General features: G+C 40.9%; 2 protein-coding genes across 4 annotated transcripts; one reads left to right on the top strand and one right to left on the bottom strand.

Moving 5' to 3' along the window:
* The first annotated feature begins 26,113 nt into the window (after window positions 1-26,113).
* GAS2 (growth arrest specific 2) lies at window positions 26,114-120,164 on the top strand. 3 transcript variants are annotated; one of them, XM_063437929.1, is made up of 10 exons: window positions 26,114-26,200; window positions 49,351-49,496; window positions 68,781-68,902; window positions 78,064-78,225; window positions 91,851-91,975; window positions 94,984-95,131; window positions 98,993-99,056; window positions 100,141-100,285; window positions 102,290-102,397; window positions 119,435-120,164. In XM_063437929.1, exons 4-10 carry the CDS (start codon window positions 78,084-78,086, stop codon window positions 119,651-119,653), a joined length of 951 nt encoding a protein of 316 aa, XP_063293999.1. In that variant the 5' UTR covers window positions 26,114-26,200; window positions 49,351-49,496; window positions 68,781-68,902; window positions 78,064-78,083; the 3' UTR covers window positions 119,654-120,164. The 3 variants fall into 3 exon arrangements, with proteins under 3 accessions (XP_063293999.1, XP_063294001.1, XP_063294000.1); XM_063437931.1 differs by lacking the exon at window positions 68,781-68,902; XM_063437930.1 differs by lacking the exons at window positions 26,114-26,200; window positions 49,351-49,496 and having other exon boundaries at window positions 68,571-68,902.
* A 6,828-nt stretch (window positions 120,165-126,992) lies between these two features.
* On the bottom strand, window positions 126,993-137,455 carry SVIP (small VCP interacting protein). Its single transcript, XM_063437359.1, has 4 exons — window positions 137,216-137,455; window positions 132,836-132,886; window positions 129,654-129,770; window positions 126,993-127,511 (listed from the first exon to the last, which is right to left on the bottom strand). Exons 1-4 carry the CDS (start codon window positions 137,276-137,278, stop codon window positions 127,497-127,499), a joined length of 246 nt encoding a protein of 81 aa, XP_063293429.1. The 5' UTR covers window positions 137,279-137,455; the 3' UTR covers window positions 126,993-127,496.
* Window positions 137,456-144,179: the final 6,724 nt, after the last annotated feature.

Raw genomic sequence — 144,179 nt, forward strand, 5'->3', positions numbered from 1 at the left:
TATTAAAGAATATATATATGGTTATAGCATCCTATCTGCAGCTGGGATCAATATAATCATTAATGTATTTGTGTGATTAATATCACGTTAGCATATCATGACCATTTATCCAGCTGTATTGATTGGCTCTAAAATGAGATAAAATATCTATTTAGGCAAATTAATTAAAATATCAGCTTATGTAACATGTAGATTTCTCATTGGATGGATCAAGGAGTGGTTACTGACTATTTAAATATTAGTTTTATTTAATATTACATAGGAGTAAATCTTAACTACTTAGGAGGTCTAACCAGCATAGAAAGGGTTACTTCTGCCAGAAAGTTTTACTGCAGCTCTAAGGAATGCTCTGTCTCCTTAAAACTTTGTTTCCTTAGCTGTAAAGAAAGGGTCGTAAATCAGTCTTGACAGCTAATGGAGTCTATGCTATACTAACCAGGAAGTAAATTGCCTATTGTATTGCATATTGTTTTATACTGCATATTAATTATTATTGCCATATTGTATTGCATATTCATGTTATACTCGAATTCCATTGATTATTATCATGCATGTTACTCATCATTATTATCTAAATTGTTAAGAAATAAATATCTATTTTTATAACAATTTGTGATTTTTAATTACCGGTATATGGTTATACATTTCACTTATAACGATAAACGTTCTTAGGGATCTGAGAATTGAAATCGTGGGCAATTCTCTCTGTTTACAATTATTATCCCATAAATATCCCCACAAATTGGAGGCACTGTCGCTGAGATCGTTTAAGTTGAAATTATATTCCATACAATAATAATATTTGTGTAATTCATGCAATTAATCTTAATATAGAAAAGAGTTTTGTATTGAGATTAAATCATTGTATAAAATATGGCCAGTGATACATCTGTAACAGATAATACTGAAATAATTGAAGACTTAAGAAAAAATGCTCTAATCAATATTCATAAACATATGAAAAATGATTTAAGCTATGACGTTTGGTTAAAGAGCGTAGAATGGGATGCTAAACGGACGCTTATGACTGATGAACACATACTGAAACAACTTAAAGTAATTGCTGAACAAATGAACATAGAGAAAAAGATGGGGTACATAATACACTCTTGGCCTTTCTTTATGACAGCACTTCTTAAGGCGTTAGATGAAAACAAGGTATTGAATACCAAACTGGACACGTACAGTGAACAATTTGGCATTCAAGATGGGAAACTCCAAGATTTACTTGCTGAGCATAAAACTCGTCAGGCTGATCATGAAAAAGAAATGACAGCCTTGATGGATAAATATGCACAGGAAATAAATCAGCTCAAAATGCAATTGAATAAATATGAAGAGGAGAGTCTGAAATCAGGCAGTGAGGTTGATAGCCATCATTCTGTGCCAAAAAGTTGCACAAAAATGAAAGAAAAGACTATCTATAAATCCCCTCCTTGTCATGATTTTCCCACACCAGACCAGGTTTTCATAAAACAGTCTGTAAGGAATGAGGTGAGTAATTCAGGAATATCACCTGTGAAACAGAATTCTCCATCTCCTGGCATTGCCAAACAACCTTGGCAATCTTGGGCAGAACAGTTTGAAAAAGCTGTCTTGGCCAAACTTGAGAGGGAGAGTCCAGTTCAAGGTGATAGGAATGAAAACAGACATGGTTCTGTACACTGGCAGGATTCTGATGCTGATCAGAATTGTGACAGTGAACAAGAAGCTCAGAGTGATGGGAGTGAAAGTGATTGCACTGTCCACTCTGAAGGCCATGTGACTGATATGCCATCTGCACTGTTGTACTGGTCTAATTCCTCTTCAGCAGACAGATCGCATAGACGTTTAAAAAGAAACAGAAGTCGTAAATCAACGACGCCTGTTTATGAATCGCCAAAGGTTGTTAAGTTCCTTAGAGAGACTGTCCCACAATTTTCTAGAGGTTCAGGAAACATATCTGAACATCTGGAAAATTATGATAGAGCAATGAATTCATTGGGCATGTATGATGACATTCAAAAGAAATGGTTCATTACATGGACCTTTGATTCAATGTGCCGTGTTCATCTTGAAAGTCTTCAAACTATGCAATTAATGTCCTGGTCCAAAATGAAATATGAAATAATCATGGAATATGGTAAGTATAAAACCGTTGCTTCTGCAAAGAAGGCGCTTTATAACTTAAAGTGCCGTCCAGATCAAAGTCCCAGAGAATTTTTAGTAATTCTTAAGAATGCATACTCCGTGGCCCAAAGAAAACCCAGGTATGAAAGCACAGATTTCAAAGATCTGTATTTTCATGCCATGCCTGTAAGTATACAAATGAATCTAGCAAGAGATTATGATTGTAAGCTACCATTAGAATGGCTAGTCAGTCAGTGCATGAAATTGTATACTATACACCATGCACATGACGAAAATCAGCCAAAGGTTAAGAAACCTGGTGATAAAATGGTGTCAGAGACTAAAATTCAGTTAGGTTTAGAAACCCAACAGAAAAAGAGGACCTATTCTGAGGTTTTGAAAACACCAAAGCCCCAGAAACAGGAAAATACCAGAAACAATTCTGCAAACTCCTCTGACAATAACTCTGAAAAATCCAATGCCAATGGGAATAAACGCCCCTGGGTTAATAAAAACCAAGGCAATTCCCAGTGGAGAAGGAATCCTCAGGGAAATAGGAGATATGGAAACAGAAACAACCAATCTGCTTCCAATAACTCCCAACAGTCTCAGCCATCCCAGCCAAATTCTAATGGGCAAAGACAAAACGGCAATGGGGGAAATAATTTGCGTCGTCAGGTTGGTCAATTGACAGACCAGATGGGCAAATTAATGGCGCAAATAACAAAGATTAACAAAGCCTTTGCTATCAATCCTTTTTTAGGGACAGCTCAAATTGCAGAGACACCTGTGCAATTGCAGCAACAACAAGTGCCGCAGCAAATATAGCTACAGTGACTAAACAGGATAGGTTGTCAGTAGATGTAATACCTAACCCTGTTTCCTTTCCAGGTACTAACAGTCAAATAAACAATAGTTGTGTTAGGAAACCTATTGCCAATCCCGTCACTTCACTTCCGGGTGAAGGAGGCGCAACGTGTTCCTCTGTTTTTTCATTTCAGCCAAAGGCTAAAGTAGCCCCAGCAACCACTAGTTTCCAGGATCCAGCCCTGAAAGGGTTAACTGATGAGATGCCGACCACTAGTTCCCGCTTGACAGTTCAAGATATTCCTACAAAGGATGGGCCTGTGGGTAAGACTGAGCATTCCTCAGTACAGGTAGAAACTACTGCTGTGACCGGTAATGTATGGAAAACAAGTAATATGTTGACACATTCTAAATTCTTATGTGAATTAGAAGAACATGAAGGAAGGTACTACATGTCTGTAAAAATACAGGATTCGCTACCCCAGCCTTTCAAAGGGTTAATAGATACTGGTTCACAAGCCACGATCTTATCCAATACCTACTTCCAGCAGGTAATGGACTTAGCAACGGATAAGCCGAAGCTAAGAGATTTCCCCAATGCTCTGTTGAGTGTAGGAGGAAATGCACTTCATGTTATTGGCAATACCTGGTTAAAGTTTAAAATAGGTAACAAAACCTTTAGACACCCGGTGATAGTGGTAGATCTCCCCTATAACCGACTGATTCTAGGTATAGATATACCTACTCAGAAGACTTAACACAATTATTGACTGTGTGAATGGAATTGTATGGTCACAAGCTAAGGTTCCTATAACCTATGAGAAATCACATGTACAATCTGATCGTAACTGCCATGTGATAGAAGAAAGACCTGACTCGATAGAGGTACATTTTAGGAATAGTCAGTCACCTGACGTGACTATCCTGCAGGTGAATGACGCAATCGCACCTGTAGATGAGCATTCCGTAAGAATTGCTCCAGAGAGAATCCAGAATGTCTCTCTGGAAGGTGATGTTTTAACCATTTCTCTCCACAGGGACTATGTTGAATCTGTAGATCTGGCAGGTCATGCTCAATTCCTTGCCAGAATTGAAAGGGTTAATAACAACTTGTTCTTTCCTATTCAAATAAATGACTTAGGAAGAAATAGGAATGCAAAGCTGGTCTTACAGAGTGAGAACAGCTATATTAGCAGAAGTCTGTTAAAGCAGATCGCTAATCCTAAAATGATCAGGTACGCTTCCCCACATGACAGGTGGATCCAGAACCTGGATGGCGAATCAGAGAGTCACAATGTGATAGCAAAATGTTTACTATCTATTTCCATCGGAAATAAGACAGTTAAACATTTATTGCTAGTGATAGACGAACCTCGCTATCAGGTTTACATTGGCAATGATGTCATACATCGCTTTGCCATACACCTTGACCTGATTAATTCCAACTTGTGGACAAGGTTAAAAGGCAATCCTTGTGGATACCTACACGAGGAAAACGCCCTGAAATCAGGACAAATACTACCATATGCGGTAAGTATCCAAGTACCTGATGACATAACCATTCCACAAGGGACAAGTAATTTTCTTTTACCCCTACAGGTCAAGGAGGGTCAGAGATTAGAAAACTCTGACGCCCTAATCTGTTTATCCAACAGGATACAACAATTAGGGATGGTGGTAACACATACACCAATGGTAAGTATTGCTAAGAATCCCACCTGTATAATGGTCAACAATGTTACACCCAATAGTGTTACTTTACCAAAAGGAACATTATTAGGTCTAGCATTGGATGCTGAGTACTATACATTTGGTTTCCAAAACCAAATTATAGGCCTCATCCCTGAAGAATACTTAACTGAGGACGAAATTGTCGATCAAATATTCCATTCCTCCCCAGAAGGATTATTCACTATCCTATCTGTGTATCCCTTCAACGTCGAAGACGGCTTGTGTAAAATCGAAGAAGCATCAATCACCTTCGATCATCCGCTCAATGAGCAGGAATCACAAGAGTATCACGACCAAAGAGAAAAGGTAAATCAACACCGAACTGACCTATCTTCTAGGCTTGAAGAAGCTTATGAGATAGGCCAGCCTGAAATCTTTCCAGGATTTCAGGAAAGGCTAGAAGAGCAAATATCTTTAGCTGACGGTTGCTCCAACGATGCTGAGCGGCAGCAGCTAAAGGAAATCCTTTTGGAATTCCAAGATATTTTTGCCAAAGATTCCTACGACTGTGGGTTAACTAACCTCCACGTAGCCAGAATACAAACTGATCCAAATTTACCACCTGTATTTATCAAACAATATAGACTCCCATTAGCGTCATATGATGGTCTACAAGACATCATTCAGAATCTAAAGGAAAGGGGTATTATACGTCCAGTGCACAGTTCGTATAATAATCCGATCTTGGGAATTCTGAAACCTAATGGACAATGGCGTTTATGCGCTGACTTACGACAGCTAAATAAACGCGTCTATATGTCTGGTTGGCCAGTGCCATACATAGACCAATGTTTGGTACAAATGCAGGGATCCAAAATATTCACTGCCATTGACTGTGCGCAGGGATATTGGACTGTACCAGTCCATAATGAAGACCAATACAAATTGGCCTTCACATTTGGAAAGCAGCAGTATACCTGGACCCGTATGCCTTTCGGTTACATAAACTCTGGTCATGAATTCGCTGTGTTCATGCATAAAGCTATGCCTGATGCGCTCGAGAGAGGAACGTTATCATATGTCGACGATGTCTTGCTGAAAAGCACTTCCTTTGATAAGCATATCATAGAGATTAGACATGTTCTCACTCAGTTAAGAGAGGCAGGGATTAAACTGTCTTTACAAAAGGCGCAATGGTGTCGCACCCATGTCAATTTCCTCGGACATGAGGTAACCTCCGAAGGATTAAATCCCCAGAGGAAGAAGGTTGAAGCCGTACTGAAGGCTAAAACACCTTCAAATATCAGGGAATTAAGATCGTTCCTTGGTATGACTAATTACTCCCGTAAGTTTATAGATAACTATGCAGAAATAACGAAACCACTCTTACACCTGCTTAAAAAGGAAACTACCTGGGACTGGGGGGAGCCTCAGGACCTAGCGGTAAGTGAACTGAGGAGGAAGCTCACTCAGGCACCCTGTTTAGCATACCCAGAGGGGGGTAAACCCTTCTATCTGGAGACAGGATATACCGATTTAAGCATAAGTGCTGTTCTGTACCAGAAGCAGGACAGTTTAAACAAAGTTATTGCATATGCTAGCAAGACTTTGTCACCTGTTGAAGTTAAATTCAACACGTGTGAGAAGGCGTTATTGTCGACTGTCTGGGCACTACAAAATTTTCGTAGCTATATCCAAGGTGAGAAAATAATTGTAGAAACAGCTCACCAACCTCTACAGTATCTGCAGAGTGAAAGAATTAGAGATGGTAATCTCTCTAACAGTCGAATTACTGCATGGACTCTATCCTTACAGGGATGGCCGTTAGAAGTCCGTTATAAACATAATAAGAGAAGCCCAGTTGCCCAAGGTTTAGCAGAATTACATGATTGTACTGCTCCATCTCTGGATGATAATGACACCAGAGATGACTTCCTAGAAGAGCAATTGCTATCCCCTTATAAAGTTTATGACGAGGAATACTGTCGACCACTACATTGATGGTTGTTCATATCACCACGTCGCTGGTGCTGAACGAAAGTTAGTTGCAGGTATCGGAATCGCCTGGATAGGTGATTATCCCAAGGTATCTATAGGATACAATATTGGTCCCAAAAGCAGTCAGATAGCCGAACTCTGTGCAGTATATAAGACCATTCAAATGGCAATAGAATATAGTATCACAGAATTTGTTATCATAACTGATTCCAACTATGTTCGCAACAGTTTCGTTGAATATCTGCCTAGCTGGAAACGTAACCAAATGCTGAAAAGCAATAACAAACCTGTTAAACATGGGACATTGTTTTGTAAAATCGATGAGTTGGTTAAGGAACATGGTTTAACCATATATTGGAAGAAAACCAAAGGCCATTCTAAGATAGAAGGTATTGACAAGGATGGTAATGACTTAGCCGATTCACTGGCAAAACAAGCAGCCATTGATGGTGAAACCCTAAACATTGATGATCTTATGGGTTCAATTCACATTGAAGCCATAACTAGACGACAGGCTAGAGATAATGCCGACTTAAATGTCGTGCAATGGAGTGAAGAAGCTCCTAGTGAGGACCTGATTACCAGTCAGAAGAATGATCCTGTCATAAGTATATTCTATAGACATATAGAAGACCCTACTGCCAATCCCATCACAGATGAGGATTGCAAAAATAATGAAGATTTACGAATCTTGATGAGATATAAAGTCCAATTTAGTATCATGGATGGGTTGCTGGTCAGAACTTCTAAACATGGTATTCAACAATGGGTAGTCCCAACTGTATACTGAGGGTTAATGCTCCAACACGCACATGATGCACCTACATCTGGGCATCGTGGTGATAAGATCACATATGAGATATTGCGTGATTATGCATATTGGCCACACATGTTAAGAGATGTTAAGACATACTGTCAGGGATGCTTGATTTGTCCGCAATATCAACCCCATGGTCCAACCCATCGTGCACCACTTCAGAAGAGGGGGGTGTCATTACCCTGGTCTGATATCCAAATTGACTTTATAGGTCCTGTAACAAGATCTTCAAGAGGTAACAAATACATGTTAACTGTTACATGTATGTACACAAAGTGGATAGAATGTTTGCCTTGTAAAGAGAACACGAGTACCGTGTGCGCCACTTTGTTGATTAACCATGTCTTTTCCAGGTTCGGTCTGCCTCAAAGAATTGAGTCAGACAGAGGTAGTCATTTTACCAGCGAAGTAATGGCTAAGATGTGGAATATTCTAGGTGTTAAACGAAAGCTACATATTGCATACCGCGCTGCGTCTGAAAAAGTACGTTAAGGAGTCTGGTAAAGACTGGGACATTAAATTGCCCCTAGTTTTAATGGCGATTAGAGCTACACCTAGCACTGCTACCAAATTGTCACCTTTTGAATTGATGACAGGAAGAAAGATGGTTTTACCACAGCATTTACTATATCGTACTTCGGATCATAATTTGATCAATGCTGCCACTACGCATCAGTATATCAGTATATCGAAGATTTGCGCAAGCATTTACAACATGCGTTTGCTTTTGCCCAAAAGAATCTAGAGAAAGCAGCAACAGGGGTTAAGACCTATTACGATTTAAAAACCACGAAAAAGGAATATGAGATAACAGATCAAGTCTATCTGTATAATTTTGCACGAAATCAAGTCAAGGAAAAGAAATTCTTACCTTCTTGGAAAGGGCCATATGTCATCATTGACAAAATTTCCCCAGTAGCGTACAAGATAAAAATTCCTAAGGATGGTGATTTTATTGAAAAGTGGGTTCACATTAACCAGTTGCGTGCTTGTCATCCTAAATCTCAATTAAGGATTATAGGTGTGGATTCGGATGCAGAAGGGTGAACGACTAACCTGGATGAATGTTTGATTCACGTGGTATAGTATGATGTGAAATGTTGTGATGTGTCATGATCTCATGTATGTTCATGTCATTAACCATTTCCTTGCCATCCAATAACTACATTTTCTAAGCAGGTTACTAACTTGTTTAACTGCTACAGACATATTGCTGAGGAGTCAGTAATAAATGTAGTGAGGGATGAAGTTATAAAAATAGAATTAGAGAGAATACATATGTTGATGAATCGTAATAATGTGTTGTCCTAGGCCAAGTGATGTCATACTGTTATAAGATTGTATACTTAACAAACCTTGAATCATTAGTAGATAAGTCTGAAACGAGTTCCTGATCCGTGACTGTCGAAAGATGTCCAAGAAGGATGTGGCGTGTTTCTGGATCGTACTGCTCCTGTGCCAAGAGCTACGGACCGACCCGATCGCAGAGATGGGACCATCCTCCGGCATCCTGATTCAAGAGACACCAGGGTTCATCTTAACAGAGAAGAGGATCCTTACCCGTGTGTTCGTCAGCTTGGACCCCAAGATTTCCATCGAGAAGGCGTACAACATTTCATCGATGCAGCTTCCTGAGTTACAGACTTGGTACCAGATGCACCTCCAAAGAGCACAGGACCATGTGCGAAACATCTTGGAGCAAGCCCGGAAACCATTTGTATCCAGTTCTATTTCGATGAGTAACCGACCCAAAAGGTTCCTCACCGCTATAATTGTTGCATTAGTTTGTGCCACTGTTGGTGCAGTTGTCGCAACTGGAATGTCTGCAGCCAACTCTATTACTGTCCAAAAGCTGGATATGGAAATCTATGCGCTAAAGCAACACATTAACGATATTCATCAGGTGATAAAAGAGCAAAGAACACTTCTCCAAGACGTGTTAACTATTGTGGAAGACACAGTTGTTACAACAAATTTGCATTCGGAGTTAATTGCCAAATCCACTGAGTTGCACCAAAGTCATGACTTATTTAAGCGTGAACTTCTATTTCTGCATGACCCAATATTGTTCCACACACTTGCTTTTCTCGACGAAGTGCAAACTGGAATGATCGAATTGGCAGGGGGACGCATACCTCTGTATTTTGTATCCAAGGATATTGTTCATGCGATGCTTGCCAATGTGGATGGAGAAACAATTGAGCCCATGCAATTAAATCTGGCCTTTGAGATGGGGAGCGCTACACCTCTCTTAATTGATCCGGAACGTATGGAGATTTGCTTTTTATTGGCCATACCATATGTAACTCCCAAAAACATTTTTCAAATGAAAACAATTTACAACGTTGGTACATGGAAGGACAATATCCATGTAAAAGTCCAAACCCCAGATGTTTTGGCTTTTCAACCGTGGATACCAGATTGGTATTCAATACCCATTTTGAATGACTGTGAGAAATTCAAAGACAATAATTTCCAATGTGATGGAAAACCTTTTGCGTACGATTCTACCAATGCTTTGTGCGGAATCGAGTACCTTAAACATGGCTCGGAAACATGTCAAGTGACTATGTCAAAAACCGACAGTAATGCGTTAGTACATGCTATCTTAGTAAAAGATAAGTGGTTGGTAAGCACGTGTCTTAAAAACATGAGTGTTTTTCGCAGGGACCAGGTGACTAATAAAGTAATTGCATTACCAGCACCTGTATCATTAATCAAGGTACCCCACGACTCTCGTATAACCATCGGTGACGTTACGCTATACCCAGTGTACACTGACGTCCTCGAAAGTGCTATTGAGATGGTGGATCCCTTCCAGAATCTAGATATCCCTCTAGATCCTAATCTAAAGTTCTTGCTGGACCATAAGCCCAACCGCACTATCCAAATGTCGATCAAGAAAGATAACATTTCTGTGGACACATTTAAATACTCTGAGTTAGATACTGACCTTATTGATCGTGTTGACTGGTTCATCCATGTTAAGATTGTTATTGGGTGTGTTATGATAATAATGATATTATGGTTGATTGTACTAAGCATAAAGTTCAAAACACTTACAGGTACAAAAATATACAAAGATGTTCATCCCACGCATGAGCCTATGTTAGAAATGATGTGATTGCACAATATGTCTTGTGACTTCCATAGTGCCTACTCATAAGCTAATTACTTGGCTATGATATCCACTAAAGGGGGGTTTTGTCAGGGTATTTATATCGGCAGACATTTTGTGCTATGATAGAAATACAAAGTGTATGTTCTGAAGTCATTGCTAAACAGACCAGACTCCATTTTGTATCTTCAAGTTAACAAAGAGACACAAAATTTCTATCCTTTCTCTTTGACTGACTGCTTTGCCCAAGCTGAGTGGAATGTGTATATAACCAAACCAAATAGATAAGACATTGAGAACGGGGGATGGACAGAATATAATAAATTCTATTCCCAGACTTAGGTGACAGAGGATTAAATAAAAATTTTACTTTCAATATTGTACAACGTCCCATTATAGTTTAAGGTGAAACTTAGTTCACAAACTATCAATTTTAGGAATTATAGCAGAATTTGCAGACGCATAGTCTGGACAAAACTGAGAAAAACTGTGTGATCTGACAGATAAAATAAGTTATTGGATACATAAAGATAACGTAAATGACGTCAAAAATAGCCACCAGGAAAAGTTAACTCTTTCCTGGATAGGTATGTCTAGTGGAACAATACTGCCCTCTTGAGTTCGAATATTAAAATGATTACCTAGAAGGCAACCACACCCCACATTTGTGATTGGCTATCACCTAAGGAATTTTTCCCTTTAAAAAGTTAAGACAAGGGAAGAGAGGATGGAGAAAGATTCAAAGATTGAAGAGAGAGACATTACAACACTCTCGGGAGATTCAGAGAGATCCAGGCAGAACCGGGCGACCAGAGTAACCAAGAAACTCTCACACTCCATGCAGAGAAAGAGATCTATGACATTTAGCTACCTGAGGATATCTGATGAGAAAATATCTACATAACTGGTAAATATACAGGCATTTAATTAATTAATTTAAATTAATTAAAATTAATAGCATGATATATGACTGGATAAATCATGTTTGATTTCATATTTAGAAATCTTAATTATTAAAGAATATATATATGGTTATAGCATCCTATCTGCAGCTGGGATCAATATAATCATTAATGTATTTGTGTGATTAATATCACGTTAGCATATCATGACCATTTATCCAGCTGTATTGATTGGCTCTAAAATGAGATAAAATATCTATTTAGGCAAATTAATTAAAATATCAGCTTATGTAACATGTAGATTTCTCATTGGATGGATCAAGGAGTGGTTACTGACTATTTAAATATTATTTTTATTTAATATTACATAGGAGTAAATCTTAACTACTTAGGAGGTCTAACCAGCATAGAAAGGGTTACTTCTGCCAGAAAGTTTTACTGCAGCTCTAAGGAATGCTCTGTCTCCTTAAAACTTTGTTTCCTTAGCTGTAAAGAAAGGGTCGTAAATCAGTCTTGACAGCTAATGGAGTCTATGCTATACTAACCAGGAAGTAAATTGCCTATTGTATTGCATATTGTTTTATACTGCATATTAATTATTATTGCCATATTGTATTGCATATTCATGTTATACTCGAATTCCATTGATTATTATCATGCATGTTACTCATCATTATTATCTAAATTGTTAAGAAATAAATATCTATTTTTATAACAATTTGTGATTTTTAATTACCGGTATATGGTTATACATTTCACTTATAACGATAAACGTTCTTAGGGATCTGAGAATTGAAATCGTGGGCAATTCTCTCTGTTTACAATTATTATCCCATAAATATCCCCACACCGTGGTAACCGCGGCAACGCTCTGTGCTCGCGCAAGAAGGACCCAGAGGAGCTGCAGGCTGAGCTCCCGGGTCCTCTCTTCCTCCCTCCCCTGCCGGCTGCCCGCATGGTGCCTGCGGACAGGGGAGGGGGGGGGCAATTGCCCCGTTGCCCCCCTGGATCCACCAGTGATATATACAGTAGACTGGTGCACCTGCCCAGGATCAGAGCCGGTGCAAGGATTTTTGCCGCCGTAGACAAAAGAAAAATGTGCCGCCCCCCCATGTGACATCACAATGCCCCACCCATATGAACTAACGCCAGTGCTGCACACAGTGTGTGTTTACATTAAAAAGCCTGCAGGGACCAGCTATAGACACCAGAACCACTTCATTAAGCTTTAATGTGAGGTAAATTATAGATTAGTGTCACTAATAATATACTAGACTGCCTACTTACAACCAGATGAGGATGATGATGGGCTGCAGTTTGGCTCCACTGGTCTGGTGTATAACAGGATCTCTGGAGGCTGTTTGCAACTGTGGTCACAAAATTCAATGTTCTGGGAGAATTGGAAGCAGCTCCATTTTTGGGGGCCCCTTACACAGCTCAAGGTCTGGGCCCCAGGTCCTGACGGTGAGTATGCCTATAAGGCCCACTCATAAGTCCACTTATATGTTCCACCCGCCCATGAGGTCCCTCACAAAGAAAGTGGAGTGTGTAGGGGATGTGTTATGTGTTATTGTAGAGGATCAAATATGTGTGCTTATGATATGTAGTGTATAGGGATACCAGTTTGTGTCGGTGATGCAGTGTGTTTGTGTGTAGTGGAAGCAGTGTGCATTTGTGTATAAGGGATGTATTGTGTGTTTCTGGTTGTGTGTAAGGGATGCATTGTGTGAATCTGTGTTTGTATGCATAATGGATGCAAGGTGTGTGTCTGTATGTGTGTGCATTGAGTGTAAGAGATGCATTGTGTTTCTGTGTGTATGTAAGAAAAGCAGTGTGTGTTTGCATGTGTGTGTAAGGGTTTGCATTGTGTGTTTCTGTGTATGTGTGCAAAGGATGCATTGTCTTTGTGTGTAAGGGTTGCATTGTGTGTGTGTGTGTGTGTGTAATGGATGCATTGTGTGTTTCTCTGTGTGTAAGAGAAGCATGTTGTGTTTCTGTGTGTGTAGGGTTGCATTGTGTGTGTGTGTGCGCGTAGTGTGAAAGAGCTCCCTGTCTTGCCCCCTGTCCTAAAGAGCTGTCTCTTCTGTCCCTTAGAGCTCTCCCCTGCCCCTTAGTGGTCTCTCCTCGCCCCCACCCTCCCCTAGCGGTCTCTTCTCACACTCACCCACCCACCCTGTGCTCTCCTCCCCCCCCCCCGTGTTCTTCTTACCCCCTCCTCCCTGTATTCTTCTTACTTCCCCGCTTGATCTTCTTACTCCCCCCTTTTTCTTCTTACTCCCCCACCTGTTCTTCTTATCCCCCTTCTTCTTCTTATCTCCCCTCCTTCTTACTCCCCCCTTCCCCTCTTCTTACTCCCCCCTCTTCTTACGCCCCTCTTCTTACTCCCCCCTCCCCCTCTTCTTACCCCCTTCTTACTCCCCCCTCTTCTTACTCCTCCCTCTTCTTACTCCCCCCTCCCCCTCTTCTTACTACCCCTCCCCCTCTTCTTACTCCCCTCTTCTTACTCCACCCTCCCCTTCTTCTTACCCCCCTCTTCTTACTCCCCCCTCCCCCTCGTCTTACTCCCCCCTCCCCCTCGTCTTACTCCCCCCTCCCCCTCTTCTTACCCCCCTTCTTACTCCCCCCTCTTCTTACTCCCCCCTCCCTTCTTACCCCCTTCTTACTCCCCCCTCTTCTTACTCCCCCCTCCCCCTCTTCTTACTTCCCCTCCCTCTCTTCTTACTCCCACCTCTTCTTACTCCTCCCTCTTCTTACTCCCCCCTCCCCCTTCTTACTCCCCCCTTCTTCTTACTCCCCCCTCCCTTCTTACCCCCTTCTTACTCCCCCCCTCTTCTTACTCCCCCCTCCCCTCTTCTTACTCCCCCTCCCTCTCTTCTTACTCCCACCTCTTCTTACCCGCCCTCTTCTTACTCCCCCCTCCCCCTCTTCTTACCCCCATCTTCTTACCCCCCTCCCCCTTCTTCTTACCCCCCTCCTCCCTCTTCTTACTTCCCCCTCCCCCTCTTCTTACCCCCTCTTCTTACTTCCTCCTCCCCCTCTTCTTACCCCCCTCTTTTAAATCCCCCCTCCCCTTCTTCTTACACCCCTCATCTTACTCCCCCCTCCCTATTTTTACTCCCCCCTCCCCTTCTTCTTACTCCCCCCTCTTCTTACCCCCTTCCCCCTCTTCTTACCCCCCTCTTCTTATTCCCCCCTCTTCTTACCCCCTTCTTACTCCCACCCTCTTCTTACTCCCCCTTCTTACTCCCCCCTCTTCTTACTCCTCCCTCTCTTCTTACCCCCTTCTTACTCCCCCTTCCACCTCTTCTTACTCCCCCCTCTTCTTACTCCCCCCTCCCTCTCTTCTTACTCCCACCTCCTCTTACTCCCCCCTCCCTCTCTTCTTACTCCCCCCCTCTTCTTACCCCCTCCCCCTCTTCTTACCCCCTCTTCTTACTCCCCCCTCCCCCTCTTCTTAACCCCCTCCCCCTCTTCTTACTCCCCCTTCCTCTTTTTACTCCCCCTCCCTCTTTTTACTCCCCTCTCCCCCTCTTCTTACCCCCTTCTTACTCCCCCCTGCCCCTCTTATTACCCCTTCTTACTCCCCCCTCCCTCTCTTCTTACTCCCCCCTCCCCCTCTTCTTACCCCCCTCTTCTTACTCCCCCTCCCCCTCTTCTTACTCCCCCTTCCTCTTTTTACTCCCCTCCTCCTCTTCTTACCCCCTTCTTGCTCCCCCCTCTCTTCTTACTCCCCCCTCTCTTCTTACTCCCCCCTTCTTCTTACCCCCTTCTTACTACCCCCTCTTCTTAGCCCCTTCTTACTCCCCCCTCCCCCTCTTCTTACCCCCTTCTTACTCCCCCCTCCCTCTCTTCTTACTCCCCCCCTCCCTCTCTTCTTACCCCCTCCCCTGTAGCGTGGCCGAAGTGTGCACTGAGTGTGCACTTCCTGTCAGTCCGACCGGGTACGCGGAACAGGAGTTTCTGTTTCCTATACCCGGCAGGACTGACAGGAAGTGCACACTGAGCGTGCACCTTCCTATCACTCCGGCCGGGCACCGCGAACCAGAGAGCAGCTCGGCCACGCTACAGGGGAGGGGAGGTGAGAAGCAACTGCAGCCGCCTGAGGCTCTTAACAGAGCGCTCAGGCAGCTGCAGCATTTAAAGGGCCGGCCCTGAACGCGGCCGCCCCCCTCAGAGTGTGCCACCGGACCGGCCACCCGGTGGCACCTACTTGCTTAGCCCCCGTGGGCCAATCTGGCCCTGCCACCGGGCCCCCTAATGGCAGGCCCCCCTCCCGGCCGGGTCCTTGGACCATGTCCGAAGTGCCCGACCGGTCAGTCCGCCCCCCGATAACAACTCACTTAAAAGAAAGAATTAAGGCAATATGCCCCAAAAAGGATACTTTGAGAGTTAAAACAGAATAAAGGCAATATGCCATGAACAGGATACTTTGAGAGTAAATTAAGTCTTTTATATACAAGTAGGTTTGACGTTATTTTCAAGTAGATTAGTAGTTAGTGGATAGTCACACTGCAGCTAGGTTCAGGATGATACAGGGTTGAAATGGTTAAAGCTGGTAAGTACTTTCAGTATAATAAAGTACAGGTTGCTTACAGGATTATGCAGACTTGCAGCAGTTGAGACAGGTAAGTAGATTCCAGTATAATGAAATACAGGTTGCTTACAGGATCATGCAGTGTTGCAGCAGTTGAAGATAAGAGTTTCAGGAGGATTCCGGCGATGGGACACACGGAGTCTCAATAGAGGATCAGGAGGTTTTCAGGAGCCAGGATACAGGATGTTTTCAGGAGTCGGGATACAGGATATTTTCAGGAGTCACGATCAGAAGTTCCATGTCAGAACACTGACTTCACAGGATACAGGATATCAGAACACTGACTTCACAGGATACAGGATTTCAGAACACTGACTTCACAGGATACAGGATATCAGAACACTGACTTCAATGTAAAGGCCATGAGAAGAGTTGGGTGTGGCCTTTTATAGCAGACTTGGAAAATCATATGAGGCAGGTGAGAGAAACTGAGGATTGACTAATGGTTAGGGAGGCCACTAGAGGCGAGAAACAGGTATTGCAGCAATAAAATAAAACAATACCTTGGTTGTCAGGATAGGATCCTGACACCAACTCACATCCTCAGCATTGTGCAGTTTGCTTAGTCCATAATTTAGATTCCTTTTTTCTTGGAATTCAGAAAATCGGCCTCATTGCAATTGAGTCCCAAACAAATATATAAGTTTAATAATCAGGTTGAGTATATACAGTAAGGGAAAAAAGTATTTGATCCCCTGTTGATTTTGAACGTTTGTCCACTGACAAAGAAATTATCAGTCTATAATTTTAATGATAGGTGTATTTTAACAGTGAGAGACAGAATAGCAACAACAAAAACATCCAGAAAGACGCATGTCAAAAAAGTTATAAATAGATTTGCATGTCAATGAGTGAAATAAGTATTTGATCCCCTATCAATCAGCAAGATTTCTGGCTCCCAAGTGTCTTTTATACAGGTAAGGAGCTGATATTAGGAGCACTCTCTTAAAGGAAGTGCTCCTAATCTCAGCTCCTTACCTGTATAAAAGACACCTGTCCACAGAACCAATGAATCAATTAGATTCCAAACTTTCCACCATGGCCAAGACCAAAGAGCTGTCCAAGGATGTCAGGGACAATATTGTAGAACTACACAAGGCTGGAATGGACTACAAGACCATCACCAAGCAGCTTGGTGAGAAGGTGACAACAGTTGGTGTGATTATTCGCAAATGGAATTAACACAAAATAACTGTCAGTCTCCCTCGGTCTGGTGCTCCATGCAAGATCTCACCTTGTGGAATTTCAATGACCATGAGAACGGTGAGGAATGAGCCCAGAACTACACGGGAGGATCTTGTTAATGATCTCAAGGCAGCTGGGACCATAGTCACCAAGAAAACAATTGGTAACACACTACGCCGTGAGGACTGAAATCCTGCAGCGCCCGCAAGGTCCCCTGCTCAAGAAAGCACATGTACAGGCCCGTCTGAAGTTTGCCAATGAACATCTGAATGACCCAGAGGAGAGCTGGGTGAAAGTGTTGTGGTCAGATGAGACCAAAATCGAGCTCTTTGGCATCAACTTAAATCGCTGTGTTTGGAGGAGGAGGAATGTTGCCTATGACCCCAAGAACACCATCCCAGCGTCAAACATGGAGGTGAAAACATTATGCGTTGGGGGTGTTTTTCTGTTAAGGGGACAGGACAACTACACCGCATCAAAGGGGTGATGGATGGGATCATGTACCATCAAATCATGGGTGAGAACCTCCTTCCCTCAGTCTGGGCATTGGAAATGGGTCATGGTTGGATATTCCAGCATGACAATGACCCAAAACACACAGCCAAGGCTACAAAGGAGTGGCTCAAGAAGAAGCACATTAAGGTCCTGGAGTTGCCAAGTCAGTCTCCAGACCTTAATCCCATAGAAAATCTGTGGAGGGAGCTGAAGGTTCGAGTTGCCAAACGTCAGCCTCAAAACCTAATGACTTGGATGGGATCTGCAAAGAGGAGTAGGACAAAATCCCTCCTGAGATGTGTGCAAACCTGGTGGCCAACTACATGAAACGTCTGACCTCTTTGATTGCCACCAAGTACTAAGTCGAAGGGGTCAAATACTTATTGCAAATCAATTTAAAACTTTTTTTGACATGCATTTTTTTTGTTATTCTGTCTCTCACTGTTAAAATACACCTACCATTAAAATTATAGACTGATCATTTCTTTGTCAGTGGACAAACGTTCAAAATCATCAGGGGGTCAAACACTTTTTTCCCTCACTGTATAAGCACAAACGTGTCTTTACCAGGTACTTAAACAAAACAAAGGACAAGACATTTTCAGGTGGAGCAGATAGAGATTGATATGCCTACACCAAGTAAAGGTAAATGAATATGGACAAGCCAGCGCAAAGTAGCGTATTATACAGAAAGTGTACATTATATAGAATTATAATTAATGATTAATTTATATATATTGTATAAAAAGCCTTTATTAACTATTCTATGAATTATTGAGGATTCAATGTGGTTTTTAAACTTTAGAGCAAAAGGCTAGAGAGTTATTGACGTTTTCATTCCATCTTGGCCTACAATTTTAAATTCAGTTTGAATTTCTGGCAATCATCAGTTTAGTGAATAGCCCTGTGAGTATTCAGAAATGGTTACATTGTATTAAAAAGACTTTATAAACTAGAAAAATTAGCATTATACCGAAAGGGTTACATTGCAGAGAAAAGCTTCATTATATAGAAAAGTTTACATTATATAAACGGTCTACGATGCACAGAAAGTATTACATATAAAGGAAGACTTTGGTTATATATTAGTTATACAATAGTTACAACAGAAGTCATTTTATGGTTACATTATATAGGAAGATTTGCATTGTGTAGTACACGGGTAGGCAACTTTCGGCACTCCAGATGTGGTGGACTACATCTCTCATAATAATAATTCTACAGCCATAATACCGGTAAAGCATCATGGGACATGTAGTTCACAACATCTGGAGTGTCAAAGGTTGCCTATGCCTGGTGTAGAAAGAGTTACATTACACAGAAAGCAATGGTAGAAATGCCTAAATGATATAGACAGTCTGGCATTGTACAGAAAGGGTTACATTGTACAGAATGTGTTGGTTCTGGAGCAATGAAATAGCTGTAGACCCAGGGGGATTATTTTGGCCACAGTTGGCTATTGAGAATTATAATGAATGTTTTTGTTAGCCTGGTTAATGGCGTAATTTCTCATGCAGCCATACAGTATATCTGAAGCCTGGTGAAGTATTTTATGGTTTTCCTTTAAACTGCTCTTGTTAGTCACCTGTAATTTACGTTACGTTTCTAAACATGATTTCAAGCTGTTAACACAAGTGATACGTTGTTCGACATTATTAACCTTTAGGACAATTATCGCAATATTTTCCCATCGTAGAAAGGCCTTCCAAAGATCATGCTACAGATAAATTGTTTACAACAATGCAAATAAAATAGTAAACACTCTAAATTCAAATCGTTATGATTTATTTCTACTGAGTACTTGTTTGAAAAAGAAATAAAAAACATGGAAGTTTTGCTGTAAAAGAAGGAAACAGTATATTCTCAATTTGTTTTGTCCCCACTTTACTACTCTTACTGTTTATTTTGAGGACCAGGGCTTGTTGGATTTGTATGAAGAATAATGAGTTTTGTCCCGGGAAGAGAATTCATTAATTGTCACGGGAGTAGCAATCTATGGCTCTCTTCCCAGGGGCCCTCCATCTTTCTCCAACAGAAAGGGCAAGCAAGTCTACGCTGACATTAACCATCTGACAAACGACCTCTCTGCCACGCGCCTGATTCAGTGATTGATCATGTCCAATTAATTCCTAAGAGAAATCAATGGTCTCTACCTTCCTCATTTACATTAATTACAAATACAAACCTACAAATGAATTCAATTTTAGTGTGTATTCAGGGAAAAGAGGATTTGGGCCTTAATTAAACATAGAGAACCGTTTCTCAAAGTCCTGAAATTTTTTTATAATTCTTTTTAATGTACAATAAAACGATAATATTTTATTTATCATACTGGTTATGATCTGTGGAATAAGTTTGAAAAAGTAAAGAACATTTCTATATATTGTGCTAAATGTAGCAGAAATTGCATTTTATAAATGAAATATTTAAGATGTCAGACTCAATGGTTTCATTGTGACACTGTACTAGTTCCGATGACAGAGGTCTACAGTTTGTCCAACTTTGTGATTGAATTATTTGGACAATTTAATGACCCACATTGTAGAATCAGATGAAATGCACAGCAGGGGACTTTTAAGCAACAAAGCTCAAAAGCTTGTTACCCATTAAAACCCAGCATTGGCAATGTGCGTTCGCCTTACAAAATATGAGGCCGCATAGAAGGGTACTTGAGAGACAAATTGCCTACTGAGAGTCTGTGCATTTAGAAGCCAAAAATATTGGTGTCTCCAAGATCCAAATTAAACAACCAAAAACAGACGACAATTGTTCCTCTCTCAACTACCACTTGCATATGGCTCTTGATTTATACCAAGTTGTATTCCTGCTGAAACAAAATCTGGGTCGGAGAATGTGTTTGCGTTGGTCCTTGGAACCCCACCCAGTGCTTTTCATTTAAGTGGAACCTGCAGAGAATTAAGAAAGTAATTAAAGTTCTAAGTCAAAATGCCCAAGCTGCCCAAGGGAGAGTTGGAGAAGTTGTGCGATTCTCTCTCCAAAAGTCTTCACGATTCTGGGTTTAGAGAGTGAGTAACTCTGTTAGCATTAAGGCACTTCCAGAGTTACAGAGCTCAGAGTGTGTCTGATTATTGTGGCAATGAAAGGGTCATTTTAGAATGGATTGGGCAGATTTGCACATTGCCTTTTACAGATCTGGCTAGGGCCACAAAGGAATCATAAGACAGTTCCCAAAGAATTCCTATGTCCATGGACCTGTCAAATCAATTCAAATAGCGAGATAGAGATTCTGTCAGTTTTATTTAATCGTATGTCATTTTGTTTGTTTTCTTTTAGTTTGGCATTGTTGTTTGTTTGTTTTTGCTAAAGGATGTGTATTTTTATCCAGGTGACGCAAAATTTTGAAAGACGCACTAATTTGTGGAATAAAACTAAACTGAAATACAGTTTTTTTACTAATGTAACATTTGTGCAAATTTCAAAATGTACCCATCAAACATTTACCAGATTACAGAAAGTGATAGGATCAAACATACAAATCATAGAACTTTTCAATTACAATTTCATTATATTGCTGTTACATTAAAACAAATAGAATAACAGAATGTAGTGTGGAATATGAAAAACTAAAGCAATTGATAGCATAATGAGTGTTTAATACATGAACAGTACATTGCTATGCCAACCAATATTTATTAACAAGACACTGTATCGATTCCCCTTAGAGATAGAGATATCAAAATAAATATTGTCCTTTTCTATTTTATTACTAGTTGGCTCAATACATTGATTATTGATAATATATATATATATATATATATATATTCCGTTTATCGGTAATTTGAAAAGCCTCTGAGTTTAAATTAATATCACTGGCTGCAATCACGTGGGAAAGTAACTCCGCACATAGCATCTTGAATTACTTAAACCATGTAACAAAGCCATAGAAGACATTATCAGCATGCAAAGCACGTGAAACTTTGACACAGGTGGTCATGCACTGTCACAACTCTGATTAACAACACTTTCTGGGAGATTGCTAATTGCTCATGAAACAGGAGGTATTCTGCCACCTAGAGGTTAAAAAGAGAATATTACACATGAGATTTTCCCACATATATAAACATTAATATATATATATATATATATATATATATATATATATATATATATATATATATCTTATATATATATATATATATATATATATATATATATATATATTAATGTTTTAATTAAATCAGTAGAAGTTGGAGTTTTTGTATCATTCTTTCTATGATTTAAACATAATATTGCTAAGTCCAACGCTTATATTTTTTCGAAGTAACCCATACAATGAAAGAAGGAGTAGAAGTGGAACAGAGAATGACACAATATATTCTTTCTAGCTAAATTATGCGTGTAGATATGTTTGGGTGCTTCCTTTTTGCTTAGAAATGATTTCATTTCATAATTATAACCTTTTTAAAAACTGATTTTTTTATTTTATTTTTATGTAGACTTTAATATATCACACCACAGTCTCAAATGTGTTAATCTTCTGGAAAATAAAGTCTAACCATCAAGTGTGCTCCGTTCATTCCATATATTATAAACCTCCTCAGCAGGAAGAATATGTTCCTGAAGTATTATATAAAGACTATATGCATTTGTTTTGTATCTTGCTGGGTTTTTCGGGCTGGTTGTGTAGTCAGAGTAGATTATGGGTATCTACAGAGTTTCTCGAGGTTCATTGTTTGGCCAAAGTAGACCACGCATTTTTGCAGAGTTTCTGGAGGTTGGATGTTTGGTCAGAGTAGATTATCTGTATCTACAGGGTGTCTGGATGTTTGGCTAAAGTAGACTGTGTATCTGCAGAGACAGAGTTTATCTTGGTCTAATTTGGGCATAGCAGACCATGTGTATCTGTAGAGTTTCTGGAGGTTAGATATTTGGAAAGAGTAGATCATGGCATCTACAGAGACTCTCAAATTTGGATGTTTGACCAAAGTTGAGCATGTGTATATGCAGAGATACCGAAGGTAAGGTCTTTGGCCAGAGTAGACCATGGGTATCTGCAGAGATTCTGGAGGTTGATGTTTGTCCAGAGTAGACTATGTGTATCTACAGAGTTTTTGGAGGTTTTTGTTTGTCCAGAGAAGATAATGTGTATCTGCAGAGTTTCTGAAGGTCTGATATTTGGCCAGAGTAACTTAATCATGATTTTAATGTCATGAGAAATCCAGATTTGTATCTAAGAACTGGAGCCACACTCAGCAGGGGAAGGCCATTTAAATGCAAATGAAAGCCAGTGCCTGTGTCTGAGCCAAGAGTTTGGTGACCACAGATAGATCCAACGATACGCCTATATGAACACATTGCAATTTGTCATTGCAGTAATTGCAATTCACTTTCCAATATATTCATCTGTAAAAGGTTAATGTTGATTAGTCCCTTAAAGAATCCTATAAGAATAAATGTTGTCTGCACAGAAGATGCTCCTTACTGATTTAGTTTATAGACAAGAATTGTGTGTGGTCACGGTGCTATATGTCTCACGCACTTATAGTGTTCGTTTTACACTACGTTTTTCGTACTTATGTTTACTTCAAGATAGGATTCATCGTTTTAAACAAGTAAAAATTTATTGTTTTGTTACTATATATTTTTTTATGATTAGGTATACAATCGTAATTGTGATCACACTTTGGTTTCTGTATTTTTATTATTTAGTCTCTGGTGAGCTCTGGTTTGTATGTGTATAATCTCATCGTGTTTTATTAGGACAACAGAGAGAATTTGAACATTATTTTATTCATATGGCAGATCACTTACTTGTAGTTTGAAAATCATTGCTTTGCAATAAGGGTTTTCAAGTGCCAATTAAAACAGGAGAGAGTCTACAACACAGGAAAAAACACAAAGACTATAAAAACTATTAAAACACAAAACTATGAAAATGTAACAGAAAGCCTAGGGAAGCCCAGTAGAGGCTAAAACACATACCAAACACTCCAAAAAGGTTCAGATGTTCCAAAAAGAAACATTAAGAGAAAAAGTGATATTATAAAGAGACAGAAATGATTATTCACACGTCTCAGTTTCCTTGGCCAACAAATAGGGTATATATAAATTAAAAAGCAGGATTCCAGGGGACATCTGATATCTAGGGAAGACCAGCTTAGAGGTCCCCCATACTCCTTCATGTGATGTGTAGGAGTGGGGAATAATATTCAGGCAATTCACTTAATCACTCCACTGCAGGATGGGGGCTAAGTGCTATAAATGAGAGTTTAAATAATCATTTCCAACATTCGGTAGCATTATAATCTATCCTAATATCATATTCCATGCTGTGAGATATTTAGAGGGTGCATGGACTTGACTACACCCACCCACTTCTTAATCTAATATGCACACAGAATGCTCACAACACCCCAATATCTTCCACTGCCAGCAAGGTATAGAATAATAAAACAAAATTATAAATATAAAAACTTAAAGGGACACTCCAGACCTCAAGAGCACTTTAACTTGTTGAAAAGCTTTATGTGTGAAAAATGTGTCCTCTTTTTTCATTTTGCAAAAGTACAGATTTCAATAGAAATTGACACTTTTATAAATTAACCTGGTTACACCCCATGACTGTTAATCAGGCAACATGCATTTTTACTTCCTGGTTTGGTTAGCTTAGTGGTGCTAAACTAAAGGGGCAGCTATTGCCCAGAGCACCTGCCTTGCAAAGATTTCTCATTGAGCTGCATTGAGAAGTATTTGATTGGACAGCCACAGAATGTCTGGGTGGGGTTAGATGGCGAGGGCTTGTAGATGCTACAGACAAGAGATATGCAGGTTTTTCACAAGGTTTTTAGATATAATCCCAATTTAAATAATGCATAATTAAAAGCATATATGTATTTGAGGTATATCTACTAAACAGTGATTTTTAAATGTATTTTGTATTTGGGCAGTCCCTTTGATGGAAACTAGAAAAATAGACAAATCATGTAGGCTGACTGGAGTATAATGTTATATCAGCTGTAAAACTTTGAGCTATTACATTAGGTGTAATTCCTGACACATCCTGTATTAGAGCAATGTAGAATTCATGACACAATTCAATAATATGTGTATACATTTAACTTTCATATGGGAACAAAAAGGAGAAAAAGAAGCATGAAAAAATGGGACAGGAAACAGGAAGCGCAAGAAAGAGGTACGGAAAGCAACATGTCACGGTGCTGGTATGCCAGGTTACGTTGCATCCTAATTCTGTGCAGTATTTCTTTAGGCGTCCTCTGTCTGATTGTTTTGGTAGCTCATGTCGCTGTTTTGTAGATTCGGATGCAGGCTGCTGAAGTCCTACTTTCTGATATGGTACTAGACTCTTGTGCATTATTGGTGACATGAAGGACCTTACGTCATCGGTGAAATGCCACAAACGCGCTTTGGCATCGCGAGAATGAGGCTGACATTTCGCTGACAACATAGGGTATTTAAGTTCATACCAGATGTAGTACTGTGCCCTGTCATGGTTTACCCAATGTGGTGGTCCAAAAGCGAGTTATTCTAGTATCTGTTTTTGGCAATTTTTACCACGGCTAGTGTCTCTCTTGACCATTCTTCATTTTGCTGCCCCTAAACCTTGGCTTATCTACTTAATTACATTTCTCCCTGTCTCCCTGACGTTGCCTTGTCTAGAACTATTCTGTTTTGTGTTAAGCTGGGCTACTATAAGATCTGGTAATATGCCTCTATTTAACTAGTTAGACCTCCGTCACTTCACTATATTGCAGAACAAAAACATAGAAAACTTTACCAATCCTCGGCCATGTCCAAAAATCTGCCCACTAACCACAGCCATTTTATATGTACACTAGTGACGAGTGGGGAGTAAGGAGTGTGAAGAGTGCGGAGGAGGGATGAGAAGTATGAAGAATGGAGGGTGAGGAGTGTGACGTTTGAGAAGTGAGAGGTGAGGAGTGTAAAGAGTGGTGGGTGAGAGGTGAGGAGAGCAAAGTGTGGGGAGTGAGAGGAGTTGCTAGTGTTATGGGGGTGAGGGAAATATATCTTTATCTGTGTAGCCAAAATTCCCAACACCAGTTCTTATTGTCATTAATGGAGTATAACAATTTGTATCTCTGATCATTAATCACACTGTGAATAAAGATACAAGTCGTCTCTATTTAATTACAAAATGCTAGAGACATTGGGATTAACTAAAGGTGTGAATTATAGATACATTAAGGTTAATATAATGTTCCCAATATGAATTAGCATTTCTTTTAAAAGAACATTAGATTTAGAAATGAAATTATTGTTGCAGTTGCAAGGAGTGTATATCTGTACTGTATTACCTGTTACTAAGCAACACACCTTATTGAATAAACACCTTTAGATTGCTGTCACCTCCCACTGGGACTCGATACCTGCTCGTTAACTGCTACTGAACCAGTAATGTGACTGCAGCTAAGAGGGAGGTCGCGTGTTCATAGATTTTGTATTCTAGGACATTGTGGCTTTCTGAACTGACACGGTCTAAAAGAAATGTCCCTCAAGAAAGTCCTGTGAGTACACAGCAAATCATTATTCCCATGGAGAAGAATATATATATATATATATATATATATATCACTATGGCCTCAATTTAATATTGTTTGATAAGGTTTCCAAATGAGTTAATGTTATTGGGTAAACTTTTAGAATTATTCAATATGAAGAAAAATACTTTAATTTTGTAATATTTCTGATATATATATATATATATATATATATATATATATATATATATATATATATATATATATATATATATATATATATATATATATTACCTGGTATTTGAATATAAAAAAAAATCATTTTAAAAGTATATTCAAAAATATTAAATAATTTGGAAAATGTTTATCAAACAATACTAAATTGAGGCCTTTTTTTTTTAGTCCTGCAGCATATAACAAGTTAAATAGTATATAGAATCAATCTGCAGTTAGCATTGCTCCTTACAGTCAATGTTATAAATTGTGTGCATATTGATGTTTATTTATATATACATACATGTGTACCTGTTCATCTGTGTGTGCATGTATGTATGTGTATGATATCTGAGTGTAACTGTGTGTGTGCATGCCTGTGTGCATGTATGATATGTGAGTGTAACGGTGTGTGCGTGCCTGTGTGCATGTATGATATGTGAGTGTAACTGTGTGTGTGCGTACCTGTGTGCATGTATGATATGTGAGTGTAACTGTGTGTGTGCGTGCCTCTGTGCATGTATGATATGTGTATGAGATGTGAGTGTAACTGTGTGTGTGCGTGCCTGTGTGCATGTATGATATGTGAGTGTAACTGTGTGTGTGCGTGCCTGTGTTCAGGTATTAAAAAAAGTACTTGAGAGCAACAAGTGCCAAATACACACACCACTCCCTGTGTATCATGTGTGCATGTATGATATGTGTATGATATGTGAGTGTAACTGTGTGTGCGTGCCTGTGTGCATGTATGATATGTGAGTGTAACTGTATGTGTGCGTGCCTGTGTGCATGTATGACATGTGTATGATATGTGAGTGTAACTGTGTGTGTGCGTGCCTCTGTGCATGTATGATATGTGTATGATATGTGAGTGTAACTGTGTGTGTGCGTGCCTCTGTGCATGTATGATATGTGAGTGTAACTTTGTGTGTGCGTGCCTGTGTGCATGTATTAAAAAAGGTACTTGAGAGCAACAAGTGCGAAATACACACACCACTCCCTGTGTATCATGTGTGCATGTATGATATGTGTATGATATGTGAGTGTAACTGTGTGTGTGCGTGCCTGTGTGCGTGCGTGCGTGCATGTATGATGTGTGTGTGTGAGTGCATGTGTATTTGTGTATTTACTTGCTTTCTATTTAAAGAATATTATTACATTTGAAATATCTGAACCAGGGCTGTCCTACCTGCGGCCCCCCAGATGTTGCTGAACTACAACTCCCATGATTATTTCAATGAAACAGATAGCCATGGAATCTTGGGAGTTATAGTTCAGCAACATCTGGGGGGCCGCAGGTTAGACAGCCCTGATCTAAACATATGATGAGAATGAACTATTTTGTGTGAATACGTACTGCACGTAGACTCGGATGTCTCGTTAAAGCTCTGATAGCCTTAAAGGGACACTATAGTCACCTGAACAACTTTAGCTTAATGAAGCAGTTTTGGTGTATAGAACATGCCCCTGCAGCCTCACTGCTCAATCATCTGTCATTTAGGAGTTAAATCCCTTTGTTTATGAACCCTAGTCACACCTCCCTGCGTGTGACTTGCACAGCCTTCCATAAACACTTCCTGTAAAGAGAGCCCTATTTAGGCTTTCTTTATTGCAAGTTCTGTTTAATTAAGATTTTCTTATCCCCTGCTATGTTAATTGCTTGCTAGACCCTACAAGAGCCTCCTGTATGTGATTAAAGTTCAATTTAGAGATTGAGATACAGTTATTTAAGGTAAATTACATCTGTTTGAAAGTGAAACCAGTTTTATTTTCATGCAGGCTCTGTCAATCATAGCCAGGGGAGGTGTGGCTAGAGCTGCATAAACAGAAACAACGTGATTTAACTCCTAAATGACAGTGAATTGAGCAGTGAAATTGCAGGGGAATGATCTATACACTAAAACTGCTTTATTTAGCTAAAGTAATTTAGGTGACTATAATGTTCCTTTAATTCATTGCTAGGAAAGGCCTGGTCACTGTATAATAGAGAAGAAGGTTAGGCGCTCTCTATATAACCAGAAAATGTGAGGCAGCAGTGAACCAGCAGGATTTCCCAATACCTGCTATTGTGAACAGAAATACAAAAAAATAGAAAATGTGGTAAACCGCGCCTAAATAGTGCTCAGAAGTGTAGAATAAATAAATATATTATACATACATCTCAATCTTGATTAGTACAATTTAGTATGAAGACCTCAAGAGAAACACAAATAATACAAACAATAGTGCAATATGCTATAATAAATGGATACACATATGTGTAAAATATCCGATAAAAGGCAAACTCACACTTTACAGAGCTGCTAAGAGCTCTGCTGTATATCGCCTGGACGGTATAATCCCCGTCTTAGGATATGTAGATGTAGGTAGTATAGGATATCCAACCTCAGCCACCGTATGTGGGGAAAAAAACTGAATACAAACTCCAATGGTACAGTATAAAATCCAAACAGGAAATAATAAAATTAAATATCCTACTTACAGTTTCCAGAGCAATAACTTGCTCTGGTAGCATAGGCGTGCGCACGGGGTGTGCCGGGTGTGCCTGGGCACACCCTAATCCCCGCGGCACGCCTATGGATTGAGTCCTGCAGGAACGGAGTTGCTGCACTTTTTTTGTGCAGGAACGGCGTTCCTGCAGGCACTCAGCGCCCTCCAATGCCCCCCTTCCTCCCCCCATGTCCCCCCTGTCATGGATGGGAGGGGGGGGGCAAGAGGGGATGGACCCCCCCCCGGTCGGTCGGCTCTCTCCATATCAGCCGCGGCGAGGGAGCTGTGTGCTGTCTGCTCCCTCTCGCCGCGCGCCGCTTGCTGATGCTGGGAGCCGGGCTCCCAGCTACAGCAGACAGCCCACGTGGCGAGAGGGAGCAGAGAGCTCACAGCTCCCTCGCCGCGGCTGATATTGAGAGAGCCGACCAACCCACTGGACCCCAGGGACAAGTCCACGCCAGCACTCCAGGTAGGGAGGCTGGGTGGACATTTTTTTAATTAAAAAAATTATAATTTGTGTGTGTGTGAATGTGTGTGTCTGTGAATGTGTGTATGTGAATGTGTGTGTGTCTATGAATGTGTGTGTGTGAGTGTGTCTGTGAATGTGTATGTGTGTCAGTGTATGTGAATATGTGTGTCTGTGAATGTGTGTATGTGAATGTGTGTGTGTCTATGAATGTGTGTGTGTGAGTGTGTATGTGTGTCAGTGTATGTGAATATGTGTGTCTGTGAATGTATGAGTGTGTCTGTGAATGTGTGTGTCTATGAATGTATGAGTGTGTGTGTGTGTGTGTGTGTATATATATATATATATATACACACACACACATATACATACACACACTGGAGTGTATATTATTTTTTTGGGGGGGTGGGAATCTTGGTTCCCACACTTTATTCCCCATGACTTTATTCTCCCCTGTCGGCTCACGCAGAACCGGCGCTGAGTGTCGGCTCTGCTCTAAGCCTCCATGGGCCGGCGGGGAGATCAAAGATCTACCTCACCGGCCCACAGCAGCATGAAGGGAGGCAGGAGAGGACCCGGGGAGCTCTAGACAGCAGCTCCGCCAGGTTCCTCTCGCGAGATCTGAGCGTTGCCGCGGCAACGCTCAGATCTCACGAGAGTTAACTCTAGCCCCGCAGGCTAGAGTTCACTCTCCACTGGACCACCAGGGATGGCACATGGCAGCAAGGATTCCCCCTCCCTACATAAGGTAAGAAGGGAGGGTGGATATTTACTAATCTGCCCCCACCTCCACAATCTGTCCAAACATACAGCACACACACACACATACAGCACCCACACACAAAAAGCACCTACAGACATACAGCACTCTCACACAAACAGCACACACACAGCACCCTCACACACACAGCACCCAAACAGCACCCACACACATACAGTACACATACAGCACCCTCACACACACAGTACACTAACCGCACCCTCACAAACACACACAGCACCTTTACAAACACACAACACCCTCACACACAGCACACTAACAACACCCTCGCAAACACACACACACAAACAGCACCCTCAGAAATACACGACACCCACACACATCACACAAACAGCACCCTCCCACACACAGCACCATCACACACACATCACACAAACAGCACCCTCACACACACAGCACCCTCACACAGCACACTAACAGGACCCTAACACACACACACAAACACCCTCACACACACACACACACAAACACCCTCACCCACATAGCACACTCCCAGCACCCTCACACATACACACACACAGCAGCACCCTTACACACACAACCCTCACACAGCACACTAACAGCACACACACACACACACACACACACAGCAGTGTATGTAAATGTGTGTGTGTGTATATATATATATATATATATATATATATATATATACATATACATGCGGAGTGTGTTTGTGCTTTAGGGTGCACACCCTAATGCAATAGGCTGCGCACGCCTATGTCTGGTAGTAGTGGCTTATGGTGATATAATCCCCACCAGAGGATATGTAGAAATAGCAGGAATCTAACAGCACCAGAAAGGATGATTAAATCAAAAGGATGGATAAAAACTAAACTTTTATTAAAAATAATATAAAATGTATGAATGCAGCTTCCAATCCTTGACTTAACGCGTTTCGCCCAGGTTTGGGCTTTATCAAAAGTATGTATGTGCCTTCCATTCCGCCCGGCTTTTATAAGGGGTCCTGATGCTTTAATTTTCATCCAGTGTGGTGCTGTTTCCGTTTTCGTCGCCGGCGTCGACCGGAAGTGACGCGCCGCGACCGCTTGTAGGTGATGGGAAATGTAGTTCGTACTATTATTGTTCAATAGAGGGAATTATGACTAGTGATGTCCCAAACGGTTCGCTGGCGAATAGTTCCTGGCGAACATAGCATGTTCGCGTTCGCCGCCGCGGGCGAACACATGCGATGTTCGGTCCGCCCCCTATTCTTTATCATTGAGTAAACTTTGACCCTGTACCTCACAGTCAGCAGACACATTCCAGCCAATCAGCAGCACCACACCCATTCGGAAGCTGCAACCATTTTATTTTATTTTTTCAATGTATTATTTTTTTTTTCAGTGCATATAAATGTTACAAGCAGATACTCCCCCAAGACACTCTGTATTACTGCAGATAATCCCTCCAGACACTCTGTGTTACTGCAGATACTCCCTCCAGACACTCTGTGTTACTGCAGATACTCACTCCAGACACTCTGTGTTACTGCAGATACTCCCTCCAGACACTCTGTATTACTGCAGATACTCCCCCCAGACACTCTGTGTTACTGCAGATACTCCCTCCAGACACCCTGTGTTACTGCAGATACTCCCTCCACACACCCTGTGTTACTGCAGATACTCCCTACAGACACTCTGTATTACTGCAGATACTCCCTCCAGACACCCTGTGTTACTGCAGATACTACCTCCAGACACCCTGTGTTACTGCAGATACTCCCTCCAGACACCCTGTGTTACTGCAGATACTCCCCCCCAGTCACTGACACAGAGCAGAATAGGGACTGTTCCCCCTACATAGGGTCACTTGGCAGATATGGATTGACACCTGTCCTAAGGATCCCTGATACACACTGACACAGAGCAGAATAGAGACTGTTACCCCTACATAGGGTCACTTGGCAGATATTGAATGACACCTGTCCTCAGAGACCATGACACACACTGACACAGAGCAGAATAGAGACTGTCCCCCCTACATAGGGTCACTTGGCAGATATGGATTGACACCTGTCCTAAGGATCCCTGATACACACTGACACAGAGCAGAATAGAGACTGTTCCCCCTACATAGGGTCACTTGGCAGATATTGATTGACACCTGTCCTCAGAGACCATGATACACACTGACACAGAGCAGAATAGGGACTGTTCCCCCTACATAGGGTCACTTGGCAGATATGGATTGACACCTATGCTAAGGACACCTGATACACACTGACACAGAGCAGAATAGGGACTGTTCCTCCTACATAGGGTCACTTGGCAGATATGGATTGACACCTATCCTAAGGATCCCTGATACACACTGACACAGAGCAGAATAGGGACTGTTCCCCCTATATAGGGTCACTTGGCAGATATGGATTGACACCTATCCTAAGGATCCCTGATACACACTGACACAGAGCAGAATAGGGACTGTTCCCCCTACATAGGGTCACTTGGTAAATATGGATTGACACCTATCCTAAGGATCCCTGATACACACTGACACATAGCAGAATAGGGACTGTTCCCCCTACATAGGCTCACTTGGCAGATATGGATTTACACCTGTCCTCAGGGACCCTGATACACACTGGGGGGGGACCTACTGTCCTCCCCCCCACCCCTGCGTGGTGGGTGGGGGCCATAAAAATAATGAGGGGGGACCTACTGTCCTCCCCCCGGCCCCCACCCCTGCGTGTTGGGTGGGGGCCATAAAATTAATGAGGGGGGACCTACTGTCCTCCCCCACTGGCACCCACCCCTGAGCGGTGGGTGGGGGCCCTAAAAAAAACAATAAGGGGGGACCTACTTCCCCCCCCTGCCCCCACCCCTTAGTGGTGGGTGGGGGTCCGAAATAAAAATTCAGTCAGTGTGTATCAGGGTCTCTGAGGACAGGTGTCAATCCATATGTCAAGGTGTCAATATGTCATATGTCAGGTGTCATTCCATATCCATTGTGATTTAGGAATGTTAGGTGATTTATGCCCTTTATGGATTAAAACCAGATGCTGCATCACTGTGTAATTTTCCATGGGAGTTTTGCCATGGATCCCCCTCCGGCATGCCACAGTCCAGGTGTTAGTCCCCTTGAAACAACTTTTCCATCACTTTTGTGGCCAGAAAGAGTCCCTGTGGGTTTTAAAATTCGCCTGCCCATTGATGTCAATGGCGGTTCGCCCGGTTTGCCGGTTCGCAAACGTTTGCGAAAGTTCCCGTTCGCCATTCGCGAACCGAAAATTTTGTGTTCGCGACATCACTAATGATGACATCCTCCTTCTCTTTGAGTCGCGGACGTCAATCGGAAGTGACGTACCGCGGCTCGCAGTGATTCTTGGGATCTGTAGTCTTTATGGAACATCCATAATAGAAACAACCATAATAAAGAAAAAACTAAAAGTGTCAATGCAGTGTCTGTATATCAAAAGTCCATAAATGTAGAAATATATTGTAAAGTGAAAAATACATAATATATTAATAATCTTCACATGAGATAGATATTGGAATTAGCAATTAAGAGACAGATTTTTCTAATCCATTTATACAATTCAAAAAGAAATATATACAAAGTGGTATATATATTGCTATAAAAAAAATTCGGTAATTAAGGGGAAATACAGTATCTCTATATTGTTGGTATGTAGATAATCATAAAGTGCCATATAATAAATAAAAGTGGACTGAACAGATATAAAGAGAGGGATATGAATGAATTAAAAAAATGGGGATATAAATGAATAAAAAGGGCAAAAAAGAGAGTAAATACCATATTAAATGCATAAAAGGTAGAAAAATAGAAAAATCCTGATATAGATATTACATGATAATATTGATCTTATAAAAAATAAAAAAATGATCTTATAAAAAATTAAAAAGGTCAAATTCCGCGTTTAATCCTTTGGGGTGTAGTGTATTTAAATAATCCCATTCCATCTCTTTTTTTCCAAATTTTTTAATCATATCTCCACCTCTCCAATATTTAGACATCCTGGCAATACCCATAAATTTCAATTCGCAAGGGTCATTATTATGAGTTTCAAAATGTGATGATACTAGATGAGATGAGACTGTAAGTAGGATATTTAATTTTATTGTTTCCTGTTTGGATTTTATACTGTACCATTGGAGTTTGTATTCTGTTTTTTTCCCCACATACGGTGGCTGAGGTTGGATATCCCATACTACCTACATCTACATATCCTAAGACGGGGATTATACCGTCCAGGCGATACACAGCAGAGCTCTTAGCAGCTCTGTAAAGTGTGAGTTTGCCTTTTATCGGATATTTTACACATATGTGTATCCATTTATTACAGGAGATTGCACTATTGTTTGTATTCTTTGTGTTTCTCTTGAGGTCTTCATACTGTATTAATTAATTGTACTAATCAAGATTGAGATTTATGTATAATATATTTATTTATTCTACACTTCTGAGCACTATTTAGGCGCGGTTTACCACATTTTCTATTTTTTTTTTGTATTTCTGGACACTGTATAACCTGTGCTATAGATTAAAATCTCACTTTGCTTTCTCAAACTCTGTCAGGATTATTCTCTAAAAATGGAAATTGTTGTGAATATAAAGTGAATTTAAAATTTAAGACCAAAATAAGCAAACTGAAAAAAATATCTTCAAGTCAGCTATGCTGTCATTTCAGCTACTTTGACCTTAAAAGTGACATAATCTCACTTTTTTTTTAATGTATAATCTATATTGCCGCTGATTTACATAAATTCATAATAACATCCAGTTGTACCACAAAAAAGGAGAAATGCCCATGTATATTTTTATTTTTCATTGTTAATTTTTTATTTCTTACACACACAGAAAAAACAACACAAGCCATAAACAACACAAAACACAATAACATAAAACTAAATAAAATAAAAATAAAAATACATAAACAAAATAAATTCAATTTTACTTTTCTTTGCTATTACCTTGATTTCATTTACAATCCTTATATTCACCTTATACCAGTATGCAAAGTAAAAATTATTGACATTGACAATTAGTTCTTACTCACAAGCGGAATGCTCAGCATATTCGTCCTGTTTTAACAGTTTTAACACTATTTTACCTAAATCTTTCAGCTTTGCAGTCATACCCTATCAATTATTCATTAATATGCAATAATGTACATGCTTTAACCTCATATCTGTTTTAGGCTATTCCTCCTTTTGCTATAACCTCTATTTATACCTTACACCTATATGCTAACCAATCTTGCCATGCTTTTTCATGGCCACCTTCTCTTCCTTCTATTTTATTTACTATTCTCTCATATTCATACGTCTTGTCTACTCTTTCCTGCACTTCCAAAATATATGGTGGGATTGTTTTTTTCCAATTTTGAGCAATGCTTATTTTTGCAGCGATTAACATATGAATAATAACTACCTTATTTTTTATTCGACTCCACTCTTGGTATATATGTAAAAGATAGAACTCAGGGAAATTTGGTATCACTGTATCCATTAAAATTTGAATTACTAATTTAACATCGTTCCAAAACTGTACAAGACGAGAGCATCCCCAAAAAATATGTAATAAAGTTCCCTTCTCCCTTTGACACCTCCAGCACCTGTCAGAGGCAGCTTCATACATTCGAGACACTTTTGCGGGAACTAAGTACCAACGCATTAATATTTTGCTATAAGCTTCCCAATATGTAAGGCTGTGAGCAGGGCCGGCCTTAGGGGTGTGCGAGCTGTGCGGTCGCACAGGGCGCCATGGCAACAGGGGCGCCGGGCGGCCAACACAGCTCGCAGGCCGGCCGAGTTATGTATTTCAAGTGAAGAGCAAGTCAAGTGCAAAATGCTGCTTTGCACTTGACTTGCAAATTATGAGCAGAGAGCAGCGGCCGGGAATCCACTTCTGTGTGGAGTGTGGAGGAGGAGCGTGGGGGCGTGATGCCGCATACTTGCGTGACGTCGACGTGCTCTGTCATCAGAGGGAGCCGCGGAAGGATCCAATTCAGTGAGTGAAGGCGGCGCCCAGTGCTCTTCAATCGGCGGAGACAGCTCAGTCCAGGGAGCAGCAGCCTTTACTGTGAGTGACTGTTCTTTTTTTTTCTTTTGTATTAAATAGGTTTTGTTGAAGGGGTGCAGGAATTTAATTAAGCGGGGCAGGGGATTGATGAAGGGGTGGCATGGATTGGATTAATTGGCAGGGGATTTATAAAGGGCGGCAGGAAATTGAAAAGGGGGGCATGGGGCTGATTAAAGGTGGGAGGAGATTGATGAGGAGGTCACGGGACTGATGAAGGGGTGGCCAGGGGTTGGATTAATTGGCAGGGGATGTATTAAGGGGGCTTATGAAGGGGAGCAGGGGATTGAAAAGGGGGGCATGGGACTGATTAAAGGGGGGCAGGTGGGTGATAAATGGGTGGGAGGGAATTGATGAGAGGGGCAGGGGACTGATGAAGGGGTGGCAGGAATTGATAGGGTGGGATGGGATTGATGAAGGGCAAGGGGTGGCTAGGAGTTTGATGAAGGGATGGCCAGGGCATTGATGAAGGGGAAGTGGTGGCCAGGAGTTTGATGAAGTGGTGGCCAGGGGCTTGGTGAAGATCTGGCCAGGGGTTTTGGTTAAGAGGTGCAGGGGTTTTGTAGAAGGGGGTGGAGGCGACAGATTGTGAATGCTCCTAAAATAGTTTGAAGGGGTCCAAACAGAGACGGGTGAGAGTGGGGGGGGGCGCCACAAGATTGTTTCGCACAGGGCGCCTGAACACCTAAGGCCGGCCCTGGCTGTGAGATATTTGTTTAGTAATTTTTATAGTTTGATACCAATGGGATAGATCAAATGTTTTTGATAGGTCTCGTTCCCATAATATCATATAAGGCAACTTTTCTTCCCCATTTACATATAAAAGGCTTTTGTAGCATATTGAAAGAGGTTTACTCTCCATATTAGGGTTCAAACAGAATTTACCCAACCAAGTCACTAAGGCCATATCTAATTTTAACAGCTTATTTTCTAACAAAAAATTCTTGATCCTTAAATACGAAAATACCTCTTTATTCGGAAGGGCAAACTCTGCCTGCAAACTAGGATATGATTTGAGCCCTGCCTCATTATATAACATATGCACTTTACTAATGCCATTAGTTTCCCAAGTATTCAAATTTAAATCTTGTATAAAGTACTTTATTACATATAATGGTGCTAAGACTAATAGCTTTACACCTTTTAGCAATTTAGGAGTCCATTTTGACCAATGATAGAGCATTCATTTTGTCGTAGAGAGCATGTTTTTGCCTATTGACCCATTCATTAAGGTCTCCCATAAAAGCTTTTCTATTAAATAGGGTTTAGCGCAAGCTTGTTCCAGTTTTAACCATACTGGTGAATTTAAACGGAAAAGTACTGCCAAAGCATAGGACAACATAGATGCCTGATAATATTTAATAATGTTAGGAATACCCAATCCGCCTTGTAGATATGGAAGCTCTGTAAGCCTAGCTGCCACCCTTGGCGTTTTTTTTTTCCATATGTATGAGTTAAACATAAGTTGAAATTTTTTTAATAAATTTTTTGGCACAGCCATAGGAATAGTTCGAAAAAGATACAATATATGGGGTAAGGCCATCATTTTATTTGTGTGTACACGCCCTAACCAAGATGTCGCCAAAGTCCCCCAATTTTCACTCTTAAATGTGGATATAAAAATATATGCTAAAGTATTGGCATCTAGAATAAAACCGATCCTATTGGGGCTTATTTCAGAGGAGCAAGCTGGTTTTGTTTCAGGTAGACAAGTAGAGGACAATACAAGACATTATATTAATCTTATAGAATGGGCAAGTATTAATAATTATCAGGGGATTTTGCTTGCTTTGGACGCTGAAAAAGCGTTTGATCGTTTGAATTGGGGTTATATGGAGCATGTCCTCCAGAAATACAATTTTCCACAATCCTTTGTGAACAATATTATGGCATTATACTCAAAACCATCAGCGAAGGTTATGAATACTGGCTTTATATCCTCTAAATTTGAGATCTCAAATGGAACACGCCAGGGGTGCCCACTTTCCCCAATAATTTTTATAATAACCTTAGAGCCCTTGATTAGACACATAAAACAACATGCTGGTATATGTGGGTTAAATACCCCGGTTGGGGAACAAAAATTAGCTCTTTTTGCTGATGATGCACTTTTATTTGTATCAAAACCTAAAGAATCATTACCGTATTTAGTTAAACTGTTGGAAAGATTTAGTATGATCTCCTATTATAAAAATAATGTTAAAAAAAACCCAGGCGTTACCGTTGGGTGTACCTAAAACGGAGATAAATCAATTAGCAGGTACTTACTCGTTCGATTGGCGCAAAGATTTTCTAACATACCTGGGCATAAAACTTACTAAAACGAGCTCTCTTTTAATTAAGCATAATCATATTCCTGTATTACATAAATTAAAAGACCATGTATATTTTTAGATACAATATTGTATACTTTTTATTGAGTGAATATAACATAATTTTATTGTATATAGTTCTGGTTTATAAAGCATTTTTTCAATCAGGTGGCACAAACATCTAATTTTAAACGATTCCATAAGGCCTGGATTTTAAAAGGGGAGATCATCACAGTGTTGGAAACTAAACCGATAAATAAAATATTTAAAATCCTCTATAACCTGCTTAACCATTTTTTTATTTTTTTTAATCATGTCAAGTAATTTTATTTTCAATGTGTAATAAAGTTTTAGCAATTTCGAATTACACTTCAGTCCTGGCACATCCAAGGCACAAATTGCTTTTAGAGAATGAAAACCAGAATCATTTTTTTATTTCTCCAATTCTCCACATTATTCTCTGTGTCAAAAAGAACATAGGATATAGCAGTGATTTCCAGGGAAACAAGATGGACGAGCACAGTATCAGAATAGAGGGAAGTTGTTTTTTTATGTTTCATTGTGTTTTTTAAAGAAACACATACTTGCAAAATATATATGGCAGAAGTAACGATGATATTAAAAATGTTGTTTTGTTCAATTTCTAACCACTGCATTTTTTGTTAAATAACCTGATGATTTGCTAACAAATTGACCAAACTAAAATGTTTTCTGCTTGAAATACAATATTCCTCTCCAAAATATCTTTGCTAAGTTAGCTGTAGCTTGAGTCCAGGTTCCCTCTAATTGGCTCACGTATCTCACTGCCAAAATATTGTCCATTCTCAAAAGGACAGAGCAATGTGCTAATAACTGAAACAATTTCTATGGATTCTTGACCCTTTCAAAGATCACTTTAATAACTTTTTATCTCTGTTCTGCAAAGCGCTCCCCAGTCAAACCTGCAGGAGTTTGACTCTATAATTATTTTGGGCCCAGTCTGAACCTTGCACTGCTGCTCTGTCGCCATGTGTCCTATACACCATATTAATACGTGTTTGGCTTCACAAGTACCAAGAAAACATCATAAACTGAGGGGTAACTCCACCTATTCTTGCTAGGTTCCTTAAAGCTAGCACCCCTTTTTTTTAAATCAAGCAAATTGTCCTTCACTATAGCCTTTATCTTTTGCTCTTTGCAGATTCAATATCTCATTATATGAATCAGCCTTGCCATTGTGAGTGTGTGAGTGTCCCATGTGTGCACATGTTGGTGTTCCTGTATGCCTATAATATTAATATGTGTTTTGTTGGTGATCTTGTGTGTGCAGTATAAGTGTTTATGTCATATTCCAGGTATGTGCAATGTCAAGCATGTATATCAGTGTTCCACTGTGTGCAATGTCAGTATGTGTATATATCAATGTACCTGTGTGTGCCCACAGCATTCTTCTCTTCTCTGAGAACCACCATAATTAAACATGTGTGGAACGGTAGAAGACCGTGACTCAGACATGAGATCCTCTGCCTGCCACATCGGAAATACCACCATGCAACTGTATTACAGCGCATCTTGGAGTGGCATTCCTGACCAAGACACAAGCAATGGATTGCCTTGGAGGAGACCACACAAGACACCACCTGCTTGCAAATGTGTGGTCCGCCTGCATATCCCCGTTGGGCGGCCTGAACCGGTTGTCCCCTGTGGCTCACACCTTATAAACCTGGACCTCCACGCGTAGGGCCACACACTTATCCCGCACCTGAGCCCGATGACACCACTCACCAACAACCGCTCGATCGGAGAAGGACTGACTTCCAAAGCATGGGGTTTCCTAGGTGACTGAGACTTGATACCAATACATGATGTCCTCGACGACACGGGCTTTAACCTTTGCGAGATCTGACCAACAACCATGCTCCAACGCAATTACAATCTTCCTGATACACACAATTACAATATTTTTACAATTCACACACTGACAAAGCATCCATTCATAGAGATCTCACGCAATTTGAAACCTTGTGCCTGACCAAAACCGATCTCAACATGGCGATCTCATTCCTTTACCAGTATGCCTTAGTAGGGAGCGATTGAACATATCATGAGAGTTGCGTTTACTCACACCCAATAGGAAAAGATACTCATCTTACACCATAAACCATCAATAAGCACGCATTACCAAGAAGTAAACTATAAACTTCTTTCACAGTGGTATAAAACTCCGGCTCTTCTACACAAGATCTTCCCAACTGTTCCGGCAATTTGCTGGAGGTGCAACAGGGGAGAAGGGACTACCAGACACATATGGTGGGACTGTCCTGGCATAACTTCATTCTGGGACTCTATACAAGCCAGAATCACATAAATCTTGGGTCTTTCGTCACCCTTGACTATGGAACAAATTTTGCAACACTCCATGCCGATGCTCGAAATACTAAAAATCCACCCTGAGACATATGATTGATGTTGCAAAGGCGCTAGTGCCCGCGCTCTGGAAACAATTCCAGACGGCAACGCTTACACAATGGTATGAACAGATAGAGGAGATCTACTCGACTGAGGCCATCAGGGCAATGGTGATGGGACAGAGTGACAAACATGTTGAACTGTGGAGACCATGGATAGAATATATTGCTAAGGAATTGAGGCGGCAAAATAGGGGAGGTGCCCTCGGCACAATGACGGGTGGTACCAGTTCATTCACCGAAAGATTCACTTTCTCTCCATTAATACAGTGACTTCCAACCCACACATGGTATCGACACTAGGGAGGTTTCCGATCCCGAAGTACAGTACAGTAACCTCCCTCACCATACTGAGATGAAGGGTGAGAGGTACTTACCTACACAGCCTAGGATTAACCACACACTCTTGGACTGACAGATGGACTTGACAACAAAGGCACACACTCTTGTCCCACACTGGGATAGGGATCTATGCAACATGGTCAAAGGGCCCTTACTGGCCCACATGTCACCGTCCCTCGAATTAGACTCCAACAGGGGGGAGGAAGGGGAGACCTTTAACACCCTGACCTATAACACCAGGATGCAAGCAAGCGGTCTCCCATCTCAGTAGCAGGGGGGATGGGAACTGGGGCTGGGTGAGAGGGAGGGCTGCCCACTGCAAAATATGCCCAACTCAAGTGTAAAGCAGTTAAGGGGACGATTCCCAGAAGATAAATTCTACGGCATTGTTGGCCCATGCCCGGGACTCGAACTACCCAGGTTCTGCCCCCTGACATCCAGCTGGGGATTTAAACAACATAGACACATGGGCCTTTATATTAATAGAAATTATGGGAGGTTCTAGGAACATGCTTTACTGTTTAAGTGTTAACATTCATTATAGTATACCACACCCTCAAACCACACATCTAACCTAAAGGGTTAACTGAGCATTGTAGGAACTGTAGTTCTCGATGTTTAAAGGTCACTTCCTCCATTGTTTTGTGCTTCTGATGATATGATGTTGAAATAGTTCCCTCCTTATCACCTCATTATCTGTCCCTACCCTCCCTAGTTCCTTCCATATAACCTAGTTATCTGTCTTTAGCCTCCTTAGTGCTCTACCTATCCCCTGGTTATCTGTCCCTATCCTCCTTAGTTCCCTCACTATCCTCTCTCACGTTATCTTTCCCGATCTTCTTTAATTCTCTCACTATCTTCTTGTTATCTGTCCCTAGCCACCTTAATTCTCTCCATACCTCTTGTTATCTGTCCCTTGCCTCCTTAATTCTCTCCTTATCCTCTCGTTATCTGTCCCTAGCCTCCTTAGTTCTCTTACCCTTCGTTATCTGTCCCTATTTTCCTTATTTCTCTCCCTATCCCTCGTTATCTGTCCTTTGCCTCCTTAGTTTTCGCACTATCCCTCATTATCTGTCCCTAGCCTCCTTAGTTCTCCCACTATCCTCTCTTTATGTGTCCCTATCCTCCTTAGTTCTCTCACTATCCCTTGTTATCTGTCCCTTGCCTTCTTCATTCTCTCCCTATTCCCTCATTATCTGTCCCTAGCCTCCTTAGTTCTCTCTGTATTCCCTTGTTATATGTCCCTAGTCTCCTTAATTCTCTACCTATCATTCGTTATCTGTCCTTAGCCTGCTTAGTTCTCTCCCTATCCCCTCGTTATCTGTCCCTAGCCACATTATTTCTCTCCCTATTCCCTCGTTATCTGTCCCTAGCCTCCTTAGTTCGCTACCTATTCCCTCGTTATCTGTTTCTAGTCTCCTTCGTTCTCTCCCTATTCCTGCGGTCAGTCTATTTCAGGCTAAAAAAATTACTAAGTCCCATCGCCGAATGGGACTTAGTCTCTGCCGCTGGAAGTTCAGTATGGGAGAAGGTACAGGTCAGCGGTGTTCGCGGAAGTGTGCAGCCAATTTAAGTTCCATTAATTTGGCTGCACACACCGCTTACCGTATTTGAATAAATAAAGATGGCGCCGTTTCGTTTGCGCGAACGGCGGCCTCCCAGCGTTCGGCAATTTACCTACAGCAATCCCACAACCTGGGAGGTAAATTGCCTGCACACTTCTACTTCTGGGTGGTCCGCCTGTATAGTACTTGGTTCACTAATCCCTTTTTTCTGAGCCACGTGTAAAGAAGCCAGGAACAAAGTACTTTTAACAAGTCTGGGGGCAGTGTCCCAAACAAGTCTGGGGACACTGTCTTAAAGGGGCAGTGTCCCAATTTTCCCTATGCCCCAAAAATGTGCTTAAAGGGCAAGCACCTGTCCCATAAAAGTCCATAAGCCCCAATATGCTCACAGACTGTTCTTAAAGGACCATACACAGCAGAGCCATAGTCATGAGTAAGCAGGCTGGCAATAAGGCTTTTCCATAATACAGGGAAGCAGGGCAATTTTTCACTTAAAGAGACAGTTGCAAAAGGCATTTTGTAACACATGGCCTCCTTAGTTCTCTCACTATGCTCTCGATAGTTATCTGTCCCTACAGGGCCGTCCCGTCCATAGGCCACAGTGGAGCAACGGCTCCAGGCGGCACTCTGACAGAGACGGTCTGTCATCATCTAACACAGGAGTTCCCAACTTGTGGTGGGGGTGCAGCATCACTGCACAGATTGGGAACCTGTGTGAAGGTCCATCGGGATGCCCATGCCCTTAAGGTCACCCGATGGACATGTGTGTGTGTATCTGTTTGTGTGTGTGTATTTGTGTATCTGTGTGTTTGTATGTGTGCCTCTGTTTGTATGTGTGTAATGTGTGGGTTTCTGTGTGTTTGTATGTAGTGTGTGTATCTGTGTGTATCTGTATGTGTGTAATATGTGTATCTGTGTAGTGTGTATGTCTATGTATCTGAATGTGTGGCAGTGTGTGTATCTGTATGTGTCACTGTCTGTGTGTGTGTATGTATGTATGTCTGTGTATCTGCATATACAGACACAGTGTATAAGTAAGTGTATTAGCTGCAGTGCACACACAGACACAAGCTACATCCCCAGCATACACAGACACACGCTAAATCCCCAGCACACACAAAGACACATACTACATCCCAAGCACACACACAGACACACTACATCCCCAATACACACACAGACACACACTTCACTCCCAGCACACACACAGACACACACTTCATCCCCAGTACACCCACATAGAGACACTACCATTGCAGAAGGATACGTGTTTTTTTTGTTTGTTTGTTTTTTTGGTGGGGGGGCAGCATTTCATACTTGGATCCAGGCAGCACAATGTCTTGGGCCGGCCCTGTGTCCCTATCCTCCTTGGTTCTCTCACTATCCTCTTGTTATCTGTCCCTAGCCAACCTCCTTAGATCTCTCAGTATTCTATTGTTATCTGTCCCTATCCTCCTTAGTTCTCTCACTATCCTCTCGTTATCTGTCCCTATCCTCTTTAGTTCTCTCCCTATTCCCTCGTTATCTGTCCCTAGCCTCCTTAGATCTCATACTATCTCTCGTTATCTGTCCCTAGCCTCCTTAGATCTCTCACTATCTCTCATTATCTGTCCCTAGCCTCCTTAGATCTCTCCCTATCCCTCGTTATCTGTCTATAGCCTACTTAGATCTCTCACTATCCTCTCATTATCTGTCCCTAGCCTCCTTAGTTCTCTCCCTATCCTCTCGTTATCTGTCCCTAGCCTCCTTAGTTCTCTCCCTATCCCTTTGTTATCTGTCCCTATCCTCCTTAGTTCTCTCACTATCCCTCGTTATCTGTCCCTAGCCTACTTAGATCTCTCACTATCCTCTCGTTATCTGTCCCTAGCCTCCTTAGTTCTCTCACTATCCCTTTGTTATCTGTCCCTATCCTCCTTAGTTCTCTCACTATCCCTCGTTATCTGTCCCTAGCCTCCTTAGTTCTATCACTATCCTCTCGTTATCTGTCCCTAGCCTCCTTAGTTCTCTCACTATCCCTTTGTTATAGGTCCCTATCCTCCTTAGTTCTCTCACTATCCTCTCATTATCTGTCCCTAGCCTCCTTAGTTCTCTCCCTATCCCTTTGTTATCTGTCCCTAGTCTCCTTAGTTCTCTCCCTATCCCTTTGTTATCTGTCCCTAGTCTCCTTAGTTCTCTCACTATCCTCTCGTTATCTGTCCCTAGCCTCCTTAGATCTCTCACTATCCCTTTGTTATCTGTCCCTATCCTCCTTAGATCTCTCTCTATCCTCTCGTTATCTGTCCCTAGCCTCCTTAGATCTCTCTCTATCCTCTCGTTATCTGTCCCTAGCCTCCTTAGTTCTCTCACTATCCCTCATTATCTGTCCCTAGCCTCCTTAGATCTCTCACTATCTCTCGTTATCTGTCCCTAGCCTCCTTAGTTCTCTCCCTATCCCTTTGTTATCTGTCCCTAGCCATCTTAGATCTCTCACTATCCTCTCGTTATCTGTCCCTAGCCTCCTTAGTTCACTCCCTATCCCTTTGTTATCTGTCCCTATTCTCCTTAGATCTCTCACTATCCCTTTGTTATCTGTCCCTATTCTCCTTAGATCTCTCACTATCCTCTCGTTATCTGTCCCTATCCTCCTTAGTTCTCTCCCTATCCCTTTGTTATCTGTCCCTAGCCATCTTAGATATCTCACTATCCTCTCGTTATCTGTCCCTAGCCTTCTTAGTTCACTCCCTATCCCTTTGTTATCTGTCCCTATTCTCCTTAGATCTCTCACTATCCTCTCGTTATCTGTCCCTATCCTCCTTAGTTCTCTCACTATCCCTCGTTATCTGTCCCTATCCTCCTTAGTTCTCTCACTATCCCTTGTTATCTGTCCATAGCCTCCTTAGATCTCTCACTATCCTCTCGTTATCTGTCCCTAGCCTCCTTAGTTCTCTCACTATCCTCTCGTTATCTGTCCCTAGTCTCCTTAGTTCTCTCCCTATTCCTTTGTTATCTGTCCTTGGTCTCCTTAGTTCTTTCACTATCCTCTTGTTATCTGTCCCTATCTTCCTTAGTTCTCTCACTATCCTCTCGTTATCTGTCCCTAGCCTCCTTAGTTCTCTCACTATCCCTTTGTTATAGGTCCCTATCCTCCTTAGTTCTCTCACTATCCTCTCATTATCTGTCCCTAGCCTCCTTAGTTCTCTCCCTATCCCTTTGTTATCTGTCCCTAGTCTCCTTAGTTCTCTCCCTATCCCTTTGTTATCTGTCCCTAGTCTCCTTAGTTCTCTCCCTATCCCTTTGTTATCTGTCCCTAGCAGGGCCGGCGCGTCCATAAGGCGGCACAGGCGGCCGCCTTAGGGCGCACGGGCTCTGGGGGTGCAAGATTTCAGTCACCGGCAGGAGGGAAGCTCTCCCTCCTGCCAGCCACCATCTCTGCCCCCGGCGCGGCTGTGCTGTGCTGAGATCAGACGCGGCGAGGGAGCTCTAATCTCACCTCTCTGCTCCCTTGCGCGCTGTCTGCTGATACCGCGGGAGCCGGAATATGACGTCATATTCCGGCTCCCGCGGTATCAGCAGACAGCGCGCGAGGGAGCAGAGCAGAGAGGTTAGAGCTCCCTCGCCGCGTCTGATCTCAGCACTGCCGCACGTCGCCCAGCAGCCCCACTGGACCCCAGGGAAGGATTCATCATCCACACCAGCTCTCCAGGTAGGGAGGCTGGGTGGAAAATATTTATTTATAAAATAATTAGTGAGTGTATGTGTGTGTGAGTGTATGTGTCTGTGTGTGTGAGTGTATGTGTCTGTGTGTGTGAGTGTATGTGTCTGTGTGTGAGTGTATGTGTCTGTGTGTGACAGAGTGCGCGTCTGTGTGTGACAGAGTGCGCGTCTGTGTGTGACAGAGCGCGCGCCTGTGAGTGACCGAGCGCGCGTCTGTGAGTGACAGAGCGCGCGTCTGTGAGTGACAGAGCGCGCGTCTGTGAGTGACAGAGCGCGCGTCTGTGAGTGGCAGAGCGCGCGTCTGTGAGTGACAGAGCGCGCGTCTGTGAGTGACAGAGCGCGCGTCTGTGAGTGACAGTGTGTGCGTCTGTGAGTGACAGTATGTGTGTGAGTGACAGCGTATGTCTGTGAGTGACAGCGTGAGTGTGAGTGAGTGCGTCTGTGTGTGTGCATGTGAGTGTATGAGTGAGTCTGTCAGTGTATGATGAGTGTGTTTGTCAGTGTATGAGTGTGTGTCTGTCAAATCAGTGAGAGTATGTTTGTCATTGCGTCTGTGTGTGACTATGAGTGTGTCTGTCAATGAGTCTGTGTCTGTCAGTGACGTCTGTGTGTTTGTCATTGAGTGTGTGACTTTCAGTGTGTACAGAGTGTAGCGGAGCGGAGCGCGGTACAGGAGCTTCTGTTTCCTGTACCTGGCCAGACTGACAGGAGGTGCTCACAGAGAGAGCACTCCCTGTCAGTTCGGCCGGGTACAGAAAACTGAAGCTCCTGTACCGCGCTCCGCTCCGCTACACTCTGTACACACTGACACACCATGAAGGGGAGTGTGACCACTAAAGGGGTGTGGGGTGCACCAAGGGACAGGGAGGGAATGGGAGAGAAACACCAAGAGACAGGGAAAAGAGGGGGGAGGGGAGAAGAACACTAAGGGACAGGGAAGGGGAGGGGAGAGGGTCTGGTTAAGAGGCACATAGGTGAAGATGTTTTTTTGGGGGGAGGAGGGGGGGCGGAAAAATGCATCTTCGCCTATGTACCTAAAAATCCAAGCACCGGCCCTGGTCCCTAGTCTCCTTAGTTCTCTTACTATCCTCTCGTTATCTGTCCCTAGCCTCCTTAGATCTCTCACTATCCCTTTGTTATCTGTCCCTAGCCTCCTTAGTTCTCTCACTATCCTCTTGTTATCTGTCCCTATCCTCCTTAGATCTCTCTCTATCATCTCGTTATCTGTCCCTAGCCTCCTTAGATCTCTCTCTATCCTCTCGTTATCTGTCCCTAGCCTCCTTAGTTCTCTCACTATCCTCTTGTTATCTGTCCCTATCCTCCTTAGTTCTCTCACTATCCTCTCGTTATCTGTCCCTATCCTCCTTAGTTCTCTCACTAGCCCTCGTTATCTGTCCCTAGCCTACTTTGTTCTCTCACTATCCCCTGTTATATGTCCCAAACCTCCTTAGTTCTCTCGCTATTACTTTGTTATCTGTCCGTGGTCTACTTAGTTCTCTCACTATCCCTTGTTATCTGTCCTTAGCCCCAGTACCTAGCCCACTCCTAGAGTTCTCTCCCTACCTCACCTAGTTATCTCTCTCTCAGCCCGCCACTTATCTCTCCCTTGGTCTCTCCTGCCATAGTATGTGTATTGTGGCCAGGCTGTCATTGCCTTTCTTTTCAGCCCAACCCGGATGCTACTGGTAGCAGTGCTGTGACATCAAATCACTGCTTATCTTTAACTGGACAGAAACTAGGCCTTCAAGGTTTAATTATTATCATTGTAATGGACTGTGGAATCAGTTTGCGCTATTTAAATGCTAATATTAATCATAATTAAGGCTGAGAAGGAGGTCAGAGCACTGCACTAAGCACTGACTGCTTGGCCACGCTACAGTTCTATAATGGGTGGCCCAAGGGCATGAAGGTGGGCAGCCTATCTATGGTACGGGTGGCAGGAATGCCCCCTACTGTGCTTTCCCTGGGAGATCAGACAGGTGGCACAGCCCCAAGGATGGCCCTGCACTAAACTAATGAATCAATGTTCCTAGAAAGAAGTAATGCATATATGCTCAACTTATTAAAAAATCTAAATCAGTCAGCAAATGCATTGTACACTGACTACATTTCTGGTCATTTGACTTTTATATTTTAAATCCATTTTTAGTATTGAAACTGATGGCATTTCAAGGTTCTCTAACATATGTGTACTTTCTATTTTTAAATGTCTGGGTAACATCCAAATATTCAAGATTCTTAAAAATATATAAATTTGATAGTTTGTGCAAATCTGTCTGTCTGTCTGCCTACCTAACCACCTACAGATGTGTGGTGCCAGTTGCTTTCAAATGCTAGTGATCTTTTTTACCCTGTTACTCTCTTGTGTTATTTATCTTTCCAAATTTTTCTCAACTTGTCAGAAAGCTTGCGAAATCATTAATTGTATACCCTTCCAATAGTTTAGATGTACTGGGTATTCATTTATTTAGGACTATATTTATTTCATTTTAAAAGAAACTCTTGGTTGTGAGGGGGTTAAGGTTTGATTTCTATAGACAGCTACTGGGGATAAAGGTTTATTTTTTTCTTTCCAGCACGTTGATAAATCTATTGACTAACGTTTGCAAATTAGCTCAGAAAATGGAATTCAGCTCCTGTAAAGCAACTGTTAAATAAAATAATACCTTGCCGGCTGGCTCGGTGCAGTGTATTCAGTCATACAGTAAAAAAAAAAAAAAGGAAACCCAGAATTGAGCCAAGCATAGTATGTAATCTAATATCTTTGGGAGAGAGAGAGAAGTTATCGTGCTCTACTGCAGTAAACCTATTCTCTCCTCGCAGGCTGTGGATACACACTTTCTCTGCTCCTGATTCTCCTGCAAGAATTCCTCCAAATTCCCAGTGTCCCATGTATGATGACAGAGAAGACCCTTTCTGTCCTTAAACAGAGCACTTGGGAACCTAAGCGGCTGGGCACAAGCCCCTGGGTGAGTAATAGTTACAGTATAGTTACAGTATAGACTTGAAAAAGTCTGCAAAATATTTTTTCCTCTACTAACAACCTAAAAATCTTGCATTCCCAGCTTCCAAATTGCAGCTATTCTGCTATCGGTAACTTGTTTGTCCTTTAATCAGCTGATGAGTTCCACTCCATCCTCTGCTGTTTAAATGTAATCAGACAGCCTGGTCTTGTTCTAGACAAGTAGACGAGCAGAATGTGTCACTGATTGTTCCTAATATTTGTTTACAGAATGGAATCTCCAAAGCTTTAAACATGAATTATTTGGCAATTGGGTGCAGAGGCTGCTGGGTTGTAATGAATGCACCCATTGTTTTGTGTTTGTTTGGCCCATATTTTTATTTTCTCAGAATGAGCTTGTGTATGTTCCAAGCATCTCTTGTGATTAGTGGCAAAGTCTCCGAATGTCCAGAAGCTTGTGGAATGTGACAGCTTACAGTTGAATGGTCTGGGCATCTCTGTAGGTTTAAAGGGTCTGCACAAGTATACGTTAAATTCCTCAGAGTGAATCCTCATCAAATCTCAGGCAGATTCCATCGCCCTATGTTAACTGGGCTGGCTGTATATTTATTAGGGAAGTTTTGGAAACAATTGCTTTTCTGCTTCAGATTTTCCCAGTTTCTCCATAAACTATTTCACGATCAATCACTCAAATTTGACAGTTTCCAACGAAATTTAAATATCATGCGCAATGTAACAATGAACGGATCATGAGATGGATACTGAAGGGTTAAGATGTGAGCGGAACATCCTTTAAATTTTTGTCCCATAGTAAAATTGGATTATAGAGCTTTGCTAAATGTGCATGCCTTAAATTGAAGCTTAATTATAATGATACAAGTTGCAGCCAGCAATATCTCGTCAGACACACCCTGCCCATTTTCCTGAGTGCAAATGCGGTCCCAATGGATACAGGATACGATTCTTCCCATTCTTGGAGTCTTCAAACTGTCAGGACAATTAATGTGTGCTGCGCTTTGTAAGTACTAAGTATAGAAATGCATGTTAGTATGACGCTAACGGTGATATAGCTGCAGATGGATCGATTTTGTATATACATTTAAGTGTTCCTGAAAGCATTGCAAAGTGTGTGTTTAAAGAGACACATAAAGAGGTCATAATAAAGGGATTTTGGGTCGTAGATTCTGCTGCTGCGGCATTCAAAATAAGAAAAAGGCCTTATCTAACAAATAGCGCTGTTTACATTTCGCGGTTTCAGGCAGACAACCACAAGTGTCAATTATTGAATCTATTTACGATTTGGTATCAGCATGCAGTGTCCTTATACCCAAGGCTGCGTGTGTCTAATAGCACTGGATTCATTGCTTCTTGTAGATAAATACTGTATTGGATTGGTGGTCAGAGTGATTGTTACGCATGCACCAAATGTTCAGTGCTTCTCCTATGAGAAGTATACGATTGGACAAATGTCATAAGAACTGATGGCTTCACGCTATGGAGATTGTGATGCTCTAAGGAGTCTTTCCTGGTGCTGGTATAATGAATTTTTTAAGGCAGGGCCATGTGATCTAAATAACAAAAGGAATATGTATTGTTAAAAAATATAGTATTTAATTAGATGGGTCCTTTAAGTGTGAGATTAACAAATGTCCCTCCAGATTGGAAATTCCATCTCTGAATTTGACATGAAATTGCAACTGCAGTTTATTAAAAGATATTCAGAAGTAGATTTGCAAAGTTGTACTCTCAGAGTCAGGAACCAGATCAAAAATAAATGACAGAATTCTATGAAAAGTATAGGAATTTAAATAATTGTCAAACTTGGACGGGATCCAAATTGACCCAGAAATTACCATTTGGAGCTAGATTTAAATATTCTATGGGATTTTTTTCTCTGCTTTTTAATATCAAGTTGAGCCAAAAATTACAAAAAAAATCTTCCCACTGGATGTTCATGCAGGTAGTGTGATTCCACCAATCTTTAGACTGATTCCCAACAGAGTAGAGTGCTAGTTTCACTGCATCACTACTCAATGTGTCTGGCAGTTGAAAGAGGAACTTCTTCTAACCCAGCAAGCAGGTATAATGCCTCACCCCATTTCCTCACCCCTTTGATGGTGTATGTGGGTTATGAATTGAATATTTCTGAGGAAATGGAACTTAAATGACCATTTGCTCCTTTTTACAATCCCATGGTGTGTACAGTTGATGAATAATTGACAGAATAGTTTAAAGATTATCCATTAAAGGACCACTCCACACACATTAAGCACTTTCTCATGTTGTGAAGAGTGTGTAATCTTTTTCCATTTTACAAAAAGTGCAGATATCAATAGATACTGGCATTTTTATGAACTAACCTTGTTCCACCCATGTGACTGTCAATCAGACAACCGGTTCTGTTACTTCCTGGTTTGTTTAGCTCAGTGGAGCTAAACTCAAGAGGCAGCAATTGTCCAAAGCACCTGAATTGCAAAGACTTCTCTTTGAGCTGCATTGGGAAGTCTGGGAGAGTGCTTGATAGAAGAAGAACAGTAGAAAGGAACGGTAGAAAGATGGAATGTGTGTGTCAGAGAGAGAGAGAGGAGATGAACATGTGTGGCTGCCTCCTTATGTAATCAAAAGCATACACTCATTTCTCATATTTGTAAAATCTGGAGTCAGGATTAGTAGCTGAGAAATATGATCTGATTTTGCTGTTACAAAGATGCACAATTTCATATAGGACCACATGGTGACTGAGTCTACATCATTATAAATTGTTATACATCCATCTAGTCTTTATGGGAAGACTTGGGATTAACAGTCCTTTTATTTCTGCATAGGCAAGTCTGAACCTCTCCTAAATACAGAACTTTTGAAAACAAGGTTTAGTTTTGTCGACATGTTATATTTTCAGACTAAAAGCTTTAACTTTATACTTGTTTGTTGCAGTCAAATGGAGGGGAAATAAAGGCAGGTTTAAAACTCTAATGCCATCTCATTAGAGTTTTTAGGGATATTTGGTTACTTCTTATTTCTGGAGATTTGATTGGAACCCACAGAGATATACTTCTGATTTAAATGACTGCTAAACATACTGACTGGAGCACTCCTTGGAAAATACCTAACTGGAGCACCTCTTGGTAGAGGCCTGACTAGAGCATTTTTGGTATAGGCCTGACTGGAGCACCTCTTGATAGAGGCCTGACTAGAGGAACCCATGTGAGAGACTTAATTGAAATATCTTTAGGGATGTACCTGCTTTGGAGAGGTCTATTTATACAGATACATGACTGGAGTAACTCTACCTGAGATAAAATTGGATCTCTACTTGGTGGTAAGCTGATTGGAGAATCCCTTGGGCAATACTCTACTTGGTTATCTCAAGAGAGAGTTGTTAGTGGAACACCTCTTGGAAGAGACTTGCATGGAGCATCACTTGTGTAATATCTAACTAGAGCATCTGTTGAGCTAGACCTGTCTTGGCCACCAGTTGGGTTAGATATGGTCAGAGAACATGACAGGACACATCCTGGGAAAAACATGGAAGCAGAACTACTTGGGGGAGATTTAACTAAACAACATCAACCAAGAAAGATGTATGTGGAGCACCTCTTTGGGGAGTTCTCTTTCGGGTATCCATTAGAAGATACTTAATTCAGGTTTCTTTTGGGAGCGACCTGACTCGGAGATAGCTAAACTGAGTACATCTTGGTACATAGCTAATTTGAACAATTCTTTACCCGGGTACATTGATAATTAACCACAATACAGTTCTTTTCTTTAAACACACACTATTGTTTTAATATAATATAAATACATTGTACACTATGTACCTAATGTATATGATGTATGAACCTTTGGTTTAACTGTTCGTTGTATGTTTTCTGTGTATGTCTGCTGGTATAATGTTTTTTTGTTTTTCTTGGCTTTGTTTTGTAGCATGTAGCTACACACCCATCTAAACTTAGAAAAGTAATAAAGAATTGTATCAGTTGGCTGTGTTTGTTGTTATATGATTTAATTCATTTTAGGAACATGTTAGATCTATATTTATGTACATGTATTTTGTACAGTTATGTTAGAAACAGAGTTTTTATTATTACAGTAGAACTAAATGCTGGATATGTGAGACAGCAACATGTTTACTGTTTCATAGACGAGGCAATCATTGCTTTGAGTTCCCTACCCTTTCAGCAACGAGAAGAAAACCGTGAGAATCACATTGATATGATTTAGTAGAAGAGGTCCTACGACTGTGACCTAGAGATATATATCTTTAAAAATATCAGTTTACAGCAACAGAGGGAAGCATTATTACTAAATGAAACTATAGACAAAATATACAAGAAGACAACCTGTAATATTATAAGAAATGAAGAGCAGTAATTTCTACATTGTTTTCCAAGGTGGCCACCGTTTCTTTAATTCCTCAGGGGTTCCTGTGCACCTCATTATAGCTACATGTTAGCAGGTGTTAGATACTTTTAAATTGTTTTAATCTAATAAATGTTTAAGCAGTCTCTCTCATGAATTTCCCATCACAATCTGCCTCGAACACTCCCGACCATGGATTAAATTGTGAATTCCCACAAACTCCTTGTTTCTTTTTGTTCCACTGTATAATGATTTTTTTAGTAATGGTTTACTGCCTTAACCCTTGCACGTCACTGCTTCTCAGTGGTATACATGGAGAAAGTATCTTTGCAAAGGCTTTTTAATGTTATCATTTTTTGTGCATACTGTATTTGTATTACAGTACATTATTATTATATGATTTTATTTAACTAATGTTCTTGTGAATTGATCATGGAGACGAGTAATTTATAGTGTGTTCTTGGGTTCTGTAAAATATAACCCAACATCCTTAAAGTATTATGTCTGTGCCTTGTTAGTGGAGATTGTGATTGCTGGTCTGGTGGGAAACTTCTCCACAGTGTGAATGGAATCAATGTTACATGCGCGTCTCCCACTGGGACATATTCCTCAGCTGAGAACACATGTTTTAGATGTTATTTAAAATGTCACTGTCATCAGAAATTGCCTTCGTTGCACTATAGCACTCCAAAACCTGACCACACTGTATGTTGATAATTGTAACATTAGTTACAATTTGGCTGAATTTTAAAAAATGAATGATAGATTATTAGCAATCCTTTTATTGCCATGGGGCACATTGGACACACATAATCACCCGAGAGTTCAAAGAAAATGTACCTATTCTGTGAACATTGGAATGATAAGAAATATTCAAGTCACATTATGTCATTGGTTGCTCAAATTCCATATTCTCATATCACATAGTCTCATTGGTTGATACAGTTGCATATTCTCAAAATACTATTTGTTATCAGTAGCTGTCCCGAAAGGTGTTGAGAAATGAGAAGCAATTTCAAAATGGCCACCTTCACACTGACAAAATGTTACTTGACTTAGACTTATTATTCTTTGGTTAGATGAAGGTGACATAAATATGTTACAAATATTATTTTAATTTAGTATTTATTAAAACAATATGCTGGGTAGTTTGTTCTGCAGTTGGACAACCAGAGATCATTATTTGAATATAGTGTATAGTAATGCAATATACCAGCAGGTGATCATTATCTAAATATAATGTAAGTTGAAGCCCGTTTGATCTAATTTTCATTTTCTATATACTTTTTATGTCAAAGCAGTCCATGCACAGTCATTATCATAGCTAGACAAAGTGTGTTCATGACCGCTATTAGTATAAATAAAGGTCTGTGTATTTCTTCATTTACAATAAGCACTTTATCACAGTTTTATAACTAGGTCAGCTGTTGAAACTTGTGATTTTTGGTGTTACATCTGAATTTACGAATGTTTCCCATTTAGTGTTTTAGTATTGGCAATCGCTATCATTAAAACTGAAGAAATTATTTTTTAAAACTTCTATATTCTATGTTAAAAAAAACACAGAAATGAGGGCTGCGCCTGAGATATACACAAAAATAGTAAACGTAAACAACGACTAGTGTAAAAGTGTAAAATTGATAAACTATCAATATAATAAAAAATAGTAAAGATAAAAAGTCTTGATTAAAAAATTAGTTAATAGTAAAGGCAAGTGGTCAAAGGGTCACAGCTGAACAATCTTGTCTAGAAGGGTATGCAGGTTTTTCAGAGTCCCTTGATGTAATCCATACACAGCATAAAAAGACAAAAGCGGGAAAGGCTCCAATAGTGCAATATATCAATATGATGAGAGTGAAGGTAATAAAAATAACAATGGGTTACTCACATTTAGTGGAGCTATAGCCAGCTCCAACGTACATGACGTGCAGTGCTATTATCCCCATTTACAGGATATATTGTATATTAGCTATATTGTTTTAGCTAAGAATATAGTATTGTTTGTAAATAAATAAATACTCAGCAATATCACAGCTACGTCACTGTTGATGAGGTATATGAGGCTCAAAAAACATTTGAGATTTACAAAGCAGAAAGATGACAATTTTCTGGATACTTTTAAAACACTTAAAAACAATAAAAAACAGAACGAACTTTCACCCCCTGTCCCCCCCCCACAAAAAAATAAAACAAAAAAAAATATTTAGCTCAGAACTCTTTGATAAATCTCCCCAACTGTGTTCAAAGACAAGGCCAAGTAGAGGAACAGTCATACATTACATTCTTCTCTGCTTCAGTTGAGTGGCATAAAACAATTTACATAATCACGTTTGTTAAAATTGTTTGGATTGCAGAATTATTATGATATGAAAGAGAAATATGTTACAAGTTATATATGTAGAGAAGCCTGTTCTCTTGTCTGGTGTGGAAAGCTGGCTAAATATTGGGCATTCATGTTACTGAATATAGATACATTGGTGCATTCTAAACTAGAGAACAAGCAATAATTCAATAGACCACTCAACACTGAGTGATTGTAATGGTTTATTTATTCACTATGTGGGTTCACAGATTGTCCGGGCCTTGTAGCTTGATGTAATAGGAAAGATGAATACAGGAAGTAGCTGGATTTTGACGGGGTCATTTTTTTTCTCTATAATATCACCTCTGTCTCTTTAATACCAGCCCTTTCACATCCCTCACGTTATCCTCAGTGACACATAGACTAGTCTGTGTTTACAGGTCACATTGTGACCTTCAGTCAACTCTGGAGCATGGTATTCGATGTGTTAATTATCTCAATTAACATGTGTTTCTCATCATTCCTATTGTAAAGCAAAGCAGATGGTAAAGATTTTATTATGGTCTGCGGGGACTCTGGCGTCTATTCACAAGAAGGCTCAGGAGAGTTATCATGAGATGAATACCCATAATAATGTTTGTATTGCAGTATTCTGCAGTGAGATTTAAAAAAAGCCAGTTCATCTCAGCTAAAATTCTGGCATAGCTCCCACATTCCGAAATCCGGTAGGACAGTCCCCTTTTTCATCCTCCCTGCTATTTGCTGCTGTTCTACTTCTGAAAAGTAAGGCAAACTTTAGGATCAAGAAGAGTGGAGCAGTAATATGCCAATGCTAGGTATGAGTAAATAAGGACTTTCTGCCTACGCAAGAGTGTCTTCACCTCTCCTTTGTCTCTCCTCGTAGCCCGGTTTTATAACAGGGTTGAGCTTTTCTGGTTTCTGGGTTTTAGAAATTCTGACAATTTTTGCTTCCCCTGGCAAGACATCTTTTGGTGTGCCTACTTCTGTGCATTGCCAGTGAAATGTATTGTATGACTGGCATAGTCATCTCTATTTCTACTCCACTGATATTTAGAGGTATGCTTGGTGTGTGAACCTTCTTGATGTAAATTTTTTGAGATTTCAAAATGTGGTCTCAAAAATAACTTTGTGCAGTCACAAATGACCTGGAATTGCTTCCAAATGCATATTTGTGGTCAAAGTTTAGAGACACCAATCTTGCCTTTACACCAACATGGATGGACCTTCACACTTGACGCACTTGAACAAATCACTCGCAGTGCAACAAAAAAAAAAAATGAGAATATGCAAGTCTGAAGTCTTCATGTACAAGTGGAGACCCAAGCCTCTCATGATCAACCTCCTATCCATGACTTGGTGAACCTAGGCTTCCTGTGGGTTCTCTGTATTTTCCCATGTGTAAAAACATAGAACATTTAGATTAAAAAAGAAAAGTCTTTACAATCTCCATAGAACATGGAAGAAGATCAGATAACTAGTTGCTATTTGACTAACCAACCTGCAATAAGATAATGAGTCTAACTTGCAGGGCTTTATTCACCTTAAATGTGTGTATGTTGTTGGTGATCTAAGTAAATTTAATAAAGACTAAACTATTTTAATTCTAATACCAAGATGAATGAAATTACTAGTGGCTGTATACTTTTGAGAACTGGTCTCCGACTTTCTCATTATCTTAGTGGGGGACCTAGCCTCATAAATTCTTTATTTGTTCTAATTCTAACGTTATCCAGGTTAAGCCCTATTTACCCACCCAGTCCTTATCTGCTCCATTACTTTTGCCTAACCCATGTAGCTTCTTTCTATCATTGATTACTTACAGGGCAACCATCAACCACCAAGGACTTATCTTTAAATTCTGATGGCTGCATTGTCAAGATCAGCATTTGGAATTAGTGAGGCTTATATTCTTGTTTTAAGTTTGAAGCCTATAGGTAATTTAATCAATGAAATATATTTTAGCAAAGGTAAGCTTGAAAGATAGTATTTTATTTGCAGGTAGACATTTGATAAATAAGGCAATAGTGGCTGTGAATGGTCTAACTTGGCAGAGATGATAACCAGGTGCGAAACACATCATGCTAATGCTGTAGTCAGACAATACACGAAGTGAGAAGCAGCTTGCAGGAGAGGACACTGAGAAATGAGATACATACAACAAGTGGGACACACCTTTAACCCCTTAAGGATACATGACATGTGTGACATGTCATGATTCCCTTTTATTCCAGAAGTTTGGTCCTTAAGGGGTTAAAGAATAGTACAAGACTGGTGTTACTATCCTATTAAGGTTATTTCACCTCAAAGTGGCTGCTTACCTGTGAGAGTTTTACATGTTGGTTGGTTGGGGATCCATTGCTCATGAGTACTCATCAGTACCTGATACACTCAGAACGTGTGAGTGGCACTGTTCCATTCCTCACCTGTGTGTTGCTACTTGCTACCCATAAGATACACACTTATTTATGTTTATGTGTCAATTAGTCTGCACTATATGTTTTTGCTTTATTGTTTAAAGGCACAACACCTTTCACAAAATTGGTTTGCTGAAGTCTCTGAAGGATATTATGTATTCTCTGCCACCATATTTTATAATTTTTTGTTTTAGAGATGGAAATCGGGTTTGCATGTAGGAATATATGTTTGCTGGTATCATAATTTCAGATATGTTCCTTACATGGGTTCAAGAACAAGATTATTATCAGCATGGAGAAGTGATATATGTCCTGGAAATCTTGAAGGATCTGGAAAACCTGCTTCAGCTTTAAAGGGACACTTTAAGCACCAAAACAACTTAATGGAGCAGTTTTGGTGTATATAGATCATGATCCTGTCATCTCACTGCCCAATTTTCTGCAATAAATGAGATAAATCACTTTTTTTTATTCAGCCATAGCTCCACCTCCCTTGGCTGAGACTCACAAAGACAAACGTCCTGAGAAGTCTAAAACATGTTTAGCTTCCCTCTTTGTCCATTGATTTAACCCCTTAAGGAGGGAGTCAGTTGTACAAGTTGTGATCAAAACAAAACGTAAACAAAACCTGGAATTTCTGCTTTATGCCTGTTCAACCATAATTCACCTCTTTCATATTAAGTGCACCCACACTTATTATATATAATTTTGTTCAGGAGAAACAGGGCTTTCATTTCATATCAAATATTTATATATGAAACATAACTTAATATGAATACGATTTTAAAAAACTTAGAAAAATTAAGTAATTTTGCTACTGTTCAATTTCTGCATGGCATTTGAACTGTTAATATCATAATACTGTTAGTTTTTATTTCAATAAATTACACATATTTGTATTTAGCGATGTCTCACAAGTACAAAAGTACCCACTATGTACAGGTTTTATGGTGTTTTGAAGAGTTACAGGGTTAAATATGTGGCTTTCCCCCTTTCATTTTTACACATTGAAATGTGCCAGGTTGGTTTACTGGGCCTATGTTGCCTTTGGGACTGTATGGCAGTCCAGGAATGAAAATTAACCCCAGCATGGTATACCATTTGTAAAAGTAGAAAACCCAGGATATTCAAAATGGGGTATGTCCAGTCATTTGCAGTAGCCACTTAGTCACAAACCCTGGCCAAAGTTACCAATCATATTAGTTTTTTGCATTTTTCACACAAAGACTGCACTTTCATTGATTATATCATTGTCATTATACATTTAACTGCTAAAATACACTCATATTTGTGTTCAATGATGTCTCACGAGTAAAACAGTACTCTGAATGTACATGTTTTATGGAGTTTTGGAAAGTTACAGGGTCAAATGTAGGACTTGCCCATTTCATTTTTTACACATTCAAATTTGCCAGATTGGTTATGGTGCCTTTGAGACTGTATGGCGGCCCAGGAATGAGATTTACACCCATCATAGCATACCATTTGCCAAAGTATACAACCCAGGGTATTCAAAATGGGATATGTCCAGTCTTTTTTTAGTAGCCACTTAATCACAAACCCTGGCCAAAATTAGCGTTCATATTTGTTTTTTGCATTTTTCACAAACAAAACGGCCCTTTCACCGATGATATCATTGTTATTGTAAGTTTACTGCTCTAAAACACTCATATTTGTGTTCAGTGATGTCTCACCAGTACAACTGTACCCCCCATGTACAGATTTGATGGGGTTTTGGAAGGTTACAGTGACAAATAAAGGGCTTTCCCATTTCAGTTTGCCAGATTGGTTAGGTGGCCTATGTTGCCTTTGAGACCAAATGGCAGCCCAGGAATGAGAATTACTCCCATCATAGCATATCATTCACAAAAGAAATAAACCCAGGGTTCAGAATTCAGTAAGTCCAGTAAGTCTTTTGTAGTAGCCACTTAGTCATAAATGCTAGCCAAAGTTAGTTTTCATATTTTGTTTTGCATTTTTCACACAAAAACTGCACTTTCACTGGTGATATCATCACCATTAAAAGTTTTAGTGTTTTAAAACACTCATATTTGTTATCAGCCAAGTCTCACAAGTACAACAGTACCCCACATGTACAGGTTTTATGTTATGGAAAGTTACAGGGTTATGGTGTTAAACGTTATGGTACGTTACAGGGTTAAATATAGGGCTTGTCAATTAAATTCAATGGACTTTCTTGAGCAAGAAAGTTCCATTAGTGAATAGTGATGTCGCGAACATAAAATTTTCGGTTTGCGAACCGCGAACGCGAATTTCCTCAAATGTTCGCGAACCGGGCGAACCGCCATAGACTTCAATAGGCAGGCGAATTTTAAAACCCACAGGGACTCTTTCTGGCCACAATAGTGATTGAAGGGGGGGGACACACCTACTCTCCTTCCCCCCCCTGGACGGCGGGTGGGGGCCATCAGAGGCGGCTCTCTAATTAGGCGGTTTAGGCGGGCGCCTAAGGCCTCGCGCTGGCGGGGGCCTCGCGGCCGCCTAAACCGCCTGTTGGCAGAGTGTGTCAGGTCCTCGGTCAGTGACCGAGGACCTGACACCAGGAGGGGGCCCGGCGGCTTGCCGGTATGCCGCCGGGTGCGAGGCCCCTCCTGGCTGCCCGGCCAGCCACCGCAGACACTGGTCTGCAGCTCCGCAGTGTGCAGAGCTGCAGACCATGTGACTCGCGAGAATTGGCCAATCAGAGCGTTGCCGCGGGTTACCACGGCAACGCTCTGAAATCTCGCGAGATTACACGGTCTGCAGCTCTGCGGAGCTGCAGACCGGGAGCAGTGACCACCGGACCACCAGGGAGCCCACTGGACCACCAGGGAAAGGTAGGCTCTCCCTCCCCATCACCCCCCACCACACTCAGGCTCACCCCCAGCTTCACCACCCACCACCACCATCACCCCTCACCACCCTCAGCCTCACCCCCGACCACCATTACCCCCCACCACCCTCAGCCTCACCCCCTCCATCACCCTCCACCACCCTCAGCCTCACCCCCACCACCACCATCACCCCCCACCACCATCACCCCCCACCACCATCACCCCCACCACCCTCAGCCTCACCCCCCACCACCCTCAGCCTCACCCCCCCACCACCACCATCACCCCCACCACCCTCAGCCTCACCTCCCACCACCCTCAGCTTCACCCCCCACTACCATCACCCCCACCACCCTCAGCCTCACCCCCCACCACCCTCAGCCTCACCCCCCACCACCCTCAGCCTCACCTCCCACCACCCTCAGCTTCACCCCCCACCACCATCACCCCCACCACCCTCAGCCTCACCCCCCACCACCCTCAGCCTCACCCCCCACCACCACCATCACCCCCCACCACCCTCAGCCTCACCCACCACCATCACCCCCCACCACCCTCAGCTTCACCCCCCACCACCATCACCCCACCACCCTTAGCCTCACACCCACCACCATCACCTCAGCCTCACCATCACCCCCCACCACCCTCAGCCTCACCACCATCACCACCCACCACCATCACCCCCCACCACCATCACCCCCACCACCCTCAGCCTCACCCCCACCACCCTCAGCTTCACCCCACCACCACCATCAGCTTCACCCCCACCACCGTCACCATCACTCACCCACCACCACCATCACCATCACCACCCTCAGCCTCACCCCCCACCACCATCACCCCTCACCACCCTCACCATCACCCCTCCCCACCATCACCCCCCACTACCCTCAGCCTCACCCCCACCACCCTCAGCTACACCCCCACCACCGTCACCATCACCCCCCACCACCCTCAGCTTCACCCCCCACCACCCTCAGCCTCACCCCCACCACCCTCACCATTACCCCTTCACCATCAGCCTCACCCCCCCAACACCCTCAGCCTCACCATCCCCCATAACCCCCCACCACCCTCAGCCTCACCTCCCACCACCCTCAGCATCACCCCTCACCACCCTCAGCTTCACCACCCACCACCACCCTCAACATCACCACCCTCAGCATCACTCCCCCCACCACCCTCAGCATCACCCCCTCACCCCCTCAGCATCACCCCCCTCAGCCTCACCCCCCACCACCCTCAGCCTCACCACCCTCAGCATTACCCCTCACCACCCTCAGCATTACCCCCCACCACCCTCAGCATCACTACCCTCAGCATAACCCTCCGTCACCACCCTCAGCCTCCCCCACTCACCATCACCCCCTCCTTCTCACATCACCCCCCTCTCACTCTTACATTACCCCCTCTCACTCTCACATTACCCCCTCTCACTCTCACATTACTCACTCTCACATTAGCCCCCCCACTCTCACATTACCCCCCCACTCTCACATTACCCCCCTCTCACTCTCACATTACCCCCCTCTCACTGTCACATTACCCCCTCTCACTCTCACATTACCCCCTCTCAATCTCACATTACTCACTCTCACATTACCCCCTCTCATTCTCACATTAACCCCCCTCACTCTCACATTACCATCACCCCCCACTCCCTCTCACATTACCATCCCCCCCGCTCCCTCTCACATTACCATCCCCCCCCGCTCCCTCTCACATTACCATCAACCCCCCGCTCCCTTTCACCATCACACCCCCCGTTCCCTTTCACCATCACACCCCCCGCTCCCTTTCACCATCACACCCCCCGCTCCCTCTCACCATCACACCCCCCGCTCCTTCTCACCATCAGCTACCCCATACACATAGGGTCTCAGACAAAAACGCAAACATGCTCACAGAGACATACATTCGCACACACAAGGATACTCTCTGTCAGACACACTCTCAGGCACATACACAGGTAGACAGTGAATCAATGTGTATATGTGACACTTTTTTGTTAGTGGGGCCTCATGTTTGCATTTCGCCTAAGGCCTCATAAAGTCTAGAGCCGCCTCTGGGGGCCATAAAGATAATGAGGGGGGACCTATAGTCCTCCCCCCCCCCCGGCCTCCACCCTAGGCGGCGGGTGGGGGCCATAAAGATAATGAGGGGGGACCTACTGACCTCCCCCTCTCCGGCCCCCACCCCTGGACGTCGCGTGGTGACCATAAAGATAATGAGGGGGGGACCTACTGTCCTCCCCCTCTCCGGCGGCAGGTGGGGGCCATAATGATAATGAGGGGGGGACCTACTGTCCTCCCCCCCGGCCCCCACCCCTGGGCGGCGGGTGGGGGCCATAAAGATAATGAGGGGGGACCTACTGTCCTCCCCCTCTCCGGTCCCCACCCCTGTGCGGCGGGTGGGGGCCCTAAAAAAACAATAAGGGGGGACCTACTGTCCCCCCTGGGCCCCCCTGGCCCTAAATACTAATAAGGGGGGGACCTAATGTCCTCCTCCCTGGCCCCCACACCTGAGCAGCGGGTGGGGGCCCTAAATACAAATGGGGAGGACCCTAGTAACCCCCTCAAAAAAAATATCCCCCTACCTACCCCCCTCACCCTAAAAATAATGAGGGGGATCTTTAACTAAGAACCTGTCAAAAAAAAAAAAAACTTACCATTCAATGTTTTCTTTGTTCTAAAATCTTATTTTTTCAGCCCCAAAAAAGGCCAAATAAAAAAACCGACGCAATTAAAATAAAAAAAAAACGAGCACAAAAAAAAATATTCCATCTTCACCCATGGAGTGATCTGCTCAGACTGAGCTCTGCAGGGCGGGGGAAGGCTTATAAAGCCTTGCCACGCCCTGCAATTAGGCTAAGAACATTCTGATTGGCCGGTTTAAGCCAATCAGAGTGCTCTTTGTCATTTTACACAGCGTGGGAAAATTCCAAAGAGCACTCTGATTGGTGGGCTTGAAATCCATCCAATCACAGTGCTCTGTGTCATTTTACACTGCGTGGGAAAGTTCTTTGGAATTTTCCCACGCTGTGTAAAATGACACAGAGCACTGTGATTGGATGGATTTCAAGCCCACCAATCACAGTGCTCTTTGTCATTTTACGCAGCGTGGGAAAATTCAAAGGACTTTCCCACGCTGTGTAAAATGACACAGAGCACTGTGATTGGCTTAAACCAGCCAATGAGAGTGTTCTTAAACTAAGTGCAGGGCGTGGCAAGGCTTTATAAGCCTTTCCCCACCCTGCAGAGCGCAGTCTGCGCGGAGCCTTCCATGGGTGAAGATGGGTTATTTTTTGTTGGTGCTCGTTTTTTTTTTTTTTTTTTTTATTGCGTTTATTATGGTTTTTTATTTGCCCTTTTTTGGGGCTGAAAAAAGAAGATTTTAAAAGAAAGAAAACATTGAATGGTAAGTTTTTTTTTTTTTTTTTGACAGGTTCTTAGTTAAAGGTCCCCCCTCATTATTTTTAGGGTGAGGGGGGTAGGTAGGGGGATATTTTTTTTTGAGGGGGGAGGGGGTGACTAGGGTCCCCCCATTTGTATTTAGGGCCCCCACCCGCCGCTCAGGGGTGGGGGCCAGGGGGGAGGACATTAGGTCCCCCCCTTATTGTTTTTTTTAGGGCCCCCACTCACTGCTCAGGAGTGGGGGCCGGGGGGGACAGTAGGTCCCCCCTTATTGTTTTTTTAGGGCCCCCACCCATCGCTCAGGGGTGGGGGCCGGGGGGGACAGTAGTTCCCTCCCATTGTGATTTATGGCCCCCATCCACCGCGCAGGGGGAGGGTCCGGGGGGAGGACAGTAGGTCCCCCCCTCATTATTTTTATGTCACCCACCCACCGCACAGGGGTGGGGGCGGGGGGGAGGACAGTAGGTCCCCCCCCTCATTATTTTTATGGCCCCCACCCAACGCTCACGGGTGGGGGCGAGGGGGAGGACAGTAGGTCCCCCCCATTGTGATTTATGGCCCCCAACCACCGCGCAGGGGTGGTGGCCGGGGGGAGGACAGTAGGTTCCCGGGGCGGATCGAACGCGAACATGCTATGTTCGCCAGGAACTATTCGCTGGTGAATAGTTCGGGACATCACTATTAGTGAACTGAAACGTTGATCCACCTAGGCTGATGCCTGAATAAAGATACGTTTTTTCACCAAATTTCTGAAGTCCTTGGAGTGCTATCTTTACACTACTTATTTTATATTTATTGCTGACCAGCACCAGGCCGATTATCTTTTAACAGGAGTGCAAGCATTGGATTTTATATATATATATATATATATATATATATACACACACACACACACACAAAAGGCCTATTTCTCTCAAATATTGTTCACAAATCTGTCTAAATCTGTGTTAGTGAGCACTTCTCCTTTGGTCAGGTCAGGGGGTAAGGGGGTCCAAAACCAGTCACTATCTAGTGTGACCACTATTTGCTTCATGCATTGCAACACATCTCCTTCATATAGAGTTGATCAAGTTGTTGATTGTGGCCTGTGGAATTTTGGTCCACTCCTCTTCAATAGCCGTGCGAAGCTGCTGGATATTGGCAGGACCTGGAACACGCTGTCGTATACGCCGATCCAGAGCATCCCAAACATGCTCAATGGGTGACATGTCTGGTGAGTATGCTGGCCATGCAAGAACTGGGATGTTTTCAGCTTCCAGGAATTGTGTACAGATCCTTGCAACATGTGGCCATGCATTATCATGCTGGTGATGGTCATGGATGAATGGCACAACAATGAGCCTCAGGATCTCATCACGGTATCTCTGTGTATTAAAAAAGCCATCAATAAAACATACGTCCATAACATACTCCTGCCCATACCATAACCCAAACGCCACCATGGATATCTCTGTCCACAACGTTGACATCACCAGACCGCTCAACCACACAACACTATGTTGTCTGCCATCTGTTTAATCAGCATCTTGATATGCGACACTTGTGAGGTGGATGGATTATCTCGGCAAAGGAGAAGTGCTCACTGAAACAGATTTAGAAAGATTTGTGGACAATATTTGAGAGAAATAGGCCTTTTGTGTACATAGAAAAAGTTTTAGCTCTTAGAGTTCAGCTCATGAAAAATGGGGGCAAAAACAAAAGTGTTGCATTTATATCTTTGTATATTGTTGAATGTGTGTTTAACTTCTAGTTATTTTTCAGACACTAGGGGAACTGCCTGAACACTCAGGCAGGCCCCCTGCAGGCAGTCTCATAGATTTGCAATGTCCGTCGCAATCATATAGTCCTGGAGGGTCCGGAATGGATCGCCGCCCCAGGTAAGTAAATTGCGGCTGGGGAGCGCAAGATCATTAGGATGTACTATGCTGCCCTAACAGCGTTTAAGTTCACTAAATGCATTAAGGGGTTCATTTAGAATTTTTTACCTCCTGCTCTGTTGATAGCCTACTGTCAGGATCTTACCTGATGTGGAGTCCAGTATGCAGAGATATATGCTCACTCTTGCAAATAAACACAGGCCAAGGTGGTCAGGTAAGAATTCACCTGGCCTGTGAGTCTGTGCACGGGGGCTTTGCAGTTTATTGCTCCAAGTCACAGTACAGACAAGGACACAAGCAGGAGAATTGTCGAGGGTAAGCCAAAAGTCAGAGGGTGCCAGAAGTCAGGATAAACAAGGGTAAGCCAAAGTCAGAGAATGCCAGAGGTCAGGACACACGATAAGAAAAAGCCAAGGTCAGAATCCAACTGGAGAACACTGGATCACAAACACGAACTCAGGAACCAGAATCAATGAACTGACACTGCCCTCAGAGAGAGGCAGTGTTTTATACCAGGCTGATTAAGCATCTGCTTCAGGTGGGCTGAGAGACTGGAGCAGCCAAAGGAAAAGTCCAACCTCCTAGTGCTGGAGACAAGGCAAGATCGGACTTCAGGCTGATACATGAGCTGAATAATGGCTCAGATCAGCTCAGCATATCAGCAGATCAGATCAGCAGGCCCAGGACGCAAAGTACCCAGGTTAAAATCCCCTGTTGGGCACTTTTGTGGCGACTGCGTCTGGATGTCATGGTGAGAACCGTGACACCTACAAGAGCCTGCAACAGCCTTCTGTGTGTGATTAAAGTTCAATGATCAGAAACCAGAGATCTTGAGAACTTCTAAAGTAAACACACTGTGCAGTAAGATCTGATCAAAAATGAATTTTTGTTTTCGTGAGTCACAGCCAGGGAAGATGTGGCTATGGCTGCATAAACAAAAACAAAACTGATTTAACTCCAAAATGGCAGAGAATTGATCGGTGAGACAGTTGGGACATGATCTATACACCAAACTGCTTCCCTGTGTAAAAGATTTATGGGTGCCTATGAATTTTTGACTCAGGTATAATGATGCCTCACCTCTTTTAGACTGTCACTTCTTCACCTGTCTCAATTGTAAAAGCCATTGTTAACCACTTGTATAGGGTGAGGTTCTTCAGCTCTTCATTATCTGCTACTCTGTTAGTATTATTGGTATTATTATATATAGTTACACCAAATTGTTCAAGTTACTGTTGATATCACTATCTGGTTATAACAGATTCAGAGGCTGAATTCCTTTTAATGTCATATAGTTATTCACGAAACCTGGCATTGACACGGGAACAGATACAATTGAACTAGATAAAGAGGAAAGATCAGATCAGAAAATGTACTGCAGCTTATCAATAACCAACCATTTTCCTTTTAGTGAATAGCCTTGATACCATCCTGAAAGCATCCTGTTTAGTTTTCATTTTAGTTTCGTTTTTTTTTTTTTTTTTTTTTATGAATTCTTTTTTTCTTTTCGTTTTTTATAAGATTTTTTGTTTTTTTTCGTGCCCGTTTTATTTTTACTCTGTTATTTGCAGACATGCTTTTAGGGGATTCCAGCCACGGATTATATAACAGTTTATTTATGGGAAGAGTCGATTTGTTTGGATGCAGTTGGCGAAGGTGCTGCTTCTAACTGAGAATAATCATTTGCAGTATGTTTTCTATAAAACGTCTAGACATGATTATCAAATTCTTTGCAAGTGCGCCGCCCACAGAAACCTATCGCTTACAGTACATGACCCAGTTCTCGGATATTGTTTAAAGCAAACGATTATTTGGAAATATCAGCAGATAGTTTAAATGACTTTGCTGGCAAAACACAAGAACTGTCCTGTGTGCTAAGTTTGCAAAAAATAAGGTTGTCTCTGTCCTTTCATAAGAAGCTCACTGTTCGCCTCTGCTGAAGGGGGGAGGAATTTCGCCAGCAGTTTGTTGAAACTGTTTCATGCCATTAGGTGTATTGTAAACTATCCTGGGCTAAATTCTTTGCTTGACAATGACTCTCTGAATTTGAGATGCTTTTTTACTTTTATAGAGGGAAAAAGGGACAGGAGCATAGTACAGAGAGCGTATCGTGGTAGAATCAAAACGGGCTTTAATGCTCTCCTTGGGACAAGGCTTGAGACAGTCTTCTTGAAGGCTATCAGCATTGAAGAGGTAAGTGAATACTACCAGAAGGAATAAAACCAAAATTAGGAGACACGACGATTGTATGACCTAAAATTAAATGGTTCAGCACCCAAACCTTATTTTAGTGACCAGCATTGTTTTATTGCGTGGCTGTGCGTCTGTGTGTGTCTGTCTGTAGTGGTGTGTCTGTGTGTTTTCAGGGATTATTCCCTTCAATTGGAAATGCAGATGTAAGATTAGTGAATTGCAAATGTTAGTTCAAAATAACTGAGCTATACAAATTGCTGCTTTGGGAGATTTTCCCAAATCAGCAGTTTTATCCAGTGTTTTGCAATATCCTTGTCATCTATACACAATTGCTAGTTTAGCGATTAAACCCTGTGTTTTATTGTGTCTAAACTGGGTGCTGACTGTAACTGACCTACACTCATACTGCATCTCCTTGTATGTATGTAAATGTGTTTCTGTGTAACTGATTTCTGACTCTTTCTGAGTATTTTTCTTCAAACCTGTACATCTGTTCTGTATATACTCATTGATCTGTTTACTAGTAAGTATGTTCGTGTCTATGTACCTGTAAGTCTGTAGATGTGCGCTTGTTTATTTGACTAAGTACTTGTGAGTCTGTGTGTGAGTGATTGTGTGACAGCATATATGCCTGTGTGTCTCTACATGTGTGATTGAGTGTTTGTGTATGTACTTTTATACCTCTGTAAGTGTGATTGTTTGTTTGTCAATACCTATGTGTCTGTATATGAGTGTATGCCTGCATATGTGTGACTAAGACTATTTGTGTATTTTTCCAGCACTTTTGGACTGTTTCTCAGTATATGCGTAACTATAGTTGTGTGTCTCCAAGTCCGTATGTCTATTATGCCTGTGTTTTATTAATTATGTCTGTGAGTTTGTATGTGAGTGTGTACATATTTTTTTATTTACTTACGTAATGTTAGAATGATCAATTTGCTATTCAACTGTGAAAACAGAGTGTACACATGTAATAAAATGTTCATTTAAACACATAAATGTGAGAGTCATTGAAAATGTAAAAGGTCCTTGCTTACTTGGCAGTGGGAACAAAATATAGTTTGAATAACTAATTTTTCTTTAACAATGTCTTTGTTATATAAATCAAAGAATGCATTGCTTCACATTTCTCAGTACATCAAAGACCTTTTGTCAATTAGCTTTCTGCCAATTTAAGGGTCTCTTAAATCCTCCATGATCTCTCTATCTTTTCTACTGCCACTCCATCCTGGTGCCCCCAGTCCCATTGCTCTACTCCCCTGGCATTCGTCTATTTGATTTCCCACTGGCCTTTCTTCCTCCATTGTTCTCTCTCCTATATCACTGTTTACTCCTCTTTTCCCATTGCTTTGCTCCCTTTTATCTCACTGAGGGCTCCTAGTTGATGACAATCAGCCAGTTTCCGCGCTAAAGGGAATTTCTCCAGGTACAGGGAGTGCCTTCTGGATCCCACGATTTTACAGACCCTTATATAGCTTTCATATAGCTTTCACTGGAGGACCAGCCCTTTTGGTTTAAACCTTCTATTTCATGAGACCATCTCTCATTGACTTGGACTGCCCACTTCTTGTACTCGAAAAAGACGATTGGGGAAACTTACAGAGGTTCATAGTCGATGTTAATGGCGCAAAGAGGACCACCTCCTTCCTCTTCTTCACCTTCTGCTAGAGGAGGGTGTATAAGAAGAATCCCATAATCCTTGTTGGAATGAATGTGATTCTATGAAGTGTATTATCCCGAGTGGATAGGGTGAAGGTTACTGAGCACATTATTTGCAATGAAACATGCCCAGACTGAGTACTTGGCGCCAATTAAGGGAAATAGTAAACCATACTTTTCCAAGTCGGCCCTATGATTGCTACTGATCATAAACATGTTCATGATACTCCCAGTTCTAGAGTAACTAGAATGGTGCAATTATGATTATTTACATATTATGAATGTAAAACAAATCACAATCCCCTAGCTCAGGGGTAGGCAACCTACGGCACTAGTGCCATGCACGGCACTCGAGGTGTCTTTGCACGGCACTCAAGGCTGCTAGAGTCAAACAGGCTCTGGCCTATCAGGAGTCCCAGTAAAACTTCAGATATCTGCTAATCCGAAAAGGTGGTGAAGGACAATCCTCAATTTATGCATTGCAGCACGTAGAGGTAGTGATCTCAGATCACTTCCTCCCAGCACTTGTCAATAGGAAGCCACACTGCAGTAGAGCAGCTCGCAGTTGCTGTTGCAGCTCCTGTCCTTGACATGTACCTGGCCGGACTAGTCCCTACTGGAACCCAGGGAAGCCACCCACACTGCTAGATATACACAGAAATGCAGAATAATCCTCCCCTCATACAAATAATACGGACAGCCCACACACAAACATACACACAATCCGCACAAACGAAACACCACTAACAATCCACATACATGCACACAACCCCACATGCAATACCCCAAACAGCCCCCACACACTACCAAACGCACACTTTCACATATCCATCCACACACACACAATACCACAAGCAGCACCCATACACAGCTTACATTCATATGTATCATACACAATACCATAAACTACTCATGAACATAAACAATATAATAGCTCATATACGCAGGGCCTTCTTTAACGCGGGGCAAACTGGGCAGCTGCACCGTGAGCCCTGCTGGCCTCAACTATTTCTAACCCTCTGGCTGGTAATCTGCACACTAAGGAGGCCCACCGGGTGGCCCATGCACAAAGGTCAGCAGGGACGCGGCACACGCTGAGGTGCTTTAACAGCGCGAGCGGGCCCCTTGCTTTTCGGCAGCAGGCTGGGAGTAAGTGACGGCCACGCATCACTTCCTCCCACAAAGAGAGGAGCGCGCAGGAAAGAAGAGTGGGGGCTGGCCAAGAGCTCTAGACCCCAACTCCCAACGCCTTCAGCCACCAACAGGAAAGGTAGGAAACTGGAGGGTGAGTTTTAAAGTGTATGTCTGTGTCAGTATGTCTGTCAGTGTGTGTGTGTGTCATATCTGTGTGTGTCAGTATGTTTGTGTGTCAGCATGTGTATGTGTCAGTATGTCTGTGTGTGTGTCAGTATGTCTGTGTGTGTGTCAGTATATCTGTGTGTGTGTCAATATGTTTGTATGTCAGCATGTCTATTTATGTGTCAGTATATCTGTGTCAGTATATCTGTGTGTGTGTGTCAGTATGTTTGTATGACAGCATGTCTGTGTGTATGTCAGTATGTCTCTGTGTGTGTGTGTGCTTGCAATCATGCCAACACCACATACAAACATATTCCACAAAAACTGCTTAGTGCTAAATACAGACCTGCAAACATGAGTAAATGGTAGAGCCCCAGCTGTCAATGCATTTCTGGAGTTGCACGACAGATGGGGATCTACCTTTTAATCACCCGTGCAACAGGGAGACCGCCAAGAATTCTTGCACCTCTCTACTTTAGGTCCACCACTGTGTTGAGGTGTAGGACGTGATTGCATGCCTGGGAAGGGGGGGACAAGGTCCAGGGGGCCCTAAGCAAATGCTTTGCCCAGGGTCCAGTCATTATTAACCCCTTAAGGACTGGACTTTTTTTGCGATGTTGTACATTTGCGACCAGGCATCTTTTTGACACTTTTGTGGTGTTTGTGTTTAGCTGTAATTTTCCGCTCTCTCATTTACTGTTCCCATACAAATTATATATTGTTTTTTTCAGGACAAAAGGGGCTTTCTTTACATACCATTATTTATATAATCTCATCTAATTTAATTTAAAAAAAATGAAAAAATATGATGAAAAATTGAAAAAAATACACGTTTTTTGAATTTTATGTGAAAAATCTTTTACTCATCTACAAAAGCGAATGAAAAAAACTGCTAAATAGATTCAAAATGTTGTCCTGAGTTCAAAAATACCCAGTGTTTACATGCTTTTTGCTTTTTTTTTGCATGTTATAGGGCTATAAGTACAAGTAGGATATTGCGGTTTCAAAACATACATTTTTAAAATGTATCAATAGTGACATTGTAACACTGTTATCTGTCATAAATTGCTAAATAACACCCCACATGTACATATTTTTTTAAAAGTAGCCACTTAGTCGCAAACACTGGCCAAAGTTAGCGTTCATATTTGTTTGTGTGTGAAAAAAGTAAAAAACTAAATTGAACGCTAATTTTGGCCAGTGTTTGTGACTAAGTGGTTACTAAAAACGGCTGGACTTACCCCATTTGCAATACCTTGGGTTGTCTTCTTTTGCAAATGGTATGCCATCATGGGGTAATTCTCATTCCTGGGCTACCATATGCTCTCAAAGGCAACGTAACCAACCTGGCCATTTTCAATGTAAAAATATTTGACCTATATATTTGACCCTGTAACTTTCAAAAACGCTATAAAACCTGTACATGGGGGGTCCTGTTCTACTCAGGAGACTTTGCTAAACACAAATATTAGTGTTTCAAAACTGGAAAATGTATCACAACAATTATATCATCAGTAAAAGTGCTGTTTGTGTGTGAAAAATGCAAAAAAAGTCACTTTCACTGACAATATCATCGCTGTGATATGTTTTACTGTTTTGAATCACTAATATTTGTGTTCAGCGAAGTCTCCCGAGTAAAACAGTACCCCCCATGTACATGTTTTAGGGTGTCGTAGAACGTTACAGGGTAAAATACAGTGATAGCAAATTAAATTCTCTGGTCTTTTGGCCTGGGTTGGCAGGCAGGTCCCTTAAATTGCAATCAATAAAATAACTTAATTATGTCAAAATATTACCTAAATACGCACGTAGAATTTAAATATATATGCATATTTATATATTTGAAGTCTACGTGTATATTTATATAATTATTTATGTAATTTTGTATATCGACATATGAATAGTTCGCATTCTTTTTATTTATTTAAATATACATAGATATATATACAATTTCATTCTAAGTGTATTTTGATATAAATATATATATATAAATATCAAAATACAGTTAGAATAAAATTTCGTATAGATATATAATTTTTTTTCAATTTTTTATTATTATTTTTAATTTTTTTAATTTAATTTAAATTATTTATTATTCGTATTTTATAATAATATATATATACAATTTATATAGTTATTATATATATTATATATATACGTGTGCAAATTAATTATAAGTGTATTTTTATATTAATATATGTACATATTAATATAAAAATACACTTAGCATGACATTATATATATGATATATAGACATATATTATATAGGTATAATATATGTCTATATATCATATATATACACATATATAATAATATATTTTTTTTTATTAACTATAACTTTAAATTTTTTTATGATTTTACAGCAGCAGGGAGACTGCCTGTCAGCACAGACAGTCCCCCTGCAGGCAGAGTCTAGGACACCTATTGTGACCATGTGGTCGCCCTGTTGGGCGATCACATGGCCCCAGGGGTCCTAAACCGCCATGGGGAGACTGTCTGGGCTGCAGGCAGTCTCCCCACACCGGGAGCACCGCCGATCGCCGCCGGGGGAACGACGGCGATCGGGTAAGTACATTTTAAATTTAGGACGGTTCAGGACCGTCGTCGGTCGGCAACGCAAAAATGCCGATGACGGTCCTGAACCGTCCTGCGTCCTCAAGGGGTTAAAGACAGCCCTGCATATATACGCACAAATACAACGATACAAAGCAATTACAGTACAAACACAAGCAGAATACGGCAGCACACCCACCTCGATTTATAAAAAAAATAGGACCGGCACGCTACAGGACATCACAATCCTATATCGGCACAGTGCTGCTAAAAGGTTGCCTACCCCTGCCCTAGCTCAAGTTTATATCATTCACATGTAACATTGTCCTTATTGTGTGGACACAATTATTAAAGGGACACTATAGTCACCAGAACGACTACAGCTTATTGAATTTGTTCTGGTGGGTAAAATCATTACATTTAGACCTTATTGCCGTAAACACTGTCTTTTCAGAGAAAATGCAGTGTTTACATTACAGCCTAGTGATAACTTCCCTGGCCACTGCTCAGATAGCTGTTAGAGATCCTTCCTGGGTCATGGCTGCCTAAAATGCATCCAAACATTCAGTGTCTCCACCCTCTGCATGCAGAGACTGAACGTTCTTCAGAGATTCATTGATTCAATTTATCTCTATGAAGAGATGCTGATTGGCCAGGACTGTGTTTGCATCATGCTGGCTCTGCCGCTGATCTGCCTCCTTGTCAGTTTCAGTATTGTGATTGGATCAGGCTACCACTTGTGATGATGTCAGCAGACTGCTTGTTTTTCTGAGACAAACAGCATGCAGATCTACAGCTTCAGGCTTGAATTCAGTAATATTTTGCTATATTTATGGACGCATGAGGGGCCCAGGGGGGGTAGATGGTGGTCTTAACCCTATAGGGACAGGAATACATGTTTGTGTTCCTGACCTATAGTGATCCTTTAATGCAAACTACCAATAAATAAGCCAACATAGTGTGATTAATTAAAGCATGAGTTTTACAAACAAGTATAACCACTGATGAGGTCAATATATGGGAAAATAAATCAGAGCCTAATCCAGCCAGTTGTCAGATGAAGGAAAATACCCAGCCGAGAAACCGTCAGCAGCAGACCTGTTCTGTCCCATGCCACCCATTAAACACCCATTCAGTATAAAGAATGTGTGAAAGAATCAAAATTATATTAAATGTCTGGAGCTAAGCAAAGTGCCCAGTGACTAAATAATGGCATAACATATAAACATCAACGTTAATGAAGAAAACTCTCTTCGGGACACTCCAGACCCCTAAAGCACTTCAGCTAGATGACTAGGTGTCCTCTTATTTAACTTTACAAAAATTGTTAATTTTAATAGAAATTTAGAAAATATACTTTTCTAAATTAACCTTATTACACACCGATTGGCTGTCAATCAGACAATAGGTCCTGTTACATCCTGGTTTGTTTAGCTCAATGAAGCTAAACTCAAGAGGCAGGAAATTACCCAGAGTACCTGCCTTGCGAAGACTTCTCTTTGAGATAGATTGGGAAGTCTGTGATTGGAGAGCCACAGAAAGTCTGGGCGGGGTTAAAAGGGGAGGGCTTGCAAAGGCTGCAGACAAGAGAGCTGTTTTTAGATATACTATCAATGAAAACATGCATAATAAATGCATGAATGTTTTTCTTGAGGGTATATCTACTCAATAATTATTTATTTTATTAAATGTATTTTATTTTTGTAGTGGATTGTCCATTTAATAGCTAAAAATGCCTAGCTGTTCACCCACTGGGAGATATTACTGTTGGTGCTATTACAGATGCCACTGAGCAATCCTTACAGGAAGGAAGCTTGACCATTGATACACTGTAATGTGATGGCTTTCAAAGGCTCTATTGCCATAAACTGTAAAACATCTAAGGTTGGATTATGGCCACAAATTAAAGAGCGGGTCAAATATCAGTGTAAAATGGAACGCGAAATTGCCTCTAATTTTTGTGCCAATCAAGGAAAATGTTGCATATGGGATAATTGGATGAAGGTCTTAGATGCGAAGTCATAAATGGGGAGTTGAGACCCAGAGCAGAATTGAGTTAAATTTATAAAGGTCCTCTCCCCCCATCTTTACACGGCCCGGCCTATTTATATTGCCCTACGGTAATTTAGGTACTGTAACTATCTTCACATTGTATGTATATATGTATGTCTAAAATATGCATGTAAGTTAAATATCTCTTATCAAGATAATGAACTATGTATTTCTATATACCTTGAAAATTAATACAATTTATTTAAAAAAAAAAAAAACTATAAACAATGCTGGCAAGGTCCATTCAGAACCATATCAGGAATATAAATGCTCTGTCATACAAGAGGCTCATTACTTTATGATTCTCCTTCTACTGGACTCAACAGTTTAGTTTTGTTTTGTTTTTCACAATATATGTATTTATTTTATTGTGTTGCGGTCTTTAGGGATTTTTATTTCAATGGGCAGAACATTTGCATTTCAATGGTTCTCATTACAACATTGACTATAATAAATCTTTTATTATTTGTATATTTGTAAAGGTGATTGGATTGTTCTATGAGTTAATGTGAGTGTGGGAAGGGATATTTTTAATTTTGAGGTTTAAAGGTTTCATAATTGATTTGCTGATGGGAAATTGTGGACTCCTGGCCACACAGACAGATTTTGGACATTCCCTTGTCGTGTCTTAGGTATCGGGGGGGCTTGTGGGAACCCAAGATCATCATACAAACCAAACGAGTGGCTTCTTCTCATTGCAGTGTAGGAGGTAAAATAAAACCAGCAGGTGTGCACAGGTCTCTCAAAAAGATTCATGTCACGCATGCTAGGACCATCTCCATCTCATTTGGAATAGTTTCTGATGCAGCACACTATAAAGGCAGGAACATTTATAGCTGTTCAGTGTTAAGTCATACCTTCTGCCTAGGGAGTTGGGTCATTTATGACACAAATGAACATATCCATAATGAGTTGCACCGTTTTTTGCATCAATTTTGATGTGGCTTACCCCAAAAGTTAGTCACGCTTTTTTGGCATCATTGGTGACACGAAACTAGCATCCATCCATGTAACTTCTGGCACATGGGAACGATGGGGACCAATGATGTTAAGCTTTAAGCTATTTAAACCCCTTCTGCCAATGCCTAGGTGCCCTCTTGAAGCTCTTGCTGACCTAATAGTGCGTTTCCGTGCTATTGTGATTATTTGGTTATGACCTTTGCTTGTTAACTGATTATCTCTGTGCTCCTAACCTTTTGGCTTGTCTTGCTGTTTATCCTGTTTACTGCTGGCCTTGACCTTGTTCTGTGACTATTCTCTCAGTTATGTCTGGCCTTTCTAAGGAAATGTAATACCGGATGTCCTTGCTGTCTGGATCTATTACTTTGTGGCTTGAGTGTTAAAGTCCTTAGCTACCATCACCATTCCACTTGAAAATAAACCCAATCATTCACAAAGAAAGGAGAAAAGCCATAGAGTCATGTATAGCCTCATTTTTAATGCTACATCAGGTATATTCATTTTAATTATATTTTTTGGTTTATATGCATTTCATTATCCTGCACAGTCCATACATCCCACAAAGTCACATATTTCCCTCAGGATTGCAGTTGCCCAATAATTCCTTAGTTACATTAATTTTCATCTAATTTTTTTAGGTATTTATTAATACGAGAAAATGATGTGTACAACAAGCCCAGTCGCCCGAGGACCTGGGCTCTCGGACATGCATCAATACAGTCAATGGTTGGCCATTAGACACGAGGCAGATTTGTTGCCCATGAAGGAGGACATTGCTCTTTGGTTAACCAATATCCTTGGTAAGTGAATCCTACTTTTCCATCCTCACAGTTCTCAAATCCATCCGATACTGATGAAGAAAATAAGAAAATTCTCAGAATGCAATGAAGTATGCTTTAAAGGACAAATGTCATCACATTTTTACTTGTCCTTTTCTAAAGTGTATTACATTTATTGTAATGTATGTTAAAGGAACACTATAGGTTTGAGAACACAAACATGTATTGCTGACCTTATAGTGTTAAAAACAAAATCAAGTCCCCCCTCCCTCCCCACTTGTACCCCTAAATATAGTATGTTAAAACTTTTATTCCAATCTGTTCCTGCTGGCTCTATCCCTGATCTGCCTGATTGACTGACATCATCAGAAGATTTGATCTCAGCCAATCACAATGCTTTTCTATAGGATTGGCTGAATCAATGCATCTTTATGAGGACAGTTCACTTCACCATGCAGAGGGTGGATACACTAAATATCAGCACTGCCCAAGCAAGCATCTCTAGTAGCTATATGAGGAGTGGCCAGTGGAGGTGTCCCTAAAATGTATTTTTTTTCCTTGAAAAAACAGTGTTTACTGCAAAAGGCTTGAAGGGAATGATTATACTCAACAGAACGAATACAATAAGCTGTGGTTGTCCTGGTGACTATAGTGTCCCTTTAATTTTTTTTTAGAAAATTTCATTTATTTATCTGTCTGAGCAGCCATGTTGATTCAGACTCTATTGTTATCTGACGAACTGCTGTTCAACCTAGCTTGCTATAAAAAAATAAATAAGTTGCATTAAATGTAATCACCTTTTAAACAAATAAGTAGTGAAAATTTGATGACATTTGTTTAAGCCTGACGAAGCTGTAGAATGTACAAGAATGGATCTGTGTTTCTCAGATTGCCCAGTAGGGGGCGGATGGAAGGAATCCAATGGAGTTGCGTTGCCTTAGCCCAAGTAAGGCAATAAAGGCAGATTTTGGTGATTCCAAAGGGTGGATTATTGGTGGAGATGGCATGTAGAGTGGGGGAGAATGTGTGGTGTGGTGCAGGCGAACTTACATGAGCATAGCATGGCTATAAATAGTAACTGATCTCTCTTTAAACCATTGCAGATTTCTAAGTCTCCAATGGATAAAGCGATGCATTATCTCGTCTCACTAACTGGAAAATTACATGTTGTAGAATGAGTTTATTGTTTCCTTGTTTTATTTTCAATCATGGGACTAATGCAGTAAATACTCTTCTGATGGTTAAACAGTATAAAGACAAATAGACTTTGCGTGCCATGATTAACGGATCAGAACCAATGCAGCCCACTGTAGTGGTTATGATGCCAGGAAGTCCCTGGCCCCATTATCCCATAATAGAGCAAATCGTATTGCAATAGTTTGCCACTTTAGCTGGTCCAGTCGTCCGGCTGGTCTCCTTTAAGGCTATTTAAGGTAAGTTTAAGGCACATTCATTGCCTGAGAGCGTCAACCGACTGCTCTCAGGTAATGATTGCAAGTTTGTGTTTAGGTATATGCACAGAATTGACATTAGCCTGTAATTGGTGTTCCGGGCTGGCTGATGGTATTCCAGTGATGCTACCAGAGGTGGAGTTCCACCTCCACTAGCACTAGAGGGGTCAATCTCCAAATGTGCAAGTGTATTTCTCAGTGAAATGCTGCATTTACAGACTCCAGGCACCATCACCACTTCAAACCACTGAAATGGTCATGGTGCTTGAAGTAACCCTTTAGTGTCATCCTTGAATGTTTAATTTGGCTCCCTATAGTGCATTTAGGGATACCCCAGTAAAATGTCAGCCCTAACCTGAGTTTTCGATATACATAGTCATACCACCTACATCTAGAAATAAAAGGACAACAGTCACTTCTCTGGAAGTTACACATTAAAAACTCACCTATAACGCATGCTAATCTTTTTTTCTATGTGATGCCTAGGTTTTTGATTCTTTTATTTGCATGAATGATTTAGCAATTGATTTCACGACCCAGTTCAGTCTTGGCACAGCCAAGGCACACAATGCATTGAAGGAGGAGAAACGGAAGCAGTGGGAGGGGGGAATTTAAAAAAGTCTCACTGAATAATGTGCACCTTTTTGGTATTTTTTTTTCCAATATTTATTTCGTGATTATTTATTATTTCCAACTATTCTGTGATTTTTTTGCTTTGCTTTTGTATAGAACATTCTATTTCTTAATACCTACACCATTCTTGCATCAGAAAATAATTATATATTGGCATTTTTTTATACCACTTTAATTTTGGTCTACATAGTGAAGCAGATTATTCACACTCTCAATTAATGCAACTTAATTATGAAGGTGTAAAAATCTGTCGGAATTTATAAAGTTAGATGGCACTTTTTAGACTACTTTTAGAACACTAGTAAATAGAAACAGACATAAAAAAAAATATGTTTTTCATAACACTTTGGTAAATCTTCCCCTTTTCATCTGCTTCTCCTCCCTCTATGCTAACTTACAGGAGCAACTAGTTCTATATGTTTAAAAAAAACTTCAATCACTTTCAGTTGTATCCAGCCACCAGTGAATTTACATTGTTTCAACCATGTGTGCTGGGGAGCTCCGGCAAATACTATGCACATCCTCCAATGGCGGCCGGTTAGGGCTACCAAGCAATTCAACTCATCAGATCTGATGATTGGAACTGCAGCTGGGGCTATTCTAGCCTATACATAATCAGGGAGATCCCCTCTGCTGCTTGCCTATGATGATCCAGGACCAGTAGCAGTAACACCAGAATCTTAAAGATATATTATGCATTTATTTATATATTTATTTATTTAATGCATATTTTTTTAGTAATCATTATAATCAGTATTATACAATAAAAAAAAAACCAAGGGGCACTTCCAGCAGGGACTATCTCTTTAAAAAAAAACAATTTACTTTTTGTTTAGATTTAAAACATACATATACATTACTTACTCCATAAAGTGGTCTCAAAACCATGTCTGTACTGAAGAGTTTGCAGAACTGTGTTGTTGTTGTTGTCGATAAAATGTGTTATGTGTGTTCTGGTTTTTCTAGGCGCTGGAAACATGCGCCTTGCTTTGTGCACAAGCGTACGCTTTTTTGTTCATCGTTACTAATCTTTAAGGTCCTTAATGCATTTTCCATTTAATTGAAAAAAAAGACTGTTTTTTTGTGCAGCCCTGAGCATTTGCTTCATTTGAATCAATATTACTGAACTGTAAAACATGTCAGGGGCTCTGTTTTAGCAAAGAAATACCACCTTTTGCAGCCATAAAATATGGCAAATTGAAAGCTGACACCTAATATATTTTTCATTGGATGCAGATGTGCACCGTACTACAGTCATTCATTCTCAAAGTGTTCTGGGTTGGGGGGTGCAGGGTACAGGGAGCAGAGTTAAACTGGCAGACAGTAAGAAAACTATATGTGTATATTTATAGAGAGAGAAACAGCGAGAGAGAGAGAGAGAAAGAGAGAGAGAGAGAGAGAGAGAGAGAGATGGATGTGTGCAGAGGAGAAATGATTCTGCTATTTATGATATAGAGAAGAAATTCTATGCATATAATAATATTGCAAGTATAACAGCAAATATTTCAAAGCAAACACACACACAGAAATCCAGTTTAAGTTTTTTATATTGTTGTTTAAATATTTAAGTGTTGTAGGTTGTTAGAGGAGTGCAGGTACGTAAGGGGTTAAGAGGTAGGAACGAAGTGCTAGAATAGAGTAGGAAGCTCAGTTTTCAGGGTATCGCTGTTACAATGCTCAGTTCAGGATATGATGGAAATATCTTTTATTTTTCTCCAGAGAGCAATATTACGAATTCACAATATATATGCATTTATCACATGTTCGGAGCCGGTCACCCGGCCCATTCAGTTGTGCACGGTTGAAAAGAAAATAGGCAGCTTAATGTACATTAGCTTATTGCACGGCGAGAAAACTCAGCTTGGCTGAACCATCTTCCCCAAAAATAGAAATAATTTCGGGACACAAATTTCATCTGAATGTAGCTGGGTATTAAATATTGACTGCACGAGTAACTGAGCTGTTACAAGGTTTGAAAGTGTCTTCCATAAACAATCTAGTAACAAAGGAAGTCATCTAGGAAGCCCCCTATTTCCATACTCCTGTGTGATCGGGTATGAGTTAATCCAGGAGATATATATCGATACCTACCTCCATAAACCATCTAGTAACAAAGGAAGTCACCTAGGAATCCCCTATTTCCATACTCCTGTGTGATTGGATATGAGTTGATCCAGGAGATATATATCGATACCTTCCTCTCTTGCATCCCTTGCACTAAAGGATGTGGGTATAATACATGTGGGAGCCACTGGACCCCCTATCAACCAGGTGGGACATGCTCTTTGGCATGGCTTAAAATTTCACGTCTTGCATTGCTATCCCGGCCTTAAAAGTGACTCCATATATTGTAAAAAATGCTAATTACTGATGATAGGGAAAATTATATGTGCCGTATTTAACTCACAAGTGCCTCTCAAGTGAAAGCCACATCAACTGCCATGCAGTGATTCAGTGAGCTATTGTTTTATCGGACTTTGACGTGGTCCAGCCTCTAGTTGAACCATAAGTCAGAAATAGATTTATTTATTTATTTATTTATTTTATTTATAAAATATTTTACCAGGAAAGATACATTGAGATTTCTCTCGTTTTCAAGTATGTCCTGGGTACACAAGTCATTGCGTTGTTACAGTTAGTGCACAATAAAATACAAAAACAATATTAATATACAATATATACAACATTATACAACAAAGAACAGGTAGGAAATATATAATCAACCATGACAGGTGCATTCTGTTTTGAGGTATGTAGAGAGGGATCTCTTAAAGGACTTTAGGCTTAGGGAAGATTTTAAATTGTGCGGGAGGTCGTTCCACAATTGCGGCGCTCTGTAGGAGAAGCAGGATCGAGCTGCTTTCTTTTTGTATTGGGGTAGACTAAGTAAAGTGTTGGTACTGGATCGGAGGTTATAGGAAGTGGGAACAGCCGGGGAAAGCATAGTGTTCAGGTAGGGTGGGAGTTTCCCAGAAAAGCTCTTAAACACAAGGCTGGAAAGATGAAGGGTGCGTCTGGATTCCAGAGACAGCCAGTTTAGTTGTTTTAGCATGTCACAATGGTGGGTCCTGTAATTACATTGTAGCACAAATCGGCAGAACGAGGTATACAATGTGTTGAGTTTATTAATGTGGGATTGTGGTGCAGATGCATATACTACATCCCCATAATCAATGATTGGCATCAGCATTTGCTGTACAATCTTTTCCTTTACTGTAGGGCTTAGGCAGGATTTGTTTCTGTACAGGGCACCTAGTTTTGGATAAAGTTTAGATGCAAGGTTTTCTATGTGCAGGCCAAAAGATAGATTGGGGTCTAACATCAATACAGATACAATGTTCCTTGATCAAAAATGTATTCTGTTCCAAATCTTTAAAAACATTCTTCTTTTATTTCGCTTAATTAAAAAAATTAAATGTTCACACAATGAAAACAGTATAACGGTTTAAAGCTGTATTACCACCACCAAAATTCACAAAAACCTCCAACAGTGACATCAACCGCTGGTGGTCCAGTGGCCATGGGGCAGGTAAAGGTGAGATTTATTTACCTGAACCTGTACCTTACGGTGCGGCCATCTTCCTCCAGCTGGTCCTCTAGAGCTCCTGGCACTGAGCTGACGTCAATGCTGTAGATTCTCACACATGCGCTAGAGTACAACATTGAGGACTATGGACCTCATAGACGGCGGGATACTCCATAGACAGAACCAATTCCCTGCAGCCATCATTGATGATGGCTGTCGAGATTGACTTTGTAGCTCCAACCAATGAAAGTCAGACAAAGGATATGCATAGAGACAAAATACACCCTACTTTATCTCTGTATATCTCTTGACTGGGTTTAAATTTCAGTAGATAATTGATGAGGGAAAAAAGATGATTGATGGCTAGGGGACAGTCACTAAATGCTGATCTTATTACACATCAAGTGAGAAGTGAGCAATGGAGGGGGGAAAAATGAGGAGCAGTAAAACAATCTACATTTCTATATTATATGTTTAATAAATATATATAGATTTACTATTCTTACTGCTCGTTCGGTTTTTCATTCTATTGGTTACTTTTGACCAAATGGCAGTAACATGCCCCTATCAGTGCAAAATACATAATATTATATAATCCATATGCAGGTATATTGCAGCACACTGATTGGCCAATTGATTGGTTCTCGGTTTCGAAATTCTGCTGAGCCGAATTGACATATGGCTGAAATTCCATTTTTATGATGATAGTTCAGCCGAGACAAATTTTCTCCCCACCCACAAGGCTTATGTTTACTTTTCCCCTACATTTTAAAAACATATTTGTGAGGTGTGTAAAAAAATAAATTAAATGCAGAAATCCCGTTATTCGTCAAAGGGGTACCTCTATCTTAGCTACACGTCAATCACTGTTATTCGGCCTGTGCTTTGCTCCTGCTAGCCATTCAACATAGAGAGAGTAGGAGAAATGAAACAATGTTTCTATTTTCACCTGCTCATTTGCAAGTTATGCCATGACTTTGCCTGGATTGAACTAGATTGTGATGTCATTTTCTAAATCTTAATATAATAATTATGAGATAATATAAAATGAAAAGCACATGAAGAATCACATGGAAAATGATTAACACAAGTTATAGATGATTGTGAATATTTGATTCAATGGGGTAATTTGCAGAGAAATGTCAGATGTCCTTTAAAGCTCATTCAAACTCCATTGAAATGTACTTATCACTGTCACTAAGCTAATTTTTACATCAATAGAAATTTAAAAAAAACAATTGTTTTTTGGTTTTTTTTTTGTTTACAAATAAATATTTGATAATATAAAGAGCTTGGTATTCTCGTGTAATTGAAATATCTCTAAAAGGATTATGGTAAACTGCGAAAGTATCAATATCTCACAACTTAGCATGTGACAGAATCCAGATATTATCAGTATCGATCGGAACCGTCTGTACAAAATGTCATCAACAGCTTCCAGTGATTTGTAACATTGAAAAGAAGAGTGACAATCAACAGAACCGAGCTCTATTAGATCTTTTACCCAGTCAGACACAGTCAGGAAACATGAAAATAGCAGGTTCTAGGCTTCTCCATGGTATTATGTAATAGACGACACTATTAATGATGTTTATTTACTAAATACTAAATTTTCGTGGACTGAAAAACTAATTGCAAAATAAAGGCAAAAATGTATTCTAAAAGCTATATTTATAGCTGTGTTGGAGTATTTTTCCAAATCAGTACTTTTTGCCTAAATTTTACAATTCGGTTTTCATTTAACTATTCTCTAATTATTAGCAAAACTCATTTCCTGATGGTAAATTTTAAAGGAACACCTATATCATTAGGCATACAAACCTGTGTTCCTAAAGCTCTAATGTCCCTATTAAAATATAGGTTTCCCCTCCCGTTTGTGATCAAAATAAACATAATATTTGATTTATTTACCTATTTACCTTTTTCCAGTTCTTGCTTTTCCACATCCTGTGACATCATGGACGAGGCAGGCTCTCCACCAGCGTTATCCAATATCGAGCACTGTGCACACATTTAAACTCCCCCAGGAAAGTATCGAATCAATGCATTAACAAGGGAGTTTCTGCATCACATGATTGAGTTTTACTGTCAGACACTAGAGGAGGATTTATTTAACCCTGCACTGTAAAGAGTTTCTAAAAAACTGCAAGGTTAAAACAAAAAGACCACTGCACCTAGACCACGTCATTGAGATGAATTGGCATGGGTGACTTTAGTGGTTGTTGAAGGTTCTTAGAATATCCTGTACTAAAAGTAAATGGACAATCTACATTAAATTATAGAGTCCAAATAATCACAAAGTAAATGCTGATTATTCCAAGTAATTCAATCTCTAAAACGGTAAGCACTATAGAATGACATATAATACAGTTCTGTACAGAGTGCTTATCCACTCACAGTTACAGTATCTATACCAAGACGCAGTCACTCATTTCATTAAACACTCTAAGCTTCCAATACAACTGCTCAGCATACCAAATTACTGGAAGATAATGGGAGTAATCAAAATGCTGGATCTTTAAAATAGCACGTACGATGATATAAATGAATTAGAAATGTATAGAATTGACATTAGGGTTGTCATTACACCACTCGGTGATGTTGATACATCCTTACTGGCTCAAATTACATAATGTAGTTTAGAATATGATGTGAGTTGGTGTCTACAAACGAGGTTTAGAATATGATGAGAGTTTGTGTCTACAAATGGGGTTTAGAATATGATGTGAGTTGGTGTCTACGGATGGTGTTTAGAATATGCTGGGAGTTTGGTGTCTACAGATGGGGTTTAGAATATGATGTGAGTTGGTGTCTACGGATGGGGTTTAGAATATGATGTGAGTTGGTGTCTACGGATGGTGTTTAGAATATGCTGGGAGTTTGGTGTCTACAGATGGGGTTTAGAATATGATGTGAGTTGGTGTCTACAGATGGGGTTTAGAATATGATGTGAGTTGGTGTCTACGCATGGTGTTTAGAATATGATCTGAGCTGGTGTCTATGGATGGGGTTTAGAATATGATGTGGGTTGGTGTCTACGAATGAGGCTTAGAATATGATGTGAGTTGGTGTCTACGAATGACGTTTAGAATATGATGTGAGTTGGTGTCTACAAATGAGGTTTAGAATATGATGTGAGTTGGTGTCTACGAATGAGGGTTAGAATATGATGTGAGTTGGTGTCTACAAATGAGGTTTAGAATATGATGTGAGTTGGTGTCTATGAATGAGGTTTAGAATATGATATGAGTTGGTGTCTACGAATAAGGTTTAGAATATGATGTGAGTTGGTGTCTACGAATGAGGGTTAGAATATGATGTGAGTTGGTGTCTACAAATGAGGTTTAGAATATGATGTGAGTTGGTGTCTATGAATGAGGTTTAGAATATGATATGAGTTGGTGTCTACGAATGACGTTTAGAATATGATGTGAGTTGGTGTCTACGAATGGTGTTTAGAATATGATGTGAGTTGGTGTCTACAAATGAGGTTTAGAATATGATGTGAGTTGGTGTCTACAAATGAGGTTTAGAATATGATGTGAGTTGGTGTCTATGAATGGTGTTTAGAATATGATGTGATTTGGTGTCTACAAATGAGGTTTAGAATATGATGTGAGTTGGTGTCTACAAATGGGGTTTAGAATATGATGTGAGTTGGTGTCTATGGATGGTGTTTAGAATATGATGTTAGTTGGTGTCTATGGAGGGGGTTTAGAATATGTTGGGAGTTTGGTGTCTACGAATAGGGTTTAGAATATGATGGGAGTTTGTGTCTACAAATGGGGTTTAGAATATGATGTGAGTTGGTGTCTACGGATGGTGTTTAGAATATGATGTGAGTTGGTGTCTATGGAGGGGGTTTAGAATATGATGTGAGTTGGTGTCTACGGATGGTGTTTAGAATATGATGTGAGTTGGTGTCTATGGAGGGGGTTTAGAATATGTTGGGAGTTTGGTGTCTACGAATAGGGTTTAGAATATGTTGGGAGTTTGGTGTCTACAGATGGGGTTTAGAATATGATGTGAGTTGGTGTCTACGGATGGGGTTTAGAATATGACGTGAGTTGGTGTCTATGGATAGGGTTTAGAATATGATGTGAGTTGGTGTCTACGGATGGTGTTTAGAATAGGAAGTGAGTTGATGTCTACGGATGGGGTTTAGAATTTGATGTGAGTTGGTGTCTACAAATGAGGTTTAGAATATGATGTGAGTTGGTGTCTACAAATGAGGTTTAGAATATGATGTGAGTTGGTGTCTATGAATGGTGTTTAGAATATGATGTGAGTTGGTGTCTACAAATGAGGTTTAGAATATAATGTGAGTTGGTGTCTACAAATGGGGTTTAGAATATGATGTGAGTTGGTGTCTATGGATCGTGTTTAGAATATGATGTGGGTTGGTGTCTACGGATGGGGTTTAGAATATGATGTGAGTTATACAGGCCAGGAAAGACTGGGAAACATATATCGGGAGGGGGGAGGGGGAGGAGGGGGAGGAATCCTGAGGAAAGAGGGAAAGGAGGAATTTCCACAAAAAAAAAATAAAAGTTGGGAGAGGGAAAGATAGAGCTTAACGAAAAGATCAGTAGAAGGACCGGAGACGCAGGGGCAGGCGTTTCTAACACGGAGACAGGGATGAGGTTAAAGAGGACAATCCAACCTTTAAACAGGCCCCAGGGAACGGCGGAAAGAGAACCCACAATGTAAATAGTTCTAGAGAGTAAGGTACCATGTTCCTATACCCCCGCCCCTACCCTAAGCCACCACCGCCTCCTTCCCCTCTATTTCCCCCCCTACCCCCCCAAGGCAACTCAACAACAGGGAGAAACAATAGCCAAGATAAGCGCCACATAAGAGCACAATAAAATTCACTGGGAACACGCAAATGCTTAGTCCAACTGTGAATGAGGGAAATGTCTTACTGGAATGCTATTGATGTAATATGAATGTCTACCCTCCCCCCCCCCACCCTTTTTTTCTTTCTGTAACCCCAGTTTTATTATCAGAAAAATAACAATAAAAATTGTCAAATTGAAAAAGAATATGATGTGAGTTGGTATCTATGGAGGGGTTTGCTGTGATAGGTATGTTTTCATTTACATTACTTCCCAGAGGTGCTGCTCTTCCCTTCTTTGGCTGCTAGAATACAGCCCTGTACACAATAAGCCCTATGGTTCCTGTACAATAAGAGAAGGGGAAAGGGTCGGCTTTTACAGTCCTTGTGTCTGGTGCACAGGAACTCAATAGAGTTCTGTTGGAAAAATTAACTTCTCTGCCAACTGAACATCAGCACTGGAGTAAGGGTTTATTGCCTAGATTCCTCTTTGCAAAATGTAATTTTTCTTGTGAATACACAGGGTCATAAAATAAATAAGGCAGGATTAAGAAGGGATAAAGCATGTATCTACATATTTCAGTTGCAGATATTGTTGGTATGTTTGAATTAACGCTTGGATGTTATGAAAAAGATGCATATCTTCTATTAGTGATCTTTCTGCATCTTTTCTGTACTCCTGCACAGTATGGATTGGAGTGATTTATCCGATTAGCAATACATGACCGATTCAGTTGCTGGTTATTGGGTGGATTTTGATTAATCTACTTCCTATTTGTATGCATTATATTTTATTCTATCTGTGTATTTATTTATATATGTGCAGGCAGAGTTATGATTTCACGCTATCTATAGCAAGAGGTTTATTTATTTTTATTGTTGTTATTATTATTTAAGGTTTCGTCACTAAATAGTGAATTGTAGCAAAATACAGGCTAAAACATTTAACCCCTTAAGGACCAAGCTTCTGGAATAAAAGAGAATCATGACATGTCACACATGTCATGTGTCCTTAAGGGGTTAAAGGGAATCTTTAGTGCCAAGAAAACGTTGTTTTGCTGGCACTACAGCTCCCTATAGAGCCCTCCACAGTTGCGGCCACCCCACCCCTGTGGTGCAGAAGGGTTTAAAAACACCTTCTGTCACTTACCTGATGTCAGTCCTTTGATGCTGGTTCATGCTCCGCCTCCACTTCTCCCCCTCCACCTAGAAGTCCCTCTAGTGGCTGTCTGGTAGACATCCGCTAGAGATGGAGTAAACCTGCAGGGTAATTATTGCCGTTTATCAAAAACTACAATAATTACAATTGCAAGGTTAAGGGGCCTGGAACACTGCACCCAGACCACTTTCATGAGCTGAAGTGGTCTGGGTGCCTATAGTGTCCCTTTAAGCAGTAACTGAGAATTTTTTCAGCTCAGCTATTTTGGCCTGAAGTTCGCAATTATATTTTCAATTTGAACCAATTCACAGTTTAATGAACAAACAGTAGGTCCATGAAGCCCTGTAACATGGGTTAATTAATGGAAAATATAATTTAACTCTATAGTAAAAAAAAAGGAAAAGCCACACACACAAACTCTAGTCTAATACTGCGAGTATTAAGTGTAATCATTTATTGAATGAATACGTTTCAAGTGAGGGAAAATGGTATTTGATCCCCTGCTGATTTTGAACGTGTGCCCACTGACAAAGAAATGATCAGTCTATAATTTTAATGGTATGTGTATTTTAACAGTGAGGGACAGAATAACAAAACAAAAAAATCCATAAAAACCCATGTCAAAAAGTTATAAATCAGCAAGATTTCTGTCTCACATGTGTCTTTTATACAGGTAACGAGCTGAGCTTAGAAGCCCTCTCTTAAAGGGAGTGCTCCTAATCTCAGCTTGTTATCTGTATAAAAGACACCTGTCCACAGAAGCAATCAATCAGATTCCAAACTCTCCACCATGGCCAAGACCGAAGAGCTGTCCAAGGATGTCAGGGACAAGATTGTAGACCTACACAAGGCTGGAATGGGCTACAAAACCATCGTTAAGCAGCTTGGTGAGAAGGTGACAACAATTGGTGTGATTATTCGCAAATGGAAAAAACACAAAATAACTGTAAGTCTCCCTCCGTCTGCTGCTCCATGCAAGATCTCACTTTGTGGAGTTTCAATGATCATGAGAACGGTGAGGAATCAGCCCAGAACTACACAGAAGGATCTTGTTAATGGCCTCAAGTCACCAAGAAAACAATTGGTAACACACTACGCTGTGAAGAACTGAAATCCTGCAGCGCCCGCAAGGTCCCTCTGCTCAAAAAAGCACATGTACAGGCCCATCTGAAGTTTGCCAATGAACATCTGAATGATTCAGAGGAGAACTGGGTGAAAGTGTTGAGGTCAGATGAGACCAAAATCAAGCTCTTTGGCATCAACTCAACTCGCCGTGTTTGGAGGAGGAGGAATGCTGTCTATGACACCAAGAACACCATCCCCACCATCAAACATGGAGGTGGAAACATTATGCTTTGGGGTTATTTTTCTACTAAGTGGACAGGACAACTGCACTGCATCAAAAGGACAATGGACGGGGCCATGTACCGTCAAATCTTGGGTGAGAACCTCATTCCCTCAGCAAGGGCATTGAAAATGAGTCATGGATGGGTATTCCAGCATGACAATGACCCAAAATACACAGCCAAGGCAACAAAGCAGTGGCTCAAGAAGAAGCACATTAAGGTCCTGGAGTGGCCTAGATTGTCTCCAGACCTTAATCCCATAGAAAATCTGTGGAGGGAGCTGAAGGTTGCCAAATGTCAGCCTCAAAACCTTAATGACTTGGAGAGGATCTGCAAAGAGGACAAAATCCTTTCTGTGATGTGTGCAAACCTGGTGGACAATTACAAGAAACGTCTGACCTCTGTGATTGCCAACAAGGGTTTTGCCACCAAGTACTAAGTCGAAGGGGTCAAATACTTATTTCACTCATTGACATGCAAATCAATTTATACATTTTTTTGCATGCGTTTTGCTGGATTTTTTTTTGTTTTTCTGTCTCTCACTGTTAAAATACACCAATAAAATTATAGACGGATAATTTCTTTGTTCAAAATCAGCAAGGTATCAAATATTTTTTCCCCTCGCTGTATATCTTATGTTGAAGAAGCTATTCACTGCATTGCCCTGTACAAATCTTTTTTTATTTCTCGGCAGGAAAGGAGATCACTGCAGAGACATTCATGGAGAAGCTGGATAATGGAGCACTGCTTTGCCAACTAGCAGAATCTCTGCAGGATAAATTTAGGGAAAAAAACTCTGATATTAGGAATCCAGACAAGGTGAGCTGGGGCACTGTCTGCCAAGAGACTTCCTTCCAGTAATTACATACTGCTGAACTGAAGACGAAACACACTGAGCGATTGCACTATCCAAATAACTTCAGCTATAAAGAGATATATATACAAAGGGGCTTATTCAATAAACTAGGTCTGGGGGTGGACATGGTAACTGCAAATTATTAGCCAAAATCGACAAGTTGGGAAATGGATGAGTTGGGAGAATTTGAGCTATTTTGGCTAAACTATTGCAATCCACTTGATTATATTCCCCAGGTTATGGTATATTTTGGGCCAAATTTAGGATTGCTATACCTACCTTGTCCTGGATACAAATCAAATGAAGTTGTTATGGTGCAAGGAGGTCCTTCGACATGAATTTACCTTAAGGCTTTAAACCGTTAACAAATGTTTTAAACTCAAAGTGGTGAATCTGGTGCATAATCGCGCCGCCCAGCAACAAATGTATTCTACAGACAGCAAAATAGCCCTTTTTACGCTCTGTCCACTAATGTAATTTGATGATAGTTCAAATTGCAGCAAATTAAAATATAAATGGCAAAACATGGGCAAAAATAGCTGGTGTGGACAAAATTACCAACAACCTGGCCATATGAGCCGGAATTTTGCCGTTAGGAATTCAATTTGCTGCAATTCAGTATTTAGTAAATAGCCCTCTCCAAAAGGAGTTGCAAGGAAACAGAATAACACATTACTGGGTTGATAGTTTTTTCTTTAGAAATTTGTCTTTGAAGCCCCACTAAGTTTTATATTTGCACATACATGTGAACAAGGCATGTCTGGACCCCACCCGTTTGAACTGGCACTGTGCCATTCACTGAAGGTCTGGCAGACCAATTCTAATGCTGGCGCATAAAATGTATCAGAGTAAATTATAGACCTGACTGCCGTCATGTGTTAGAGGTGATGCTCAAACGACGCAAATGGATTTCACTTGATTTCCTCCAAATTGGCAATTCTCTATCAGCAAAGCATGAACTAATAATAATAGTGAAATAATGGGCATTAAATAATTACTGCTTTTTTTGTGGTTAGCTCTAGTAGTCAATTATCAATCAAATTGCCACTTGTTAGTACATTTTATTATAAACACATTTATTAAAGGGACACTCCAAATACCTAAAGTAATTTGGCCATGATTTAATATCGTAGGATAAGCTTTTAAAATTATTTAATATTTTTGGATAAACTTTTAAAAAAAATTAGCTTCTCTCTGCAAACAGAAGGGCCCTGGTCGAGTTTAAAATCACCACCACATCTTGGTAGGTGAAATGCTCACTTGGTTTGAGGTGACACAATTCTGCCTTTAGCGAAACGCATAAGTCACATCGTATACTGCATGCCCGAAATCAGCTGAGAACCGGAGAAACTCCCAAGGTACCCCAGTGGATGGGAGATTGGACAGCTTGCTAACTCAGCTCTAAGTAAGAACATTGGCCGGATACATTTTATTTTTGATTTTTATTTGTGAATGCTTCTATAAAATAAAGGAATAATGCTGAAAGACTAGATTACTAATGCCTGCCTCGTGGACACGCGGACATATAGGGGAACTGGCATATATCACACTTTTCAACTATGGGCACAGGTGTCTGTCCCTAAATACATAAAACTATATAGAGAGAGGTGCAACAGGTGGAGGTCAATTCACTGCACAATTTGGGTCTCTCTCCTATTTTCTCTAGATAACTGCGTAATTAACTAGAAGATCCTAAGAACCTTAATAGAAACGCTTGTATATTTGGCGCAGTATTGTGTGTCCCCGAAACCAGGTGAGAATTTCACTTACCAAGGTTTGGTGGCAGTTTTATAAAATATACTAAGTGATTGGACCCCCCCTTTTTTTTTTGGGGCAGACAGAAGCTAATACCTAGCAACACAGAAGTAATTGGAAAAGTGATTATAGGGGGATTGTCTCCTAAACTCTTTGTAGACATTTCTTCTCGTTTTTTTTAGATCATTAGATAGTAATTCTCATAGCGGTGCTTGAGATAGATTATTTCACAGTACTTTGTATATTTGCACTAACTCTAGTTATATATTTGTGAATTAAAAACTGCAGCCCAAAATATCCAAATTAGAAAAATTCTACCACTATGCTATATTTACAGTTGGCTACTTCCTGTTCAGTTCCTGACAATTCCCAGTATTATTGAATAATCTCATGTTCATTACAAAATGTGAATTATTTATCAATGGTTTTACATTCTCCTTTTCTAACCTGACTTCAGAAATTTAATTTAATGAACTAATTTGAAGGGGGGGGGGGGGGGGGGGAATAAACATATAAAACTAGTTATTTATACATATGATTAAAATAAGCCAGACTGACAGATTCCTACATCATGACATCATCGTTTTCTCTCACACATCTACATCCCGTATTAAACCACAGGCATTGACATCAATGAACCTGGAGCAGAACACTCTGGGGGGGGGAGGGGGGAAGTTTCTCATGAAATTTGAAGCCTACCAGGGGAGAAGTAAGGTATTTAATATAATATCAACACAGCTCCGACCCAATGCATGGAAAGCTAATTATCTGGGAGTGATCAAGCTATCACCTTCGCGAAGTCAATCTGAATGATTCCTGGATTTAATGTAACACATATACGTTATGAAATGTCATCTGTATCTACTCTTCGGAAACTGAAAATGTTTATTTATAACATATATTTAATCGTGGGGCTGCCTATTTTTTTTCTGTAGATTTCACGATCTCACATACTTTGAGACCTGTTCACAGAAGTCCGACTTTTTCAGTTAGTTGAATAAATCAGATGAGGTCAACAGTTAAGATGGCTGCTTGCGTGGGGCCTTCTTTATGGTCGTTCCTTTGATTGTACGCAGCGTACGGCCATCAGAGGGTTGAGTTTACAATATTATCCTTTAAGATATATAAACAGCAAAAGGTTTCTCTTGTCTGTACATTTTGATGTGTTACATGCATGGTTCTAAATACTGCTAAAATAGAATGTCTGATTTTGTAGTTACAGAGTATTCCATCGAAGAGGATACCGTGTAGAGTCAATGCTCCATCCGGCTCATTTTTCGCCCGGGATAATACAGCTAATTTTTTATCATGGTGTCGGAGTATTGGAGTCGGGGAAACCTGTTTGTTTGAATCTGAAGGTCTGGGTAAGTGTGGTTAATCCATAATACACTGCTTCTATGTTGTTAAATATACTTTGGTTTTCTAGAGCAACCAAACCAATGGTGCTTTTCGTTTCTATGCATATATGTCTGTTGTGTAGAATCATCTGTATGAAGATTTACTGTATAGAATATTTGGATTACTATTATTTTTGTTTGTTTTATACTATAGTAAATTTTTTTTTAGATATTATATATTAAATATTTACTATATAAATATAAATATTTTTACTATTCCTCCTGTTTTTCCTCTATTGGTTACTTTTTCTCACTTGATTTATGAACCGAATGGTGGGAAAATGCTCATAGCTCGTGATGACCATGTTCAGCCTATCAAAGTGCTCATTGTTGGTATGAATTGGTATGGCTAGAAGGAAGTGTGTAATCTCTGCCTTAGCCACACATCCAGTGGGGCCCAGACTGTTGGAAGCCAGGGACCCTCATCCAGTGTTAAACTGCTCAAAAATGGTTTAACACCGTATGGAGAGACAGCGCCAGGGGACTCCAGGCACCATAACCACTTCAACAAGATTGAATGGTCTAGCAATGAATGGAGGGACATCACCAGGGGACTCCAGGCACCATAACCACATTAACGAGATTGAATGGTTTAGCACTGAATGGAAGGACATCACCAGGGAACTCCAGGCACCATAATCACTTCAATGAGATGGAATGGTTTAGCACTGAATGAAGGGATATCACCAAGGGACTGCAGGCATTACAGCCACTTCAATGAGCTGAAATGGTAAAAGTGCCTACAGTGTACCTTTAAAATAGCCAAATGGAACAGAAGGTTATGGGTTTAACCCCTTAAGGACCAAACTTCTGGAATGAAAGGGAATCATGACATGTCACACGTGTTATGTGTCCTTAAGGGGTTAAAGCAGTTATGACTCTGGGATTGTGCATACAATGATATTGTGAGGTGGTGGTTATCTACAGAGGTGGTGGTGGTTACAAAGACCTTTAACCTGCAGTTTGATCCTTTGGGATAACAAAGATCCAGTAGATTTAGCGTCCCAAAGGATCAAACTGCATTTTACAGGTCTCTGTCATAAGAAAGTCTATACAGCGTCATGTGGCCTGTTAAACGGTCTATATCTTGTTATGATCACTTTAAATCTGATCAGTAGTTTTGGGAAAGTTTTTTTGAAAGATAAAAAAAATCGGATTCCCAACAAACCTTGGGCGTATCGAGTGCTGAGTGAACATCGTCACAGAGTTCCAAGTTCCTGTTCCCTACACATTGTTATAGGAACTCTCCAAACACCATAACCACTACAGCAGTGTGCTATGTTCCTTGCAGAATCCTTAGTATGAGCAGTGAGAAGTTGGCAGTGACTGTCTGAATGTGTTCACTGGCTTTTCATTGAGGGCAAATACATCCTAGCTTTTACCTGTGATGGGTGGCCACTGATAGTCTGAAAGCGTCAGCTGATGTACCTTTCTTACACCGTTTTCTCCATAGAGAGTTACAGATTGTCTAAGAGCATCAGCTGACACGGTCAGTCTTCCACCAGCATCCAGTCTGATACTTTTTCATTAAAGCATCGGACAACACTGGAAAACAAGGGAACGAACTGATCGGCACCATTATTGCAAATTTAGGATAAAAACATTTGTGAATAGTTTAAGATTTTAATGTAAGACATCACACGGGACCTCTAGGCACCTCAACAACTTCATTGAGATGTTGAGAGTCAGCCAAACTATTTTATTATTATTATTATTTATTTATAAAGCATCACCACATTCTGCAGCTCTGTCCACGGTTACGATTGGTACAATTATAACGACACAGTACAATATAACTAAGAGACAATACAAAACGTGAAAAACTAATACAGGAGAAGATGAAGGCCCCTATTCGTGGCAACTTACAATCTAGATGGATGGGGAAGGGACAAACAGGAGATGGGGACTAATACACCTGCAACATACCGACTATTTGTAATACATACATTATAATTCACTGTAGATATTGAAATGCTGGTTATCATTACAATGCACGCAAAATATCACGCCAACACAAAGTTTGACATTTTAAACATAATCTAATGATGTCAAATGTAAACATTGCCATTTTAAAAGGGTATGAGCATAGATTTACATTTTTAAAAATATGTATTAAAATTAGTTTAAAATTTTTTGTTTTTTTTAAAAACATATCTAAAAAGACAACAGGGTAGAGAAGAGCCTTCCATGCCTTATATTACCCTATGAAGATACATGTGTTTGCTGTTTGCTGTCCACAATTATGTTATAAAACCAATCTATTTCTGGTTTCTTTCATAAAAGACTAAATGACTGATGTTCCAAAATAGATCATCTTGCCTTCTAGGTAGGAATTCAGTTAATGGACATGTCTCTGTCATCTGTTGTGGGATTTCTGTGTTTGCACGTCTGTCATTAACGTGACACCATCTTTCTTCAAGCACTGGGCATTTCATTGATCCTGTCTGATGTGCATGCTTTTATTAAACTGGCTCAAAGATGCTTCCTGGACCACATTTTAAGGAAAATCAAAACATTTTACAAATCCAGGGTCTTCCCCATACATCATGTTTAAATTTTCTCTATTTAAAAACTCTCCATTTGTGTTAAAAACTCTCCATTTGCAACTGAATCCGGGAGAGGGTGTACTGCAATATTATCTATATAGAAATTCTTGTTGTTAATGTTCCTTATTCAATGTATATTAAATGATCACTCCCAGCACCATAAACACTGCAGTGGGCTGTAGTGGTTATGGCACCAGACATGTCCTGGTCCTTGTGCCCTCTCCAATTAGAGTGGTCAAACCATTTTCTAATAGTTGGACTTCTTACCAAGGCGCGAGTCAATTCCACCAATGAGAGCCAAAGGGGCTGCATGCAGCTACTGTTTGCTATCCTGAGCTAAACCCTGCCATGGAGGGTCAGCTTATTGGCTGAGAGCGACTACTTACATTGAAGAGGGCACCAGGGACCTCCAGGCACCATAATCACAATAACACACTGCAGTGTTCATAGTGCTTCATGTGTTCCTTTAAAGACTTGATCGATGTTGATCAAGACTTATTGATCAATGTTGAAAATAGCCCATTTAATAATACATTTAAAGGGAAACTGCTCTAAATTTAATTGTTATTTATAGTAAAAGATTACATATAATGTAGCCTTATCTTTATATTTTCAGCTACGTAATTTCATCAGTAATACATTTGAAATAATCATTCTTCAGGAATATCTGCTACTTTGGGGAGGTCATCTTTTTTACTGCTAAGACTGTGCTGGTGTGATTTGTTGAAACAGTATTAGGGTGCATTTTTGAAATGCCTGGTACTTGCGCATAATGCCAGGATACCACACTAGCACTTGATTATATGCGCAATTTGAGACTGGATAAGCTGTGCTCCTCACTAAAGCGGAGCTTTAAGGCCACCTCTACAGAGGGTCAAGCTATGCTTTGAAATTTTTTATTTACTTATAGTTATGGTTATGCATTCTAAAATAAATTGAGCAGTAGTTATAATAAATATAATCTCTTGTTTTAAATAATAAAGCAAAATAAAACCTATGGTTTATAAACAAATTATTTGGAGATAATCTCTGAAAAACTCATTAAAATTGCAAAATATAATAAATCCATTTGTTTTCAATTTCAAGGGAAGCAACTTTCTCACCTCAAACTCATATAGTTGTGTTTTTTTGTGTGTTATATATGTTTTATACATCACTTGTTCATCTCATATTCTCACGCTTTGGGTAAACACCTCACATACCTTTTAATCCCATCTCTCATTGTGATCATCGAATGTTAAATTTCATTCAAAGTCTCGTTCCACGTCTTGTCATCCTGTAGTGCTTCACAAGCAACCCAGGGAAGTCTGTCTCTGCCTACTGGAACTGGGAAGGATCTCGTCAAGGTATGGAGCTAGAGCGTATTCAATACTAGTTACATTATCTGAATATTTCACTCCTGGAATTTCCTTTGAAATAAAGGTTAAACCCAGCCGTGAATGTCATTAAAAGAAACATCTTGAGGGCAGATGAGAAAATAAATTCTACATCATTTGGAGCATTTACCACTGATTTACATCCCCCTTGATACAATAAAACATTTCACATGTTAAGTTATATAATCTACTTAAAAGCAGAACCTTTTTCCTTGCTTAGTTATTTATTTATTTATTTATTTCACAAATAAATTAAACTGTATACAAACAGAAAATGCAATTGCTATATATAACTATATATCTTAACTAGGGTAATATTAAAATAACAACAATGCCACATTTTGAGAAAATAGCCCACCAGAAAGTTGTGGGGAGTCTTTAGTGAACAAATATGAACTCTCTCTCTCTCTCTCTCTCTCTTGGTCTTTTTGTCATTTTATCTGCAATATAGCAAGTGTCAAACAGATAGAAAATGTGTCTTTAATTAACAGATTTAAGTGTAAAAAAGAGCAAATTCTGTGATATAAAAAGGCAAAAGTAAATTCATTAATAAGAAGAAGATGAGCATAAATATCAGTAGTACACAAATTGCCTTTATTGACAGTTAAATCTCATCATTTGGGTCATATGTGGTCCTTCCATAGTCCGGGCAGAGTGTATATCATGATGAATTTGGAGAAGTGCAGTTCTTCCCTCAGTGTTATGCCCCTCTCAAAAACTAAAATAATTCAATGTTATAAAATAGTGCAATATATACCTTATTTAACCTGTCCAGTTAACCCAGCAATTCCATGAAATCAAACCCAAGAAATATATTCTCTACTTTGGTAACTCATTAAGTGATCCAGTGTGTTCAATATAAAACTTAAAATGCTCTACTGGAACCTAAAAAAAAGCAACTCACATAAAAATGAGGGCAGTTTTGTTATACGTTTATGGTATTTGCACTGTTTGTTGGGGAGGTTCGTCTCTTTGATTTTACTAGCTGATATAGAACTCTAAAGTAAAGAATAAAATATGTAACTTTTTTTTTTTTTTTTTTTTTGCTGAATAGATTTGGAGTGGAACCACCTGGGCTAATAAAGCTTGAAAAGGAGATTGAACAAGAAGAAACACTTTCAGCACCGACCCCATCTCCATCTCCTTCTCCAACCAAGTCACCAGGGAGGAAAAGTACCGGGAAACTGTTAGATGATGCGGTATGATGACATAGTTCCAGAAATATACTGTATCTTATTTATTTTAATATATGTGGCTCTTCAGTGTCTGTAGTGTAAAAACATCACAATTTAAGGAAATGAAACACATTTCAGAAGGTGATTATTTGTTGTGGTTCTACGAAACATTTACCCTTCTGTAATTCAGCCAAATAATATGTTCACTGTCTCACAGATTGCAGGGAAATGAATGGTAAACAGAAATCATTGAACCCTGAATAAATAATTGGCCCTAGCTTATATTTCGGGAGACTGGTCATCCCTTGGTCATTTTATCTGGAGATAGGAGACTGGTCATACCATGGTCATTTTATCTGTAGATAGAAGACTGGTCATACCCTGTTTTTTTTCCCGGTGGTAGGAGACTGGTCATCCCTTGGTCATTTTATCTGGAGGTAGGATACTGGTCATACCATGGTCATTTTATCTGTAGGTAAGAGACTGGTCATACCCTGTTTTTTTCCCGGTGGTAGGAGACTGGTCATTCCATGGTCATTTTATCTGGAGGTAGGAGACTGGTCATACCACGGTAATTGTATCTGTAAGACGGGATCTGGTCATACCATGGTCATTTTTTATGGAGGTAGAAAACTGGTCATAACATGCTCAGTTTTTCTGAAGGTAGGAGACTGGTCATTTTATATGGAGTAAGAAGACTGGTCATCACAACCTGATCATTTTATATAGAGGTAAGAGACAGGGAATTCTCTGGTCATTTTATCTAAACATGGGCAACCCCTTGGCCTGACATATCTCATACTAAGTTTCAGTGAAAGTATCGTGAGAGAATGAGTTAGAGGAAGGTGGCTGTTTACTGAGCCCAATACTACTTTTTTATTCTTTATTTAAAGAAATATAGCATATCAGTATAACAATACTAGGTGCAAGCATCAATGACTTATACAGACATAAATGAAGAAGGCTAAACAGTCAAGAAGACAGTGACGTAAGGTATTACACCAGCATGTGAAATATCTGATACCCAAGTATAAACACCAGAGATCAAAATCTACAGCACATTGTATGACAAGGGCAAAATATGGGCAGTTCTAAATCAACCAACTGGGTTGTGGAATTCCCAAATCCAATGGAACTATTAGGGTCATACCTCACATAATATGAAATACATAAACATAGAATTAGATAAAGTACTAGAGGGGCATGAAAGGAGAGGGGGAAGTAGAAAGAAGAAAGGTAGAAAGGTCAGGAAAAAGAGAACGGAGTGGGTGAAGCCTATTCTTAAACATGCTACCATGAATATCTTAGGAGTCATACTCCAATCATGGGTTCCACACCTTGTATAAAGAGACAGAAGTGTGATGTAGAGTGGCCGTGAGCGTGGCCATCTGCATATTTGACCCTCCCTTATAACGGGGACAACTATTCATCCATTTAAGGGGCACCAATAATTTTGCATATAAGTATATCGTTTGCAGGTGGGTGGGGGGAGGAGTTACTTGATTTTAATTTGGTTTTATCATGATGCTCTAAAGACAGAGAACTGCCATGGTGAGGACAAAGATTTACTGAGCAGTATTTTTACTGAGAATATGTGAAAGAGCACAGTGTGTAGCAGAAACAAAACTATCGACTGATGGCTCAAAACTGATGGTTCTAATGTCAGAAGGTTATCTGTTCCTTCTTACAAAACAAGCCTTTAGAGTTTTTCAAAAGGCAATATAAGGAAGTAATCTTCTTCAATACCTCAACCTACAATCACGTTAACCTACACTTTTTTTATGAACTTGATTAAATAGTAATCTTTGCAACCTTGATGTTTCTAAACTCCATAACCCATGATGGTTCAGTTAGTTTTAAAATTCATAATCACTGCCATAATCAGCCTCATGTTAGAAAAATCCCACTCGATGCTGGATAGCCAAATAAAGAATTTGGTTTTAACTTACCAACCCTATGAATTGAGCTTGAGATTACCAGTATTTTTTATTCCATAATTCACATTATTCTATTACTTTTTTTTTACAGGTTCAGCACATTTCCCAAGATCCACCGTGCAAATGTCCTAATAAGTTTTGCGTAGAGCGCCTTTCCCAAGGAAGATACAAAGTGGGAGAAAAGATCCTCTTCATTAGGGTGCAGTATTATTAATATTACAATAATTATTATTATTTTGCACACTTGTGTTCTCTTGTGTACCCTGTATCTCAGGAGGGATGGTGGTTTCCCTGGTTATTGCAATTTTAACTTGAAAAAGATAAAGAGGGTCCAATGAGGTTTATTGGTGAATTAGACAATTACAGTGAAATAAACTGCAAAAAATAGGCTTAAATCGCAAAGAGTACAAAAACAGGAAAATGGGCAAATTTTCCAAACGCACTGGTAGAGTGGACTGTTAGTGCACAGTGATGAGCATTCTGAATAAGTCAGGGCTAGCACGTATAGATGTATAAAATAGACTTGTGCATTTGGTTTTAAATTAATTGGGATTTGTCCGAATTTGGACAATCTGCAGATCATCCGAAACCGCAAATTCAGAAACACAATGTAGATAAATCATGAAAAAAATGAAATGACAATGGATTTGTTTAGTGATTTGGAGTTTTGTTCATGATGCAAAAAAAATCGATGATTTATAGAAAAAAAAAATGATTAATGATTAGGGGACAGCCACAATTTTTTTTTTCATATAGTGATTATAGTGCAAAGAGTCTGTTTGTTTTGAAGTGGTTCAACAAAAATGGAAGTTCTTCTTATGCCTATGACCTCAGCTCTTTTCTGCCAGTTGTTTAATGTTGAAGTGAGTTTCTGTATTAGTCTGTCCAGCTTTGGGTGGCAATGATTATTTTTGGAGGTGTTTTACTTGGGTTTAGGTAGCCAAGTGTTCTTACTTAGTGGTTATGGTGTTTGACATACTTCTATAAAAGACAGATGTATTCAATCTATCAGAATTATTCTAGACTGTTTACATGGCTGTATGTTTGTGTCTGTCAAACCACGGAATGTTTACATATTGTATGGAGATTCCTTGATGGCACAGATTTGCTTTGTCCAGAGGTTTGTAGACTACAATCATAAAAAGGTTATAGCTGGCAGAGTTTAATAATGAAACGGTCGGTCAACAGTTTTTTTGTTTTTTTTCCCCTTGTTATTGGTGAATCATGGAAGGTACAACATCATTTATCTTATCTTTATAGTCTACATTTTCACCTCACATACCTGTCTCTTGCTCTCTCCTAAAAGGCAGCACTCTTTCTCCTCCAGCTCTGCTTCACTCCCACCTTATTTGATTGCTATTTCCTGTCCTAATGTGTTTTATACCCCACCACCTATAGACTATAAGCTCGTTTGAGCAGGGCCCTCTTCAACCTATAGTTTCTATAAGTTCTTGTAATTGTCTTATTTATAGTTAAAACCCCCCCTCTCATAATATTGTAAAGCCCTACAGAATCTGTTGACGCTATATAAATGGCGATAATAATAATAATAATAACATTTCATTAATTAAACCTATTTTAAAACACCTCAAGAACAATTTGTAGATTAACTGATTATCCGCGTGATAATATCCATTTAATGGAAAATCTGCAAAGGAATGATCCCATTGGTCCCATACAATGTCTAAGCCAAAATATGTTTTGACCAATGGTACTTATTGACACATTGTCCTATAACTTAATCACTCATGTCTGCAAGAATACAGTCAATTAACTTTGAGCAATAATGCCTCTTGTAAATGTAATTTATGAGGAGGTAGGTAACAATTGGAGTGCATAAAACTGGTGCCTTTCATTAAACTAAAGAAGAAAATTTTTTTTTTTTTTACATTTAAAACTTTTTATTGATTTCTTAGTAACAATATTTTCCTGTAAAATTGGCTAAAATTTCATGTAAACCAAACCTCAATGTAGTGGCCTTTTATTGCAGTCCAGCTGCAGTTATTGAGTAAAATGGATTAAAGTCATACTATAGCCACCAAAAAAAATTAAACAGTTTTGGTGTATAGAACATGCCCCTGCAGTGTCACTGCTTAATTCTCTGCCATTTAGAAATTAAATTACTTTGTTTATGCAGCCCTAGCCACACCTCCCTGCATGTGACTTTCAGAGCCTTCCTAAACAGTTCCTGTAAAAAGAGATCTAATGTTTACTCTTCCTTTGTTCCAAATTCAGTGTAATTTTGAATATTTTATCTCCTGCTCTGTTAACAGCCTACTAGACCCAACAGGATCCTCCTGTGTGTGATTAAAGTTACATTTACAGAGCAGGATATAAAAAAATGTTAAAGTAAGTTACATCTGATTGAAAATTAAACCATTCGGTTTTCAAGCAGTCTGTGTTAGTCAGAGTCAGGGGGGTGTGGCAAGGGCTGCGTAAACAGAAACAAAACTTATTTAACTCCTAAATGGAAGAGAATTTAGCGTGAAATTTGGCAGAGAATTTAGCGTGAGACATGATCTCTATACCAAAACTGCTGGATTTTGAAGAAAGAGTACCATTAGGAAGTAATAACATGCATCGTAGAGCGACTGCAGATTTCTGAAAAGATGAAAAGGCAATGCATTTCTACCCAATTTGTGAATTTCATGTGAATCAGCTGAATTGGAAGAAAAAATATAATTCATGAATTTACTAAAGGTAGTTTGTGGGCAGAAAAGGCCAATGTGCATTGTAAGAGTCAGATTAATTGTTATTAGATTAGAGCCGTGTGCGCTGTAATACTATAGAAAGTGTCAACTTAACAATCTGACAATGATTTGAAAGCCCCTGGGAGTTCTTGTTAAGCAGAATTTGAATTGTCATCTTTACACCCCTGTCTAAGCTCAAGGTGATCTCCTACGTTTTTGAACATGGAAAAAAAAATCCTGAAGTCTAATTTTGCTGCCCAAATAACATGTCTAATTAATATGAATACTTTGCATTTGTCCAAAGACTGAGACAAAGAAAACACAAATCATAGTGATTATTATATTGGTGAATATTACAGTGCTAGTGATTGGATTGTTATGGACCTAATTAGGATCACTTTGAGTAAAGATAGGTGGTATACGGCTATAGACTAAAACTCTCATTACACTAAATTGCAGACCACAGACTCCTGGGTGAAGGTACTCACCTAGTAAGTGCTTAGCTCACAAACTCTAACCCTAAATAAGTGTAACTATAAATAGCCCAACTGCAAAATTAAATCATGTGGCTGGAAATTTAGAAGTAACACCAACATTTTGGAGGTTAATTTTTTGGGTGATAAAAGAGTTAACAGATGTCTAGTATAATCACGTGGTTAGTGCAAGGCATGAAACATTAAACATAATACATATCAGTCCAAATCTTGAAGTGAATGGCTTGTTGAAAGCCTTTCAATGTTACATGAATGAACAGTACTTAGTACTGAAAAGTACTAATTCTCTTTGAATCTTGTGAAAATGCCCTTAAGGGCTCCATGTGAGCACATTTTCTCAGCCAACAATAAAATCAATATGGCAAAGACTAAGATGAATTTTAGGTGCTTCTAGCTCCCCTCACTCCCTCAAAAAAAAAATGAGCAAAAAAAAGTGATGAAGAATTTAATTTCCTTTTTTTATCAATTCACAGGTTTTTGTTTTGTTAATAGAGAGTTTGCAGTTAAACTGTGTAACAAAAAGTTGTTATTCTGTCAAAAGTCTAATCTAATAGAAAGAAGATAAGAAATATGGAAAAACCACGAGGGCATTTTATTGATGACATTTTGCAAGATTGTAACCAAAATGACTAATAGGATGAGAACAATGATTATTTTACTGAGCTACATATCGCTGTCACAATTTGCTAATTTCGATGATGCACATGTCAAGACGCAGTTTGTTCCATATATAGTACCTTTATAACTAGTACTGTATCGCCTGTAGGAATAGCTAGGCTGTAAGATCTTATTTCCCAGTGGGTTCCTGTATTAAACTATTGATTAGAGATGTACTGAAACCTGAGCGCACTTTAAAAGAAAAAAATCCATATATGCTTTAATCTCATCGGCCTAGCTAGAACAAAGCATGCATCACATTTGCAAATAAAATATGGTAAATTAAAGGACCTATTTTTTCCACTGGAAGATCTAGACAGGCAAAACAAGATCAGTGAGATATTAACCCATTTACAGCCAAGTTCTAAAAAATAAAAAGCAGAACATTTATTTGAGATGTGAGATGCAGATCTAACACATTATTGTGGGATAAGACAGCCGCTTTGTACATAGATTGCTGTCTAAGTATACATGATAATTTAAAAAATATATAAATTTGCACAATTTTAGTCATTTTTTTTTGTTTTATTAATTTACCCTTGAAGAAAACACCGGAATAGATCATTAATTTATAGGATTATATGGTAATCTTGTTTTTTTTTTTTTTTTTTTTTTAATTCTTTATTTTTGTTGTGCAAAGGTTTGCCATACAAGCTTGTTATGCCACGACAGCAATTACAGGTATTGCAAGAGGTATAAAACTGTGATATGCGATAGAACTGCACATTTTTTGGAACTCTTGGGTATATCAGATATGGCCTCAAACATGACTAAAGAAACAGAAGCAGCATTGTGGTGTGACAAAAATAGATATATAAAATTGGCCAAATACTCTGCTTATGGCCATATGTAAGAAACAGTGGACATGTCTAGGAAAGCTTTCTAAAAAATGTCCCCACAATTTAACATAAATGTCTCCACATGAATTAAAGAGATACTATAGGAATTAAAACAACTTTAGCTTAATGAAGCAGTTTTGGTATATAGATCATGTCTCTCCTCTGCCATTGGGGAGTTAGATCACGTTTGTTTCTGTTTATGCAGCCCTAATCATGCCTCCCCTTGCTATGACACACACATTGCTGTCATGAAAAAAAAGGTTTCATTTTCAATAAGATGTTAACTTGCTTTATAAATGTTTGTTCTGTAAATATAACTTTTTATGTGTTTAGTGTTTACAAAGGCTGTGTCACATGTAGGGATGTGTGACTAGGACTGTAGAAACAATGTGATTTAACTCCTGAATGACAGAGAATTAAGCAGAGCGACTACAGGGACGTTATGTATACACCAAGACTGCTTCATTACGTTGTTTTGGTGCCTATAGAGTCCCTTTAAGTACACGTACACCAAGCATCTGTACTATCATGATATAAACATTATCTTAACATGATCATGGCGTCTTTAAAACTGCCTTCCTCCCAAAATAATGACAACAGGTTACAATTACTCGCATTTAGGGTTTTAAAGTATTATGTATATATATTTGTGGTCAGGACAATAACAGCCGTAAGTATAATTGATACCTTCCCATACTAGTAGGAGTAATGACTAATTAGGTTGAGGTGTGCTGAAACCAACGTATTGGTAGACCTGTAAATAAAGTGGGCCCACCAAAGAAGGTAGATTAAGTGAAATAATAATAATTTTAAAAAGGTGGAGTGGTGGGTGGGACTCGAAATGAAACGAAAGCCTAGGAGGAGTATAGGGCAGGGGGTGAGTATTTATATCAGCACTGGCCCCTCCCACAACTCCAGGCTCCGCCTTTACATTTGTGGTCAGGACAATAACAGTATAATTGATACCTTCTCATACTAGTAGGAGTATGACTAATTAGGTTGAGGTGTGCCGAAACCAACGTATTGGTAGACCTGTAAATAAAGTGGGCAAAAGATGTATGCCAAAAAGATTTATTCCATCAACAATAACTTAATACAACATAACATCATAATGCCAAATGTCTGAAAGCTTGTCTGATTTCTCTCTCAGGTTGGGGTATGTATCTACAGTATGCTGTAGACCTCCATCGCCCCAGAGACTTGATAATTTGAACGGGTGTGTTCTGTTGTGAAAAATATAAGAATAAAAAGGTATAAACAATATACCAGCAAGTGGAGCGCTATAATGAATATTAATATAAATAATGAGGGGGTATACTCACCCCTCCAACATAGTGATACAATGTGTCCAAATGTACATACAAAGTAAAACAACAAAAAGAGAGAATATAGTGCAGATGGTTTACAAAAATAAAAAATGAATAATAGTAGCAATTGGTTGAAACCACTCACGTGGGTTGGAGCCTATAACCTATTGGCTCCGTAAGTGACTCCTTTTTGCTCTTGAGGCAGCAACACACCCCTTTATCCCAAACAATGTTCTCCCGAAGATATGGAACAAGCAGAGAGAGAGAACCTCATAGGTGGTATTGTACAGATAGTGTATACAAAATAGTGAGATAGTAATTGTTATGCTCACCTTAGACAGAGCCTTGAATTCCTGGCTCTGAGGTTTGTTGGCAATATGCTAATTTATTGGGATAGCATTCCCCACATAGTGTTCCTGGAGGCTAGAAAGGACTATATGGACTGATATAAAAAAATATCGATTTATTGTAGAGATAAAAAATAATAAAAACAATATTAAGACTTCTCAAAAGCATATAAGCTAAAAGGTAGAAAGTCCAAGTATAAAAGTCCAAAACTCCAGCTAAATGCGTTTCACTCTTGTATGAGCTTCCTCAGTAGCTGTGAAGTAGCCTCAGGAATCTTCCACTTTATAAGTGTTCTAAAGTTAATTCGGATCCTCCCTTTGGGGTCACAGGAAGTGTGATTATCCAATCATAAGGTCAGAGTCTCTTTCAAATTTCTTATACTGATCACCTGTAGTAAAAAAGCTTACATTGGCTGAATTGCCTGTCAATCAATTAAAAAACTTGATTAGAACGAATTCTATTGGTGGTTGGATGGGGCTTTCTTTTTCAAATTTCTTATATTGATCACCTGTGGTAAAAAAGCTTGCATTGGCTGAATTGCCTGTCAATCAATTAAAAAACTTGATTAGAACAAATTCTATTGGTGGTTGGATGGGGCTGTCATGCATAGCACCCATTATGGGCAGTGGTTGGCGGAAGTGACATCACTTCCGCCCTCCAACATCTTCCCAAATGTCATTGTTAATAAAAAAAAAAAAAAAAAAAAAAAACGGAATGAATATTAACAAAGTAAAATAAATAGATGGGTACAATAACAGAGAGGTATCCCTCAAATATAACATAAAATAAAAGGGATTACCAAAATGGGGGTCGATTAAAAACTTACTGAATGAGAGAGTGCAATCAAAACAAACTCCTCCCATTGGAATTCAAGACTTCATTTTTTAAAAGGACATAAAACCAAATGGTATAAATTTGCAGTTGGTGCAGATATAATATGATAGTGTTAAATATATGTTACGCGTTTAGCTGGAGTTTTGGACTTTTATACTTGGACTTTCTACCTTTTAGCTTATATGCTTTTGAGAAGTCTTAATATTGTTTTTATTATTTTTTATCTCTACAATAAATCGATATTTTTTTATATCAGTCCATATAGTCCTTTCTAGCCTCCAGGAACACTATGTGGGGAATGCTATCCCAATAAATTAGCATATTGCCAACAAACCTCAGAGCCAGGAATTTAAGGCTCTGTCTAAGGTGAGCATAACCATTACTATCTCACTATTTTGTATACACTATCTGTACAATACCACCTATGAGGTTCTCTCTCTCTGCTTGTTCCATATCTTCGGGAGAACATCGTTTGGGATAAAGGGGTGTGTTGCTGCCTCAAGAGCAAAAAGGAGTCACTTACGGAGCCAATAGCTTATAGGCTCCAACCCACGTGAGTGGTTTCAACCAATTGCTACTATTATTCATTTTTTATTTTTGTAAACCATCTGCACTATATTCTCTCTTTTTGTTGTTTTACTTTGTATGTACATTTGGACACATTGTATCACTATGTTGGAGGGGTGAGTATACCCCCTCATTATTTATATTAATATTCATTATAGCGCTCCACTTGCTGGTATATTGTTTATACCTTTTTATTCTTATATTTTGCACTTTATTGTGGATTAAGGTATTCCACTTTTTGTGTTGAGCTGCTTTTATTCAGGCACTTTAGTATATCACTCACTATCTCAGTAAGGGATAGTTATTGTTTTCTCTGTGTGTTCTGTTGTGATGCTGCTAAAGCTGCTCCAATACGGAAAGAATGCCCTGAGTAGTGTGAGGGGTTAGGGCCTAGCCTCATCAACAAGATTCTAATATATAGCATGAATTTGCTAGTCGTGAGGATGGTGCCTTGTAAGGTGAGTAACGGGAGATTTGTAGGTGCTTGTAAAGTAAACAGATAGGTGTCGAAAGTCTTAACGGGTCACCATTTATTAAAGGTGGGATAATAGGGTATTGTGACAGTTTGCCCTGGTTGCGTAGTTTTGGTATGTAACAGTGAGAGGAGGAAATGGTCCCCCTGTTTAATTAGCTGCCCAACGTTAAGACAGGATCTAGTGTCGGTAGTAAGGATTGTGGTAAACTCTCTGGGCCTAAGGAACCCGTAAAAAGCTAAATATATGGCTACTTTTAAAGTCTGATTTGTTTTGGGTTCGAAAGGAGAGTTATCCGATAGGTCTTATAGTGATCTAAACACATTCCCTGTAATAGGCGGTCTTTGTGGTGCCTGTGTAGTACTGCTCCTCTGAATTCCTTTTAATAATGTCTTGATTTGGTAAGAGGAGAGGAAGGTCTGTTTGTTTGGAAATAAGGTTAACATGTGGTGTTGAAGGCCTGTGAGGTAGAGTTTTATTGTATGGTAAGACAGATGTAAATTCAAGTGGCAAAAAGAGGCAAATGCTACCAAAGTTTCCATAGCGAATACGTCTGCCACCTGGAAGTCCCTTGTGAATTTTACAGAGCTCTCTGTGATAGTAATCTGCCATGCTCTAGGAGTTGACTAAATCCAATATGAGGTCTTGAAACTGGGGGGCCGGAGTTGCTATCAAGGAGGCATAGGAATGGAGTAGGTGAAATTCCTGAAACCGAAATCGTGACAAATGGTCAGCTGCTATGTTCTGAATACCTGGTACGTGTGTGCAATAAAAAAAGAACTGATGAGTTGCCATGAGCCAAGTTAATCTCCTCATGAAACTCATAATAACTAGAGAGGGGGACCGGCCTTTGTTAATAATGTAGCATGTTGCTTGGTTATCTGAGTAACAATGGACCGTGTGTTGCGCCCAGGAGTGTCCCCAAGTTGCTGCTACGGCCATGATAGGGTATATTTCTAGCAATGCTGACGTATGACCAAAAGCCTCCAATGTTCTGGTCTCAGGCAGCCACCTGCCCCATAACCATTGGTCTCCACAGATGGCCGCGAAACCAGAAGAAGCTGCTGCATCTGTCCACAGTATTGGGGAATTGGGGGACAGTGGAGGTATGAACTGGAATAGGAAATCCTGCCACATTCGTAAATCAGCTGTGGCATGGGTATCCAGAGAAACTATGCTGTCCTCGGAGGGAAGGTTAGGTAATAGACATAAAAGCCTAGAAATAAAAGACCTGCCCTGCGGGATGATTCTAATGGCAAAATTCAACGACCCCAACAATGACTGTAACTCCTTCCGACTGCAACAACCTCGTTGCAGGTAGTTACCAATGTCTGTTAGGATACGTTGAATATTGTCATGCGGCAAGCTGGCCTCCATGGCCACTGAGTCCAGTTCAATACCCAGAAAATTGACCGTAGTATCTGGACCTATAGTTTTGGAGAGGGAAATAGGGACCCCCAACCTCCCAAACAGCTGTTTGGCGGCCTGAAGACTTGAAGGTGGGTTATGATTACTCTCTATAAAGAGAAAATCATCCAGGTAGTGTATCACTGATGGGCATCTACATGAATTTAAGAGTAACCAGCACAAGGCCTCCGCGAAGGTGTGGAATATTCTCGGGCTACTTTTAGACCCAAACGTCAGCCTGTTGAAAAAATAGTACTGGTTTCTCCATTTAATACCATGCAGATGCCACAGCGACGGGTGAATAGATAGCAGTTTAAAGGCGTTAACAATATCTGTTTTGCTTAACCATGCTCCTATCCCTGCCGCTATGATGGTTTGTAAATGAGATGGTTGAGACAACTGGAAAATATCAACAGATGTGAAATACTGTTTAGCATTTAGTTTATTAGGGCACATGGTTTTGGAGTGAGCACAGAAACATTGAGTACACACATGTAACAACCTGCAAGCACTAAACCCGCAGCCTCCAGCATTGAAATTGTTACATATCTGGGATTTCCCGAGAAAATCAATGGGCCTGCCAAGCTTGTCCTTTAGCACTCTCTCTGACCTTACAGGTGCCCGAGGGCTTTGTTGCACTGCAACCGCGTTGTCAGCGGGACAAAAGTTGGTACTGTGGGAGGTAGATGAACACAAGGCACAAGCTGGTGTCCTGAGGCCGGCGAAATGCCCGCAAAACAACTCTGTATCCAGCCTACTCCAATTAATCACTGTATTAAACTGGGCCAGAGTTGCTGCCGCCTTAGCTGAAAAAGACCTATGGTAATCATAGAAAGCATATCCGCCGCACTTATGCCCCAACTCAACCAGCTTGTGCATGTATGTATCCAATTCTTCTCTTCTCTGAGGAGAATTGGTACATACCACATCTCTGTAAATCCCAAATGCCAATACAAACTCAGGAATGGTCAGTTTTTTATTGAGCCTGGAATCCCTGGCCTTGAGGACTGCTGATAGATCCCCATAAGCATAGGTTTTGTTCTCCACTATATCCTGGGAAGCAATGAGGAGTGATATAAGGATTCACATCCTTACCTTCCAGGATATCTTCACGTAGCATGTGGGCAGGCGTGATCATTAGTGTGTCTAACTGTGATATTGGGGACACAACGTTACCCTGTAAGATTGCCGTAGCGGCCGCTAGGGACATGGCGTTGGTCAAAGGTGGGTCAGTTGTTGTATGTCCCGCCTCCAATCTATCAATCCTATCCCTTATCTGGCCCATGGAGGAGAGAAGAGTGTCCACCATGGTTTGTAAGTCAGGCATGTTCCTGGTGCCACTAGACCCTTTCCGAGATCCGGTGTTATCGGTGTTCGTATACATTAATCTGAACAATTCCGCCTTCCTGGCAGTAGCCGGGAATGGAATGCTCCTTCTTCGTAGTTTGGCCTGTATGTGCAGAATGGTCCATGATCTAATTGATGATGGACTGACAGATTCTCGTCCTCTGGAAGGTGAACCAGACCTAGTTGGGGAGTGAGGGAGTGAAATGTTCGTCTCCACCTTCTGGAGCTTGAGACATACTACAAAGGAAAATTGAGATTTAGAATGTTTCCGTTTAGGTACTGGCTGCTGACTAGTGCCAAGCGGCGAAGAAATTAGCTTCATTGGTGATAGGTGAGGCCCTACTAATGCCAAGTGGCTTGAGAGGCTCTACCTATGCGTTGGGCCGAGGGCTATACCACAGAACGTAGTGGTGGGGTGTTGGCCTCTCCGTGAATAGTAGAAGAAAAATAGAATTGGCCGTGACAGGTGAGTCCCTCTCTATGCAACATGCGAGGCGACTAGCTATGCATTGGACCAAGGGCCGAATACCTCCGAGTATGAGGATGGGTGTTGGCCTTGCGGGACCACTAATAGAAGGCATAGAGGCCTATAGAAACGAAATATGGATCCTATTGCCCTGAACAGCCAGTAACTTACTTCCTAGGGGATTCAGAAAAGGAAAACGTGTAGGTTTCTTAGGTTTGTATACATGATGTCGTGGAACATACCTGTAAGACTTGTAGCTTGAGTGCGTAAGCCAAGTCTAGAAGGTTCCCTAATAATTCGCACCCCTAAAGTACGTGGAAGGGAAAATATAACTAAGGCACTGAGTCTTTGGACCGTACGTAGTTAAAAGAATGATGCCTACCTGGTTTGCCAAAAATGAATTTTTTAGAAATCTTCAGCCAGGTTAATAGTCGTGGTAATCTAGGTGTGTTTTCTTAAAACCACCTGGTGTTCCATTAATTAGTTAACACCTTCTGATGTTCCTGCTAACGTGATTATTTATACAACAATATTTAATTTACCGTGGATCCCTTAGCGTAGAAGACTAATAACCGCGATGTAACCGCTATATATGGTGACAATAGTAATCGTGAACCATTATTTGTTGAGATTTTAAAGATTTCAGTGACATGTTAATACCAGATACTGTGAAGCTGTTGTACTTAAATAGGCAATGCTTGTCATAGGAGTCATATTATAAATGTACACATACCCTGTTATAATCAGCAGAACATAAATTGTACTTGAGTGGTAACTTCAGCAGCCTATAACCTATAGTTTTCATAGCCACCCCTGTATGAAAACTCACTGTACTGCTGAACGAAAATAAAGTCCGGTCGGCTGCTAGGCTTCAAATGCGGCCCTCGCGTCTGTTTGCACGCTGGTGAATACCTGGAAGTGACGTCACATTCGAAATTAAACGAAAGCCTAGGAGGAGTATAGGGCAGGGGGTGAGTATTTATATCAGCACTGGCCCCTCCCACAACTCCAGGCTCCGCCTTTACATATATATACAGCCAAAAGTACAAGATAGCACTCCAGGGACTTCCAAGTCGAATGAATGTTTCAATGTTTCAGTCTGTATCACAGACTTTCATCAGGATGAGCATCCTGATGAAAGTCTGTGATACAGACTGAAACGTTGATTTTTATTTTGAACTAATAAAAGCTAAGTTTTTTTTGTTCGACTTGGAAGTCCCTGTAGTGCTATCTTGTACTTTTGGCTGTATCTGTTTGCTGATAAGCACCGGGCAAGTACATCAAGGAAGGTGGAGTGCATTGCTATTTTTGTTTTATATATATATATATATATATGCTTTTGTTGTCACCAATTTTGATGACAAATATTGTATTTCACACCAGAGTTGGTCCACAAGATATTCCCAAATGCCTCATCTGTGTGCTGGAGCTGTATAAGAGGAGAGGGAACATTCATACACATCTGGTGGGAATGTCCACATATTCCCTTCTAAACCATGGTAAAGGAGTCTTGACTGATGTTCTGGGCTCTCTCACTCAATTCGAATTTGAACACGGAATGTTGCATGCCACATCACAGTCTATTTTAAAGTACTAGAAATATATATCCCGTCATCTCCTAAATGTCGCGAATAGTCTCTAATACCTGCCCTTTGGAAACGCACAGATCCACCCACAATGGAACAATGGTTCTGCAAGATTGAGGAAATACAGGCTGTGGAGGCATTGCTGGTCTCGATGTTAGGCATCAACGCACAACACACCGGAATTTGGTTCCTTTGGCTAGAATATGTAGCTAGATGTGGAGAAAGAGAGGCCATCACAAAAGGGAATTGGGCTCTGCGGGCCGGTGCGGCCTGGGGGGTGTAGGGAAGGGGGGGCGCGTGTTGTGAGGGGAATGCTAGCTTAATCTACACTATTCTTTGAACTTGTTTCTTCTTTCTTCTTACTGAAGCTGCCCTCCTGGTCAATTCTTATTTACTCACTATGCAATTTTACTTCTTTTAGTTCAGGGTTTGACCCTGATAAAGAGTCACTGAAAAAAGCTTCCCTTGTACCAAGAGCTTGATTCTTACCTTGATTTGGAGCTGTTTATGATGATCATTGCTGGGACCTATAATACCGGACTCGGAGTTATTAGGATATAGGCAACTTAGATGCCACGGAGGAATAGAGAGTGTTGAGTTTAGAGGAGGGGGGAGGTTAGAAGGGCATTAACTGTTCTATATTTCAGGGGGGAAAGGAAAAGTGCAATTACTGAAATAAACATTTGTTCTAATATTTTAGACCCTTCTGAAAGATTAAAGATAAGAAACTATAATTTAAAATGTTTTATCTTCCATATATTTATCTAAAGAACAAACTTATAAATGAAAAATAAAATGGTGTAATATATATATATATATAATTTGCATTTTTAGTATCCACGAGCAGCAATTTATATACTAATTTAACCTGCAGCAACCAATATATTTGATCAAATAAAGAAATCGTGTCTCCAGTGTCAACGAAGAAATTAACAACTAAGTAATGAACATAGTTTCCAGAAGCCGAAAATGATGGGTTTTTTTTTTCCATTTTAAAAAGTGATCCAAAAATATCTCAAATTGAATTCTGAAGTTCCTGCAAATATTTGTGAATCTAATTAAAATTCACTGTTTTTTTGCTGGGGATACTGCTTTATGGCAAATAAGGGTAACAGAAAGCACTAAATCTAATTAGGAAAAAGGATATTCTAGGCTAGCTCATAATGGCAGGTGTTGATTTGCAAGGAAATTGATAAATGGTCTTGTCTGTCCTTTTATCTTCAAGTGTTACGTGATAAACAAGGACTTAAAAAGAATCTCAGTTTAGCTGAGTCCTGGTAAATCTAATTATTGTGCTGTACAAGAATAAATGATATATGTTCTTGCTTGCTGTTATTTCTGCAGGTTAGAGCAAGAATCCATATCTGGCTCAAACCATAGACATTTAATTAAAATATTTAATCATATTATCATAAGAATTGTGTGTTTGGGGGGATTGTTGCTGTATTGGTGGAGAATAGGTCAACTGGTTAGGGTATATAGTAACAATATTGATTAATATAACTGTATACTGGATCTTATATTTTAACTGATGGATAAATATAATTGCAGAAGGGACTTAGCAATATGTTTATGCATTCTGTTATAATATGTAGGGGTGTGATTGCGGTGGTGCAACTCCTGTTTAAACCTGCATTTTTAAAGATTATGTGTCTTGGTCAGCTTATATTAACGGGAGGGTTTGCAAAGGCGTCAGACAGGAGATCTGCAGGTTTTCCAGCTGTATTTAAATATACCCGCAATTAAAAAATGAATAATTAATGCATGGAAGTTTTTATTTGAGACATATTTACTAAACAGTGATTTTTATTCATTTTGTATCTAGGCAGTAGAGTGTCCCTGTTACTTGGCAGTAGAGTGTCCCTGTCCCTGTTGTATCTAGGCAGTAGAGTGTCCCTGTTCTCAATGAAGTGGTTTGGGTGCACTGCCCCTGCTGTTTTGCCCAATGTAAAAATAGGCAATTTCGGAGATACAGCAATATTTAAATTGCGGGCCCTCTGATGGTTGTTACACTGTCAGCATCTAGATCAGGGATAGGCAACCTTCGGCACTCCAGATGTTTTGGACTACATCTCCCATAATGTTTTTACACCCATAATGCTGGCAAAGCATAATGGGAGGTGTAGTCCAAAACATCTGGAGTGCCGAAGGTCACCTACGCCTGATCTAGATGGTGCTTCCACATACAGGAACAAGTCAAACTCAGTTTTTGACATTCAATGTTCTCACATATTGCATAAGGATGTTGTACCTTCAGTCAAGCATTGGATCCAATGCTTCTCTACGATAAGCATTTGCGTGGTCCATTGCGGCGAATGCTGTGTATGCACATTAAGGTCACAATGCTTCTCTATGAGAAGCATTTGATAGCACAAAATGGTAATTAAGCCTGATGACATCAGTGGAGGTGGATCGGGATGCAGAAATTAGGCTGTATCAACGCTGTATTAAAGGTCCAATGAAAAAATGCATAATTAATTCATGAGCAAGAGCCATATATTTTATGGAAATAAAGAAATTGCTCTCGAGAATCTTGACAAAATAAACCACATCTAACGGAACATTTCCCATTAGCAGGTCATCATTAGCATGCATGTTTACATTGGGGGTATACTATGAAGTTATTTTTTTTTAACATTTTATTTGGAATATCAGTAACATTGCCGCTGGGGGTCTAGTAGCCAGAGGGACAGGGAAAGATGAGTTCTAATTATACGAACCTGTCCCTCGCTGGCGATGTCCTCTTTAAAGTCAGGAGCCAACATCACTGCTGTACTCTCGCAACTGTGTGAGAGTGCAGAATTGAGGTCCATAGAGGATCCCGCGGCATCCTCTATAGATAAAGCCAATTCCCTGCAGGATTGACACTTCTAGACTGCGGTAGCTTTGCCAAGTGTCTAGAAGTGCGAGGCATAGCAGAAATACTGACTGAGACTGAGAAGTAGGAAATACTCAATTCATCTGGTGATTGCGATATGCCTGCAAGATGCCATGATGACCTGCTAATGAGAAATATTCCGTTAGATGTGGTTTATTTTGTCAAGATTCTCGAGAGCAATTTCTTTTTTCCCATAAAATATATGGTTCTTGTTTATGAAGATCCTCCTAATATTTCCTAACTGAACTGGATCTGGAAGGATTCACCCTTGGAATCAAAAGCCCACGCAGTGATATGGTTCTCCCATCACGTGTGATTTTTGTGGGGTTTTTTTTCCTTTGAAGGTGATTTAATCGAGAAAATCTCAGTATATTCTTTTGTGGTATAATAAATCATTTTGTATCCTAAGAGCTGCCGAAGCGGTTGTTTGTTTGGGATTTGCATAATGAGTTCTTCTTTATCATGCATCACTTGTTTCCTGTAGAAAGTCTGACAAGCAAGGTGTATCACTGATATGGGTATTGCATCAATACCCATCTTACATATTTTATTTACTAAATGTAAAACTGCTTATGGGGGGAATATTAAAGTCCAAAGTTAGTTCTTTTAGACTTTTAAAGAACAACTACTCTCATTGGGTCAGTGACAGTTCCGTATTCAGAAATCCACTTTCACTGGAATAAGGAGGGTTGAGAAATTGGCACCATAACCACTACATCACAGTTTACAAGTCCTGGTGTTATAAGTATTTATTTGCTGTCCTCCAGTTTTCTGATTGAAGTGATTTGAGTTTGATAAAAAAAAAAAACAGCAACAAAAAAACAGGACTGTCCCTGGTTCCCATTGAATTCATCTTCAGTCAAACTGATATAGAAGATATTACAGTCCCCATTATCAAGTGCAAATGCATGAAATCTGTGTAGTAATACTTGGTTGAGAGCATTGGGCTAATACTCTGCCACCATAACTACTACAACTTATTATACATTTTATAGTAGTTGCGATGATGCAAGAACCTTCTTATTCATATCTTTAATCTTGTGTACAGTTACTCCACCCCCAGCTTTTCGGATCATTTAAGGAAGCATTCCTTTCTCATTTGACAGTACAAACATGGACTATCACATTTTGTACTAGTGTAAATATTGATTTGCTTGGGGAAATGATGTCAGAAGTCAGGAAGGTGGAGCTAATGTGCAGTACATTTTAGAATCCACGTAGAGAACTTAATAGTTTTATATATTGTTGTGTTGTAGGGTGTAGGGACAGGTTTCTCATAAGCTGTAGTGGTAATGGTGATTATAATTAGTCTGCGCTGACACTTGGATGTATTTTCTTTGCAGATGCTGAACAATAAACATGTAATGGTCCGAGTCGGAGGTGGATGGGAAACGTTTGCTGGCTATTTACTAAAGCATGACCCATGCAGGATGCTGCAGATTTCCCGCCTGGATGGTAAAACCTCTCCGATTTCAAACAAATCACCCAACATCAAAGACCTGAGCCCCGACACCTACCTGGTGGTATCGGCAAACTACAAATCCAAAAAGGAGATAAAGTGAATATTAACGAGAAAGGCAGACACCAGAAAACTTGGGGGCCAAGGCCCAGCTCCAGCGTAGGTATCAGGACCGCCAAAGCCCACCTTTCTTTCATTGTTTAATAGATTTTGTATCAATGGTTGATTGATACATTTCATTTGCTGTTTTTCGCTTGGTGTTTGCCATTCCTGTGCAAACTAGGTAAATTTTAGTACAGTCATCTCTGTAAATCGAAAATCAAGAACATTGTGTAGTGACTTTGATTAATTCTTTTTTTTTTTAAATAAATACATACTCTTAAACATGTTTTGATTATTTTGAAACAGTTTGAAACTGTAAAGCTCTGACTTGTGTAGATTGTTTTATTACTTAGTATCCCCCCTTCTTACATATTTCTGATTGCTATCAAGAAGTAAGACGTGGATTGATTTATATCAATAATTTGCTTCATCTCTCTGCGCGAGATATTTTTGTTCCCTTTTTTATGATGATTATAAGAAATTGCAAAAGAATAAAACATGTTTCTCATTAAGTGTTTTATTGTGGTATTTACTAGAGTGAAGAGGGAACACGGCACAAAATATACTTTTTACAATGAATGTGGATGTATGTGTAAACCACATGACAATGAAGATGCCATATAGTGATATCTCAATCGACTGAGGCATTTCCACCTTCCGATGGAGACATTTGTAGTATATCTCTATATATATATATATATATACTGTGCTGTCAGTAAGCTTGTATTTATATATATATATATATATATATATACTGTGCTGTCAGTAAGCTTGTATTTATATATATATATATACTGTGCTGTCACTAAGCTTGTATTTATATATACTGTGCTGTCAGTAAGCTTGTATTTATATATATATACTGTGCTGTCAGTAAGCTTGTATTTATATATATATACTGTGCTGTCAGTAAGCTTGTATTTATATATATATACTGTGCTGTCAGTAAGCTTGTATTTATATATATATATACTGTGCTGTCAGTAAGTTGGTTGAAGTGTGCCGGAACTAGGAGAGTAAATAAAGTGGGCAAAAGGGAGTAATACCATGCCAAAGAAATATTAATTAATACAATGAACATAATACAAATGAAAACATCTTAAAATAACATTTTTACGAAAGCCCTCCGCATTTCCTGTACAGGTTGAGGTATGTATACCGAGGAAGCGGCTGACTTCCATCGACCTAGTGATTTGATAACATGGACTGGTATGTACTGACTGGATGCAGTAGAAGCGGCCCCTATCCTGAAGGAGTGTCCTGAATATCTACTAGGATTCAAACCCAGTTTTGCTAGTAATAATCGCACGTACAGCATAAACCTTGAAGTAGTCAGGACTGCTCCGTGAAGTGACAGAAATTGTTTTTCTGATAGCATATGGAGTGTGAGGAGATGATAGTCAAGAATCTTCACCGGGCACCATCTATTGTGGATAAGGATAAGATGTGATCTGGACAGGCTGTCCCAGTTGACTAGTTTTTGTAATGGGTAGTGACAGTATGTAGTGATCTTGGTGTTTTACTAGGTAAGAGTGCTTGAGTAGTGATGTCCCGAATGGTTCGCTGGCGAATAGTTCCTGGCGAACATAGCTTGTTCGCGTTCGCCACGGATGGCGAACATATGCGATGTTCGGTCCGCCCCTATTCGTCATCATTGAGTAAACTTTGACCCTGTACCTCACAGTCAGCAGACACATTCCAGCCAATCAGCAGCAGACCCTCCCTCCCAGACCCTCCTACCTCCTAGACAGCATACAATTTAGATGAATTCTGAAGCTGCATTCTTTTTTTTTTTAAGGCAGAAGTGTGTTATATTTGAGCATGCTAGGCTGAACATGCATATATCATGGCTAGTTGCACTGAGGGTATGAGTATATAGCAGTACATTGTTGTGAAAGATGGCTGTCATGTTTAGGGTGTAGCTTGCACGTTATCAACTGTGTATTTATATCAGCAGCTCTACCACTAGTTATAAATCAAGTGTGAGTCGCCCCATGAGATGAGACTAGTGAATAACAGAATACATGAACGGTTAAGGTAAAGGCATGTAAGGAACTACGACAATAAACTCTTTAGAAGGTGAAATAATGACATTTTAAACACTTGCTACTTTACGATTAGTTAATGTACAGAGAGCAGTTCATGTGATCAAAGGCATGGTGTGGAGGATCGGCTATAGTGGTACATGCTTGGCAGGCTGCTGTTTACTGCTTGTGCTCATCCGATCCCTTCTGGGCACCAGGTGCAGACCCTGGGAGTCCCTGATACCTGGAACAACAAAGGCAAGTCTCTGGCTGAGTGCCGGGTTCGCGGCTTGAGGTGGTGGAAGCTTGTTTTGTCGGGTGGTCTGATCTGTCCCGGTGGTGCTTCACGTCCGGTGCGGGATTGTGGTGGCTTAAGGTGGAGGCGAGTGCTTGACGTGGGGCAGGCTCTGCATTTCTGTTTGTGCCTCCGGTCCCGTCTTCGACGCCTTTTGCGTTGGTGGATTTTAATGGGGACTGCTTCGCTTAGCAGTGGTGGAGCTTGTTTGGGCTGTGGTGGAGCTTGTTGGGGCTTCCTGCTTGTTATTTGCTTCCAAAATTGATTAAAGAGTCTGTCCAGCTTAGACTCAATATCCTGCCATGCTTTGCTGGTACCAGGAGGACACGCGTCTGCCGCCATATTGGGAGAGTCGCAGATGAGTATGTCAGCCTGGGCGGCTGTGCTCTGTGCGTCCATTAGCTCCAGGCAGCCTCTCAGGGGTGGACCGGGATAACCCCCACCAGTCCGAGGGGGGGGGGTAACGGACCTCCTGCCGGGAAGTAGCTGCTCCTGGGCATCCCAGGATCGGGAGATTGGCCGCCTCTCCCGCCCGGTGAGCACCAGGCCACACTTGCCACGCGGAGGTAAGTAAGACTCTGTCGAGTTGCTGACCGCTATTAAGCATGTCGGGTCGGTCAGGTAGGAGCAACATTGCTGGGTCATCCCCTTCTGGGGTGAAATTCGCTTGTTGATAGCTGCTTAAAGTGAGATATTGAGGGAGCTCACACGAAGTGCGTCTTTCCTCCATGACAGCTAGGCCCCGCCCCCCGGAAGCTGCATTCTAATTGCAGTTGCCTGCCTGCCAGCGTGTGTCAGGCTCACAACGTATACTGTGCCCACTTGCCCAGTGCCACCACTCATATCTGTTGTCACAATAGCTTGCATTTAAAAAAAACAAAAAACTTTTTTGACTGTAATATAATAGCACTCAGTTTCCTTCACACGTGTGCGTTTCAGGGCCTGCCAGGACACAGTGTCACACCAGTGCAACTCATATCTGGTGTAACAGTAGTGTACATAAAAAAAAAACTAGAAATTTGACTGTGAAATAATAACAGTCAGTTTCCTTCACACGTGTGCGTTTCAGGGCCTGCCAGGGTACAGTGTCACACCAGTGCAACTCATATCTGGTGTAACAGTAGTGTACATTTAATAAAAAAATACAGGGGGCTTGTTGTCACCTTTCGGGGACCCTTGGTGTTGTACGTGGATGGGTGGAGGAATAGACCTTCAATTACATCAGTGAAGACAAGGAACGGGACATGGCTAGCTTGGTATCCAACCTTGTGCAAATGGGGAGTTTGCGGTTGTGCAAATGGACTGTTTGCGGTGCGTTAAACGGGGAGTTTGGTCTGTCACTGTGAAGCGGGTGTATCCCTTACACTACCTGATCGATACAACATCATACCTGATGTTTTAAAGCACGTTATTCCAAACAATTTCGGAATGTTAGGTGATTTATGCCCTTTATGGATTAAAACCAGACTCTGCATCAACTATGTAATTTTCCATGGGAGTTTTGCCATGGATCCCCCTCCGGCATGCCACAGTCCAGGTGTTAGTCCCCTTGAAACAACTTTTCCATCACTATTGTGGCCAGAAAGAGTCCCTGTGGGTTTTAAAATTCGCCTGCCAATTGAAGTCTATGGCGGTTCGCCCGTTCGCGAACATTTGCGGAAGTTCACGTTCACCGTTCGTGAACGGAAAATTTTATGTCCGCTATATCACAATGCTTGAGGCATCCATGGGAGCTATGTTTACTTTGGATGGTAAATTCTCGTGGTCTACGGAACCCATAAAAAGTCAGACAAATTGCAGTTTTACTTACCGTATTAGTGATGTGTTCAAAAGGGGCTGAATCTAGCAAGTCTGACATATCTTTGAACAATTGTTTATTAATGGGTAAACTTTGATGTGGAGTAGAACTCCTGGCTTTGTGTATGCCTTTGAGCATGGTCTTAATTTGATAAGAAGAAAGAAAACTGGGATTGTGTGGGAATTGTGTGTTGAATGCCAGTTAAGTATAGCTTGACAGTATTATGGGACAGCCTTAACCTAAGGTGGCAAAAAGTAGCGAATGCTACCAAAGATGCAACGTCAAACATATCCAAGTTTGCCATAAATGTCATATATAAAGAGAAAGCCCTATTGTAGGATTGGCGAGTGTTAGTTGAAAGGGCCATGCTAGTTAGGACTCGACTATGCTCCAGCAATTCATTTAATCCATGACTAGCTCCTGGAACGATGGTGTGGCTGTGGCTACATGTGAGGGACAGTGGGCAGAGTTTCTCGGAATGCCTGAAGTTTAAAATAAGACAATTGGTCAGCTGCGGTATTGAAAACTCCAGGAACATGACAACAAACTAGATAAAAGTGATTACAGTCAGCTTACCAAGTCAGTATCCTCATGAACATCATGATAGCCAGTGAGCCTGAACACCCTTTTTTAATGATATGGCAAGTAGGTTGGTTGTCGGAAAAGCATTGCACTGAGCAACCCGACCATAAATGGCCCCATGCCACTGCTGCAGCAACAGGATACACCTCGAATAAAGCAGAGTTGCGGGAGAACCCTTTAATATCCTGCACCTCCTCTGGCCAACTACCCCGGAGCCACTTGTCACCAAATATAGCTGCAAAACCAGTGATAGCTGCTGCATCTGACCAGATGACAGGGAAGTGTACGGACAACTGAGGGAGAAACAGGTTATTCCCGTTCTGATGTAACAGGAATTTGCACCACATGAGAAGGTCAGTGGTAGCTTGTGGATTGAGGGAGATACGACTAAAATCATTAGAAAATTCGGGAAGTAGGCTAAGGAGTCTAGAGATAATGATTCTACCCTGCGGGATGATTCTAATGGCAAAGTTCAGGGAGACCAACAGAGATTGTAACTCCTTATAGTTACAGGAACCAACATGGATGTATTGGTTGATGATTTGTAGGATATTACCAATTTTATCTAATAGGAGACTGGCTTCCATGGCTACAGAATCAAGGTGAATACCCAGGAAACTGATAAAAGTGTTAGGTCCTTTGTTTTTTGGGGAGAGACTGGTACACCTAAGGAATTAAATAACTCAATGGCTTTATTTAAAGAGACACTATAGTCACCTGAACAACTTAATGAAGCAGTTTTGGTGTATAGAACATGCCCCTGCAGCCTCACTGCTCAATCCTCTGCCATTTAGGAGTCAAATCCCTTTGTTTATGAACCCTAGTCACACCTCCCTGCATGTGACTTGCACAGCCTTCCATAAACACTTCCTGTAAAGAGAGCCCTATTTAGGCTTTCCTTATTGCAAGTTCTGTTTAATTAAGATTTTCTTATCCCCTGCTATGTTAATAGCTTGCTAGACCTTGCAAGAGCCTCCTGTATGTGATTAATGTTCAATTTAGAGATTGAGATACAGTTATTTCAGGTAAAGTACATCTGTTTGAAAGTTAAACCAGTTTTTTTTCATGCAGGCTCTGTCAATCATAGCCAGGGGAGGTGTGGCTAGGGCTGCAGAAACAGAAACAAAGTTATTTAACTCCTAAATGACAGTGAATTGAGCAGTGAAATTGCAGGGGAATGATCTATACACTAAAACTGCTTTATTTAGCTAAAGTAATTTAGGTGACTATAGTGTTCCTTTAAGTTACATACACACACGCATACATACACACATATAGACAGACACAAGACACACATACATCCAGACACATACAAGACACACACATACAAAGACACATACACAAACAAACACATAATATTTTAGTCATCCTCCTGTTTCCTACCTTTTAGGAGCAAGAGGGTGACTTTCCCTGGGGTCCAGTGGTGGCTCAGGTTGATGGGAGTCAGAGTTCCTACTCTGACTCCCTGGTCTTCGTCCCGCGCGGTCTGTGTGTTAGCTGGGAGGAGTGACGTGCAGTCACTTCCTCACAGCTCTGTGATGTAATCACAGGGGGCCCAGTCGCGCTGTTAAAGCGCCCAGCGCTGACCGGGGTCCCCTTACAATCCATATACATCGGGTGGCCATGACAGCATGGGCCACCTGAAGGACCCCTTGGACGGCGGCCCCTGGGCAGGTGGTGATGGCGGTACCCAGTCGCAGGGGTACCGCTGGCTCGCACGCACAATCTCTCAAAATTAGAAAATCCTTACCGCCCACCTGGAATCCTGAAACGTCCACTACTGGGCAGTAGGGACCAGGTTGATGACCCATGCCCTAAACGGTAGTGAATTATGGATAACCGCACACGAGAAGGATTTGGGAATTATATACAATAAAGTAGACAACAATGTGCAATGTCAATCAGCAGTTGCTAAGTCCAGTGAGGTATATTCATGTATAAAAAGGGGCCTTCATCCTCAGGATGAAAATATAATTTTGACTCTTTATAGCTCAATGGCAAGAGTACACCTTGAAGATGTGCCATTTTGGGCACCTGTTCTAAAGAAGGATATTATGGCACAAGAAAAAGAGCAAAGACGGATTACAAAATTAATAAAAGGGATGGAACATTTTAGTTATGAAGAAATGTTAAATTTAAACCAGTTTAGAAAATGGCACCTCAGAGGGGATATGATGGCATTATATAAATATATTGGAGACCAATACAAATCACTGTCTGGAAATCTATTCATAAACAGGACTATACATAGGACACATTTAGACTAGAAGAAAGGAGATTTAGTCTAAAGCAAAGCAAATGGGTTTTACATTAAGAATAATAAGGATGTGGAACTCTCTGCCTGAAGAGATTGTTTTATCAGAGTCTGTACAGATATTTAAACTGCAACTGGATGAATACTTGCAAAAAAATAATATTCAGGGATAACATTTTTAATTAGTGAGGTAATAGCTTCTTGATCCAAGGAGATATACGACTGCCATTCTGGGGTCGAGAAGGAGGAGTTTTCATAAAGTGGAAGGCCATCATTTTTGCCTTCATTTGGATCAACTGCAAAAACAGATGTGAGGAAGGTTGAGCTTGATGGATGCAGGTCTCTTTTCAGCCTGTGTGACTATGGCAATAAAGGAATATTACAGAGTTTAATATATATAAATTTATTGTCATTAATGTGAGATATTTACAGACTTTACCTTAGTGTTCATATCATTTTGTTTTCTCTAGATTGACAGCAGATTCCAAAGCAGCAGAATTTATACTAGACTCCTCACACAATTGTAACTCTTAGTTAAATACATGCAGCAACAAAAAGTTAACACTTCACTATTATTTTATATATATTATTTTTTTTTTCTCAGTGTACAACACATAAATTAGATGCTTTCTTTAACGAGGAATGCCTCAAGACACTCACTTCCTTAAACTTTGGGTTACCCTTTTATTTAAGCAAATCTGAGCTTTAGGTTAACACAAGCAACCGAGCATCTCTTCAATCACATTCGTCAGGTGCAGGAACCCCAAGCAATGAATAGATTGGTATCCTTAACCACATACTGCCTACTGTCCACGTCCACACGAGTAAACAGCAAAAGCCAAAAATGGTGATTTTCCACGTGAAATCCGCTTCTTATTAACCAAGATGCTGTTAACCAACTTGCCACTGGAAAGACAAGATCAATGTGATAAGGACTACTATAAATAATATGGCTTACTAAACAAATTATATCAACATCTGCAGTTTACAGAGAATTTAGAATCCTTTCTACATTAAACCCAGAGAAAGGTATTTGCATAACGGTAACATGACAACTGTTTATTCCGACACAGAAAAAAATAAATAAAAAATCAATACAAAACAAGGAGAGAAAAAAAACAGCAAAAGCGCTAAGCAATAAATACACGTTTTCTTTAAATTGGCCAAATAATGTTTCAGTACAATAAATATTTAGCAAATTTACAGTGATATGCAAAAGGAACACATCTGAAAACACACGCATCTACACCATTCTTTCTTTGAGGAAAACACACAAATAACTTCTTGTGGTCAGATATATACCGCTACATCCAATATTAATCCCATTGTCAAGTCTATTTTCTTAATGTACATCCTAATGTAAAAACGCTAAAGGTCCAAAGGTCGTTTTGAATAGGCAAAAGAGAGTAGGTTACCAGGGCCATTCAGGAAACCACAATTCTTAGCAGATTATCAATAAAAATCACTTGGGATTCTGTAGTTTTTGTAAGTTTGTGCTTGTCTGCCACCTACTGTCCACTGAGAATACAGTCGATGGCAATTAAGCAACACCAAAAGGGAAGGGCAAACTCCTCTGATACTCCCATGCTTGCAGACAGACTACACGGCATTAACACATGTACAGGCTCATGCTGTGCACATATTTGGACAGATAATCTAATATTAAGGAAATAAAATAAATCATTATGATGTTGCAAGCTAAGGGAACCTCAGATTTTTATGTTTTTTAGCAAGTTGAAGGCAGAAGAATAGGTCACAGGTATGGGGAGTGGGAAAAGTTCAGGGATACTTTTAAAGGACAGAATGCAAACAGTTAAAGAACACAATCTCACCAGCCTATACATGAGCTAGCAGTGATGGAAGCTTCACACACCCTGCTGCCCAGACCCTGTACACATTGGGTGACAGAACTGCAGGATTACGGAGTAGAATTTAACTTGTTAATTGTCCACTCAGTCCACTTTTAGTTATATAATTCCTGTTTAAAGAGCACACAAGCCGGTATATCTCTACACAATGGGTTTAGCTCAAGACTTCTTTCTTGAAAAACTGCTCAGCTTATCAGCCCCATCTAGTGGCTACTTTAGGTCATTGAGCACCAAGTCTGAATCATTTAAAGGGACACTATAGTCACCTGAACAACAGTTTTGGTGTATAGAACATGCCCCTGCAGCCTCACTGCTCAATCCTCTGCCATTTAGAGTTAAATCCCTTTGTTTATGAACCCTAGTCACACCTCCCTGCATGTGACTTGCACAGCCTTCCATAAACACTTCCTGTAAAGAGAGCCCTATTTAGGCTTTCTTTATTGCAAGTTCTGTTTAATTAAGATTTTCTTATCCCCTGCTATGTTAATAGCTTGCTAGACCCTTCAAGAGCCTCCTGTATGTGATTAAAGTTCAATTTAGAGATTGAGATACAATTATTTAAGGTAAAGTAGATCTGTTTGAAAGTGAAACCAGTTTTTTTTTCATGCAGGCTCTGTCAATCATAGCCAGGGGAGGTGTGGCTAGGGCTGCATAAACAGAAACAAAGTGATTTAACTCCTAAATGACAGTGAATTGAGCAGTGAAATTGCAGGGGAATGACCTATACACTAAAACTGCTTTATTTAGCTAAAGTAATTTAGGTGACTATAGAGTTCCTTTGAGGATAAAATGTTTGCACAATTCATATAACATCACAATTAGATTTATTTCTGAATGAGTCCAAAATGTGCCAAATAACTTACAATGAGTCTGGTTTTAGTTTTAGGGATACTCCGGGCACCAAAACAACTTAAACTCAATGAAGTAGTTATGGTGGCTGTAGACCCCCAATGCTGTCTTACCTTTAATTGTTAAACTGTTCTCAGGCTATGTATCCTTCTAATATGAAAGCATTAGCATAAGCAATGTCCAAAGCAAGTGAAAAAATTACATTTCTTAACCCAAAATGGGCAAATCTAAAATCTAACCACAAAAAAAAATAATTACAATAAAAAAAATAAAAAAAAAGTGAAAATATGTAATTTTGCAAGAGAAAAATCAATCATATATAGTAACCTACCCTCAGTCCACCACCAGTCCCAGGAGGTTCCAAATTAGTAGTCAATCTCTCCATTTCCTCTTTCTTCTTCTTTTTTTGATCTACTGAAGAAGGGTTCTTAACTCCTCGAGAGGATGACTTTAAGGGACACAACATGAGGAACACCGTAAGAATATTAGAAAGGCAATATAGATAAACTACCCTACTTTAAGATGCAATCTATAAAATAGGGACAAGTGTACTTAATGGGCATTTATTGTGAATGATTTTCAATGAAAAGAAAAAAAATATATATATATATATATCGTAAAGTTATTTTGGCAGCTGGATGAATTCAACCAATAATCTTGTAACTACTAAAATGGTTTTATCTCTGCAGAAGCCAGATGCACATCACTGGCCATAGAAGATCCTGAACAACTGGTAGGGACCTGGGTAAGAGCTCTCTGGGCACCATAACCACTATAGCGGAAGGTAATCTTTTAATGTGAACATTAAAAAACAAAAGAGGTAAATTTTGCTAGCTTTAAATGGTTAAAGTTATTGGAAACAGAAGAAATAGAGGAAGGAGAGAGTTATTTGGACGTGGTATGCATGTACCGTATTTATTCGAGTATAACGCGCACACGTGTATAACGCGCACCCCTAATTTTCGATTAAAAATCGGTATAAAATTTTATACCGATTTTTAATCTAAAATTAGGGTGCTTGTTATACTCGAATAAATATTCGAGTTGGTGCTCGATAATACCGACCGCCGGGCTCATTACAAGCCCGGCGGTCCTGGGGGGGCGGGCATCAAGCGTTTACTCACCTCCGTGCAGCTCCTCCAGCTTCCCAGTGTAAATCTTGCGAGACCCGCGGCCAGCTCTGACGACGTCAGAGCGTCAGAGCTGGCCGCGGGTCTCGCGAGATTTACACTGGGAAGCTGGAGGAGCTGCACGGAGGTGAGTAAACGCTTGATGCCCGCCCCCCCAGGACCGCCGGGCTTGTAATGAGCCCGGCGTTCCTGGGAGTTATATTTATTCGAGTATAACGCGCACCCCTAATTTTAAATTAAAAATAGGTAAAGAAATATGCGCGTTATACTCGAATAAATACGGTATATATATTTTACACACACTGAAGTAGGCAACAGGGAACTAGCCTTTAACTGTTCCCATAATAATGGGGGCACAAGTTTCAATATAAGAGGAGTCAGAATACCCAAGCAAGAGAGATATAAACATAGTGAGACGAATGGAAGTAAAGGGCAAAGTGCACCACCTACTAACTTGGAGGCAACAAGATGTGAGCCAGAGGGGCACAGTTAATTTTTATAAATCCCCAATGCTACAGAAATAGGGGACAGGAGGAACATATTTAGAGCTGCAGTCCAGGCACTCTTATATGTTATGTTACAATGTGTCATCCTGGGTGTTTTGTTTGTTTTTTAATACATTTATCCATTTATTTTATAAACTAAACCTGTAGGGTGCTGTTACTATTGTACATGATGTTACGGCAGGTTTCTGAGAGGTCAAGTTCAGCATTTAGATTCTACAGTAGAAAGTTGACAATTGTACTGCACAATCTAGAATTCATGGCTGTACCAGGAAAGGCAGTGCTTATGGGATAAGCGTCCTAATTTGGCAGGGGCTCACTGCAGAAGCAGCAAAGCCTGGGACATTTCATCAAATGCATTAACTTAAAATATAAGTTTTTAGTTTTTTTTATCGTTTTACCATGTATTTTTACAAGTATATTTTATTAATGCATTGTATATACATAACGCATTGAAGTAGCACTCCCCTCCCTCAGCTTGCTTAAAGTGGTATAGTACATGTATAGAGTCAATCATGGTTTTGACAGTTTATAAAACTGCCAATTTCAATAGACATCTGCAGTTTTATAATTAGAGGCAGAAACACCTCTCTGGCTGTTAATCAGACAAGAATGGTGGTTTTCTTCCACTCCACGGAGCCAACGGAAGTGGCAGGCATACTGAACCAGAGCGTGACTGCCTTCCCCCTTTCTAAATGAGCTGTATTACTGCTCATTGAGTAGCATAGGAAAGTCACAATCCCTTCCGTTCACGGTTCCTGCTCAATGGAAACCTCTGAATTGAATATTCCCTGCGGAAAAAAAGGGGCATGGCTAACAAAGGCTGCAGACAGCAAGTCTGCAGCTTTTGCAAGCTGTTTTTTTCATATACCCTCCAAAACATGCATGTTTTCATTGGTAGCATAACTACTGAACTGTAAAAGTAAAAAAAGGCTCTGGAGCATCCCTTTAAGTCAGTGGTTCTCAAACCAGTCCTCAAGACCCACCAACAGTCCAAGTTTTGTTAGTATCCCCATTGGAATAAAACAGAAATATAGAAATCCTGGACTGTTGGTGGGCCATGGGGACTGGTTTGAGAACCACTGCTTTAAGTAAACAAAGAACACTTCCTGTCAGAAGACAATGGAAGTGGAGTTAAAGGGAGACTATAGTCACCTGAACAACTTCAGCTTAATGAGGTTGTTCAGGTGAGAACTATAGCTCCCTGCAGCCTCTCTCATGTAAACACTGTCTTTTCTGAGAAAATACAGTGTTTACATTGAAATCTAGGAACACCTCCAGTTGCAGTCACTCAGAGTGAACCAGAGGACAGGCCAGCACTGTGCATAGCATCCTGTGATTCAGTATCTCCTCCCTCTGCATGCAGACACTGAACTTTCCTCATAGAGATTCATTGATTCAATTCATCACTATGGCCAGGGCTGTGTTTGAATCATGCTGGCTCTGCCCCTGATCTGCTTCTTTGTCAGTCTCAACCAGACGTATGGGAAAGCACTGTGATTGGATCAGGCTACTACATGTCAGCAGACTGCTCGTTTTTCTGAGTCTAACAGCATGCATATTTACAGCTTCAGGCTTGAATACAGTAAGATTTTTGCAATATTTATGGAGGCATGAGGGGCCCAGGGGGGCTAGATGGTGGTGTTAACACTATAGGGTCAGGAATACATGTTTGTGTTCCTGACCCTATAGTGATCCTTTAAGGTAAAAAAAAAATTGGCAAAAATGTGTGTAGTCCTGTAAGCATGATACGATTAGACCAGGTGTCGTCTTGTCTCCATTGCATTCATCAAGAGCGAGGCACCATTTCTCCAGTGAAAAAGTTCTAAATGATTGACGGATATATAGAACTATGGAAATGTAACATGTAAAATTCATACTTCCTGTTGCCTTCTCTCTGCAGCTTCAGCTAGCTGTCTCCTTTTCAAATCCTGGAAAATACAAAACACACAAAATATCACAATTATTAGCAAATAAAAACAGGAAAAATTATTGACAAATAGGACAGGACGACAAGTCTGATTTTGTTTTTGTTGGAGCTCCCACAAACACTTAGGATGTTGATAGGAGAATTAGATTTTTAGGCTGAAGGGGTAGGGGCTGTAATTGTCTGTCTCCCATATAAGTTGCAATGCCGTGTAATTTAAGACTAAGTGAAAGTGAGTTCCCATCCTCTTATTGCCGTGTGACAGAGATTTTCTCTGTCTTATAAATATAATAAAATATAGTCTGATTTTTACATTACATGAAATGCTGGATTTTGTGTCGAGGACATTGCAGCGAGAATGGAAATATCATAGGGTTGTTCACTAAAAGGTATTTGGAATCTGAAACATTGCCGTGTGTTATATATGGTTAATATGTTTATTCTCCCACAAAGCCAGCAACGTACATTTGATCAGATCGATCTTTATTCTCTTTTTAATTAGTTGATGGCTCTTTTTAGCAGGGTCTTTAGCTTTTTTTTCCGATTGTCAGTGATCACTAGGGTAGACAGCCTCACGTTTGGGGTGCAATAATTAGCCTAAGTTATAGTTAGCTATGATGGGTGTGTGCTTTCAGTTTTCTTTTACAGTACTATTCTGTCTGCTCTAAAGTCTGACACTTTTTGTGTTTCCCTCCCAGAATGCCTTGCATACTGCAGTCCATTCCATTATGCCATGCCTTTCTTATTCAATAAATTGAGAATTCTCAAGAATTTAAAACAGGACCACTATAGGCACCCAGACCCCTTCAGCTCAATGAAGTGGTCTGGATGCCAGGTCCCTCTAGTTTTAACCCTGCAGCTGAAAACATACCACTAGAGGTCACTTCCGCGATTCTCAGTGAGTAAATCGCACTGAAATTACGCTGGACGTCCTCACGGATGAATAACGCTTTCCTATGGGGAGGTCTAATGCGTGCGAGGCCATCGGGGGAGGAACGTGGGCAGAGTCTGACCGAGCGCCGAGGGACATCGGCGCTGGATTCAGGTAAGTGGCTAAAGGGGTTTTACTTCTCACTTAAGATGTTGTTTTACCAATATGTCATGCATAAAATAAAATAAACAAATTGGGTTACTTCCTGTCTGGAGGTTTATTTAAAAAAAATTCTCTGGGCGTCAGAATGGAGTTGTTATGGTGCCAGGAGTTGCCTGACACAGGCTTACCTTTACGGGTTAAAACAATTAAATAGACACTGTGAGCACCATAACTGTTTAATCTTATTAAGGTGGTTATAGTGTCTGCAGTCCCCTCACGCTGTCCATCCATTCAGTGTTATACTGCTTTTAATGTTCTAGTGCATGGGTCCTCAAACTTTTTAAACAGGGGGCCAGTTCACGGTCCCTCAGACACTGCTGGGGGCATGACTATAGTTTTACATTTTTTTAAAACAAATTCCTATATATAGTGAAACAGACACATAGACATTTACAGACACACATACTAACATACTTACAGACACAAACACGCATAAGGACATACATACAAACATATACATACTGACATACATACAGATACGCACACTGACATACATACAGATAGATAGACACATACTGACATACATACAGACAGACACAGACAGATACATACATACAGACAGATACATAATGATATAAATGCATACACACACATACATACAGAAACACATACATACAAACACACTGACACACACACACACACACACATACTGAAGTACATACATACACAGACATACAGATAGACACATACTGACATACATAAACAGACATACATACACATACTGACATGCATACATATTGACACATACAGACAGATACATACTGACATACATACACACAGACATACATACTGACATGCCTACATACATATATACAGGCATACATACACACAGACACACTAACATACATACACACAGACACAGACAGATACATACATACTGAAATACATACATACAAACACACTGACATAAACACAGACATACATACACATACTGACATGCATGCATGCATTCATACATACATACACACAGACAGACACAGATAGATACATACACACACACACACACATTCACATACACATACAAACACATACTGACATACATACACTCATACACAGGTAGATACATACCTAAATACATACAGACACACATACTGACATACACATACATGCATACAAACACATACATACAGGCATACATACACAGAGACATACATACACACAGCTAAATTGTCACACTTTTTTGCAGGAGGAAGGCTGTGGCTGATGGGAGTCGGTGTGGCTCTTCCCTACTCGCGGCCTGGCTGTGCCTCTCTTGCCTCCCACGCGGAGGTAGCTGGGAGGAAGTGATAGACACTTCCTCCCAGCACTACCTTGCGGCTGCACATTTTTTAAAGGGGTCCGGTCGCGCTATTGCAGGGGGGCGCTGAGCTGCCCGGGCCCCTGAAGATACAGGGCCCATCGGGTGGCCCTGAGTGCTGGGGCCGTGTTCAGGCCGTAGTTTGAGGACCCATGTTTTAGCGCTAAACAAGAGTCCCCAGCAGCCCCATCCCCTTCTGTGCTGCTTGGGCTAATGAGGAAGTAGTGATATGAACAGCAATGGGGAGCTGTGATTGGTTGCTAGTGTCAGCTGGAAACTTACAGCCTATCACAGCACCAATTGCTGGTATGAATCGATATGGCTAGAAGGAAGTGAGTAATCTCTGCCCTAGCCACACCACCAGTCGGGGCTGGGCTATGATATGCCAGAGACCCTATTCATGAAAAAAAAAAATATGGATGTTTCTCAAGCCGTTTCATGAATTGGGGAGCAAATGACTTAGAACTGATGCTCTCTCAGTGGTGCGTCTGACAAAGGCTTCCAGATTCATGTTTTGGACAAAAGTTTAAAGACAGGGGCAGAGATAATCAGCACTGGACTCAACACTTTGGGGTTAAATTGTTTGTTAATATTTTAATTCCTAAAACGTATGCTGTCACCAGAGACCTCCTGTCACCGTGATAAAATTGTTATGGTGCCTATACTGAACATTTTTCACATTAAATACATTTTAGCCAATGTGTGCTTTTTCTCTGCTTAAAGCCTGCTTGTATTTCAATATTCAAAATAACAGTGATTTATTCACTGAACTCTGAATTAGGCAAACATAACAGAGTTTAACAAAATTCTGAAGTTCACGTATAGTTGCAATTTGGATATTTTAGCCTGCAGTTTGGAGAAAAGTGAATAAGTCGGAGTGATGAACATATTGTCTGCTCACCACTTAGTGAATAAGAACCAATAGTAAGAACCCAATAATAAATCTCATCGCACTCCTGCAAACCCAGCATGCCTGGAGCTGCATGTATCTGGACTGAGCTTAGTACAGGGCACATTGTGTCTGTGTAGAGAGATCCCCTGACTCAGCTCTCTGAATACAAAACAATTAAATACTGAGCAAAAACACTATCAGGGTTATTCAATAAAAAAGTAAATTGCTGAAAAATCCACAGTAAATATCAGATTCTAGAACAAAATGTCAGAAAGCAGAACGCATTTTGAGAATATTTCTAGTTCTAACCTGTGAGCACAAGGAGTGTAGTAACTAGCAGAGGGCAGTTATAGGGGGATGGGGTAGAAGAGGGCAGATATATACAGTGGGTGGGGTAACTAGCAGATGGCAGATATAGGGGGTGGGGTAATTACTAGAGGGCAGATATAGGGGGGATGGGGTAACTAACAGAGGGCAGATATAGGGAGAATGGGGTAACTAGCAGAGGGCAGATATAGGGGGGTATGGGGTAACTAGCAGAGGGCAGATATAGGGGGGATGGGGTAACTAGCAGAGGGCAGATATAGGGGGGATGGGGTAACTAGCAGAGGGCAGATATAGGGGGGATGGGGTAACTAGCAGATAGAGAGGGGGTGGGGTAATTAGCAGATGGCAGATATAGGGGGATGGGGTAACTAGCAGAGGGCAGATATAGGGGGGATAGGGTAACTAGCAGAGGGCATATATAGGGGGGTATGGGGTAACTAGCAGAGGGCAGATATAGGGGGGATGGGGTAACTAGCAGATAGAGAGGGGGTGGGGTAATTAGCAGATGGCAGATATAGGGGGATAGGGTAACTAGCAGAGGGCAGATATATACAGTGGGATGGGGTAATTAGCAGATAGAGAGGAGGTGGGGTAATTAACAGATGGCAGATATAGGAGGGATGGGGTAACTAGCAGATAGAGGGGGGTGGGGTAACTAGCAGACAGGGGCTGATAGAGATGTTACGGCTTGTGCATGTTGTTTTATTTAGGGTAACCTACTCACAGGGTCGGGGGTCTCTACCACATCATCAGCAGCGCCCCCCAGGCAGGGCAGACACAGCCCCATCTGTGCACAGGATCTGATTACAGGGAGACACACCCAGTGCCACAGGACACGCCCACCGCCGGACACCGCCCGCTGTGAATGGAGAGTAATAACCAGGAGGCAGAGCGAGCGCTACACACCCTGCCAGGGCTGCTGGCTCTGGTGTTTAGCGCTCTGCATGACGTCACTTTATTCTATAAACATATGGTAAAACCCCTTTCATATAGTACATGACGTCACGTGACCAGCTTGCAATTATCCATAGCTCCCAAGTGTCCCTATTTTACAGGGACAGTCCCTGCTTTTAGCCCAAGTCCCTCTTTCTACAATGTTGGGAGGTATGCCATGACATGCAGCCCCTTATCTAAATGTGTCCCATTATCTGAATTCCTGCACCCCATTATCTATATGTACCCCAGCAATATCCCACTACCTGCAGCACCCCATTATCTATGTGTACCCCAGCAATATCCCACTACCTGCAGCACCCCATTACCTATATGAACCCCAATACCCCACTGCCTGCAGCACCCCAATAATATCCCACTGCCTGCAGCACCCCATTGTCTATATAAACCCCAACAATATCCCACTGCCTCCAGCACCCCAACAATATCCCACTACCTGCAACACCCCATTATCTATATGAACCCCAACAATACCCCACTGCCTGCAGCACCCCAACAATATCCCACTACCTGCAGCACCCCATTATCTATATGAACCCCAACAATACCCCACTGCCTGCAGCACCCCATTATCTATATGTACCCCAACAATATCCCACTACCTGCAGCACCCCATTATCTATATGTACCCCAACAATATCCCACTACCTGCAGCACCCCATTATCTATATGTACCCCAACAATATCCCACTACCTGCAGCACCCCATTATCTATATGTACCCCAATATCCCACTACCTGCAGCAGCCCATCATCTATATGTACTCCAACAATACCCCACTGCCTGCTGTACCCCATTATCTATATGTATCCTAATAATATCCCAGTGCCTGCAGCACCCCATTATCTATATGTACCCCAACAATATCCCACACCTGCAGAAGCCCATTATCCCACTTATTTTGGCCACCCCGGATTTGTCAAGCTCGGCTTTACCCAGTGCAGAAAAACAATTACTAAAGGTTACATAATCAGCTATTCCTGGCTAATCATGGCAGCATCACTTATGGGTAGCTCCTCCCTTAGCAGTCACAGGACAGGAATTAATTAGATTAATTAATTAGACTGATAGGTATAAAGAGTCCCTCCTCCCCTTACACCACAGTCTTTTTTCCTGTCCTTAGCAAGTTCTACAGGACTTTTAACTTTTTCTTTTATGGCCACCTTCCTGCGTTTGTCGTGGGTTCGTTCCAAATGAAGTTCAGCCTCTCTTCATTTGAAGGCCCCAGTAAACAGCTTGCATGGGCAGGACTAACTGGGTCAGGTTCTGTGTAAGTACTGAACCGCTACGTGGGATTTAGGTGTTCTGAGGGAGACACTGGATTTCTATTTGCCTGATGGCGTTGGTCTTCCTTAAAAATTCCCCTTGTTATCAGCTTGCCCCTCTTAATTGGGGTCCGAAATATCCCCCCCCCCCCGCACCTATTTCTGGCAGTTCTTTGAATCCATACTGTGGGGCCCTGGAGTGCTCCTACCTGTGGCTTGGTGTGTTGTCCGGTTCCATGTGGGGTCTCCTGGATTGGTGGCTATGCCTTCTGGCCCATGGGGCTATTCCCCGACTGCCTGGGGCTTCCTGGGGGTTTGGGCGTCGCAGGCTGGGACAGTTTGCGTTTCAGCAGACAGGCTGGTGCTCGCGGCCGGATCCGGCGAACCCGGAAGTGATTTCCGTGGCCGCGAGCGTTTGGAACGCACGGCGTGCGTTCCAGCGGTCTGCGCATGCGCGGACCGGATGGTTTTCCCCGGCTCTATTTAAACAGGCAGATTCTGACTGTCTGATCGTGCGCTGCATCAGCTGTTCGGCGATCTCGTTCCTGGCTCCCCTGCAGTTCGCCCTTTGCTGTTTCTTGGCTGCCTGGAGGTCTTTGTGTCATTATAAGGTAGGATTCCTGATATTTCTTGTTTGGGGTTGTTATATTTTCTCTTGCTGGTCAGTCTGCTCTGACCTTTTGGTTAGGTATTGTGTGTTGAATTTCCCTTTGGTTCTCCCTTGTAGTATGGATTCCCCCTCTGCCTCTGCAAGATCCCTCTCTAGAAAACATAGGTGAGCCATTCAATTTTTTCTATTGGGGGGGGGGGTTGTTAAAAAGAGTGCCTAACTAAGCCTGTAATATATGTCATATATGGCTTTATTTCAGCCCCAGCAAGCATATGGATTCCCCAGCGAGGAAATCAAGGGAAAAGTCCAATAAATGCATTAATTGCTCATCACCTGCTCCACCTGGAAGGAACCTCTGCAGGGAATGCTTGTCGGAAGCGGCTAATGTCCCCAGTAAGACTTCACCGCAGGATGATCTTAAGCTCTGGATTTCCCGTGCAATTGCTGAGGGCTTTAAGTCTACCACGGGATGTGGTGGCCCTCCTAAGAGACGCAGAGCGGAACCTCAGTCTTCCAGCTCTGAGGAGGATCCGGACCTGTGGGAGGTCTCTGATGAGGGGGAGGAGGAGGCGGACTATGCCTCCAGGTCTCTGGACTCTAAATCTGTAGATCGGCTTATTAACCTCCTCAGAGACACTCTTAGCCTCACGGAAGAAAAGTCTGAATTGAGAGAGGCTGACAGGTTTTTTGAGGATCTGAAACCTAATAGACCGACGTTCCCTGTGCATTCCTCTATAAAGGACATGATCCTTCAGGAGTGGAATAAGCCGGAGAGGAAGTCCACCTTGAAAAACAAATTCACAAGGACTTATCCTTATTCTGCCGTGGACTGCTGCCTTTGGAATTCGGTTCCCAAGGTTGATGCCGCAGTGATCCATATGGCTAAAAAGACCACGCTTCCTATAGACTCCATGGCATACTTAAGAGAACCTATGGAAAAGCGTATGGATGGTGACCTGATTAAAGCCTATCTGGCGCTAGGCTCCGCCCTTCATCCGGCAGTGGCGCTGACCACTCTCTCCAGGGCCTTACGAGTTTGGCTCGCTAATTTGGAGGAAGGTATTGATCAAGGTGTCCGTAGAGAACATCTCCTGGGAAGTCTCAAGGATTTGAGCCTTGCCACTGAATTTTGCTCTGAAGCCTCCCTGGACATCACTCGCATGATTGCCAAAGGTATGGCCCTATCGGTGGCCTCCAGAAGGGCTTTATGGCTTCATTCCTGGGGGGCGGACTATGCCTCCAAAGCATCCTTGTGTGGTCTTCCGTTCCAAGGGGACCTCCTGTTTGGTAAGATCCTGGAGGATGCCATTCAGAAAGCGGCTGATGGGGAAAAAAGCATTTCTTCCACAAGTCAGCAGAAAGGGTTTTTCCTCCTCCTGGAAAACCAGGCGATTTAAGGATCGGTCCTTTCGGGACAGTAGAAGCTACAAGCCCGGAAGGGAGTTTTCCAGGAACTCTTCGTGGAAGTCCTTCTCTCACTCCTCTTCCAATAAGGCTTCCAGAGGTAGAGGTGCCAGGACCTCCGGGAAGACCTTCTGAAGGTCCTCGGGCCCATCCGGGTACGGTGGGTGGAAGACTGCAGTTCTTTTACCCGGTGTGGGCCGCAGATGTCACAGACGAGTGGGTCACCTCTATCATAAAAGAAGGCTACAGGATAGAATTTTCCTCTCGTCCACGTGCTGCCCATTTCAGAAAATCAAAAGTGTCAGAAGGTGTCAAACGAAGGGCCATGAGGACTTGCATTTCCACTCTGTTGGGACAGAAGGTGTTGGAGGAAGTCCCTTCTCACGAAAGATTCCAGGGGATGTATTCCACTGTGTTTTTGGCCCCAAAGCCCCAGGGAAAGTGGCGTCTCATCCTGAACCTAAAAGGAGTGAACGCCTTTCTAGACGTAAGGACATTCAAAATGGAATCCTTACAGACTATCCTAAAGTGCGTAAAACCAGGAGATTGGATGACCTCCATAGACTTAAAAGACGCCTACTACCAAATCCCTGTAAACAGCAACCACATGCAGTTCCTTCGATTCTGGGCCTTAGGAAGACATTTCCAATTCCGAGGACTTCCGTTTGGTCTCAGCTTAGCGCCAAGGACTTTCTCGAAGGTCCTTGTCTCTCTGATTGCCGTCATAAGGATGAGAGGTATCAAGATATTCCATTACCTGGACGACATACTCATCGTAGGGCCTTCGCAGGGAATAGTGGAGCATCATACATTAATGGCAATGAACATCCTGCAAGATCACGGGTGGCTTCTCAACATAGAAAAAAGCTCCCTGATTCCGTCTCAGGCCATCGTGTTCCTCGGAGCAGTGATAAATACCATTTCTGCTCATGTGTTTTTGTCTCCGGAGAGGGTCCTGAAGTTACAAGACAAGGTCAAGAAGCTCCAGGTTCTCGAGAAGGCCTCGGCAAGGGAAGTCATGAGTCTCCTGGGTTCTTTAACATCTACGATAGGTTTGGTGAAGTGGGCCCAATGGAAGTTTCGACCGGTACAGAGTTGTTTTCTTCTCCAGTTCGACAGAGAAAAAACGGATTGGGATCAGGAAATTTCTCTGCCCCTGCCAATAAGAAGAGAGTTGGACTGGTGGAGGAACGGGAAGAACCTAGCAAAGGGTTTTCCCTTAGAAGAAACTCCGTGGACCGTCATTACGACGGATGCCAGTTCTTCTGGTTGGGGTGCCCACCTCGATTCCTCATGGACTCAGGGGTGGTGGACTCGAGAAGAAAGTCGGCTCCACTCGAACCTAAGAGAACTGCGAGCTGTTTCCAAGGCCATTCAGGTGTTCCTTCCAGAGATCAGGAGTTCCTGGGTGTTGATCAAGACGGACAACCGAGCGGTGGCCTCTTATATAAACAACCAGGGAGGCACAAGGAGCAAGCGGCTCTTAAAAGAGCTGGCTCCTCTAATGGTGATGGCCATGACCTATCTCCAGGGACTGAAGGCTATCTATCTCCCAGGCTCGGAGAACGTAGCGGCGGATTTTCTCAGCAGATCGGAAATTCTCCCGGGAGAATGGAAACTTCACCAGTCAGTTTTTGCTTGGATCACCCGTCGGTGGGGCATGCCCCAGATCGACCTGATGGCCTCGTTCAGGAATCGCCAGGTGGAGAATTACTACTCCCTCCACCCAGAGAGTCAGGCACTGGGCCAGGATGCTCTATCTCTTCCTTGGTCGTTCGATCTGGGGTATGCGTTCCCTCCCCTACCCATGATACCCAGATTCCTGAGAAAAGTTTGGGCAGAAGGGAAAACCGTTATTGCCGTAATCCCGATTTGGCCTCGAAGGCCGTGGTTTCCCCTACTGTCAACGCTGAGCCAGGAACAGCCTCGACCCCTGCCTATATTGAAGGATCTGCTAACACAGGGTCCAATATCCCATCCTCATCCGGAACGCCTCAAATTGGGGGTGTGGGTCTTGAAAAAGAAAGACTTCAACAATTAGGCCTTTCAGAAGCAGTGGTCAATACTCTCTTACACTCAAGGAAGGCTTCTACGTCTTCATGCTACCATAGAATCTGGGATGTGTTTCAGGAATGGGCTTCGGCCAAGCAAGTTGACTTCATACGCCCTCGCAACACTGACATCTTGGAGTTCCTGCAAGAAGGTCTGGATAAGGGTCTTAGCATCAGCACTCTTAAAGTTCAGTCTTCGGCCCTGTCAGCTTTGTGCAACACCTCTTGGTCATCAGACCCATTGATCTCCAGATTCCTCAAGGCGGCTTTCAAGTTGAGACCGCCCTCGAGATCCACTACCCCTCCTTGGGACCTTCCGCTTGTTCTCGACTACCTGTCTGAGGATCTATTCGTTCCTCTTGAGAATTTGGATGCTGTCCTCCTAACTTACAAAACATTGTTCTTAGTAGCAATTACTTCCGCTAGGAGGAATTTCAGAGATCAAGGCCTTCTCCACCTTGCCTTCTTGTCTCCAATTCTACCACAATAGGGTGTGCCTGAAACCTAATCCAGCATTTCTGCCTAAAGTGGTCTCTCGTTTCCATCTATCTCAAGAAGTGGTCCTGCCATCCTTCTATCCCAATCCTTCTTCACCAGAGGAGATCAAGTGGCATCGTTTGGATGTTATGGACTGCCTGTCTGTGTACCTTGAACGTTCTGCTCCTTACAGAAAAACTCACCAGCTTTTCGTTTTGCCTTCAGGAGCCAGGAGAGGTGAGGCAGCCTCTCTATCTACATTAAAGCGTTGGATTGCTCTTGTAATCAGAAAGGCTTATCTCAATAAAGATCGCTCTCCTCCGCTGAAGATCAAGGCTCATTCAACCAGAGCATTGTCAACTTCCTGGGCTAATTGGGCAGAGGTTCCATACGATGACATTTGCAAGGCAGCCACCTGGTCTTCCCCGATGACGTTCATGAAACATTACAAACTTGATGTGGATGCTCCTTCCACCTCATTTGGGAAGAGTGTCTTGTCTACGGTTTCTTTGTCCCGTTGATATTAAATTCAGTCATAGCATAATAATTTGTTCTGTGTGTTTTATCATAATTTTATTCCCACCCTAAATTTGTGAGCTTGGGTATTACCCATAAGTGATGCTGCCATGATTGGCCAGGAATAGAGAAAATTTATGCCAAACTTACCGTAATTTTCTTTTCCTGGCTATTTCTCATGGCAGCATCAGGGTTCCCGCCCATTTTTATTTTCAGCTTTATAATTGGACTGTGGTGTAAGGGGAGGAGGGACTCTTTATACCTATCAGTCTAATTAATCTAATTAATTCCTGTCCTGTGACTGCTAAGGGAGGAGCTACCCATAAGTGATGCTGCCATGAGAAATAGCCAGGAAAAGAAAATTACGGTAAGTTTGGCATAAATTTTCTCTATTTACTAAGCTGAGAGTTG

Source organism: Pelobates fuscus, chromosome 12, assembly GCF_036172605.1.
Source record: "Pelobates fuscus isolate aPelFus1 chromosome 12, aPelFus1.pri, whole genome shotgun sequence".
Taxonomy (NCBI): Eukaryota; Metazoa; Chordata; class Amphibia; order Anura; family Pelobatidae; genus Pelobates; species Pelobates fuscus.

What these genes read in the sequence shown, in the direction of transcription:
- GAS2 (XM_063437929.1), top strand. Translation starts at nt 78,084, where the DNA reads ATGATGTGTACAACAAGCCCAGTCGCCCGAGGACCTGGGCTCTCGGAC. An exon ending in TTGGTTAACCAATATCCTTG is followed by an intron (nt 78,226 to 91,850) that starts GTAAGTGAATCC and finishes ATTTCTCGGCAG; the next exon opens with GAAAGGAGATCACTGCAGAG. An exon ending in GTTTGAATCTGAAGGTCTGG is followed by an intron (nt 95,132 to 98,992) that starts GTAAGTGTGGTT and finishes GTCATCCTGTAG; the next exon opens with TGCTTCACAAGCAACCCAGG.
- SVIP (XM_063437359.1), bottom strand. Translation starts at nt 137,278, where the DNA reads ATGGGGCTGTGTCTGCCCTGCCTGGGGGGCGCTGCTGATGATGTGGTA. An exon ending in TGGTAGAGACCCCCGACCCT is followed by an intron (nt 132,887 to 137,215) that starts GTGAGTAGGTTA and finishes TGTATTTTCCAG; the next exon opens with GATTTGAAAAGGAGACAGCT. An exon ending in CAGAGAGAAGGCAACAGGAA is followed by an intron (nt 129,771 to 132,835) that starts GTATGAATTTTA and finishes TGTCCCTTAAAG; the next exon opens with TCATCCTCTCGAGGAGTTAA.